Consider the following 122,023-nt stretch of genomic DNA (forward strand, 5'->3'; position numbering starts at 1 on the left):
TGATTTGGACACTGACAATCAATGACTGGTTCCAGTAAATATAGGTTCCCGTAGGCCCGGGTAATGGGACACGTATGCACTCGTTTGCTGTTGGTTTACATGATTTCTGATGCTGTCCTCTAAAGGGATGATAGGTGTTTTACGCCAGTAGTCTAGACGGGCACAACATGTCAATAACTCACAGACCCACTGGTTGTGATTGACGGGGACACTTAAGAGCTATACAATAACTTACAAGGATTGGACCCCTCAATATCACATCTTCAATAACATCTGAGTCCGTCTCCATGCAATGCAGGATGTGAGATCTCGACTGACCTCTCAGTTGACAGACAAACGAGATGAATTGCCTGTCTGTTGGTGACTGCATCAGTCAGTGATGGTAGAGGTCCTGGGGATAGGGAAATGGTGTGTTTGGGGAAGGGAGGTTAGAGATCCTGGTGATAGGGAAATTGTGTGTTTGGGGAAGGGAGGTTATAGACAACCAAATAGAAAGGTTGATGGACGTAAAGGAAATAGAACTTACTGTTTCGTGTTAAAGAGTACAAGTACGAGTCAGAAAGCGACATGGCTTCCTGTATGTTAGAGTACGTTTTAGGAAGGTGGAGTTGTACGTTTCTGTCTGAACTAGGAATTGTGTAGGCCTGCTTGAGATTAGAGTCGCCTTGAGATATTTATATTTGCATCATTGTCACAATGAAAAAACAGGATTCAAAACAAATTGGATTAAACAAATTAAAGAATATTACCTCATGAATAACTTAGAAGGTAACTTTGTGGCAGCCTGTTCCAAAAGACTCAGGCATGTTCTACCATACTCGTAGATTCCAACGTGAGTGAGTGTGTGAGTGGGGTTTTGCGCCGCTTTTAGTAATATTCCAGTAAAACAAAGGCGGGGGACATCAGAAATGGGCTTCACACATTGTACCCATGTCGGGAATCGAACCCAGGTCTTCGGCGTGACGAGCGAACGCGTTAACCACAAGGCTACCCGACCGCCCCGATCCTAAATATGAAGATGAGGACATTTGGAAAGTGTGATGAATCAAGAGGTTTGTGGAAGGTGTATAATAATTATATTGTCATTGGAAGGTAGTGCATATAGTGTGAGCAAATAATCACGTTTTAGTTTAGTTCGCGAATCATATCCTTAAAGCTCACACTATAAAACATGCAGGAACTATTGAACCCTTTCGTACACCAGTTTCTGAGTACCTCTCAGAAGCACTTTCACAAACAAACAGTTAGTGTGAAGTTTATGAATAACCAGAAAACCAGACAGTTTTAATCCGTTCATGTAGTACAGTAAAGCATTGTTTTCACTCGGAGACCTTTGTACAGTCATAATATACCATGCTGTTATAGTAATTCTGCAAAACGTGTGAGTGGCATTGCAACCGGTAGAGTAGGACATGCGACCACCTGGTGTCATTACTGATTACTCTTTTGCTTCTTATGCATAATGTTTCTGCACATAATCGAGACTGAATATTCTCTGGCGTTGACGTTTTATATATTTGACTGAGAACTCTGAATAAAATTGATTAAATCTACTGTATATGTACATACTTCCTTTTAATGCCGACTATTACGAGACGACCAAACATGATATTTAACGGATATAATACATAACCAACAGAAACTCATTTTAGTATCAATACAATTATGAATTCGTATAACACAACAAAAGAGTTCCGAAACTCACTCAACCAGCTCAATTTGACAAATTATGATCATTTTTTCTATATTAGAGAATTGGCTTATTGAGACTTTCAGGCAAGGGAAATCAGTTTTCAAAATGGTGTGTGTTTTTAACATTATTTATCCGTTAGACTCTCCCATTCTTGTGTAAAATTGATAATCTATCGTTTGAGACCTACATGTATTGCGTTGCATGCTTGTTCATGTGTTTCTACTAACTAGCTGGCAGACTGGTCAGTTCGAGACAAGGTTTAAGTATAAGTGATACGTCAAAGCACTTTGGTGGGCGGCTCCTGATTGATACTTCAGCAATCTTATAGTGGGTGCAAGTGGTGAATGCTTACAAACCTTTAGTCATGGCAAGACACGTGTAACTGTGTGGATCATGAACCTCTTACTGGCGCACAAACAGGAAACTCATCCTAACTTGACACTTGACCCCAATAAGCATGTTCAGAAGTGGAACACAAAGGCGAGTATTCAGTGTTTACTTTTGAATGAAGCTAGTCTTCCAGGCACCGAGTAACCCTCATGACCACGACCTGGAGACGTGGCTGCGGTCCCTTAATTTAAAGGGAGAGTGGTAGGTAATAAGGGAATTCAATGAAGTTCATCTTTGAAAGTATCCTCCTACTGTTATGACCTATCCAATTACCAAATAAATGCTGAAGACTGTATATTTGTCTTAGCTTGCTTATCGGACATATTGGACAATATGGTGTGACCAGATCCGCAGATAGTGTGCCAGCTGCCTTGAACTACTCTGGAATATACCCTTGTATTTTTGTGCCAAATCAAGCAGTTGCAGCTAAATGTCTCAGAAACGCCTTTCTCTATGAGGCATTCTATGAACAAGGTGTTCAGAGTTTCTACTTGAATTCTCAGAGACGTTTCTGAAAACTTTTATTCAACTTTTCTAAATACACAAATAAGTTCAGGTAACCTGATTTCCACAGGAAGTTGCCTTCAGGTCTGTCTCTAAACATGAAACTTGAGACTTTGCCACAAGATAAGGCCCATTGACTTTCTGACTGGTTTCCAGATTGACTATCAGACTAGTTTTATGTTAAGACCGACAGTAACCAACTTGAAGAGAGCCTTCTATAACAGAGGACAGCGGTTGATTGGACAGGATTTCACGAAAAACATTCATTATATTAAGTATGGAATAGCCTCTTATATAGATTAAGAAATATCCTCGGACTTCTCATTCTGAGAATTTCAACAGGACTGAAGAGTAATGCTGTAAATAACGAACGGGTCTTCTAGAAGATGAGGAGATGCAATAGTTGAGGTGGTAAGGTGGAGAAAGGAAAGATTAGGCAATGGACGATCTATATCTTACCTCTCAGACAGGAGTCGTGTTAGTCAATATCTCACGGCGATCAGGGGTTAGGAGTCCTATCTGCTGCCCACAAGGGTGCACTGTGTTGTCGTCTGCTCCAGATAGCATCTACTGCTGCAGCACACACAAGGTAGCAGACGACAAACATACTACACGTGGAGCATTGGCTTCCCCAACGTCTAATCAAATATGCACCCACCAAATATGCATGGTCTTACTGCAGCGATTGTAACGATCCAATGAATGGCATTACTGGAGAAGAGAAGATTACTTATTTCCTCTTCATGAATCGAAAAATACTCAATGGTTGTGTAGATGGGAGCCGTGAAGCTCTTTCAAATGTCTATTTTATGGAAGTTTCAACTTTAATATCTCAAAGGGGGATGAGGTGGGGTGGGATCATACACCAGAGAACTCAACATACCTTCAAGTAGAGATAAACTATATTATCTCATTGAAAACTACATGATCGATTGCTTGCTTGCTTTAAAGACAACCCAAACACATCTTACATTTTAAAATCCAAAAGTTCGGTAATGTATCAATTCAAATGGATAATTGTTTCGCTTCCAAATACATGTCTACAAACAATTTATAAGTCAATATATCACATTGTGAGAAGCAGTTTTGTTGCGACATAAGTGAACTTTGTTTGAAAGACTTGCTTACATGTGGGAATTTTTAGATATCTCGAGGATGTTAAAACGTTAAACCATCAATTAGGGGAAACAAGCAATATTTACACATATATCCTCTGGTGATATACATAAGCAGTGTAATCAAGTAGCAGTCTTGAGTGAGATCACATTTATCACATATTGTGGGATATTAGACATTTAATAATCTCATCTCACGAGATCAAATATTCACTTAACGAATGCACACTAACCGACTCCATGGCTCATAATGTTTACTGACCGTTGTGTTGGAGAGGGACACTTTCTACATATTATGACATATTCATCTTACATTATGACCAACCAATTCTCGTATCAAATCGCATGTAAGTGAATAGAATACGTGTGGACATACACAGCAATACAATTTACCGTGTGCCCATTTTCACTTTTTGGGGATCATTTTATAGAGGGTTCAAATGACAAATGACATGAAACAGCGAACTCAAACAAACTCACAAATTCAGTGTGAAAAGTTTTCACTTTTTGTAGAAGGCATAGGCACTTAAACCACCGGAATCCAAAAGCAGTATTCAGACTTTGGCTTTTGTCAGTTGTTTACAAGAAAACACCCAACCATTCAAAGTTCACCTTGATTAGAGAATCCACGCAGGTCCGACAATTACCGTTGAGTGCAATTGGAATAGCAATGGGAAGTGGCAAGCCCGTTCAGCGTGTACAGAAACACAGTATGGCAACAAACAAACCACACTTGGGATCGGGGCTGGGCCGCTGGATTCGAACTCTGCATTTTAGAAATCGCTTCTAATCAGTAAATTGTAATCTCCGACCTTAAGGCGTTGTTGCTTGCCGACAAGAACGACGTCCCTTGTTGCCAAACAAGATGCGTATATAGTGGTGCAGGCAGTGAGTGCGTTGGGTTCCAAAGCAGTGAAGACATTTGATGAGTCCTGTTTTCGCCTTTACTGGTGTGATGGACGTTATCGGCTATACCGACGTCGAGGTGAGTGTTGCGTTGATGACTATGTCATTGAAGAGGATCTCTGTGATTGTGGTAGCGTTGTGGTGCGGGGTGGGATAACAGTAACACAGAGGACAGTGAGTGTGATCGGAGGAAACCCGAACAGTGTTATCGTGATGAGATCATTCAGCCTGTTGTCACGTTGTTCCTAAATCAACGTCCCCGTGGTTTAAAGTTTCAACCCTACAACGACAGATCACATGTGGCACGTATGGTAGCAGAATGTCTTGTGCATGATAATGTGAATGTGTTGCCCTGGCCTCTTTGATCTCCCGATCTTTCCCTAATAGAGCATGAATGAGATCAAATGGATTGACGTCTTTGGCGTGTACAACAAGCGCCAGAAAAGCTTCGGGGATTCTCGGACTCACTAGTTCGTATCTGAAATGATATTCTGCAGGCATCCTTCCAACGTTTGGTTGGTTCTATGCGACATAGATGCTAAGCTCATGAGACAAACACACGGTATTTACTTTTGAATAGATCATATTTTGGCATTTTCACTTTCAAATGTCGCCATGTCCTGCGTCTATACCACGCGGCATTGTTTTCATTTCTTCTGACTTTGGTTTGGTTTGTTGTTTTACGCCGCATTCAGCAATATTCCGGTCTGTAAATAATCGAGTCTGGACCAGACAATCCAGTGATTTACATCATGAACATCGATCCACGCAATTGGTATCAATGACAAGCATCAACCAAGTCAGCGAGCCTGACCACCCGATCCCGTTAGTCGCCTTTTACGACAAGCATAGTCGCCTTTTACGGCAAGCATGGGTTGCTGAAGACCTATTCTATCCCAGATATTCACGGGCACACTTCCTCTGTCAATCTTAATATACATAGTACACTTTAGGTAAGCCAGACTCTGGCTCTGCGTAAAAAGCCCGTCACAGCAGCTTTTGTTGTTGTGTATATGTGTTTTGTGGACACCTGTAACTAATAAATGCCTCAAACTCTTTACTTCTATTTCTGTCAAAAGCACGTTAGGTTTACTTCTCCCATCTAAACTATTGCTTCTTTCAGATGAACATTGTAGATTCATCATAAGAACCCCCGGTAAAGATCCGGACCAGAAGGCGATCTGCAGTAACACAATCATGCTTGTCGTAAGATGTGACTAACGTGGTCGTGTGGTCAGGCTCGCTGACTTGGTTTATGCATGTCATCGTATCCAAATTGCTTAGGTCGATGCTCATGATGCCAGTCACTGGATTGTCTGGTCCAGACTCGATTATTTCGCCGTCATGTAGCTTGAATATTGCCGAGTGCGGCGTTAAGCAACAAAAAAATAAATTGCCAATGCTTTGATTATCCTCCGAAATAGAATCAATTTGACGTGAAGTGAAAAATAATAAAACCACACCAGGTGTTCGCGAAAAGGGTAAGCATGACCTGCCTCACCAGTAGCACGCGCCATTTACACAATTTGCATACCAAGGTAAGGCAATAGCTTTTAGTTTTAATTGATCAAGAGTACACTGTATTATTTGGTTATATATTATCAGTTAATTTAGATGATTGTTCGCGGCAGCTGGTTAAAGCGCACGTAAACGAGGCGCTATTAAAATAGCATGTGTTCTTGTTCCTTATGGGGTAATACTCCCACGGCAGCACGTAAAATGGAGTGACCTCCCTTAGCGTTAACAGTCAACGCTCAGTCCCAGCGCTTGACACTATCGTTGTCCTTCCGGTATAGAGAGCTCCTCAGTGAGGAGTTTGTTGATTCACTTCCGGGACTAACTCCTTGGTACAAGAGGCTTCGCTAGGTTTTGAGACGTTTCTAGAAGGCATTCTCTACCCATGTGAGAGCGAAACGAGAGCGATCTGAGGCCTTCCATGATCTGACTTGCAGCATATATACTAGCCCAGCGCGGACGAGATACTTATCTGAAATCAACGACTTTTCTGCCTGCTTCCAACACCCAGTCGGTTTCCTGAAATCAAGAACGGAGAGCGTGCCTCATTCAAAACATTCAACTTTGACTAATTCTGGACTTTCGTGAGTGTACTGAGCAATACAACAGGGCGTGTTATATATTGCTGCGGCCACACTGTTGACCCATTGTATTGCCCTTTATGATTTAAATATAAGTTGTTTATTATTAATTGATCTTGTATGGTTATTTAATTATTTGACAATGTATATGTATGAGTTTCGTTTTTTGCGTTAACCTTTGCGTTTCAACTTTGGAATAAAATCGTCACAATGGAAAATGTATTAGACAATGTTCGCACTTTCTCTGAATTGAGAAAATATTCTTTAACTTTTTTCTAAACAACAATCAAAGTAAAATAATTCCAAAATAGTCACCAAAACGCCGTGACCTACACGTACGTTCGATAGTTTCTATGGATAGTTGAATGTTTTAGTACAGGTTAAATTCGATATGGCAGGCAAGCCACAAGGAACAATAGTTTTCGGAGTTTTTTGTAAGTAAAGTGCTGCAAAGAATCGACATATTCATATTTTATTATTTAAATGCCAAGAAGATTTGGCTTTACAATGTTTTTCGAATATGAGATACGACAAAACGTGAACGGTCGCAAAAACTGATGTTTTATACACGTACCTAAAAGCGACAAACCTTTCCATAATCATAAGAATGGATATTAAAATGTAAGATTTCAACTACATATGTATAGACCATTTATATCATAAGCATACACGTATGTCCTGTGGTCACATATCCTGACTTTTGGTTCCTGGGAAAACGGCATCGTGAATGCGTCATCCCTCAATTTGTCGTTGGAGGCAAACATTCGGAGAATTTCAGTTTGAAAAAATCGGATATCTGCAGGAATTTGACTTACCTTAAACCTTTATTTTAAATCTTTATTGTACTACTTTCCATATCGTTGCCCAGTCGGTTAGATAGATAGTTGATACCTTTTACGAAGTGTGTGCTGTTAAATTGCATGGAATGATAATGATAACAATAAACAATATGCTAACAAACAACAGATACCTCTGCCTAGATTTCAACCCAATCTATATATAATACACTGTAGTTATAGGCCTTATAGCCAATAGGTTATAAACTTTATAAAATGGAAAACATATTCAGAATATGTAAGTCAATAACATAATTATGACGTTGTTTCACTTTAAAGACCAAACATATCCTTGAGAAGAACTTCAACATCAGGTCTAAACAATGACCAAAGATTTCACTCCTTATGGAAAGAAATTGCTTACAGTGTGCAAACCTTGGTTATTTAGAGATGAAATAATGTTTGATGTCAAATGATATTCCCAGAACAGGAGGATGACATTCTCAGAGCAACAACACCAAGGCCAAGGACTTTAAAATATTGATTACAGCACAAAGTCAGTGTGTTCATACCTCATAGTGAATGATGATATTCTCAGTAAAGAATACTACCATTGTGATCATGTCACCAGCATCATAGGAGTGTTCAACAATATTACAGTTTTCAGACGTAGCCATAACATAAATGCTACACCAGAGTGAGCGAGCGAGTTGGAATTAACGCCGCTTTTAACAGTATTCCAGTTATATCACGACGTGTCAGCTTCATATGGGCGGAAAGACCGAAGGAATGAGGGTCTCAGACGTTTATCACTTTTTGTGAAACCCACGAGCACGGGTATGGTGCTGACAAATCTTGAAACATAATCGGGGCGTGGGATGCGAACCCACGATCGTATGTTTCTACGCAACTCTGGCAACACCAGAACTATGTTTGACATATTGTAACCAAAGAGAGAAAAAAAGATTTGCAATTGGTATTCTTCGTGACAAACACCTACCACGAGGTGACCAGAGTAACCCTGGTAAGACATGCCACTGATCTCGGTGTCAAATGAACGTTAACCACAGTTTCACTTGTGTAGGTTTAAATCTTTGTTCATTAACATCTTTACTGTTTGTCTGTATGATAATACTGAGGCCTTTTCCTAATCCTGAGCAAACATCATCATGTAGTGTATGTGATCTTGATGAACGTGGCTACCATCCCTGTCTAGATTCTCAGTGACACCCACATCCGTGATATAGTTTCAAAATGGCGGCTTACTACTTCCGTGTGGCAACAAAACGTGTTTAATTACCGCTAGATAACTTGCTTGGTGTTTGCCACACGGTCTACATCAAACTGAGACACAAAGAGATCAGCTTGAGGCAGACGACGACAAACATGTAGTATTTCAGTTCAAATAAGATCGTGGTCAGTACCACCAATAGAGACGGCGTGTGATGGGTTGGGACTAATCTGGTTGATACAGGTCCTACAGAGGACTATGTAAAACACGTATATACAACAAGAAACGCCAGACATTCAGAGATTGAATTTGTTGAATGTGTGGAGGGGAGATATGTTAAGACTATTTTTCAAGTCAGACTCAATAAAGTGCCTTGACAATGCCGAACAAAAATCACCGGAAATGTTCAGTCGCAGACAAGTCTCAACCTAAGCATTTGTGGATAACCTTCTCTCATATACGAGATAAACCTTGCATTCCATCTTCATACATGGTATGTAGGCTCTTACATAATTATGCAACCTTTTATGAATAACTTTCGGAAAGGACATGCAATCAATTCAGCCCCTGGTGTGTCATTCGGACAATGGGATGACTTTGAGCCAGTTGCCACATTGATCAGTCGGTAGCAAATGTTCGTAAACCAATGAAATGAAGATGTCACTACGTCTTCTGTGACTGAGTGAGTATATTTTGACGCCGTTCTATCACTCGGCCAGACATTACATCGGGGACACCACGAATATATTTTCTTTACACGATGTCCTAATGGCAGGTATCGAAACGGTGCCTATTATGTGATTACTTTAAAGGAACTCATCAGAAATAGAATGAAGTTCTTAGAGAAAGGTAATAAGTAGAAAGAAGATATCAAAACATGTAAATCTTCACATGACTGATTGCACGATTGTATAACTCGGACACAAACGTATGATTATATTACAATATATTCCAGCTGTGTGAGGCAGTGCCAGTTCCACATTAAACAGTGATTGAGCCAACTGCGATTTTGTTATGTACTGAAGATTTGATGTTCCTCCAATGTGCGGGTCGGACAAATAACATAATACATACACAACAGTGGCGACGAGGATAAAACTTTCTATACGTGAATACAGTCAGTGCTTTTCCATAATGGCAGGCGTCATTGGAGATGTTGGACAGTTCGATGAAAGTTTAGAAGATTGGATGTCATATTCTGAAAGAGTGAGTTTATATTTCGATGCTAATGACATTCCAAATGAACGAAGAGTTTCCGGGTTTCTTTCCATGATTGGTGCAAAAACTTACAATGTTCTCAAATCGTTGGTTTCTCCTGATTTGCCTCGTACACGTACTTTGGAACAATTATTCACTGTTTTACGTGATCATTTTATGCCTAGACCAAGTGTTATTGCTGAAAGATACAGATTTCACAAGAGAATGCAGACCGAAAACGAAACTGTTTCACAATATGTTGTTGTTTTGAAAGGACTGGCTAGATTTTGTGACTTCGGCGCTACACTGAATGAACGTTTAAGAGATCAACTAGTTCTTGGACTGAAAAGTGTAAATGTTCAAAGGAAATTGCTTGCAGAATTAGAATTGACACTAGAACGTGCAGTTTCAATTGCAAATTCAATGGAATTAGCTGCGAAAGATTCAGAAGAATTGTGCCGCAACGGATTACCGAAGGAACAATCACAGTCAGAGGTGTTTTCTTTCAACAACAGAAGATCTAATGCAAGGTATGAACGTTATTGCTATAGATGTGGAAAGCCTTCGCATTTAGCTGATACTTGTAATTTCAAAGATACAGTTTGCTCATTCTGTCAAAAGAAAGGCCATATTCAGGAGGTATGCAAAGCGAAGAAATGGAGTCAAAGGTCAGGTCAAAGTTCAACATCCGGGTTTCGTCAAACAGGAAGTGCTAGCTCCAGCAATGTAAACAGAAACGGTAGGCGTCAAACTTTTCGTGTAAATGCTATCAATGAAGAACTTTGTTCAACCCATGAATATGAAGATGACATTCTAGATGATTTAGGTGACTGTCTAAATCATTTGCTCGCTATTCACGGTGCTGCAGATGTCATATGGGTGACAGTGAATGTAAATGGACGTGATCTTAAGATGGAGTTAGATACTGGCTCAAGAAGTTCTATCATTACTGAAGGCGTTTACAGACAGAACTTTTCAGAATGCAGCTTACAAGAATCGCCAATCCCAATGAAAACATACACAGGTGAGCTTGTCACAAATCTTGGTATCATACATGTTGACGTTCGTGACGGTGAAAGAGTCAACCAGTTACCACTACATGTCGTGCAGGGAAAAGGTCCTCCGTTACTGGGAAGGGCGTGGTTACCATACGTAAATATTGACTGGAAATCATTAGGAAATAATGTCAACACGTGTCACAAAATGTCAAATGAAGATCAACTCAGTGAAATGTTTGTGAAATACTGTGATGTATTTTCTGATGGACTGGGTACAATTAATGGAATCAAAGCCCATTTAGAAGTGAAAGATGGCATGTCTCCTAAATACATGAAAGCTAGGCCTGTTCCTTATGCACTTCATGATAGAGTGAGTGAAGAAATTTCAAGAATGGAGAAAAATGGCGTGATTATCAAAGTAGAACATTCTGAGTGGGCTACACCAATAGTTCCAGTGGTCAAACCTGACAAATCTGTCAGAATTTGTGGCGATTTCAAATCTACTGTAAACCCAGCTTTAAATGTGAACCAGTATCCACAAAACAAGATTGAAGACATGTTCGCTCAACTTGCCGGAGGTCAGAAATTCTCAAAGATTGATCTTGCTCATGCTTATCAACAAATGGAGGTGGATGAAGACTCACAGAAACTACTCACCATCAATACTCCAAAAGGACTCTACAGGTACACAAGACTTGCTTTCGGCATTGCTTCAGCTCCTGCAATTTTTCAAGCTACAATGGACCAAATTCTTCAAGGTTTGCAGAAAGTATTATGTCATCAAGATGATATTCTAGTGACCGGTTCAAATGATGAAGAACACTTACAGAACTTAGATGCAGTTTTGTCAAGATTACAACAATTTGGCTTGAGAGTAAAACAAAGTAAGTGTAAATTCTTTGTAGACTCAGTCAAGTATCTCGGTCATGTTATTGACAAAGAAGGACTTCATACTTCAGAAGATAAGGTGAAAGCTATCATCAGTGCTCCAAGACCTGAAAATGTGACACAACTACGTTCCTTTCTTGGTGGAGTCAACTACTATGGCAGATTCATCCAGAACCTTTCTACAATCGTTCACCCGTTAAACGAACTGTTGCAGAAAGACAAGAAATGGCTATGGTCAATTGAATGTGAGAAATCTTTCAAAATGTCTAAAGCAAAAATTGCAAGTTCCGATGTGTTGTGTCATTATGATCCATTGTTGCCAATAACATTGGCATGTGATGCATCCTCCTATGGCGTGGGTGCTGTGTTGTCTCATGTGATGAGTGATGGTACTGAACGACCGATTGCATTTGCTTCAAGAACACTGAACAAGGCTGAAAAGGGATATTCACAAATTGACAGAGAAGCCCTAGCGATTATATTTGGTGTGAAAAGATTTCATCAGTATGTGTATGGTAGGCATTTCACTCTCGTGACAGATCATCGACCTCTCACTGCCCTGTTTGGTGAGGGACGGTCAGTACCATCATTAGTTGCTGCTCGTCTACAGAGATGGGCATTGATTCTCAGTGCATATGATTACAAAATTCTGTACAAATCTTCCTCTGCCAATGCAAATGCTGATGTGTTGTCTCGTTTACCTCTACCTGATACTACGAAATGTGTGAGTGATGATGTAGAATTGTTCTATGCAAGTCAGTTTGAACATCTGCCTATTACAGCAGGTGATGTGAGAAATGAGACAAGGCGAGATCCTGTTCTTTCACAAGTGTACATGGCAGTGATGAATGGTTGGGATAAAGATCACAGTGAGAACAAAATAATGAAACCATTTCACTCAAGAAGATATGAGCTTTCCATTCAATTAGGATGCATTGTATGGGGAATGAGAGTAGTGATTCCTTCTAAACTCAGAAACGGTGTTCTAAATGAGTTACATGGTGGTCATTTTGGAATGGTGAAAATGAAATCAGTTGCTAGAAGTTATGTGTGGTGGCCTGGAGTAGATGCTGATATTGAAAGTACTGCAAGAATGTGTATTACATGCCAGAATGTTCAAAATGATCCAACAAAAGCTCCTGTTCATCATTGGTCATGGCCATCAAAACCATGGTGTCGCATTCATTTGGACTTTGCTGGTCCTTTCATGGGTCACATGTACCTGATTGTTGTAGATTCTCATTCCAAATGGTTAGAGGTGATTGTTATGAATTCAACTACTGCTGATGCGACAGTGAAAGTGATGAGAGGTTTGTTCGCGAAATATGGATTACCACTGCAAGTTGTTACAGATAATGGTCCACAATTTGTGTCAAATGAGTTTGAAACATTCTTGAGAAGTAATGGTGTAAAACACATTTTATCTGCTCCATATCATCCTGCTACTAACGGACTGGCTGAGAGAGCTGTTCAATCCTTCAAACAAGCTATGAAATCAACTAGAGGGGATGATGCAACATTACAGAAGAAGATTGATAGGTTTCTGCTAGCCTATCGTTCTAGTCCCCATTGCACAACTCAAGAAACTCCAGCAAAACTTTTTCTTGGAAGAGAACTAAGATGTAGACTTGACTTAATCAAGCCGAATCATGCTGATGTTGTTGCTACAAAACAGTCTTCTTCATTGTGTCAACCTGGCGACACAAGACAGCTAAATGACAATGATAAGGTGTGGGTGCGTGAGTACAACAAAGAAGACAAATGGACGGCTGGCAAGGTGATGACAAAATGTGGTGAAAGACATTATGATGTTGACATTGGCAATAGAACTGTCAAGCGTCATATTGATCAATTGAGGTGTAGAGATGCAACTAGTAACCATGGTAACGAGAACATGATTGTTCAAAGTGACTGTAGTGCAGGGACTGTAGAAAGTATCAGGGTCAACAAAGGCGACCCTATCGTAATACCTAGTGCATCACAGCAATGTGATGAACGCCAGTGTGAAGACAGTGAGGTGACAATTGCAAATGTACCGGCAAAACAAACCGTGAGACGTTCAGAAAGAGTGAGAAAACCTCCCGATAGACTAACCCTGTGAGAACACAATGTAGAATAAAGTATTCAGCAATGTGTAGCAGATATTATATATATATATATATATATATGAGTTTATCATTTATGGTTGAAAGTTGTAACATTGTTAAATTATAACTTTAGAAAATAGCTCATAGTACTGTGTTCTGAATATTGTAAATGTATTGGTTAGAGAAGTAGAAAGTAATTTCTTTTAAGGGGGAGAAATGTTGTGCATGTTAGGTATGTTTACATTGTAAGTGCGCCAATGCGCACGTGCAGTGACGTCACTTTAGGTGTGACGTCATTATGTTGTTGTAACCTGGGCAGCTGTGTGAGGCAGTGCCAGTTCCACATTAAACAGTGATTGAGCCAACTGCGATTTTGTTATGTACTGAAGATTTGATGTTCCTCCAATGTGCGGGTCGGACAAATAACATAATACATACACAACAAGACTCAATAAAGTGCCTTGACAATGCCGAACAAAAATCACCGGAAATGTTCAGTCGCAGACAAGTCTCAACCTAAGCATTTGTGGATAACCTTCTCTCATATACGAGATAAACCTTGCATTCCATCTTCATACATGGTATGTAGGCTCTTACATAATTATGCAACCTTTTATGAATAACTTTCGGAAAGGACATGCAATCAATTCAGCCCCTGGTGTGTCATTCGGACAATGGGATGACTTTGAGCCAGTTGCCACATTGATCAGTCGGTAGCAAATGTTCGTAAACCAATGAAATGAAGATGTCACTACGTCTTCTGTGACTGAGTGAGTATATTTTGACGCCGTTCTATCACTCGGCCAGACATTACATCGGGGACACCACGAATATATTTTCTTTACACGATGTCCTAATGGCAGGTATCGAAACGGTGCCTATTATGTGATTACTTTAAAGGAACTCATCAGAAATAGAATGAAGTTCTTAGAGAAAGGTAATAAGTAGAAAGAAGATATCAAAACATGTAAATCTTCACATGACTGATTGCACGATTGTATAACTCGGACACAAACGTATGATTATATTACAATATATTCTGAACAACAAAAGTTCCTGTGAAATTGAATAAGATTTAATACAAAGTTATGTTTTTTTACCAAATCTGAAACAGTTTCGGTTTGCAACAGGTAAAAGACTCCTGTAAGTGTTCAAATGGTTTAATTTGCCATACTGACTTCAGAAAATGCGTGATTTCATAAAAAAACACCAAAACATGAACATGCCAAAATGTCAATTTACAAATCAATAGCGTGTGTGTCCACCTCTTGTTGCGATGCAAGCAACACATCTTCGTCTCATGGAATGCACCAGGCGTCGCACAAAGTCCTGTGGGATATCTGTCCATATCTGCTGGAGCATGTTTCGAAGTTCTTGGAGTGTCTGTGGAACGCGTGGTTGACTTCGAAGGCGCCGATCCATCTCATCCCACATTTGCTCGATTGGTGAGAAATCAGGGGAGCGAGCCGACCAGGGGATGACATTCACGTTGTTTTGTTAAAGAAAAATCCTGAACAAGTCGATCAATATGAGGCCCGGCGTTGTCATGTTGAAAGGTAATGCCTGGGCCATGACGACGCAAAAACGGTAGAACAACAGGGACGATGATCTCGTCGCGGTAACGCTGTCCATTGAGATTTCCCTCTACCACTATCAAACGGGTCCTCTGTCTTGCTGTAATCCCACTCCGTACCATAACGCTACCGTCCCCGAACCGATCTTCTTCCATGACACAATGATTGACGTAACGTTCACGTCGACGTCGGGACACTCGAATCCGTCCATCGCTGTGGCTGAGGTGAAAACGAGACTCGTCAATGAATAGAACTTGTCCCCACTGCATGGCCATCCAGCGTAGACGCTGTCTGCACAACTCTAGACGTGCTTGACGGTGGTTTCCTGTCAAAATGGGACGTCTGGCGGGTCTTCTGGCGACAGTCCCTGCACATCTGAGGCGACGACGTACGGTTTGTGAAGATATTCGACGAAGGCCAGGGATGCATCTTGCAGTCACTGTTGCTGTCTGGAATCGATTTCGTAGGTGTGTTGTTCGAAACCAGTTGTCTTGTCGATTATTGGTTACGCGTGGCCTGTCACTCCGAGGATGGTCTCTGACTGCATTCGTCTGTTGCCTACGTTTCCATAAACACCAAATGGTGTTTCTGTGGACGTTAAATTGTCTTGCAACGTCACATTGACTCGATCCTGCTTCAAGCATACAAATGGCTCGCAGACGCTCATTTTTGGACAGGCGTGGCATTTCGTAATGTTGAATAATTGCGTTATTTTGATGTTTTTTTGAGTGGTTGTTGTCAGCATGATGCTAAACAATGGATATGGAATCCCGTTAACGCACATGTTGTTATACCCATTCTTGGGTAGTGAAATGAATGGGGCTTGCATAAAAGTCAACTATTGCATGGAATGCATGCTTTTCTGATTCCATACATGTACTACAATATTGAAAACCAAACTTTACTCGTTTGAAAAATACACTAAAATATTGGTGTCACAGGAACTTTTGTTGTTGAGTATAGCTAAAACAATCAGCTGGTGTATTCAAAACACAAGGAATTTAAACGGCATGCATCTGATAACTGGATCACTAATGCTCTAAATAACATGCTTCATACGGTAAAATGCATTTATCTGTGTATTGTGAAAGACAATATTAAATCATGTTCTCTATGAAATGTTACCCTCTAATAGAAATGTATGTCAAATGTCAAATATTACTACTCCATGTATTGAATCGATTTATTCAGAACAACAAGAAACAAAGGCAAGGCACTGCGAAAAAAACAGAAAATATTTTTTTAATAACTACATGTATATATAATGTTCGCGTATACATGTCCAGCAACGCTCCTAGAAATATTTACATATGTCAATTACCTCATTTGGACAGAAGGTGAACTGCTGATGTAAGAACAAAGTATGTTCCCCCAGGATTGGGTAATACCATATGAAGTGAGGAAGCAGCAGAATTAATTTAACGAAGAAAAAACGACAACTGTCATTGTCTTATACAAAGAAGTCATTAAATAATCGAATCGTGTTCTGTATTTCAATATGAGCATGCCACTTTGTAAACAAAAACAGATGGGTTTCGTCAGAAATTGAATGCAGGATACTATATCTTCTACTGTAAACTACGGTTATAACGAACTCGAAAGGACCACTAATTCTAGTTCGTTATAACCGTAGTTCGTTATAAGCATATATACTGAACCGCTTTGAGACATATTAAAAAGATGAAACTTGGCAAAACTGATCATCAAGGTTGCAATTAAAGTGTCAAATGTTGTTTAAGTGAAACACAACACTAGTCTCTGAGAAAATGGCATCACAAGTCAGTATCTCGTGCATCCGCCAGGTGCATTGATGACTGCCGTGCAACGTAGATAGATGGAATGGATGAGGCGGTTGATGAAGGCCATAGGCACTTGAGCCCAAACTCTGAGGAACGCCTGACGCAGTTCAGCTGCAGTTGTCGGCCTTGGTCGGACGTCATTCAGCCGTCTTTGAATCTCGTTCCACAGGTGCTCAATGGGATTTAAATCGGGACTGGGGGGCAGGCTTCTGCATGGTTCTGATGCCATTCTGCTGGAGGAAGTCTCTTATTGCTCTCGCAGCGTGGGCACGGGCGTTATCATTCTGAAACTCGTGGTTGCGGCGACGTGCCAAATGAGGCATGGCGTGTGGTCGCAAGACTTGATCAATGTACCGAGCTCCTGTGACACCATTGGCTCTCCCTGGACCGATGTTCTGGAAGACCACAGGGCCGACCCTCTGTGCAAGACCAATTCCACCTCACACCATGATGCTCGGACCACCCAAAGAGTCTCTCTCAACAATACAAGCATCCGAATAACGTTCCCCTCGGCGTCGCCAGACTCTCTCTCTCACTCTCTCTCTCTCTCTGCCATCTGCGGTTGAGATACAGTAACGGCTCTCGTCTGAGAAGAGTACTCTTCTCCACTACTGGTGGCGCCAATGCTGCTGCTGTGTTGCCCACTGAAGACGGTCCCGGCGATCAGAATGATGATGATGTGGTATCAGAATGGGTCCTCGGTGTGGCCTGTGACAGTTGGGGTGTCTGCTCGTCAATCGTCGACGCACGGTGTCCGCAGTAATGTGTCGCTGGTGTGTCCCCACGGTCTGTCGAGCAGTTTCAGTAACAAAGCGATCTTGAAGATGCTGTCGCATAATCTGACGATCCTGACGTTGGGTGGTGACCCTTGGTCTTCCACTACGTGGTCGGTCATCTGTGGTGTTGGTGGTCTAGTACCGTTGCTGGAGCCTCTATATAGTCCTTACGTGGACCAGAAATGAATTGGCTACTTGCCAGGTGGTTCGTCCAGCTTGCAATCGTCCATTTTGCGATTTGCACGGAACCCGCGTGCATCGGGTTACCATGACAGTTGCCGTGATGCGTTTGGGCGATTGGATTTATTGTCATCTGCTTTGTTTTTTTTATCATCAAATTTTATTTTTCCGGACAAGATAATGTTAACTTTGAGAAACTTTGACAAAAATTACCCAGATATTTAAATGACAACTTTTCATGCAATGTTACTTGGGGTGACGTTTCTTTTGCGGTTCAGTATATATAGCATATATACAGCAAATTGTCAGGACCCCAAAAGTCAGTTTGTTTTATCCGTCAGTTCGTTATAAGCGTGTTCGCTATAAACGTAATTTACTGTAATAGCTATTTCATATTAAAATATGTGTATGTGCATATATTTGCAAAGGGTAAACTTAGAGAAGGTAGTTTTGTCTCCCAAAAGAAGTATAACTTCCGTATAAATCATCATTGATCCTGATAACGTCTCCACAAACAATAAAGGGTATGACCAAAGGGTCAACGAAGAAACGATTCGTCTATATGCTTGCATGTGAGGGATCCGATTGTGCTATGATAAGCGTAGGACAACACCATGCCTTGTGTCCAGGGACACCGTCAAGAACAACGTCATCCTGGTCACTTATGTCCAAGCCGGATGTCATTAACCTGGTCATCGAGGGCAAGGTATCTCTGATGAGATACTCTTCGCTTTATTAAACCTGTTTGATCACATTTCAGCCCCGTGTCCAACAACAGGCCGGGTGATAACGCGCTCGTTCGATTGCAGAATCCGGTGTCTCCAGGACTGATCATTTGATTTGGTTATTCAGCCTGCTAGTTACCAGTTAACCCCTTCACCCCTATCCGTACCAATCTAATCAAATGACAACTGTATAGCTGGCTCTTGTCGACATAGGAGAGAGAAATAATGAACTTAATTTCTTGCTTGTCTATATGATATTCCAGAAGCGTATTAGCTATCTGGAACTATTTGACATGTAAGGACACCTAGGTTATTTACATCTCTGAATGTGAAAGAAGATCCAATTCAAGGTGAAACTTGAGTGTTGGTCTGTGGCAAGTGAAATATAGGGTAATTCGTATTGATAAGTCGTGTACATAGTCAGCGTCAGTGGTGGTAAGTGAGATCAGTCATAAACGAATGCAACAGTTTGTTTTACATCTTTAACAAGGGCTTCGGTTTCATTAAGTTCGATATGTAAATAGAGTAAACTAACTGTTAGGATAACGGTACTATATTTGAACAGGCAAGAGACGTATTATCAAGTTTGGACGATATAATATTGATTAGAATTTTCGCGTCATGTTGTATTTAGTTCAGTCTATCAATTAGTGGTTATATTAATTACACGCTCCAAGGGCCGCATTTCTAATAGGGAACCAATGATACCAATGTTAATCACAACACTGTGAATAGAAAACCATCCCCTTAAATTGTAGCCGGCGGCCGGAATGGAGGGTAGATTGGTACATAGAAAAATATATGTCATATTTAAATGATGATGTCTGTCTACAAGGAAAGACACGTTGTATCCCGAGACATTACATTGAGGCAAGTCAAAATGGGATTCTTCTTCTAATATTATGATAATTACGTCAGGAAACAATATATATCTTTGCATATTTCAAGTCGGTTTAATCATTGTTATAAACAATTGCATTTATCAAGAATAAGGTTATGTATGTACACCTACTTTCGAACTAGCTGTTTGGAGACGAAGGAGTTTTCGTCGAAATACGATAGCGTTATAGACGAGGGGAGACAACTCCAATTTAAGCGCAGTTGGTGTCTCATTTGATTTATAATCTTCATGACAATGTTGTAAAGCAAATATACTAGCTAAACTGGTCTGACAAAAACCACCCTCACGTCCCTCCTCCTACTGTCGCTATGGTTTCCGGAGGACCACTTGAACCAAGTTTATGATAGATTTTAACTTTTATTGGACAAGAGCATTTTAACAAGACTTATACTTAACATTCATATTTTATTATCATACTAATGACATCTGAGACTTCACGCCGCAGTATTCTGACAGGGAAAAAGAGAGACTACGCTGTGATGCAATACATAATTTTACCTGTTCAGCTTGTTTCAACACTTGAACTTTTGAAAGCAATAAGGCTATGTTAAAAAATACTTCCGTTTCATTGGTCCGTAGCAGCTTTTAAAATCTTTCCCTTGTTGGAATTTGATAATAAATGTTTTGATATAGTTCTTTCTGAGTAAACTGTAGCGTTGACAACTCAGGAATATGTGATATTCATCCTCAATTGTAGTATTTTAGCATGGAAAGTCATTATGTCGACCAGCTTTAGTTAGCAATTAAACTACATCAGTTTGAGTTCTGCGAAAAGCAGTGATGTTTCCCAAGTCGTGATGCATCCATAGCATTCCAAAAGCAAGCTTCAACAAAACATGTTGTTTATCTGTAGCCCGTGTCTGTATGAAGTAGATTTTAACATCCTGTAAGCTTGATGTGTTAGTCAAGTTGTAACCTTATCCATGATTCCACACCAATCGCTGTTGGTTTATATACAAGATTTGTCATTATTTTATGCTCCTAAAACCCAATCATTCGGGTGTTCTTTTGGTGTTTGAGAAATCGCTTACAGAAGAACGTGTGAGCAGTTTCTATTATTATGGTGTTCCCCATACCCAGAACGCAGCACACTTTTGGAACATCCGAAACTTGAAAAATACGAACCTGTGTTGGTACTGGTCTATACATAATATTGCCTTCCTTGCTTGTGATGCTTGGCAGTTCTGTTCTTTACTCCATGATCGCGTATGAGTGAACATTATTTAAGGATTGACTGTGTATTTTTGCGGTTCATTGAGGTATCAATCGAAAAACCGATGTGTCAACTGTATGAACCAGCGTAGCATTTATAACATTAGTAGAAAGTATTTAAATGTCTTGGGCAAAGTGTTGAAATCCCACGCTCCGTAATTCGCTTCCAGTTTGACGTACTGACTTAATCATGAACCCCTCTTGGGAATTGGGAATACACTGTAAATCAACGTGCTCATTTACAATCGTGAAATATTGTTTCTTGTCTCCAAGTCCTTTATGCCCCTAATATTACTTAAAAGATATTGACTCATTCATTGAAATATATTTTGACAGTTTTCACTCAGTACAGTAAAGTATAGTTCATCAATTAGTTCAAATACCCCCTTAATCCCATATTGTCTTACCGCCGTCATGTAGCTGGAATATTGCTGAGTGCGGCGTTAAACAACAAACCAACCAACCAACCATATTGTCTTACTTATCACCACGCTCGGGTGGAGTTGTATCTATAACAATAGATGCTGGACGACCCCCAATAACAAGGTAGACACAATTTTATGGAAAACAACTTCTTTAATACTGTAAAAAGCGACGTTTCGGTATAGATCCTTAAGAAGAACTAATTTCGCGTTCGAACTTACGAACGGTGATAAACGAGTATGGTCAAAACAAGAAATTACGTTTCCAGGGTAACTGATTAGTTATAGCAAAAGAATAGGATACTGTGCGGCTAGGGTTGTGGAACTCTTGTGGGTGGTCTAAATATGTAAATGATAATAGTCGTTTTAGAGAGTCAGTTTTAAATGAGATGGACTGCGATATTTTTGCGTTATGTGAAACATTTTTGAAACACCGTGATTGTCTTTGTGTTGATGGTTACAAATGGTAAGGCAATAATCGCCGAACTGTAAACACAAGGGCCAAACGGGGTTCAGGAGGAGTGGGTGCGTTTTTTAAAACAAGTTTTTTTTAGAAAAATTCAGTGTTACTACATTAGATGCAGAAATAGAGGATATGATATGGTTCAAGATTTCATCTAACTCGGCGAGAGACGTCAATCTTGTGTTGTGCGTTTGTTATCTGCCTCCAGCCTGCTCTACGCGAGCCACCAATGCAGAAGCTTTCTTCAATACCCAACTTGAGAAATATTACTTATATCAAAACTATGTAAGACCATGCATATGTGGCGACTTCAACGCTCGCGTTGGATCCGAGAAAGACTACATAGAAGGAGTAGACAATATTGAAGAACGTGAAGTAATTGACACTACACTGAACGCTCAAGGCGCCTCTTTCATAGACTTTCTCGTGGACGCGAATTTATGTTTGATTAATGGCCGTCTGGGTCAGCAGGATTTTACCTACATTAAAATGGATGCTCAGTTGTGGACTACATGGTGACAGCACACGAGGACTTGGCCAGATTTAAAGACTTTAAAGTAATTAAGATGTCATCACTTATTACCGGGCCGAATGTGCCTGACGTTGTACCCGATCATTCTGTTCTGTTGTCCGAAATAGCTTTACCTTTGCCAGCCAGGGATGATATGATTGGTGAGCCATTGTCTGTTTACAGTGAGCAAGAATATAAGCGTTATGATCAATGCAAAATTCATGGTGATTTTTTGTTAAATGAAGATTGCGTTTCACGCCTAAATGATACCATTGGTATGATTGAATCGCACCTTGGTGATCAGCGTGATGTTGACGCTGCATATGACGAGTTTTTGAATTGTATGTATACAGAGCTCGATAAGATTGGGGAAGTGTCCCGATATAAGCATTTTTGTAAAAAGGGTAACTCGGTTTACAAACCTTACTGGTGTGACGCCTTACAAGCTCAGTAGGATACAGTCTCTACTGCCGAACGTGATTGGTTAAAATGTAAATCGCCATTTCGTAGAAAATCACTCAAAAGTGACTATTTATCTAAACGTAAAACTTTTGGCAAAATGCTCCGGGCTCGGAAGCGGTCTTACCAGAGACAACAACAACAAACACTTCTTAATAAATATAAGGATAAGGATTCCAGGGAATTTTGGAAGGCTATCGGGAAAATCGGCATAGTTAATGATAGGAGTACTTCTATCCCCTGGGAAGTTGTGGAAAATGGGACGGTTGTCTCTGATAAGGGCAAAGTCTTGGATAAGTGGAAATCTGATTATTGTAAATTATACAATGGCGACATATATGATCAGTTCGATGATAACCACTTCCATCACGTAGTGGAGTGTGTATCTTCTGATTCCGTTACTTGTACCAGCACTCCGGACACAGGCTCTTTAGATGCATCTATAACACGCGAGGAGGTCCTCCATGCAATTAATCGTGCTAAATGTGGCAAGGCTGCTGTGTTAGATTTTATACCTGCCGAGCCATTAAAAAATAACTACTGTATTGATGTATTATTGCGCATATTCTCATATTGTTTTAACAGCAATGTTTGTCCTAATATTTGGCGTCATAGCTTAATTTATCCTATCAAAAAAGCTGATACAGACCCACGTGACCCATTAGGGTACCGCGGAATTTCCGTAATATCAATACCATGTAAGTTATACGCGAATATTTTAAATACTCGTTTTTCTAGATGCTTGGAATTAAATGATATTTTCGCAGAAGAGCAAAACGGCTTCCGCAACACATTTATACTTTATTCTCCATTATCAAAAACCGTCAATCTGTTAAACTCCCAACTTACGTATGTTATATCGACGCCATGAAAGCCTTTGATCGTGTGAACCGCGACTGTCTTTGGTATAAATCACATAGATTCGGAATAAACGGAAAGTTCTTCCGATCTGTTAAATCGCTATATGAAAATAATAGCTCTCGGGTTTTTATAAATGGTAAAATGACTGACAGCTTCGCTGTATTTAGTGGTGTAAAACAAGGTTGTGTTCTGTCGCCTATGCTCTTTTCTGTTTTTATTAATGATTTAGTTAAAGAAATTAATGATCTTAAATGTTGATAATTCTATAATCTGTATTTTATTGTATGCTGACGATATCGCTCTTTTAGCACCCGATGAAAAGTCATTACAATCAATGTTAACCTGTGTCGGCAATTGGTGCAAGAAATGGCGCCTTCAAATAAATAGCCAAAAAACAAAAATTGTTCATTATCGTAACATATCCTCTGTTAAGTCATCCTATCACTTTACCTGTGGTTCGAAAAATATAGAAATTGTTCATTCATATAAGTATCTTGGGCTTTGGTTACATGGAAACTTAGATATGAATTATACAGAAAAGAAATATCTAAATCAGCCAGTAGGGCACTTGGGGTAATTATCAGTAAGTTTAAAGCGGTGGGCGGCATGGATTATGATGTATTCACTACTTTATACAATAACTTAGTTCAACCAATTTTATCATATGGTTCAGCTATTTTGGGCACCAAAGAATTTAGTTGTATTAACGCTATCCAAAATAGAGCTTGCCGCTTTTTCTTGGGAGTAGGCAACAAAACACCTAATTTGGCATTAAGGGGGGAAATGGGCTGGTCATCTAACTATACAAAGCAAAAAATTGAGATAGTACGTTTCTGGAAAAGGCTGAGTTTGGCAGATGAAAACAGGCTAATGCATATAGTGCAAAGATGGTCATCTAAATTTCGTAAGTCATGGGATAATTCAGTTAAGAAATTATTCGATGTGAAATCAATTACTTCCGTTATAACTAATCTATTATCTTGTGACTTCGACAATGCTAGTGATATACTCATCAATAAGGATACGGAATTATGGTTGGAACAGCTCGGGGATGACAGAGGATTAACAAATGGTATTAAGTTAAGAACATATCGACTGTTTAAAACGTCTTTAAGTACCTCAAAATATGTCATTGATTTAGCCAACAGAGAACATCGTAGTATATTTGCTAAGTAATGGCTATCAACAATTTGAACCCCAATAAACCGCCATGTAGACTGGGCGCCGGTCCGATCGTTGAAATTGCGCAGCGCTTCAAACACCGGCCTCTGTTGTGGTGGAGTTGTGGAGTGTGGTAGTCTGCTTGTGTGTTGACTGTTCTCTGTGAGTGTTGTGTCCGTGTGTGTGTGTTGCTTGTATTATCTTAATATTGCCTCATTCTGCCTGTATGTTGACTGTACTATATGTGTTGACTGCCCGTGTGTTTTTTGTATGCTGTAAGTGTGTATTGAGTGTGTTTGCATACGTGTGTACAACTGTTTATGTGTCTGCTGTCTGTCGTTTGTCTGTTGCCTGTGTGTGTTGTCTGTTTTATATCTGTATGTTTTGACTGTAAGCTGTGTGTTTACTTCAGACAATGTGTGTTTCATATGTGTTGACCATTGTTTTCTGTTTGTCTGTACATGTTGGCTATTGTTTGTTGATTGCGATTTGTGCATGTTTGTTGACTTCTTTGGGAAGTGTTGTTTGTGTTTTTATGTTGACGGATGCCTCCACTCTTCTTTCTCTCTCTCTCTCTCTCTCTCTCTCTCTGCTGTCTGTGTTGAGGCTGGTGTCGGTGTGTGTGACTGTTGTCTGTGTGTAATGCATGTGTGTTAATGATGTATGTCAGCGTGATGGTTATGTGGGTTCACTGTTACCTTTCTGTGTGTTATATTTAGGTTCATGATATTTTCATAAATACAACATAAAACATATCCAAGAGATTTAAAATGTGTTTATTTTACAAAATATTGTCAAGATTGTAAAAGACGCCTCAGCTCTGTTATACTCAGCAGCATATACAAAGCATAGGCGAGGCAACACGACAGGTAATAAGACGAGAACACAAGGGCAACAGAAGAATACCACACAGAGGATAACGCAAGTGTGTTTCATCATTCTCATAGTGTGATCATTTCCCCGTCAGTGTTGGTCCAAACCAACTACATACATTCGCAGGTCAGTGATCTGAATGTGAGGACATTGTTTAAGTCCGGTAAAAAAACCCGTCCTATTTACAGGATTTTCTGGAATATGCAATTTAACACTAGGGTTTCAGATGCAAACACCACAGAGACTGCAGCAAAGATATATTGATCCTGACTCTTTGATCTTTAAAAATGGCCGTTTGAACTTCTTTCCTAATCAATGGATATAGAAATCGTTTGGTTCCATAAAGTCAACAATGTCGTTTTTATGATCATAAATGGGAATTTGTTTTTAAGCAAGTTCGCTTTATCTATTTTATGCAATCTACAGTATCGATTCGAAATCACGCAAATCTAAATATTTAAGTATCTTGATGTAGTCAATAGAACCGTTCAATATCTGCATTAATAAATCTGCAAAACGTATACACGTGTGCAGAAACAGTGCAATTGATTTAAAACGGTTTAACTTCAACATGCTACTGATGATTGTATCTGAAGTATAATCATAATTATTGATTGCCCAATCAATGTAGCGACGTGTGTTCAGGGAGAAAGATCATACAATTATCAATAAAAGATGTGGTAACGAAATATAACAAAGACGAAATAAGCATACAAGTGACATGCAAGTGTTCAGAACAATATATATTACATGCCGAAAACTGAAACAGATATATAGTATAAAACAAACTATTTTATCCGAAGTAAACATATTCGTTGAAACGAATAAACAATTGACAAGAACAGACATGATCTGTCATGTTCGAAACACACCGGTCACAGCATGAAGAGTAATACTACTCGCTGTCATCCTAAGGTGTACAATACAATGGACACTTTAATCTTTTGTAATATGGTTATTATCTATATTCATACAAAACAATTGAAATAACGTTTCCTGTTGCAAAGTCCGTATGTGCACTATCCAACAGTGAGTGTGTGCGAATATAGGGTATTTAAAACACATGGTGTAAACAACAATCAATCACCTGTTCTAATAAAAAAGGTCCTGTACAAGACACACGTAGAATCGTATCTCTGTGTAGCTCTAAATACCATGTCCTATTCACACCGTATCTCAAGCAGGGCACATGCGCATTAATTCTTTAAAAGAAAATACATATCAATTATAACATCATCTTTAGATTATCAATGTACTAAATATTAGCCATTCCAGGGACCATATGTTCAGACAACGCCATTCCAGCTGACAGTATGGTTTTAGCCTTAAGAAAGGGCCAATTTGTTTATATTATTCATCATAATTAGACTTGATTGCACTCTCCCAGTTCAACGTGCTTCATCAGTTGTTAATAGTTGCATGACATATACTGTTTTAGTATGTACAGGTGGGAAATAAATATACATGTTTTAGAGTGTGATGACAGTTAACAATTGCATGGAAAGCGTGTTGCCATTATGTACATTGCAGTGTGTGTGTGTGTGTGTGTGTGTGTGTGTGTGTGTGTGTGTGCATATTGCTTGGCGAAGTGTTCACCGTCTATAGCAGCGTGAAGGATATAGTACCGTTATTGATCATGCTATACTGTGTGCCGAATGATGTATAGATCTTCCAGACTTCCACAGATGTCGACACAACTATATAAAGATGGCGCGCGCAGATATTTCATTCCTTGGTCGATTTCTTTCACAGATGTCTACGAAAATATATACATTCATGTACAAACTAATTACGTCAATATATGATTGTAGGGTTACTTAACTTAAATACCTCTTCACTTTAAGAAAATTATTTATCAAGTTATGTTACATATATTTATTGATGGTACTTGTATGACCTGCTACAGTACCTTCATAAAATGCTATCAAATGTTACTTACATCATATGCCGATACTCATAAGGTACTAATCGATTGTTATCAAATGCTCAAATGCCACACGCTCTTACAATATCTCAAATGTTGTTACAAACATCACCTTTTCTGTTATTGATATGAACAGTTCAGTCACACACTCCAAATACTGTTCGAATGTATCAAAAGTTTCATTCCTCGTACTGATGCTCTTCCATCGGAAGACGATCATAAAGACGGTGGAACTTTTGTTCATGATAATCAGGAGCAAATAGTACAGTTTGTAATTTTTGTATAGTTTGGGTTAATGCAACATGAATACTATTTGTTATAGAAGGATTATTATTGTTATTATTAATCTGCTTCTGCTTCCAACAATTCAAATCATCATTCATGTATGATGTTCATTAATCAGCATATACACATACATCACAAATTTTCAGTACATAAGTACATTAAGTGCACCATGTATGCATATTAACAAGCTTGTCTATATTAGCTCACAGCGCCATGTAAAATGTGTCTTTAAGTGCTCCACGGGCATCAAATGTGGTAATCATAATAAAAGTCTTTGGTGTCATAAATTGTGAATTCTTCAAGTTCATCGTTGTTGATCGAGCGTTTTTGCAGTGGTCACGCGCCCTTGTGTATATAATGACATCCGGTTTCCTGAAAAGGATTTTTTCTTTCCTTTTTACCAAGTGGAAAGGGGAATAATGCCAAGGCCCCATTTTAAAAAGGGTCGACCTTTACACATACCCTTTCTCAAAGTGTACATCCCTGCAAACAAACATATCATGCAGCCCTGCTGTCCTTGAAGCAACCGAAGCGCTCATAGAATGTCTTAACGCAACAGTACCTGTGTAATCACTCGTATGCACGCATCACATCCAACCACATGTAAATAGCACTGTCAAAAATTGTTTCGCGGGAGAGACATTGGTATCTCACACAGGGTCTATGGACTAATTATCTCATCCCCATCACTTCAGTCCTATCTGTAATGCCTCATATGGTACAGTACATGACAGATGAGTTCGGATTATTATTAATTTGACGAAGAGGATAATACACTTCGTTGAGGAAGCTACAGGTTTTCATATTGGCTGGTTCATGTTGTCCTTAAGCTCCACCTTAAGCCAGAAGATGCGGGGCGGATCCCAGGATTCCGGCAGTGGACCCTACAGTTAGACTGACACAGATAATGAAGCAGAGTCTGTCAATAACCATAGCAGCGAACTTCCACTCGTTCTTGATGTCTGTCTCTTCTTCATCCTTCTTTATCTTAAGGGTGATCTTCTTCAACTCCTTCAGAATGGAAATAATGTCGTGCCTGACGCCGGTTAACTGAACAGCGTCGTCCACCTTGATGGGCAGGCCGTTGCTGTGCACCAATCTGATGTCATCATCCATTTCGAGAACATTGGCCATGAGAGACTTGGATTTCTCCTCCAGTTTGACGTCGTACAGACGGGAACGTTGCGCCACAACGCGGCGGGATGACAACGGATCTTGGCCAGGTCTGCTCATGCGCAATACCCAGGCAAGCCAGCCGCAGATCAAACTACGGATCTACAAGAAGATGAAATATATTATATTTTAGTCATGGCAACACAACATAGTCGTACAGAAGGCTATGTCACTGAACATGGTAAAACAGAGAAGTGGAGGGTGTTGGATCAGCCTCTTTTTTAAACGCATACAAACCATATTGACGTTTAAAAAACATTATATCATAATCACTGGGTAATATATTTTAAACAAAAGTAACAATTATTGACTACTATTTGGCCAAGTAAACGCAAATATATCCGTAATTATTAATCCGTAATAAAACAGCTCGAGTTTTGTTGAAGTGCGAGAACGCATATTTGTGTTTTTCTCCAGTAATCAAAGTACTAATTGTTTGATAGGCATTTCTTTGTAGTTGACAGATGACAAAGTAAACACAATTCATGGATAACAACTTCTTTATTTACTGTAAAGACAAGGTTTCGGTATAGATCCTCAATCACAACATCAACTAGGAAAACGTCCAGATCCAATCCTAACCTCCATGATTTCACTAAAACAACTAACAGAAGCAGTCCACATACACCGCCACAGGCTACCAATCAACAGAAATCAAGGCTTTTTCATCCCATCCGCCCACAATGAACTCATTTAGCAATAATCACCCCACCTATATATACTTAATCCTGTTTAATTGGCTTCCTCATGGCGTTGTTACAGTATTATCCTTCTATTGTCATTACTTAACCACCTACTCATGTTAATCTCTCTCTTCTGTGCAATTGTTGTTACTGTTAATCCTCCACCAACAGTATATATTCTTTGCCATGTTCATTATTCAACCTTGCTCGACAACGGTATAAGAAGCCATACCTTTACAGTAAATAAAGAAGTTGTCATCCATAAATTGTGTCTACTTTATCAAAGTACTGTATCAAAAAGAGTCATGTAAATGTTGATCAATGATACTAAGAGAATTGATCAGAATACTCGATTGTCATTCACACATATAGTGCATGATATACATATTTAATGTATCACTTCAGTTACGTATCATTATTGCTTGGAGTTGAAAAGTTTTCTGTGGAATAAAGTGTTGCGTATGATAACATTTCTATAACTAAAACTTCTCATTTTAAGAGTCAGTTTAATCAATAACATATTTGCCATGTTATAATTCTACTAATCAGAACACAATCTGTAGATGTCAATCATATGACATGTTTACATATGTGTGGGAGACATTTGATAAATAAGTGCAATATATTTATTCCCCTAACGTCAAAGTCATAGTAGCCACTACCAGAACTATAGTTATATTAACCATTGTCTGGGCATTCAATATGATCTCTAATTGTAACAGTCATAAATGTCTCATTAATTGTGAAATTATATATATTTCATAACAGTTCTTTAGCATGGACATGTTGAAGCGCAGTTATGTCCCTTTACACACGCCCCGCCTTATTGGGGTTTCAGTGATTGAAAGAGTTTGAGTGGTATTGTATCCACATCACGGAGGACACTAAAACTGTTTGGCTTCACACATTGTACCCTTGTGGGGAATCGATCTGTCTTTGTGTGATGAATCAACGATCTAACTTCTAGGCAACATCTAACGTGAAGTTGATGTATCAATGATCATGATGTATAAATGCAATAAACATGTGTTTTTTTCTGTCAAAGGTCTTCCTATAAGTTCCTGTTCTTACATTTCCTGTAAATCGGTAACAGGGATCATTTAAAATCACTGAATGTCTTTCCATTTTTCCGAAGAATTCCACCTACCCATCCAGGCATGCTGTGGTTGTCCGAGGACCTGTGGTGGAGGTTGAGCACTATCACAGTGAACAGCACGGACAAGGAACACATGAACATGATGCAAGCGAAATAGATACCTGCAAGGAAACAGAGCATTAATGAACATTGTTAAAGTAATAGGAGCGTGCACCGCCATCTGCTTTGAAAAACGTATTTATAATGGTTTAGCTGTTAAGTCTTCAGGAGTTTTCAATGTGTATGATTATCTTCATTCACCCCCCCGCTCCCCCCCCCCTCCCCCCACACAGCACACACCACAAAAAAGAGAAGAAAAACACACTGCAAAACAACAACAACAACAACAACAACAACAACAACAACAACAACAACAAATATTTGAATACACGTAGAAAGACAGTTCTTGGTTAAATTCGAATGACACTATTTGCCACGAAGTTGCTTGCAGAAAAGGTTTAGACTTTAGTTATTAGGCTTCCTCACCGATCAACGGCAGGGCATCTGAGGTCGGCGGCATTGTCTCAGCCACCAGCAGCAGGAACACCATCAGCGACAGCAATATTGTCACACCTTAAACATCACGAAGGTCATTTTTTTAAAAAGTACAGAAAAATATCATTTGCTTATTAGCATCTGAATGTCATAGCGAACGGATAATGAAAAATGCATTCGATGACGAAGTATTGACCCCATGAAAAAACACATTTCTCATTTTCTGGCGCTCAGCTAAAAACACAACTCAATCTTGTATGATTACTTTCCAAACAACTCGTCATAAATTACATGTACATTGGCTTAATACGCTACATACAAGCAGTTAAAGATGTTATACACGAGACTACCGGTTTTTTTTCAATGCATAACCTATCCCATTTACCATGAATCTGCTTCCGGGCGAACACCTCGTGTCATCACTGATTTTCTGTGATCAATCCATATAATTCAGATTTTGCCTTTTACACCCAACAGAATTTGTTTTGGTGGATAATCGAGACTTGTTATTCTCTGAGTTTCTGGTTGCCATCAGGAAGACATTACATAAATGCCCAGCGAAATGTTAAAAAGAGACATTGTATGAACGTATCTTATGAGACCGTCTTCCCGCCCGCATGGAGGCTTAAGAAAAAGCTGAGATATGTGTCTTGCGAGATACACCGGCGACGAATCGAGGCAATAATGACTTACCTGCACATAGACAGTGCACAAGGCGAAGCTAATTTAAAAAGTTCCAACAGATATTTTGATTGTGTCCATATGTCTGGATGGGGAGATATTACATGTACCTATCGAGAAGTTCGTCCTTTTGTCAGGAAAAGCTTAAATTAACGTAGCTTTCTAGGTCCATTACCTTTTGTCAGGACAAGGTGAAATTCACGTACCTTTCGAGATCCTCTTACCTTTGTCAAGACAGGAAATATTCACGTACCTAGCGAGCTCTTTAATCATTTGTCAGGACAAAGTAAAATTCACGTACCTTTAGAGATCCTCTTACCTTTTTTTTCAGGAAAGGATTAATTTCACATACCAAGCGAGATCTCTAATCTTTTGTCATGACAATGTGAAATTCACGTACCTAGCGAGATCTTCTCCCCGGCATCTGGAGGAAGGATAAAGAGAAGCAGAGACATGGAAGAGATGAGGACGCAGGGTATGATGATGTTGAAGCCGTAGTAGAGGGTGCGCCGTCGCATGTGGATGGTGAAGGTGAGGTCGATGTAAAATTCAGGGCAGCATTCATACTCCAGGATGTTCCTCCGCACAGGCACACCTAGGGATGACATTGGTAGACCTACACAGGCACACGTGGTGGTACTATTGAAGGTCAATAATATGTTACTCATGCATCAATGTAGTCCTACACAGGCACACCTGGTGATACTATTGAAGGTCAATAATATGTTACTCGTGCTTCAGTGCAGTCCTACACAGGCACACCTGGTGATACTATTGAAGGTCAATAATATGTTACTCGTGCTTCAATGTAGTCTAACACAGGCACACCTGGTGATACTATTGAAGGTCAATAATATGTTACTCGTGCTTCAATGTAGTCCAACACAGGCACACCTGGTGATACTATTGAAGGTCAATAATATGTTACTCGTGCTTCAGTGCAGTCCTACACAGGCACACCTGGTGATACTATTGAAGGTCAATAATATGTTACTCGTGCTTCAATGTAGTCTAACACAGGCACACCTGGTGATACTATTGAAGGTCAACGATATGTTACTTGTGCTTCAGTGTAGTCCTACACAGGCACACCTGGTGATACTATTGAAGGTCAATAATATGTTACTCGTGTTTCAGTGTAGTCTTTCACAGGCACACCTGGTGATACTATTGAAGGTCAATAATATGTTACTCGTGCTTCAATGTAGTCCAACACAGGCACACCTGGTGATACTATTGAAGATCAATAATATGTTACTCGTGCTTCAATGTAGTCTTTTCACAGGCACACCTGGTGATACTATTGAAGGTCAATAATATGTTACTCGTGCTTCAATGTAGTCCAACACAGGCACACCTGGTGATACTATTGAAGGTCAATAATATGTTACTCGTGCTACACCTATGGATGACAGTGAAGGTTAATAATGCGCTACTCGTGCTTCAGTGTATACCCCCTGCATAGGAACATACACGGATGACTTTAAGGATAAATACTTGTTTACTCATGCTTCTATGTGGTCCTACACAAGAACACTTAGGGATGCCACTGAAGGTAAATAATGTTTTACTCGTGCTTCAGCGTACTCCTTCTGCACATTCACATGTGGGTAAATAATGTGTCACGTGAGTTTCATTTATCTACCTATACACGGACACATCTAGGGATGACATTGAGAGTAAATAATGTGCAACGGTAGGTGTATCGTTTTGAAATGTTGTGTGGCAGAACCAAATAAATATGTTGGATCCTGTTGTAATTATGAATAAAAAGAATGTGCCGCCGTTAAAGAACTCTTAGTCGTAGGTAGGACAGACAATGTGTCATTTTACAACAGACATGTTGTAATGTCTGAACAGACACATTAAAGCGTGCATTATAAAAAAAAATGTACGGAATTGACAAATTTAGAATTTTGAGCATGGGGCGTCCTATTACAGAGACACGCCTATTAAAACATGTGATAGATTTTGAAAAGATCAGCAGTAGAAAGAAAAATCTCCAATATTAGAACCATAATCGGCTTATATAATTATACCATGTTGGCGTTATATACAACAACAAAAATTGTTCTTAGTTAATTATGTATTAGATGATACTGACGATTTCATTGCAATCGTTTGGGTATAGTGTCGTTTATACCAGATGAAGAAGTGGTATGTTCAAGGTACATTAACCAGATATTTTTTCATTCGCAAAGGAAGCTATAATCGCGTTTCAATGACGATGATGCGATAAAATGCACCAGAATCTATAACGGGTGAATGCAAATGCAAAAGGTCACAGGCCAGTAATACGTATTACTGTAGCACATCGTGTGTCCTAGTCATTCACGTGAAGAAGGTCGGATTGGCCTCCAACACATGATCCTTTGTCAGCCCCGTACCCGTTCTTGAGGGTTTCGTCAAACTTGTTACGTCTACTAGTATTTAATCAAATTCAGGTTATAATGGGACGCTTAAGCCAGCTCAATCCCTCACTCACACACTCACTGACAGCACAATGCTATGTTACCTATGAGTTCCCACTCTCCGTTCCTGATGAAGCTGGTGATGTCACCGCCGGTGGCGTTGTCGGGGACGAGATTCAGGAGACGGCCGTCGTGAGTCCACGATCCAAACTTTAAGTCACACTTCTGGTCATCGAAAGGGAACCATGTGATATCAATCTGACACGTACTCTTGAACATCCCCGGTGGAACCCATAAACACTTCCCGTCGTATGATATGATGATATTGGTGTGAAATGTGCCATCAAACTTCTCATCAGCGCTGGAACGCAACAGTGGGATCATATTATAGTTAGTTTAAATTTTGAAAGTACCCATGTGTATTCCTCCTTAGTTTGAAATAACGTATAATTATAATCGGAATACTACAATGAATCATATTCTGCACGACAATATTCCCTAATATTCTTATAGGGTCACACATGTATGCAAAGTAAAAACAGTCGATTCGAAATAATGGTGCACATGCGCTGCCCCATTCTCATTGTTATATACTAATACAGGGAAATCCTCTGTTCCTCATATATATAATACATATATTACTCTATAAACTCTCTCTCTCTCTCTCTCTCTCTCTCTCTCTCTCTCTCTCTCTCGTTCTCTATATATATCAATCTCACGTTTCACAAATGTACACGTTTCAAACAGAACGACGGGGTAACCGGTCTGATACGGCCTGTTTTAACGGGGTTTTAATTGAGGGGTTCTAAACACTCTCCCTCATCACCTGTTGTACATGAGAATGTCAGGCCGCCATATCTTCTTCGTCGGGACTCTAACGGCAGTGACATTGCCAAAGTCTTCCGGGTTCCAGACAAGGTTGACGTCGTACCATATCTGGAAATTAGTGTGAGAACTAGTTGAGCTGCCTATTATCACTCATGACATTCTAATGCGTATCAAACTTATTGAACTTTCAACTTTATGTTATTGAAAAGATGACATCTTACTGTTTAGAATGTGAAGTGTAAAGTATTGCACTTACACTAAACATCATCTTAACTGACAGAAATAACTAAGTTTCTTTTCTGAAATTTCAAAAGAAAATGCCATTCTATGCACTGCAACATGTTTCCCATGCATTTATATGTTCTCGTTTCTTTAAGAACAGAAGGAATAAATTTAATCACAAGGATTTTTAACACAACGAACAAGACATCTTGATATATATTCTGCTCAATTAAAGAGCTGTCTGGTAAGAGATTTGATTAAATTGTATTTAGAATGTGTATGTGTGAAATGGCCGAGCAATTGACGACACTTCGAGGGCTCGTACAAACAGTTAATAAAGATGCATGCACGTGGAGAGGAAACATGTTGCAATTTACCTGGCATAAACACATAGGAAGACATCTCGTTCTGGCACTAATTACATTGTAAGGTTCACACAGATGGACACGTGGCTAGCTAGTCGACAAATCAGGGACTGGATTGCTAGAAGTATTGTGTGATGGAGGTGATTCTGAGTTATATTACTGATGAAAAGAATATTGCTTCCAAAAAAAGTTGTTTCCCAAAGATTAAATGAAAATGCATGATTATTATTTTAGGTCATTTAACTGATGCATGTACATCGTATAAATACGTTTCAGAAAAATTGCAACATGGTTTATAAAGTGATAATGCAGGAAACACATTATTTTGCAATCCAACAAAGTAGACTATAATTATATGTTTAGAGAGTGGTGCGAAAGACTGATATAGAGATACACTGGGAAACGAAGGAAGAAATTTTGTTAGTCACAATGGTCCGATCCATATTCAGTAAAGTGCTCAATGTCCAAACTGGGTACCATCACAATACTAAATCGGGTACTCTGGGTATGACACTGGGGGAAAGGATGGATGGGGATGAGGGTGAATATTAAAGCATATGAAGAAAACTTGAAAGTGAAAAGAATTTCATTTACAACGTGCATAGATATCAGATATATAGCTAACTACATTCCAGTCTATCCATAGCTTCGAGCACGTCTAAGTGTTTATTCTATAGCAGCCGGAAGATGGCCAAGTCATGACTGTGCACGTCCTACTGTGCAAGCCTAAAGAAGAGGAAGAAAGGATTGGGAAAGTATTCTCTGTGCATCTAGAATTTCATGCAAGCTAATATAAATCATTCCGCATAACCGACATATTTACTGTAACGCCGTCAAGGCATGTTTCCAACATAATTTGAGTAAGATAAATAACTTTATAATGCAGACAGTGCGCTATATATGCGTGGCGCGTTGGTAATATGAAGATGATAGTAATTCAAAGCTTAAGAGGAGCAATTATTAGTTTCTATTCCACTGTATCAATTTACCAGCATCAGATCACGAAGGTCGATATTGGTTAATTTCCCCTCATTTCTCATGTTAATTTTTCAGTTTCTAATTGCATGTGAACGAAGGGACTAAAGATGAAAACTTACCAGTTGCAACCACAAATTTGTATGTATAATTTGATTCTTCTCGTCCTGTGAAATAAGAGGAATTTAATCAATTCCAGACAAGATGTTCATTCTGTTTGCTCTGTATACCTATGAAACACGAGGAAACGACAAAGTACACTTGGTGAGTCGCAGCAGCAGGCTACGTAAGGACAGGCAGTTCAAGAGTTGGTTCCAGTGCAACTGCGAATGAGGACTTCCATATATAACAAACAGCTCTTTAACTGACACTTTTCTTGCAGTTTTGAAGACAGATTATAATGAAAACAGGCTTTACCAATGAATTTCAACTTCATTACTTCAATGCGACATGTGCTAGTACCTTTACCAAGTAACTGGACAATTGCTCGATATGGGTGTATGCCTTCTTGACGAAGGAAACGCATCAACAAGACACCTCTTTCTTAGTTCTTTATGTCAGTTAAAATGCGGTGTTCTGTAGGAGAAACACATACAAATGGCAAATTTTGCCTTGAAAAGAACTTACTAGTTTGTTTTCAAAGTATACCCTATTATAAGTTTGACACTGAAGAGTGGAGGAAAAGTTAAACTCATTGTATTTTTATATAAAGTTTCCTTTCCTCGTCACTGGAAAAAATGAACCTTTGAACTACCATTGTCCTGCTGTGGGCGCTTCGCTATAGCTTAGATATTGACAACATGCAGAATGCAAACATGTAATACACCAATATAATCCCATTCCTAACACCTACTACCTTCCATCGACTTATAACATCCATATGCTTCCCCTAGCGACGGTTAGTACAGTGTAACACCTCTACCCATGTGCATAGTTAGTACTACAGCACACATCCAAATCAACTTTACCAGTGGACCATGTGCTAGAAAGAATGCATGCTGTGAATGCCCGGATGTACATAGTACCAAGTTCCGCTTCCGGTTAAACATGTATCATCCAGAATACGAGGGAGTGAAGTACTTTTTTTCGTTAAGATGCACATGCACTATATGACTTATTATTTCATGTGAAATGAAATCTGTACATACATAAAACAAGAGGACCAAGAGATATCATAATATACGTTTCATTATGATTATTTTCCGTTTAAGGAATACTATCATATATGTGACATCACACTTATTTTCTCCGGGTTTACGGATTAAAACCCCCCAAAAGAATATCGATAGCATTAAAATATGAGAATAATTTATAATGGCGTTCAGTGAATTAACAGAATGATTTATCTTAACGAGAACAAATGCTGAAGAGACAAGTTACTTACAAGAATGACTGCTAAAGAGAAAGTGTCTTATGATCCGTAAAGCAAAGAATACAAGTGTGTCAATAGAGAGAATTTGGTACATGTCCCATCGCAGGGCACACTGCAGACAGAGCATAGAGCTATAGACGTGTGAGTTACAGCACATCACTTACCACCTTCAACCATATGTTTGAATGCAATATTTGCCTGCGTTCTTCCTGCCCATAAGATACATTGGTTTGGAAACAAAAACAATAATGTGAACAAATGATCAGAAGCAAAACACTAAATAGATATGACATAATCAAACAGACAAATGTGCAAATCACAGACTGAAGGAATTATTCCAGAAAGTATTCAATAAATGTGATCACTACGATCATTTATGGTCAAGTAATATTTATGACACCTATGGGTAAACAATATGAACAAAGAGGAAATTCAAAGGCCTATTAAAACATAATGCATTGCTTTTTAATTAAATAAATACGGTATATCTAATGATAAAAACAAACGAATTAATCTTAAATTAAACTGGATTTCACAAATTAATTCTATATAATGGTAAACATATGTTCTATTTCATTTTCAATTTCAAAGATGATCTTTGGTGTTGAATACAGCGAAAACCACACTGCTAAACACAACTAAATTTAGCAAGGCGCTATATACATGTACCAAAATACCCTTGTTGATGATTATCTCAATACCTGCTTAGTTTTCCTCCAACATCAAGCTATCACGCTGAGATATAACTGAAATACTGTTCAAAGCGGCGTTAAAGCAAACTCAGATTGTTGACGTCTATTTATTAACACTTCCTTCGGTAATATTTTACCGAATAGGTTCACGAAGATACGTGAACGATGTATTCATGTTCACACATCTAAACACATTCGGGATTAAGGTAGGATATTATACGTTTGATTAAAAGGTATCCCCTGAAAACATGACACATCAACAAAAATATACATCAACATCACAACAGGATCGGGGACAGATGGTGTACAATACAATTCTATGTCCTCAACAATGTAGATTTAACCACATAACAAACAGATGAGCATGAACTAGTCTGAACTAGACAAACTACACATTCTAATCCGGGATCTGATTCCTGAAAGTAGTTCCTATCATTATGAAAAAACACTCATATCGTATCCTTTCAAACTGTTAATCTTTACTAAACAAACCTGCGTCTTTAAAAGTAGTAAACTTAATATCATGCGGAGAAATATTCAGTTAATTTCAGTTAAGATTTTATCAACTCCAACCATTAATGTAACTAGTTTTATTTCATAAACCTACATCACATTTAGCGCGTAAAGCCAAACTGGTGTCCGATCCGTGATACAGGCCATATTGCCTTGTTTATCTGATGGGCTTGTTTAAGTTTCCTATTTTGGACAAAGGTTGCGATCTTTGTATAAACAGTCCGAGACAAGTACCGTGATCTCCAGAAAGGATACATGCTGGGTACCTTAAGAGAGATATCCTGTTTAAGATTGATGAGAAAAGACTATAAACTCTCTCTTTGAGAAACAACATTGGAAAATGGATGCCAAAGTTAGTGCGTGTGTAAACCTATCTGAAAATAAACACTTCAACATGAGAAATTTACAACAAGCTTACTTTGATATTTTAAAATGATTGATCAAAGTTGTTTCCGCCCTACCGCAGTAACTTGTTTATACTCGATACGAAATTAAACACATTGCGACAAAAGTTAATTAGGTATTCATGAATATTTGGTCATAGTTTTCACAAATTATGACATTAATTACAATAAGTGGACAGAATTTACTTTAGAAGAACATTATTGACGTATCATTTCTACTTCGTTATATTAAAACGAAGATATAACATTTGTGTATACATTCCCAAAAAATCAATTACTCGAAACGGTTTTACCGCTGAAGAGTAAAATGCTCATTATTACATCCATCAACGCCCTGTTAAAATGAATAGGGATTCCCCTCCGATAATATGGTGGATGATCGATGGTATTTGCTTATGCTTGTGACATAACGACTCTGCGACTCCTTTGGGTGAAATCATATATATTCAGTGTATCGTATTCATCTCTAACTTAAAATATATGCAATCAATACATGTTAATTATATCAACGTGCAAAGGTCACTATGTTAAAAGCATCATGGACAGTGTATCTGATTACCTGACGCGGAGGGAGAACGTCATGGTTATATTTGACACAATGAATAATTACGATACCAGATCAAAATGAAATACAATATACTGGCTTTTTATTACCTTATAATCTAAGGGTGACATTGTTTCAATGGTTGAGGCAATACTATTTATGCGTTTTTTAGGCTGGCTATCAAAGTGGAGATAACTCATTTAGTACTACACAGATGACCGCTAAATATGATTAATACCTACCACGTCTATGATTTGCTGTAATATGATACCGAGGCTGACGTTGACTGGATGCGTCTCATTCGCTACAGGGCGTTCAAGGTTGTTGTAGTTGGTGCCTTCAAAAAGATGACGTAGAAGGCGTCGTTCGTTCTCCCCCTGAGAGCTGTCTGTGAACACAAATGAGAATTATGTATAGAAATTTAAGATTATAAAAATAATTGTCTCATTGCATATGGGTATCACAGAACAGTAAAACCTCATTAGTCCGGACCCCGTTTCTTTCTGGCTACCCCGCGTTCCGGCCGAATTTGGCTATTCATTCTGTAAATAATCGTGTCTAGACCAGACAATACAGTGATTGACATCATGGGATACGATTCCATGCATCAGTCAGCGAGTCTGACCACGTGATCCCGTTACCTGTACGACAAGCAAGGGCTGTGGAAGATCAATTCAAACTCGGATTTTCACGAGGGAACTGCTAGGAGCGCTAAACTATTACACAAAAGCCCAGTACTTCAAACTCATGATAGGTGAAAACGGATGTTTCTTCATCCGGATGATTTGAGAGGAAACGCTAGCGTCCGAGATAACCGTGTTTCATTATACATTATAAACCTCGATGCCTTGTGGCATTAATGTCCGCATGTTGCCCATAAGGGTAGAATGATCTTATGTAACAACTTTCCGATACAGTGCTCCATTCTTGAGAAAAATATGACGTCATCCATTGTTCATGACGTCATAAATTGATTGCCTGATGTCATCTGAACAATAGACTGGCTTCAAAGAAGTCTGTCTGTTGGGTTGACATTTTATACGTTTTTCTTCCTTTTCTCTGAGACTCTTCAAATGTTAATGAGTATATTATTGAATAATATAACCTGCTCGAAACTCAGAATTGCGGATGATCTGTCCATCCTTAGTCTCTAAATCGCTGTCGTCAGATGACGTGTCCATGCAATATAGAAGTGACAATATCCAGAACGTATACTTGAGAATTGTTTCTCAGTAAAAGAACGTAACAGGCACATATGTCGTCATATTCTTTTATATGGCTATAGTTAATGGCATCGCATGAAAATTAAATAGAATCGTGTGTTTTTTAACCTTTCTCGAGAAGTATAAATGAAATACTGTTCAACACAGCGTTAAACCAAACTAACTCACTCGTTCATTGTAAAAGATGAATATATACTCATCAACGACAGTGTTGACGTAGAAGAAAGAATCAAATACTTTATACTATTTGTCAAATATACATATGGTTAACATACATTTCAATAACAATATTGCTGCATCATAGTCATTGGCTCAGTTTGCATTTTTCGAATCAAATTGCGATATCTATTGATTTTGTGAAGCGCATGAATGATGATGGTGTATCTTGCATCGGAATGAGGAGTCATGGGATATATTTATTGTGTTTATTAATAGTAGCTACATGACATACCCTGAATCAATTAGCCTATTGTTATAAAGATTGCCTCACTTGGCTCTTTTCGAATCAATCTATTTCAAATTGCGATATTTATTGATTTTCTGCATCGCATGGCTGGTGATGGCGTATCTTGCACCAGAATAAGGAGTCATGGAATATGCTGTTGTGGGTATTAATAGTTGTTCCGTGACAGTCATTGAATCAACTGGCTTACTGTCATAAAGATTGAATGAAATCACTATATTAACAGATATGTGCTCCTGTGTGGAACACCATGTGCTCCTGTTAAAATGCTAGTGAACCAATGGTGATGACGTACCTTGCACCAATATGAGCAACGTCCCCAGTATCAGCAGCAGTGTCGTGGTCCCATCCAGCATCCTCACGGCTACCACTCGTCAACATTCAAGCCGCGAACTGAAATACAAGCACAGGCTTAAGTCGAAAATAACAAACAGATGAATATAAATAGTTCTCCGTTTTGTTGACCAATTTGAGAAACGCCATGTTGCGTCATGTTTCGCTTTCTCATCACATAAAATGCACACGCCGTGATTTAAACTACATAGTTAAGCCATAACTCTCTTACTCTCTCTTATATGTTCCTAATCAGAATGTTGTTTATCGTAGTTTGGGGAGACTATACGACACAATTACTGGCATAATTAACAGATTTGCATCACACGGTGATACTGCTGGACTGTGCACTGAATACATTCACACCTCCTAGTCAGCCGTTTTACAATCAACACGACCATGGGGCCCTACAAAATTAATGCCAACTGACCGTTTATGTCCCAAATGATACCTCTCGGTCACAATAATCCAAATACTGTATACATATATTTACATGCACGTGGGTGATATATGATATTTTACATATATCTGCATACATAATCTACCAAAACAACATTATTGGCACTTAACAAAATACGTGCATCACATTGACTTATACGGCATAGCAAATCAAGCAAATCTTCATACTGGTATAAATGTTTTGGCAGTATATAGATTTTACGTATATCTACATACATAATCTAAGTCTATTTACTGGAACAGCATGAGGTTATGCAACATTAATGAACTTGGTGAAAACATGCTGGTTTGATAAATCACTCAGAATATGGTCAAGTTGCAGACCATGCACTACACATATGTTGCCACGAAGCTTATGTAATGTACTTAATAAGAATACTTCCACTTGTGAATACTCTTAGATGCATGAATCCTTTTGTTTCATCTAATGGAAATTAATAACACCGGTAGCACGCAATCAACACATGACTGTTGCAAGCAGTGACAGCTGTAACCGTTTGCTTAAACCATCCGCTAAAGTACTACTGTATGTAGAGTTGAATGTAACGTTGACCTGTAAATGGAGGTGAGAGAATACACGATTCCTTGAGCGTTATTTTTATAATTTGTTAATGACATAAATAGGAAATATCACTCTGCCAAAAATACAAGGGTAATAGACTTGGTCTTTATTGGCATTTTCAGCATGTGCAAAGATATAGTTATTTCACATGTTTTTATAATTATTTTTGTTTGTATAAAGCCGCCCTCAGCAGTTTTCCTGCTATGTGACGGTGGCCTGTAAAGATACAGATATGGGCAACGATCCACGCCGTCGGGTTTCGACGTCGTGCAGTCAACCATGTCACTGATCCTGCCCACCTGATCCATTTGGTCACCTCTTACGACCAGAATAGGCTGCAGGGACCTTTCTAACCCGGAATCCCGCGGGTCAATGAAAAAATGGAAACCAATATACTGGTTGTTCGGGTTAAGGGTTTGGACGGTGCAAAATCGGAATTTTGGACTAATGGAAGATTATTTGAACAGAATTGAAACGTCTTAACAGTGTGCCACGATATTAAACTCGGCGATTCATATCATTTCATATTAATGCAACTGTTATTAACAGACAAACTAGAAAATCTGCAAAAGTGCTGTTCTACATCGGCAGAGATGGTCTCTGACATAGGTTAAGGTCCAAGTGTTCATTCAGACCATGGATGAAGGGATGGTTAGCCTAATGGTTGAAGCGTTCGCTCATCACACCGAAATCCTAGGTTTGATTCCCAACTCGTGTAAAGTCCATAAGTGCTGGATTACTGCTAAACATGAGTAAAACAATACTCACTTCCTGAGACCATGCACATGTGTAACCAGGCGTATGCTATCATGACGTGATTGTGTTAAAAATCCGCTTTATCTTTATTTGTTTTTGCAAAATCGAAACAAAAATCGCAGTGAAGTAGATAATCCTTGTAAGTATCGTATCGCGAACCAAGTATACATATCGTAATGTTAGCTTGGCTTATGAGTCCAGATCACCAGTTCACATCAGGGGGGAAACCATTGATCAAGTACAGAAAACTACGGTTCTAACGAACACGTTTATAACTAACTGACGGATATAACGAACTACTTTTTTGGTCCCGACTATTTGCTGTAGTAATGCTGTATATATGCTTATAACGAACTACGGTTAAAACGAACTAAAATAAGTAGTCCCTTTGAGTTCGTTATAACCGTACTTTGCTCTACGTTCACATTTATTATGCTGACATGTATTCGCATGTACTTCAACATCTGTGATTATACGAGCATCATGCCACCATGTTCAGTAAGGATGGACCGAACTAAATGCACTATTATCAAACCATAAACCGGAGAACTATTGCGACATTTATTGCTGTTGTGTTGAGATATAGCGATACTGAATCAATCAAAACTGGGACAAAAAAGACTATGCAAACAAATACCGATCGGAATGACCCTGCACGCGTGTTGCCAACCACTGGTATCGATGTGTTCAATATGGCTGCGCCATCACGCAATGTACCATTTCTGATGTATTTAGCGGGACAAAAGTCCTGCATGACACTATGCTGTCAAGCGTTCACTCAGTGGGTGGTGAGATGAAGAACAAGATCGCTCTCGCTTCAGCACCATCATGCAGATCTGAACATTTTTTTTAGCCAAGTCCTTATCCTTTCCAGTCCTATGTGGCGTGTTTTAGGGTCTTCTTTCGAGTACATTTTTCACGAAAGTGTTTAGAGAATAGATTAATCAAAGAGTATTATGGCGATCTCACAGATTTGCATTTAGGATTCGTTTTGTGCGTTAAAAAGATTTGCGATTTCACTTAAATGTCACAGGTTGAAGTGGGTGTAGTCTTTTAGCGATAAGAAGCATCGCAACACTGAAAGTGTAGTAAGGTCCCCCCCCCCCCCCCCTCCCTGTCCCACCCCCACCCCCTCTCTGTCTCAAATCAAAAGTTCTTCAATATTCTGGAATTAACTAGACAAGCTCACCAGAACGTCTCCATATATTACATATTGTAAGTAAACCGATTCAATTGAAAGGGCAATACTATCATCCTGAGGAGTGAATGTACGGTTAAATTACACAGTGATGAAACTGAGCACAGTTACTGAGTTCAAGTCAGTTGAACCAACGGGTCGATTTACTATGTTTCCTTCGTTAGTTTTAGTTTACCCGGATCCTTAATGAATGGCACAGTAAAACAATAGTATTTCGCGTTCAGCGCTTTTGACGCGACGCCATTCATTTAATACCAAAGACATTGCACATTTAATCAGGAAGGTCATTATCGTGGTAAGGAGGCTAAGTCAATCACAAATCTCGTTTTTTTCAGCAAAATCTGACAATTTCTTTTACAATGAAGATGTATAAAAGTTTATATACAGATTTAGTAGGATGCACTATAGCAACAGACCTTTGGTAGGCCTTTAGAAATTGGAAGAACATGAAGACACGAAGAACCTTTGTTTGGATAATAGCTTCTTTCATTTGGTGAATTAGCCCTGAAACGTCATTACAAATAATAAAGACGTTGTTATCTATTAAAATAAATCATGTTTTCGGGACAGTACAAGTCCGCTTACATACATGAAAAACACATAACGTGCTGCTTGTCGTTTTCAACTTATTGAGTAGGACCTGCTCATGAAAAAACAAGTAACTACCGAAGGCTTACACTTGATTTTCGTTCAGCGATAAAGTAGCTAACCAAAAAGATTAAAGTTTATTTGATTCAAATGCCAATTTATACAAAATCGTTAAAGACTTACTTGTGTAGACGTAATATCCTGTTTCCCAAAGTAAGTTAATACGCGCTTTCCTTTATTCCATCCGTATCACGTCAGTTGTATTGATTTCCGTGAACTTGCACTGGCTATGTAACTGAACTTCGACCCCTTGAAGCTCTCAACCACAAGGGCCTTCTTATTCATACTCAGTTTACAGGCATGAACACATGGCTACGACCACTTCACACAGTATTCATCCGCCTAAACACGCGGCAACATAGTCCACGTGCAATTACCGTTCAACAGCAGGTGGCATCGTGCTGGGGGTTTCAACTATACACTGTTTGCAAGTTGGTTTACAGTTCTCACGGGAGGTGCTTGTGACAAGTGCTTGTTAAGGGGGTGGTGGTTATACTGGAAACATTGCCACCAAACACGTGGTCTTCTGGAAATGACGGCTGTCAAACTACATACGGTATATGGACCTTTCACCTTATATCTTGTATCGTGAAATGTTATCGATTATTATGAAAGAGTCTGTGCCTTGCTGTAATTAAAGACGTTAATTGCATACATGCGTAGAATATTCCCCATACTATTTACAGGACATATGTATATACACAGCTTGAGGTCGTCCTTTTCACTGGCGACAGTTCCAAACGATGTACATTAGGGTGCGGAAATATGAAACTCTCAAATAATTGATCAGATTCTGAACGAATTTCAATTTCAATTACAATAAATAAATTTCAAGTGATAATAGAAAGGCGGGTTTGTATTGTAATATATTGCATGTCAACAATGTCACTGATTTCGTATATAGTCGACGTTTTTTTGAGTAAATGATTAAATAAACAGCCTGTGATGTTATCATTGTTTACATAATATTTTATAAGAATTGACTTCAGGATGTTTTTGTGTTTATGGCGTTAAACGTCAAAATTAACGTAAAAATCGGTGCGGGCATTTTCAGTAAATGCACCCAGTATGCACACGGGCATTTTTAGTTTTAACTCCCAAAACACAAAATATATTGATATCAAGTAAATTATATTTTCGAACTTTTTCAAAGACAAATCCCAGTGTGAGTGGTGATAAATTATCGTCATGCTGCGACTCATGGGATGAGTGTAACTTGGTTAAAAACCATTAAGTCATGTATGACCAGATGAGAACACTACACACTACAAACAGTACAAACAAATATGATCCCAGTCTAAACATATGGGACAATAATGCTATTTGATTAGTGCATCATCAAAGTCATTGAATCTGTCTTCAGAAGGGAAACAGACATCAAATACTTTTAATGTCCATGTATTGATTTGTCATCGCATGAACTGAGAAAATAGATACAGACCCTTGGGTTACGTTTCAGCTTCTTGAACACCATGTCACATGTTTCTACAGCGACACAATTTACTTTGAGGATTTATCTGTAAATATAAAACGTCAACGGCAGAGAATAATCCCGATTATCTGCCGAAACAGATTCCATTAAACGTAACTGGAAAAAATAACGGTAACAAATACAATATGAAGCGATCACTGAGAATCAGTGGCATCACCAGGTGTTCGCGATAATTGAGTGAGTGAGTTGGGTTTAACGCCGCTTTTAACAGTATTCCAGTTATATCGCGGCGTGTCAACTTAATGTGGGAGGAAAGCCCGAAGTGATGCAGGTCTGAGACGTTTACCAGTTCGGTGAAACCCACGAGCACGGGTATGGTGCTGACAAACCTTGAAACATAATCGGGGCGAACCGGGATTCGAACCCACAATCATAGGTTTCTGGCGTGCCCAAGGGACGCAACTCTGCACAGCGAATCGCGACGCCTAAGACGACTGGGCCACCCGTGCCCCCTGTTTGCGATACGGGTAGTCATGTCCCTACCACGAGCACGCGCAACTCACACAGTTTGCATGTTGCCTGACACTGCGCTGCAATACTGCCATGCGATAGCGGTCTGTAAACAAACAGACAATCATTTGATCAACCAGAAAATCAAGTATTGCATATTGTGACACAGAAGCACATTTACTGAATTTGTTGAAGTTAAAAACCATATGTTAATTCTGAATTACGTCCGTTGTGTATAAGTGCAGATATCCTACTGCTTATTAGGAAAGGAAACCGTCAAAGAAATATGTTCGCTTTGCAACACAGTTGGTGGCAGTTTTTTTAAGGCTCTGTCCAAACATTTCTTTTGTAGTTGAACCAGCATATTGGTTAAGTGATACTGAGTTTATGGCTTTACTTCAGGCTACCAGAAGAAACATCGGTCTGGTTCAAGTAAAATATCTTAATATTTAACGTCCGAAATACAGATTCCATTGGGCATAAAAGGCAAAATAGGTGTTGAAATTATATTAATGATCTCTGAAAATCAGTGACGACACAAGGTATTCGTTAATTACATATAATTATTAAGTTAACAAGTGCTTGTTTTTAAAAGCGTGAAATCGTTTCTTGTTTTTTTTTGCGAGTTTTTGTATGATGCAACACATGAATATTATCAATGAAATAAGAAGTACAGATATTTTTCAGGAATTCTTGCGTCAACTTAAGTTATTCGTGGATATAATATTTTCGTCTTTTAGCAAAATGCCATCAATATATATCACCACGAGGGACGTCAGAAATGAGCGTCAAACAGTTTACATATAAGGGCAATCGAACTCATGCATTTGGTGTGACGGGCAAACGCTTAAACAACGCGGCTACCCCACAACACGACTACTACAAAGATACTATATACATAGAACATACAACATACATCAACAAACTATTCAGTTCTGTTAGATACAGGTGAAACATGATATTTTCTCAATTATCAAACATTCTATATATGTAAGGGAGCTGGAATTCAAAAGGACATATATACAGATATTATATAGATGTTTCAGAGACATACATGAAACTAATGGCATATATGTATGTAACTGTATACATTTAAATTCAACACGGAAAGCAAATGCATTATTATTTCGAGCAAGATATATAATTATGCTTAGTGTGGGTGCATGAACCTTTCGGCAAAGAGCGTATTGCGTGGAGACTCGCTGTTAAATGATATAATGGTACTTTTTAAACTCAATTGAACAATTGATATACCGATTTTCGTTGTAAGTAAATATTTACTATGCAACGTACATGTACATGGATATTAACTACAAACACGGCCTATGTGACGATACAGTCGTTAACATGCCATTTAAGTTAGAAAACTGTTTCCTTAAAAGAATTAATATTATTTTTAAAAAAGGGAAACGTTCAAGCAGGGGCGGTCGGGTAGCATAGTGGTTAAGGCGTTCGCTCATCACACCGCAGACCCGACATGGGTACAATGTGTGAAGCCAATTTCTGGTGTTCCCCGCCGTGATATTGTTGGAATATTGCTAAAAGCGGCGTAAAACCTCACTCACCCACTCACTCAAGCCAGCACAAACTGATCTTCATCAACAGTGAAAAATATTTTTGTCAAATATTCACATAATTCCACAACCTTTGCACATTTAGAAGATCCGCAATGATATCGGTAACCACCTTGGGATAAGAGTTGTACAAGCACAGAAGTTCATTCACTACACAAAAACATTCCATTCCAGTCTCCTACAAATTAACCAATTCCCCTCTTTCCTATAATCCCAGGGGGCGAGCCATTACATTCATTAATGTTAAATAACTAAATAATTACCTCAAGTGCATCTCCATGTCCCAGCAGAGGGCCAGATGAAACAGTACCACGAGGAGATTACACTCGTTCATCACACCACTACCTTCCACTGTGTGCCTTCAATCATGCTACACATACTGGTCAAACAGTGTATATCTCTTCAACACAATCAATCATACTATCATGTTATACCATAACAAGTGTCCGGATATATTTGCTCCAATGTTCTGCTGTGATCATGTTTAAAGTGTCAGCAAGCCTTAAAGGGTATCTGGGGATGTTCGGAAGCATTTGTTATCGAACAACGTTGGCGTTCCGTAATTAGGACAACTCCTTGATTACATGTGGAATACTTGTAATTGTATTTTTCCTACAATAGTTGTCTATAATTCGACGTACAGTGGCTAAGCACGCAATGCTGTATCGCCATAATTCGAAAATGAGATGGTATTGCATTGTGAGATCCCCCGAAGTACTGTTATTATCAAACGACGGATTATAATAGTTGTTCTTATGCGTTGTTGAATATGACGGTTAGTCATACAATCAACTATTAATCAATCAGGGAAACATGATAATGTTTCTCTTTTTTAATGGAAGACATTGAAACAAATATAACCAATAATTATCTATATTGCAACACATGAGTTGGTATGTCGAATCGGAGGTTTTAACATTGTCAGCATTTCAATGAAGATGTTTATGTTGAGGAAACCGACCATCTTCCCTTAACCTTAACATGTGGACTGTGAGTCGTACAGACCAAGGCTTGGGTACTGCATACAAGTTTTTGGTAAACGTTAGCAGACTGCCCTAACTCCTCTCTGTAATTGTCTCAAGAAACCAAAGAAACAAGCCAGCCATTAACAGGCTCCAATGCATGAACCTAGCAAGCTATTTTCACTTTGCTGTGTACAATCATTACCCCCAAATGAACACCTTAATTGTTACATCGTTACAACAATAGTGTTACACTAATCAGCCCTTTGTTATCATACACAGCCTCATCATTGTATCAACTCATATACGCTTACTTTGAATTCCTCCGATGAAACGTCATGATACAGCCTTACCATTATACAGACGTTGTTATCCATAACACGTTTCAGGTCTTCGTGTTCTTTCCACTTCGAAATGCCAGTCAAAGAATTGTGTTATGTTACGGTTAGGGTTAAGTTGGATTGACGTTAACGTATTTTTGCTGCAAGGAAGTTTTGATTAATAAAAGAAACAAGTATTTAAGAATTATCCGTTTACGGAGGTAAAACGGGGTGCACACTTTGCAGGTTTACATAAATAAGTATACGTTTATATACTGAAGTCCAGTCGTATTAATATCTTCATAGACTGTTTATTTACTCATTAACACACAAAACAGAAATAATACAACACAAGTATCACCTAGCCTTTTATCAGCCCATCAGAAAACAGTACCCCGCTCGTGGACGCAGCCGAATTGGTTTGGGTTAATGGAAGCATTCGCTAATATTTCTAAGTATCTTTTTCAAAATTTTATACCTAGCTGTACCTTAATCACAATTATCTAAAAACGCTATGTAAAGTTGAAGTGACAGTTTGGAGCAGCTGTTAAAACACATATGTGACATGACACTAATGTTCAAACGACCCATTATATTTTCACGAATGGACAGTAGGGTGACTTGACGGAATGAATACGTGTGCCATCAGCTGGGCTAGAAGTCGCATCGTATGATTTGACGACGGACAATAGTCGACAATGTCTACAGCGATACATGCTAGAATGGAGTGAAATTAATGGTGTCCAATGCATGAGCAATTCCAATTTTGACTGGTGCCATATGCTCCTGTGTTTGTTCAGGTAAACAATTGACTTCCCTTTACATGTATTTGTGACGGGAACCACCGGTGGGGCAGGATACGCTCACCTTTTCGCGAAAACCTGGTACCATTACTATTTGATAGTTATTCATATACACATGCTCGTGATATGGATGTATTGAGAATCGTACAATCGACTTCTTTTAATTAAAGAAAGGATTTTGTTGCTTTCATTTCATATATTTTCCGCAAATATTTGTGAAATCCGGAAAGGCTTAGAAAATAATATCATGTATACTGTTGTGTTACATAATGTTACCTATAATTAATAATTAAAAAAATACTCGCTTAAGACACTACACAATTGTAAACAGCACTGTACCATGCATTGTAAAGATAAAATCATGACGGAACTTTGTGCATCAGCACAAGAGTACACATTCCACGATCATCACAAAACAGCTCTCACTGAATAAATATGTATACAGATGTATTTAAGTCTGAGAAAGTAACGATGCGTTTTAAGTTAGAGAATATATCCGTCACTGCCAGGGCTCAGTAGTTCTCGTTCCAGAAACCCACAGTAACTCGTATGGTCCCCTAAACGTAACACACGATGAACGAATGAAGGGATATTGCAACCGCAGCTCGGTATCGGAAGTATCACCGCGTTGTAAATATATTTCCCAGTTACTGCACATATACACATATCGACAGCTCCAAGTAAAGATGTATTCCTACAATCACGTCCGCCATATTACTGGGATGTATTCTCCGACATTTCATGGGCATCTGGGAAAAATGGATATGTAAAGAAACATGTTACAGTTCATTTTTTTCAAACACTTATAAGGCTTGTCAAACAACGACCAAACTCAAGCAGCCCTGGAAACAATATATCAAAAACAGGGCTGTCGAAAAGATAATATGCATGTTCTGGGCATATCCCTCTGTAAGGGAGCATCCATATGATTTCTAAGGGGTGGTTGAGATGATATTTTAAATGAATAGTTTTTTTCCCGGAAATATGCCCAAATACATAGTATGTTGGAGGTTGTGAAAAATATAAGTAGTTTACTTTTTGGAAAATACAAAAACGTCAAACGATTTTGCGTTAATAGTGAAAATGAATAGATTGTTTGAAGATTTTCACTAAATATCATTCCCCAGATTAATGATTCCTAAGTGTAGATCAGTAGAACATTTAATACGAAAAAAAACAAAAACCAACTCATCAACGACATTTTTTACACTGGTAGCCAGGTGAACCTGTAAATTAACCAAAGATCGATATCTAGACTAACATCTTGTCTCTGAAATTAACATATCGTACAGAAAAAAAATAGTTGTTAAATTATTCTAATACAAATTTAATAAAAAGGAGCCCAGAGACTCTGATACTGCAGTAATCTAAACTTGCCAAACATTTTAGACTTGCATGGGCTGTATTTGTATCAGGGTCTGTAAGACAGACTACCAAAGATCATGTAACCATAACAAACGACTGAAAGAACACACCGTAGAAGACATTTGATAACTTATTTTTGTCACGATCTCAAAATGTGAGCATCTACTTTTTGTGCTACGTAATAGCTACTCAACTTCATTTCAGTTGTTCATTTCCCTCGTGCCTATTGCTTTGTCGTTTATACCTCGTGCCGTAGTACGCAAATCACGAAGGGCACATGTTTCGTGACGTCATGTGTGAAATGCCACACAGGACATGAAGTCATGACTCAGATCAGAATTTGGAACTATATTTCTATATCTGATAGTATTATGTGGCAGTAGATACAGTAGATGCATAATTATATAAATAGATCATCATGTATACCTTCATTATTGATGATTGTTAGTGGCAGCAGATTGAAGCATTCGTAAAATGACAGTGTGCAACAACCAAATTCCTTGAAAATTATCCGCCCTTGTGTATCGACACTGGAATAAACTTGATTGTTGGAGGAAGTTCGCGAGATAACAGTTTCTTGATTATGATGATGATATTTGTTGTTTAACGCCGCACTCAGCATTATTCCAGCTAACAGTTTCTAGAAGACTAGTTGTACCTATATAAGAGCAAGGCTAGAGCGATTGGACGATTGGAAAACATAGTATTACTGCCTGCGTCCAACACTATTTCCTGGATTCAAGAACCGAGCACGTGCCTCATTCAAGACATTCAACAATGACAAATTCTGGACATTCGTGAGTGCACATGCGTATGCACAAAGAGCTGTCATATATATGCTGCGGTCACATGTTTGATCTATTGTATTGCTTTGTTTTGTATTGTATTGATTGTAAACCTAATCATGTACCAGTGTTTCAATATAATTATTCATTGATCGTGTTTGGTTATTTGCTGATTTCTGTATGAACCGGGATCTCTGAAAGTTCCATGTATTTACTATTACAATTTGTCTTACGTCTCATAAGATTTGTCCATATACAGGCCAAAACAAATTTGACTCACGTCGTTAAAACACAATTTTGGATGACTGCTGTACTGTTATATGCTGTACATCAGCCTAATAGTTAATGGTTACCCTAGCTGCCTAATGTCTCAGTTTCACACATTCGTAACGAAGCCTGTAACGAAGATGGTGGATGATACTTGCCTCCCTTCAATCGCAGGTTACGGTGAAACAAGATCACAGCCTGGGTATCTCTTGCGTGTGGACCGCCTCCGATGTCTAGTGGATACAGAGTCTGCCCGGAGACCTGAAGGACGGTGGTTCGATACCCAGTCACGTCTTACCAAAAGACGTTAAGAATGGCACTTATAACCGACCTGGCGCTCGCCTTGGAGTATACTGTGTCTCAGTGGGGTATTTTGTTTAAAACTGTGGCATAGTATCACAGTGGGCTAGCACTATAAAACCGGCATAAGTCCGGACTGGTATAAGCAGCCACATACACACGTGCATGCACATCGCTATATACACATGTGCACAAGTTTTAACGCGACGTTAGACCAAATTTCCCCTCAACCACCACTTTTGTGTGTATGCTAGAGCCCGTCGTCAAACCCCCGGTGACAGTTGCATTTGTCTGGCGTAGTCGAGTAGATAAAGCGATCACAGAGACCCGGGATCGATTCGTTACGTTCGGGTGTTTCCTGTCGTGATATTCTGCCTGAACACTAACGCCAACCTCACCCGAATTAGACGTTTTGAACTTATTCTTCAATTGTTAATTTCAGTTTAAAAAAATAAATTATTAGAATGTTGTTCCAGTCATTTTTAGATCCACACCATATTCTAAACTAACTTCATAAATTTGAATGCTGTATGCTGATTGGTCTGCTATCGGTATCGAGTCAACGCTAGACCAATATTTTGCTCAAACAATGAAGGTATTTCTCGCTAAGCCACAACGTGTGTACATCTGTGTGTACAAATATCTGCCAAAAGTAGAGACCTTTGTATGATTTCGACAATATCATCACTAGCATGGTTTCATAAAAAGGCTATCGTAACTTAATTCTGAGGTGAGACAAATAATATGATTTGTTCTCTTTAACTCCCTCACCAACATCTCTAACGATAAGAATCCATTGAATCAAAGTATCTGATTGATTGTTATCATTCTCTTGTTTCACTGATTCTCACAATACCTGCGGTCAAGACGTTTTCTCGAATACCCTGGTGTAGGGCGATGGGAATATATTTGGTTTGGTTATTTGGTTTAGAACATGCTCTGCTGATCGAACACTTTCTTGTTTTATATAATTATGCTATATAATTAATCGGTACTAAAATCGCTCGTGTATATTATATTTTTGTCGGATTAACGACATTCTTCTGCCTGTTTCCAATTGAGAAGTTTCTGTTGAGTTATTTTCTGAAATGTAAAATCCCGCGATAAAGAACTCAGTTTTGAATGATATTTTTATGTGTCGAATCTACCTTTGAAACCTCTAAATTGAAAACACAGCAGGTTCCTAAAAGAACACGAATCAACCACACCATGGTATTTTCAATAAAAATAACCATTTTCTAATAAATGTCAGTGGCATATTGACTGGTCCCCCATCAGTGTCTCAAGCAAGATCTCGGCACACACAAATTCATTCTGGGAGGAGTTTATATTTACATATTGAAGCGCTACCAATAAGGTTCAGCTCTGAGTGCAACACGGGACTAATCACGTCTGTTGGCCGACAAAACTACCGCGTGAAAGGCTCTCAACAGCCTCATTTAACACCTTTAGTAGCGAGTCCTAACAGGCTGCGATTGCAGCTGCGCAACCAGGGACAGGTAAACAACACAGCTCCTCACACGTCAGATAGTCGGGAGCTGTAAAGTCAACCCTTAATATCGGGATGACAAATTCCGTTATACTGGTCCAACAAATATGGCGGTATGACTGGCCTCTTGAGGAATATAAAGATGTCTGAATGAGTACGGGACGTCTTAAAGCTGTCAAACGATATGAAAACACTGCAGCCTTCCTATTAGGTTTCTATGTGGAGGTTGATTTAGATGCATTTCCTGAAAGGATTCGCAAATGGATTTTAGAAATTTTGCCAAACAGGATTCAGCGGTATTCAATTTCCACAATGTCCCTTGCCACTTATTCTCCCATAACCTTGTTTGGAGTTTCTGAGAGGATGTAACTTGGGGCTTGTTATATAACCGTTGAAGTACCGGACAATTTTCTATCTCAGTTGATATGAACGCGTTAACGAGGGGAGATAATCTAGTCGTAAATTTATCAAAGAACAGGTAGCCAGAGAGTGCAATAACCGCCACCTCAGCGTAAAGATACATTACCCCAACAATAACCTCCCTAGATAGTAATCCCGAATGAAATTATCAGTGATAATCTATCATTCTGTAACACTAGGAACAATATTTTGACTGTATCTGTACAAACAGAAGTATATTTAACTTGTACAATACACTGAACAAAACAAACAGTCGAAACAAAACTCGGCCAAAAACTTCATCCAAACAAGAGTGAGTGAGTGAGTATGCTTTTAGCAATATTCCAGCAATATCACGGCGGGGTACACCAGAAATGGGCTTCACACATTGTACCCATGTCGGGAATCGAGCCCGGGCCTTCGGCGTGACGAGCGAACGCTTTAACCACGAGGCTACCCGATCGCCCTCCAAACAAGAATTCTGTAATTCGAATGCAATTTTCTCTGACCGGAATGTCTTCCTCTCAGTCGACGATGTCACAGCGAGGCCCTCTCGATCACGTGCTTCAAGACTTCCCATACTGTAGTGCTAATGGAATTAAAGGTCCATCGTTCTGGCGCCCGTGTGTGTATCTGATGTAATAGCAAGATAGTGATTTAAACCTGGTTATAGCGATGCTTGTCTCTTGAAGGAATCCGTACGTCTTGATCAAGTGAGACTAAATTGAAACCTGAGTCTAAATTCTCTCCAGGGTCCAATCTAGCACTGTTTGCCCACTGCCTACTTCGGACTGTTCATGGGCTTTGTGTGGGACAATATATGTGCGACAAGGGGGATGCTATAGGCGAGTGATAACTAACGTAGATTAAGAAATATGCAGGCTTCACTCGCTTACCAACTTGCATTTTGAATACGTTTGCTTATCAACGTTCATGACATCACACATTAAAGGTGGCAACGCTGCCTGCGGATGAGAGATTTTGTAAATTTACCATCAGTATTCTTGACACAAAGTGGCTAAGTAACCATCAGTGAATTTAAATTCTAGTTGAATAATACCACATATAGCAAATGTGCGAAGATGATAATTTTTTATCACTGATTTCCATTTCTAGTTAAATAATATCACCCGTAGCCTTAGAAACGAAGGTGCTAATTTACCATCAGTGATTGTTTTTTTTTATATTCTAGTTGATTATCACCACCTATATCCATATAACACTTGTGCGTAAGGAATGGTTAGCGTATTCATTCTGCAGCAGCTTGTTCTTTGTCCTTATATGTTAATACCATTTCGAAGTGACGCTAAACGAATTATTTAAGTATGAGCCAGGACATTGGCTTCATATTATTATTACATCGGTCGTTATCATTTCAGGATCTAGCTCCTCATGTTACCACATCGCCATTCCATCTTCTAGTAGCAGCCTGCGCTCCACCAGCAGTGGTTACGCCTATTATAGCCCTACCATTGACGTCCTGTTCTCATTTACATAGCAGCCTTGACCCTATACAACAGAAGTGCGGTATCCATCTTAACATTGGTAGTTATATTTCTAAGGAGATGCTCATTTGGTCTGCTGGTATTTCACCAATATGTTAATGTATTATGGAGCCTGTCCAGCTGGTATATATACCTGTGCGTGTTTTGGTGCGGAAAGTTAACCACCCTGAGACATCACATTTGAAAGACTTAGTATATTCGACCACTGGTGATCATCTGTCTAATAGGGTGATTTATAGAAACAACACATACTGGCCGTGCCATATATGCACTGAATACAACGGTTTGGTAAGCACACAAGGGGCCGAAAATTTGACGTTCTTAGGAATGGCGTGTGGGGTAAGGATGGTAGTGAATTTTTAAAAATATAATCTTTTTCCGATAATGCTGTTTACAAAACAATATGTATTCAGGTATACATTCCAAACTAAATCCCACGTGGCATGCTGGATGTACAGCAAAGTAATGTGTTGTGGGTCAAAAAGAGTGTTTGGCTTCTTATTTAAGAGACAAAGATTTTGAAGCCCTTGTCCTCCCCTACCTCACAGAATATTAAATTATTAAACGCTATGTCCCTAGACTGTTTTGAACAAACTGACATCACATTCCCAAAATTAATGTATCGAACAAGTTTAACGCGACCTTACATAAATATTGTTATCATTATCATTGCTCTATGATGAAAACATGATATCCAGCATATTCGATGCACCTGACCCAGTTGGCATTCACCAGCTCATGCATGTCAGGTTCTGTAACTCTGGTTCTGTCTCTGTCGGCGTAACACCATCCTTGGTTGATCCTTGGAAGGTTCCTCAATGTCATGTTTATAGTTACTGGTGCACTGTTTCCAGAGTCGGCATTTATAAATGGGATATATATCTGACCATCACTTATTCCGGATTCAGAACCCCAATGGGTTAATGAACCCAAATGAGGTAGGATATGTCCCCAGTACCACTGTCTTGTCGCAAGAGACCAAGGATGGGGATGTTGAAATGAATTACCTGCGTGCCATCCTGCACCGACGATGTGGATGGTTGATCCTGCTGTCAGCCTTTGTATTGCCAGATCAGAATCGGTTCTTTCAGGCCACTGTGACGTACGTAGCTGGAACGTTGCTGACACATTCAGCTGATACAGAACACCGAAAGAAGGATCTGGGAAAGACAATCTGTCGTGATTGGAGGCCATTATGTGTCTGACATTTACGTGGAGGTAATGTGAACGTTCTCTAACTGAACATTTATTGGCGTATTGTGTTAGAAGCCGGGCGTGGCGTTATCCCACAGACGACTTCGTTATCTTGTCGGCTTTTGACGGGGTTAGCATCGTTGGTCATGTGGAAAGGCGTCAAACTTCGGATCGAAGGTCCGTGGTTCGAATCCCATCACGTGAATCGTGAATTGTTTTTCTGCTAACTTTGGCGACCGTACATGTCAATTTTGATGAAAACTGAGTCTCTATAGTCTACTATGCGGCAGTAGATACCTCACTCTTCTTTAGCAAGGAAGTATGTAGCAGGGCATGACGCCATTCTACAGCCGACCGTCTCAGCATCCGACCCAGGATCAGAGGTCCACGGTACAGATAGACGTACTAGCAAGAAAGTGATAGTTTTTAAAGACAAAACGTTCATGTTAGAATAGAGGAATTATAGACATTGACAGATCTTCAAAAAGGGACATGGTGACTGATCTCTGGGATGGACACAAGCAGTGATGTGCCGGGACGCTTTGATTTCAGCCCCAGGTTAAGTTGCTACAGCAAGATAATATTGAGTCTAGCAATCACCAGACCATGCTAAAGTTCTTTCAGCTAAATAGTAGTATCAATCAACCGCTTTTGCGCACGGCAAGTGATGCTACTGCTGTTGAAGTTGTGTTTGATGGGAATACAGGCTTTACATTGATGTATTGTTGTCATCACGGAAACCTTCCCTTTGTTCTGGTTATCAAGCCTGAGGACCAGTCATTTTACAATGTTGCTAATGGATGTAAAAGGTTCTGTAACTCAATGACCAATTTCCAGAATACAGTTCCATTAAACTGATATGGTTTTTTTCATGATGCTCTCAAAATGTTTTTCCATGTGTGGTCCCTCCGATAAACTATTCACATCACTATCCTTTATCGATTAGATGTATTTTTTGTTTTGAAATAATTTCCTCTTTGAATAAGATGGAACTTCAAGGTAAACCACATTTAACAGTGTCATGGAAATGTGGACATAATTAGAAGTGAAGACGTCGCTAATATGTTCATCACTCCATCAATGTAACTTTCATTATAATGTCGTTAACGACAAACAGGTTTACTCATTTATAGATGATCTTATTTCGTGCCTATTGACAGGTCTATCAAGTAAGACTAAAATCATTCAATAGTCACTTTGTCTTCTAAGTCTAAATTAATTATGTATATCAATTTACCAAATACCGATTACCGTAATTATTGAAATATAATTGTGTCTCAGTGTTACATAGGGCATTGGCCACAGTGCCTACGAGTCTATTGTACGATCCCGAATATATCATGAGCATGTGTTTATGAATCATTATCAAACAGGGATGACAACATTGTGTTCGTAAAATGGTGAGCGTATCCTGCCCCACCGGTGGCCCCCATCACAAACACATACAAAGGCAAGTCAACTGTTCACCTGAAAAAAACACGGGAAGATATTGTACAAGTCAAAATAGAAAATTGCATCGGACATATTTTTGTCAATGATGCGTCAAATTTGGAAATGTCCTCCACATGTCTACCATAAAACGTTTTAAAAGCTTTACTGGGGCCTTGAATGTTGTAGCCTTCAAGAAACAACTTCTGAGCAAATGTTGTATGACGCTTTTTGAAATCTTGGTAGATTGTGCCTCAAAGTTGTGAAATATGGACACCAAGGGCTGGAGCTGCAGGAATATTGCTCGACATAAAGGGACAGTAGAAGTCATCCCTCATGCGATGTATAACCAAAGTAGGGATGTATAACCGCGGTATGGCGTGTATGTCATGTATAACCACGGTATAGCGTGTAAAACGGAGGTGGGAGAGCGTCCGCCAAGAGAGCGGAAGGTTCGATGTTCGATCCCCAGCCACGTCATACCAAAAGACGTTAAAAGATGGTACTTGCCATCATGCCTGGCGCTCGACATTAAAGGGCTAAATCAAGGACAGATCGGCTCGGGGTCAGCATACTGTGTCTGAGTGGGGTATTCATGTTAGACTGCGGCGTGGTATCTCAGTAGTGAGCTAACACTTTAAAATCGGCATGATTCCGGACTAGTACATGTAGCCAAACACATACGCACGCACGCAGGCGCGTCCTTGCACGTCGCTATATTAGTGCAATAATCTTGAACGTGACGTAAAACCCCATTTCCCTCACCTCGACATAACAACGGTATTGCGTGTATGGTGGTATGGCGCGTACGTTAGAAATATGTAACTAATACATAGATAAATACATAGAAACCCTCATGGGTCCACGTAATGCACGTATCTGTATATGAACAGAGTCAGTCAATGCCGACTAGGTCTATCAGAGCATTAGCAATCCAGTTTGTGTGTAATTGAACACAATCTGGTTTGGGTCTTCAGCTGACAGAGTTATAAATCTGCTGACTAGTCAAGCCTATGGAATCTGGTATAGTTAATTGCACAATAACCGTCGAGTTGTTCTTTCATTCCGCCAGTTTAGCAACGCTCTTTCGCTTTTTAGAACAAACCGATGTTTGCTGATCGTTCTAATAGTCGTATTTCGAACAATGAGCTGTGGTGACTACGCTGGGAGATTAACTCCATGAAGAGCGTTTCCAAAAATGTTCTTTTATGAGGCGCTTATTGCTGCCGATCGTGTGTGTAGCACGCTTGGACCTATTAGCTACAATCCATAAGGGGGCGAGAGCTTGGTTTGACGTACACTGGAAGCAGTCCCTTTTTCCAATATGATTTGTTTTGATAATATGAAAAATCCGAGATATATTCTTTCTCCTTTTCCCTGGTGTGTTCCGAATGCATAAAAACATTTTAATCATTTTTGGGGAACACAGTTTCAATTAGTTTTTTTTGCGTTTTGCATTTTTGTTTGTTTTAAGTAATTTGAGACAGTATTAAAGTGTTACATGGGGCAAGCTGCCGGTAGGTTACCCCTTTCGCGAACACCTGGTGTCATCGCTGATTTTCTAGTGATCCATTCATACAATTTTGACCAGTACTCGAAACATGGTTGTTCTCCGGCGTTGACATTGTATATTATAATTAAATGGAGACTGTTCCAGTATAGGTTGAAGAACCCTTCAGCAATATGTCAGGAACATCACGGAATATCAGTATTACCAAATTAGGAATGGCTTAAGTCGAAGACTTTTGGCACTGAATCCCATGAGCAGTGGTATGGCGCTGACGACGAAGAACAATAATTGGGGCAAAAGTGGGATTCAGAGCCAGGACGTGTAAATCCTTGTCTTTATGAAGATCAGAAAATTACCAATTAGATGGATGTGAAGAATTGACAAATCAGCAACAGATCTAGAAGCGCAAGATAAATATGCAAAATGCCCAGAAATGCGAGAAAATGTCACTTGCAGTATTCCATACTTTCAAGATTCTCTGCCATAATATTGAGATCATGTACACGGTCAGTAGTGTATCAGAGAAGTTTTAACACATTTTTTAACGGTACAAAAGTCATCTAATCTCATTTACCTCTCCTCCACGCAAGAGGTCACTAGTGTGGCAGCTCTCTGAGTTATGTCCCTTGGTCTTGCCAGAGTCAACAGACGGATGTTCGAATTCAATATTAGCCCTAGTTTTAGTTTCACCAAAGTGTTTAAGGGTATACAACAGCACAATGTTGATCTTTCCTCTGCATATGATATAACTGAAGTTTTGTTCGAGGGAGCGTTACCCACATAACTTTAACCTTCAAATTACATTCACATACCAACGAAACACTTGAAATGCTGTATTGATTTACAGTCAGGAGGATTTTCCCAAATCGTTGACTTTTTGTAGTGACATTTGAACTGTTGTGAAAATGTATGAATTTGTATCAATTCGTTATGATTGTTTGAATTACTGTCAAGATTTTAGATATTTTATCAAATGCTCATTACTAAGTATTCCGTTAAACAGGACAATGGTAGTTGTGTAGTTAAAGCGTTTTGTGTTTAATTCTTGAGTTTTATTCCCACAGATAAAGCCGACTTCTGGTGTCAACCGATCCCTGATACGACTAGAATACTGCTAAAAGCGGCGTAAAACAACAATCATTTACTCACGTGTGGGTTAATAGAAGTTTGCGGCGAGATTAAGTTCAACCGAGACCCAAGTAACTGAGGTTTCAGCTCTTATTAATTAACACACTTCAATTTCAAAGAACATTCGTACTATATTGATCTGTCTGTATTTACTCTTTGTCAAGATGGTGGTATTATCAAGTCACGTGACCTTTTAAATCAATCAATGCCCACATCTCATGCCACGCTTCATTTGTCAATTTCAGTTGACAAACTCCATTGATTTTAACTTGTTATCACATCAAACAAATTCCAGTATTAAATAATTCAATATTTTACAAACTTTGAAGCCTTGTGTGAAAAAGACACTCAATGCATCTCATCTCTTGAGAACCCAGGGAAATCCCCTTTTCAAAGCTTGTGCCCATCTCAAGTGACAGGTAGGGCCGAGGAGAGCCAATCAAAATCGATTATAGCGCACATGCCAAGCCGTATTACACCCAGAGGTATTCGGTGTCCTCGTTGTCCAGCATTTACTCCTATCCACGTCTTGATGAATGGCATAAATATAATTGTATTGTTTTGAAAAAAATGGCATAGCATGATTTTTATAAACCTATAAAACTTCTGCATATAAACGAGATAAAGTCATGTGCTTAAGTAGCTAAAAATATTAAATTCTTAAAATGCCAAAAACTAAACTCTAAAATTGTCATGGACCTTCGGACCATGATTGTTTATTCCAGACAAAACTTTTGAAACTCATGAAAGAAGGTAATGCTCTCAAACATTTATTTGTATTTGTATTTATTTGTAAAAGCTTTATGCATGATAGAAAAATATGAATAATTGTTCATCTTATTGTATGTTAACGGGGTACTTATTTCTTTCTTTATTTCGCTCTTTCAAAATGTTATTCCACCCTTGATTCTGCTTGTATTACGCAGGGCATAAAATATTCTGGTCGTGGGGAAGATTGGTTGTTCGGAGGAATGTCTCTTGACGTGGAAGGGTGAGGTCTTAAACCTGTACCATGGGCATGGTGTATCTTGAAGAACAGATACCATACAGAGTATTGTAAGTATAATTATGCTGACAAGATAAATCCTGTCTTTGTTTCAGCAGTCGAGAAATTGAGCACAGCCTCTCCCAAGCGTTTTTCTTTAATCCTTTTGTAGTTGGACGAGTAGATTGCACGGGGAAGCAGCAAAACCACGTCTCAGAATCATGAATAAACAATCTTTTTCTTAATTCAATAATACTACATATGTCATTGCCATGATATTAAACTACTGAGACAATTTGGCATCACAACATATAACAAAAGTGCCAGCTGTGTTTGATAATCAGTCACCTTCTGGAACAATGAAGGGTATACAACTGTTAACCCGGCCGGTATCCTACCCTGGGAAATCGTACGGATTAGTCATACCCTGTCAAAATGGATGGGCATGTTCGCGAACACCTGGTATCCTCCCCTTTTGGTAATAATTCATCAACACATACTGATGATATAGTCGTAAAAGTACGATGGACCCTGCGTATAGATTACATTCTTAACCCAAAACAACACTTATCTTCCACGAAAGTACAGGTGATGTATTTTTCAAGACGTTTAAGTGAGTTCACGCAGCTTAAGCACAAAGGAGCCCACACTTGTGTGTCTATGTTACAGAGATTAAACAATCAAACCCCAACCACATACCAAACACAATTGACAACCAGTCCCAAACAACTGTTTCTTTATTCAATCAGGTAAACTTTGAAAGACACTGATACGATTCCACAGACTATCGCCACACTGACTAATTGAAATTCTGCCCTCAAACATACTTCATCATCAAATCTGGGCACTCAACTTTAAAATTGTGATGCAATCAAACGAAGTGTTATCGGATTATTTATGCCTGAAGGTGTTGTTCCTCCTCCTCCGTCGATCTCCCACGGCCTGGTAACAATTTCTCGGTGTGGTAGAACACTTGTGTACCCCCAGTGACGAGTTCAGAGGAACGCCGACGGAGGATTGGCAATTACAATCTTGCTCGGAATGAGCACGACGGGCTTACCTCGTCTACACAACTAATCATTATAAATCGTTCGTCATTCAAATCCACCATTTGAGAGTAGGTCGCTCTGAAGGTACTAGTCAGTCTGGACGGGTCATTAGTGCTGTGATGTTAATAAAAAGATGCCTGACGACTTGGCGGACATTTTCTGATTTGATTATAAGCATCAAATGTCACGGCCAAGCTTCGCCGTTCTAGGGCATGATATTACCAGTTGAAGGAAACCCCTGTTGCTTGGGATTGAGATGCCAACACACTACAACGTTGATATAAAGGTCAACTGCATTATAAAAGTAAAACACGTCGAAAGAGGAATTTAATTGGATCTTTATTTGATCTCTTTGTTTTTGTTCTCTAGCGTAAGATCATTGAGCAGCTGTAGAATATGCATTCAGTTGAATGTTCTCACATACCGATTGCTGTGTCAATTTGAATAATGGGTGACGAGGATTATGGCGGAGCAGGTACACAGTGGTTGAGCAGTGGTTATATCACGGCGTATCAGCGTAATGTGGGAGGAAAGGCCTGTGACCAGATCGGAGACGTTTACTGGTTTGGTGAAAGCCACGAACAAGGGTTCAAGAATGAAAGGTGAATACGGGATTTAAACCAAGGGACCAGCGCGCACAAGTATAGATCAGTGGTTGCCACTCAGCCTGTGACTGCAGGGCTACCCCTTGTTCCTCGGTGCATTGGTACTCATGTTTTGAAAATTTGATTTTGGACAGAATGTTTTATTCGAATGTATATAACCATTTTGAGTGAGTGAGTGAGTGAGTGAGTGTGTCAGTGAGTGAGTGAGTAAGTGAGTGAGTGACAGTATGAACACTACGACTATCCTTCATTTTAAAATACAGGATTTAATCAAAATCACCCAGACAACACCCAGATGTATAACAAATTCAAATTGGTTTACATTTACACGTACGTTTTCAAATACGCGTAAGAAGTACCTTGAACATTTCCTTTCATGGGTTTGAAGTTTGAGTATTATGTCGATATTCCGACACTTGTGAAATATTGGCCGAGACATCCTCTTGGAGAGAGACAGACCCAGTGAAGAAAGCAGTACACGAAATTCCATCCTCGTGTCACAAATTAATCAATTCTTATACGAATAAAATCGTAATAAACCATCAATACCTCTTTTGAAGAATACTGGCAGAGTAGTAGAGCTCCATCACAATATCAATGTAAAATGGAACTTGAACCTCTATAGCGCCATGTGTCTACGCTTTCGGTCAATTTCCATTTTAATTCACTGTATTTGCGATAATAAGGAGTTATCGAAGTCTGAAAACGGAAAGGTTACGAGCATTTTGAGATGGCGTGACACGAGAGTCTGTATTTAACCATCAAAATTGTTAAGTCGTGTAGAAAAAACACTTTCGAAAGCAGACATTATATAAATCATATTTTGTATGTAAGGTTATTCCTTCAAATGGCGTGTTGTTTAGCAATATATATTTCCTTACTTCAACTCCGACTAACAAGAAGCTTGACTGATTGGTACGATAACGTAGTTAGGCTGACTTTCGTGTAGATGGTGCGCCGAATAAACGATGAATAAAGACGGACAGACAAGTGGTATAGTTAACTCAACAAACACTCATAGGGGCATTGATAAAACGAATAATGCATAGTAAAATAATATGACAAAGGCATCATGTATGTGTAACAGACAGTGGTTTGATGGGCAGGTGTACATATTGTAAATCTTTAAATTAACGCGAGCGAGTATATGGAGAGATTGATGAAATGAATACAGAATACAATAAGGTAAACAGACTATGCATCGTACAGCTAACCGGTATAAACAGGCATTAGTTGGTGTGATAGGCATACATCTCTAGGAATGGTTGTTTAAACAATGAATTCTAAGCTGAAAGACTGACAAAGAAGCTAAGTTAATTAGACAAACATAATTTGGTAGGTTTTGATGACAGATACATGTAGATGGAAGAAAAGTTCTGTTGGAGCTGTAACAACACAGATACGCGTACCAAACTAGACGAAATAGTACTCTTCACGAGAAAACCATATTTGTTGGTTTTGATTGATAGATGGAGCAATTAATGGAGGGAGGGATGACTGGATGGATGGAAAGACCATCCGCATTAAAGTCAACCGTATCAACATCGATGTTACATGGGTTGGTTTCACACGGCTTTGGACAGTATTGAAGTTATGTTACGGAGAGTAAGTTTGAATTGGAAAAAAGTGAAGTGATGAGGTCTTGGACGTGAGTGAGTGAGTGAGTATGGTTTTACGCCGCTTTTAGCAATATTCCAGCAATATCACGACGGGGGACACCAGAAATGTCTTGGACGTGTACCACTTTGGTGAAATAAAGCAACAAAACTCTTTCCATATCCAATAGAAATCACAGCTTCGATTATAGCAGAGTCGATTATACCATTACGATTATGTAATGAGCATGTGTTTATGAATCACTATCAAATAGTAATGATACCAGGTATTCGCAAAAAAGTGAGCGTATCCTGCCCCACCGGTGGCACCCGTCACAAACTCATGCAAAGGCAAGTCATGAGCACGGGTAGGTGCTGACAAACCTAGAAACACAATCGAATCTTGAATTCGAAGCCACGAGCATTGTTTCCTTCCTATGTAGCGCACACAAAATACATTCCACATCGTATATCAAAATCTGACATGTTCAATTACTCAATCTCATTTTCCAATTTCACTTTCCCAGAAGTCTAACATTCTTGAATCTCTTATTCCGTGACCTAATTGGTGAAATCAATATCAATTAGGGATATGTGAAGTTGACCATGATGAACGGCCCGTTAACTGACCCACTGACCATTCGGGACGGGAAAGGGAAAGATTATATCTTTCTATTTGGAGACCAAGGGCAGCGTGTCTTTGGTTGGAAGCAGAGGTTGATAGGTGTATAACAAATTCACAGATCAGGTTATATGGAGCTGTCCAATTATCACGACATAAAACAAGTTTCTGAATGAACATCAACGGCGTGGGAATTGTAACATCACATGAACACTCATATGCATGTGTAGTCTTCACGGCAGTGGACCCAGAAATTGACTTCATTGCACCCAAGTGGGGAATCAAACCTAGGACTTCGGCGAGCGAGTGCTTTAAACACAAAGCAAACATACCACCCCGTGTAATGTATGACATGGAAAGGTAATTGTAACATCAAATCTAAAAAGGTTTGCAGATATTAAAAGAGACAGGTGTGTGATTACTGTTATGATCAGTCATATGGTCTTCTTTACCATCAGGGGGCACGGGTGGCCCAGTCGTCTAAGGCTCCGCGGTTCGCTGTGCAGAGTTGCGTCCCTTGGGCACACCAGAAACCTATGATTGTAGGTTCGAATCCCGGTTCGCCCCGATTATGTTTCTAGGTTTGTCAGCACCATACCCGTGCTCGTGGGTTTCACCGAAGTGGTAAACTTCCGATACCTGCATCACATCGGGCTTTCCTCCCACATTAAGCTGACACGCCGTGATATAACTGGAATGCTGTTAAAAGCGGCGTTAAACCCAACTCACTCACTCACTCACTCACTCACTCACTCAATCTTTAGCATCATGACTTCTTCCATGTCAGCTTGAGGTTAAGCATCTCGGAGTATTAATGATATTGGATCTGGTCTCACGTTACTTTGATGGCACTTATCAGTTAAAAAGATGCATTCTTATTCGGAAAGCTGTAGACGTCAAAAATGACAAAATCGAAACTTTAAGAATCCCAACACGGATCGCCGCTTAAGTTAATTATGAAACCATGTGTTAAAATATACGTGATGATATTTTTGTCACCTAAAACACCTTCACGTACAAAGCTTAAGCGATAAGGCAACGCTCCACTTGAAGAACTGACACCACATCTACAGTACCTACTGTACCTTAAGAACATTTGTTTGTTTCTGTTTACTGAGTAACATCAGCTGCCGGGCAATACAATCAGTGCTTTACGGATCCCCCTATTAATGGTATTAACTTGAAGTCCTATTTCAGACAGTCCGGGGTGACAGTTTAGTACAAGTGCAGTATCTCTTGGGATTACCGACATCTAAGGCGATCGTAAAAGCGTCCGGAATGCAATATATTGTTGGCATAATGAGGAAATGTCTTTGGGGTCTTTTCTCGTCTGTAAATCATGGTTTACGGTAAGAGAGTGTGATTCAAAACCTAAACCTTTGAAAAATGAGAGACTTGTGTGTTTGACATTTAAAATAGGAAATAAGGGCTCAGCATATCCCTGACTGTTTTTTCTTTATATTTAAACAAGTTTTATTTTCTAAATGGATCGGACATTTGACCTGAACATTGTCTTAGTACATACTGTTGTGTCTTGACGCATCAGTGACAATAATGATACTTGACTTTTGTCATGTTCCTGTGATTTTTCAGGGTAATTGACTTGTCTTTGCATGTGTGAATGATGACTGCCACCAGTGGGGCAGCATGCACTCACCTTTTCGTGAACACCTTGTATCGTCACTATTTGATAGAAGGGGCAGTGGGGTAGCCTAGTGGTTGAAGCGTTCGCTCGTCACGCCGAACACCTGGGTTCGATTCCCCACAAGGATCAATGTGTGAAGCCAATTTCTGGTGATATTGCTGGAATATTGCTAAAGGCGCACTCACTACTTGATAGGGATTCATGAATACATGATATAGTCAGAATCGTACACTGGACAGCAGAGATTTCTTATGATCATAGAAAAAAACGATGTTTTTTCGGGTCTGTCATAAATGTTTGAACCATGTTGGGAAAAAGTTGGGAACCGGGCATTCGGCGAGACGGGCGAACGCTTTGACCACTAGGCTCCTCCACTGCATCTAACCAACTTTTGAAAAAAGGTAAAGCAACCAGTGATATAACTTGTTTGAACGACGTCGGACCCAAGGCACGTGTCCGAGCGTCTGGTTATAAAGTATTTGTTGCAAGGTTCTATCAAAGGCAACATTTAATCGATGTTCAATCATTATCAAAACGAACAGTTTGGCAGCGTCTCTACATTGTGACCTTTAGTCAGTCGAGAAACAATTATAACAAATGTTGACAAAAAGTCTGACCGACTTACTCCATGTCGACTTGAAGTGCATTTTGATGACTAGAACAGCATTAGGCATCGCGAGTATTGACAGATAAACGATATGTGAGGTCACTTCCTTGCTTAATCCGACATGGGTAAATATGGTATTGATCAAAACTCAGTTAACCTCTGTTTCCAGGAAGAATTACTGACCAAAAGTTCAAAAGGGATTTCTCTTTTAGATGCCCTCATTGAAACGTGACCAGTTTTGTTTTCAACACATTAGTGCTATAATATTATACATGCTGAATGCACAATAGCATACACTGACACAATCAATATTATTGTGTTATTGTTCATACGTAACTTCTCTACAGAAAGGTTTGTTGTTTAACGCTGCACTCAGCAATATTTCAGCCTTATGATGGCGGCATGTAAATAATCGTGTCTGGACCAGACAACCCAGTGATTAATATCATGAGCATCGATCCACGCAATTGGGAACGATGACATGCATCAACCAAGTCAGCGAGCCTGACCACCCGATCCCGTTAGTCGCCTTTAACGACAAGCATAGTCGCCTTTTACGGCAAGCATGGGTTGCTGAAGACCTATTCTACCCCGGAATGTTCACGGGTCGAATAAGGTTATATATATCTCACTCTGATATAAATTGGGTTCAGCTATATGTTTATAACGATTGTTTTTTGGAATCAAGGGAAATATGTCAAATCCATGAAGAATGTGTGCATGAATATATTTTTCACAACAGAAACAGGGTATGGTTTAGATTAGCTGCACACAGGGCGAATTAGGTTTGAGCGGATTTATAGGATGGGCTTTGCGAGGTGCCCCATCCCCATCCCAAATCCCCAACATCAGGCTCATCCTTCTTTGGTAGAGCAAACGTAGCATCCATAATGAAGTATAAGTCATTTGAACCTTTATTTCTCAGATTCTTCCTTGATAAGAACCGACGTTAAAGTATGCTAGCTACGATCATCTGAACCAGACAATCTAGTGATTGATATTATGATTTGGTTGGTTGGTTGCTCTGTTGTTTAACGCCGCACTCAGCAATATTCCAGCTATATGATGGCGGTCTGCAAATAATCGAGTCTGGACCAGACAATCCAGTGATTAATATCATGAACATCGATCCAAGCAATTGGAATCGATGACATGCATCAACCAAATCAGAGAGCCTGACCACCCGATTCCGTTAGTCCCCTCTTACGACAAACATAGTCGCCTTTTACGGAAAGCTGAGGTGCTGAAGACCTATTCTACCCCGGATCTGCACGTGTCTGATGTTATGAACAGCGGTCCACGCCATTGGGGGACGATGACGCACCATGAACTAAGCCATCGAGCCCAACCCCTGCCCCATTACGTCGCCTCTTACGACCAGTTTAAATTGCTGGGGAGCAATTTTAAGCACTATTCTAACACGGATGCCTTACGGGATATATAGAAAAGATATATATAAAGGTCGGATACGCGATAAATCGCAATGAACAATGAAGAACGAAGCGTGGTTTATTTCACGATGAAACATGGTTCTCTCATGACGTCATTTATGGAAATTCGAACATGCGTCTGCAACTCGTAAATTGAACGACGTTATTTTTGAGAGGGAAGTGTCTTGTGAGATGCTCTCGACAGATGTAGCTCGGCACCGCAGCTAAACGCAATAGCTGAACGATCGCACTCAAAAAAAAAGGAGAGGTATGACAATCGGCTTGGAGAGAAAAGACCATCTGCTTTGGGAGAAAATGTATATAGAATATACATGAAAATTGTGAGAATATCAGGGAAATACCAAACGTAAACCCCACACCACACTTCAACCCCGTTCTGAAAATGGACTCGACACTGCCGAGGTCGGATTTTATTCAGGGATTAAATACGGATTATCTTTTTTAATAAGATTGTACAAAATGTTAAAATCTCATACTAGTATAAGGAATAAACTATTCGTGGTCATTGTTTATCGAACAATAAAACACCACAGGGATAATAAACCATTTATTCTCACTGCAGTGTTTTATTGTGTGAACAATTATGATCAATTGCATCCATGTTATATTTAGAAAACGTCATGCTTGGCGAGCAAGGCAATGTCCGAATTCATAAAACATGCTGAATATTCTGTCTCTGTGCGCCATTGTACAAAGAATAAACCAATTGATAAAACGGCCATGGGAGGCGCAGGATACGATTTTGGGATTGTCCAGGAATTACAAGAGATCACAAATGACTACATTATATGAAGGTCTTTTCTGTCTGTAGACAGGCAGATCCCACCATGGCAACATATCTTGAGAGGACAATTTATCTATATTTCCATAAACCACTTAAATAGTTATTCCTCATCTACTTAGAGAACGTTTTACAGATAGAAGTCGTGACAAATGACAATATAAGTAGTTCATCATAATCCCCCGGAGTAGTGTAAGCAACAAGGAAATGATTATGGCATTGTAAGAATGATGCATATCTGTCACACACTATATAATGCTATTTCACCATGTAAATCACCTCTCTCGGTTAAAGTCCAATTACATATAGGCACATGTGGTGTTGATAGGTGGTGCTTAGCTGTAATACTATACTAAACGTTCAAATACAGGTACACTGACAAAAACGTAATATACATTCTTACTCTTAATTTGTCAGAATAAAAGCATTTGACACTAAATTTGAGATGACAAAAGTGGGATATTAGATTTCCTCAGAGATATGGTGAGGTTAACATTATTTTAGTGTATTGTACATCTTTGGTGAATATTCAAATAAATCTTGACGCCGCAATTCACTGTGCCGAGTTGAAACCCTTAGACGTGCCATAAACCTATTGTCCTGGGTTCGATTCTCGGTTTGCCCTGATTATGTTTCTCGGTTTATTAGCTCCTACCCGTGTTCATTGGTTTCACCATCACTTTTCTTCACACATCAAACTGACATGCCGTGATATAACTGCAGTAACTTAAACACACCCAGTTCACTCGCTCACTCTTGATATTCCAGTGTTCTTTCCATAAACAGATTTCAGTTGATATCCTTGGCTGGTCCCATGCTGCATTTTGTAGCATTAAAAATAGAGCCGATGTCGATGCGTAGGCTGACATTGAAAAAGAGAAGGAATAAATGGTTTTAATATTTGAAGTATGATTAAGAAATTTGTAGTTTTTAAATATCATCCTCTTAAATTTTACACAAAAAACAGTTTTTTTTCCATTGAGTAACAACTGTGCTATGTGAAAAATAATTTATTCCCTTGAGTGATACACTGCCGTCTACAAACTTGTAAATAGTATCAGTTAAACAGATTAAAAGTCCGATAACGACATATAATTGGACATTTCGAATAAAATTTCTTGTCTCTGAAAATGATACCCATTTAAACCGAAACCCTATTGAAATAAATACATGAGCACTACCGCGACGCTGTAGTTTCCAATCGCGCCGGTTGGCACAACTGAGGCACATCATGTACTCCAGCGAATATTTGTTCCACAAAAACATCGGCAACATCCAAATCGAACATGTCAAATTTGACGAGACATTTCCTGACAGTGTCCAATCGAACGGGGATGATGGGACAACGATGGTATAGGCCCCCCTGGCTCGTCTCAAGATTTTTATTGATTGCATTCAATTATAAAAAAAATGAAATATCCCCAAGGACTCGGACTCTGAGTGAAAAGAGTGGAGTGGGGCCGAGGGGTGTATACATGGCTATAGACCTTGGCGGTGTAGCTCTCCAAACTACATCATCAGCCTAGAAGATGAAGCGTATGCAGACGCATTTCCTCAATGTCTGACAGCTTTAGGAGTGAAAAGCACAAACTATGTAGATGAGTGTGTATTGTGATTTCTTAAGTAAGTCGACTTTTGTACCACGTTGTCATTTCTATATGTAAATGTCTGACATCGGGGCTGACTAATTTCATCAATATAATGGATCGGCAACATCTGCTTGAGGGGGCACGCAGGGATATGTCCAGTATGTATTCGATAGAAACGAAGTTAGGCAACGAAAATATTTACCTGTTGCATAATTGAAGAAAATCATGCCCATTTCTTGTACTGGAGGCTTGGGATTGATAATACATAAAAGCAAACCATGAGTATAGACTGTAAGTGACAACTAAAAACTCATTACTCAAAACTCAGTGTGTTTCAGATGAACTCCTTGATCGAAGAATAAATACAGTGATATCGATTTTCACGCTTTGTGAAAAGAAATATTTTACGTAATTATGTGATTACATGTGGGCTTTCATCTCATCTCAGGAACAATGCGTGTCTTCAACCCTAAGCTACATTTTCAGAATGTGTCTGAGTATGCATGTGTATTGATCTGCATGCTCTACAAAGCTATCATATATGTAGGGCAAGATGTCCATGGTTAAATGAGCATAACTTGAACTGTGTTACTGACACAACAAGTTACATGTCGACAAAATGAAAAAATATGTAACCCAGAAATCTGTACGTAAAAGAACTTAGTGTAAAACCAACAAACAACCAACAAACGATATACAATCAACAAATGTTTTACAAAAAATAACTAGGTTACAACTTAATACAAATTACTGCACAATAATTAGAATGGCCGTGCACAATAGAGTGGTAGTACAATGTTCAATGGCAATAAATATGATGGCAGTGGTAAGAGGCAAATACAAAAATACAGTGGTGATAGCAAACGTCAGTGACAATAACATGTTTTCCCCCAGCGGCGACAATGGTCAAGCATCCGAGATGGGCTTGCAGAGAATCAGGGATGATGAGCGATCCTCATATGAAAGCTGGTCTTGACGTCATGAAAATGCGTGAGGGAAACGTGCACATGCTTTTGTTCCTTAGATAGCCCAACCAGCTACTGAAATGTGCTACATGGTGCACTCACAACATAAACCATTACATAAATTTCGATAACATACTATCACCGTCCGTGGTTTTCCGGACCGTAAGTTTACACACCACACTGGAATCTACATATAGTAACTTCCGGACATCTGATCATTGTTCAAACACAATGCAAAGAGCGTCTACCGAATCTCAAATGAAACAATGTAACCCAGTTACAATCATTGTTAAACAATAAAATACACTGCAATATAACAAACTAGAAATGGAGATGCATTATTCAAGTACTGAAAAATACTTGTTATCATTCAAAGACATCCATTGATATATACTTTTGTCTATTTTGTATTATGTAAATTGAATGTGCTTGCAAAAAAACATAGCTTTTATCTTACCAATGCATTCACACATCATCAGTTTTGAAACTGGAAAGTATTTGGTAAGGTGTGTGGCCTGGGGTTCGATCTTAGGCACTATGGAACTGAAGTTTAGGTAATGATCACTTACATGAACAAAATCCTTGTGTCACCATAGGACATACATTTACACACTTTTATATATAAACATATTTACTTTGTAATTAATGAATATACCATTATCTATAATTATCAAAATTTTGACTTGGACAAAATGGTTTCAAATTATTATTTCGTTTGCTGTTTGAGTATACGTTATTGTGTTAGGGAAACATCAAAAGGCATGTCATTTCATTAACATAACAGAAAAGATACAATTTGGGTCCAAGGATGAATATAGATTTTACAAAAACCTGCTCTTAAATAACACCTACAACACGGCGACGTTTTCTCAAGTGCTGTTGCACAAATTCATCCCATGATTTAAAACCTAACAACCAATTGACCATCTCCATGAGTTCACCATAATGGTGCTCTTCTGGGATTCAAAGCTAGGTAATGCTGGAATGTGCCCACGCATTGCCCAAATAAAAGCTGAGATTAATACTTGTATGTCAATGTCCCATTTGGCTGTGTTGGTTCCTGTGGATATAAACACGACGAAAATGTCATCCTGGCTACTGAGGACACACTCATCACGGTCAATTCCCAAAGCGTATGTTTAATGGTGACGTCTCAGGAGTCCAAGAACACCGTGCCAATCCGTTAAAACCTGTAGACAGTCACATGTGTTAGTCGTGCTATACGACAGGGTAAAATATAAAGGTCAAGGCATGACGGGTTCTCATTTTTGTGTCTCTGTCTCAACAGAAAGAAGACGATGTTTTAGTTTTTAAAGAAAAGACTGCCTATAACATTCGTACAACTACAGTTCCAGTAACCAGATTCCTATACATACCATGAACAGCGCTCTTTAACTTTCTTGGTAATGTTTTCACACTTAATTAAACAAAATGCACTACCAAATCTTTGTCATTTCTTAGGTTTCCGTAAGTGTTCCGGACTGGAAACAAAATGGAAAATTTAGGTATCCAGAAAGTTTCCGGAAAACTTAAATCTTTTCATGATGTGGCGTTGCCGGTTGTTAATTTAATCGTTTGTTCCAGTAGCCCGGGGAGCAGTTGTCTGTCACCTAATTACGACGTAACCTTTGGGGACCACCTGCCTGTTTGTTCCCAGGAAACCCAAAAGAGTTATGCATGGTCATACTGTTCATTGCCGAAGGTCCCTGCGTTTCCTTTGCCCATTCAGGAAACATCGACCACATGGTCAATGTATTCTTGCTTGCTCAAGAACAAGGTTCATTGCTTCAGGCGCTTTTGGTTTGTGGTTGTGACTTGCTAATACCCGTCAGCCTTTGGTCTTCGATGAACAGTACAGGTCAATGATGTGATAAGGCTGAGGAGACCTCGTTGTATTGGGGCCCTCGTTTGGCCTTGGTATTTAGGACGCATAGTGGTTCATGTACTCTAAGGTTATAGATTGACACTGGAATGCCACAACGCCTAACAGAGCTAATTTGACCGATGGAAATTCATGCTTTGCATTTGATCATCGAAAGAAACAGTATTGTAAAGCTGCGAGTTTCTTTCTAGCTAATCCCAATTCATCGAATGCATGTTCATGGTCTTAACGAAGCCAGTTAGGTCAGGGTTATTGTAATTCTCATAAGCTGTACAAATGCAGACCTATGATCAAATTCATTAAATTTAGCACTCAATGAATGTCAATGGTTTGGGTTATTATTTAAATACTCAAGTCCCTAAGTATAAGGGCTGATTACAAATTCAGACTTAACGGAAATATAAAAGCGCCCAAACCCTTTCCAATATCATAGTTCAAACTTAGTTCAAATATGCCTCTGCAGTTCACCCAGCAGGCAATGGGTACTCCCGAGGAAATTGAGAATGATAACCGGAATGCAAACGGATCCACTGGTTGGGGAACAAATAAAACCGCATTTGAGCAGATACTAGTACCTGGATACCTGCGGTATACAAATGTATAATATAATAATGTAATCATAAGTAGTATCTGCTAAAAGCAGAGTTCTTTGTAAGATTCCGACTCAAGAAAAAGCTATCTGTTTAAGAATTGAAATCAAAGAGTGATTTAACGAAAAAGTGACCATGTCCTTCCCAACCCGTGACACTCATACATGCAAAGACAAAGCAAGTGTTCACCTGCACAAACATGGGTACTTGTTTCTTGTGTGTCACTGACGATACCATACAACATAACATTCGTCATTTTTTAAAATAATACAGGTAATTTGATTGCAGTAATAACCATTTGAACCATCACATCCTCAGTGTTTTGCCTCCATAGTAAATGGTGTTCTTTTAGTTCAACGCTTGTCAAGTATTTGACCTTGAATAAGGGAATGTGGTAGTAACGTGGACAAAGATCAACGTCATTGAAGGACGCTGTCATGCAATCGACCAGGTCACCAAGCCTGACCTCCGATCCATACAGTCGCCTCTTGCGACAATCAATAGCGTGCTCACGAACACCAATTGTCCCCTAGTTGTTGTTTGACCAAGAAGTGTTATAGATGTTTAAGTGTCATTCTGCTTGAATTAACTAGTATATGTTAACTTTCATTTGACAATGAACAAGAATTAACACACTTTAATTAAGTCAAACAGATTCACACAAACACGACTATAATATAAATGGCAATTTGTACTGCAGTGTTAAATAAAAACGAATGATGCAACTTGGTTTACGATGTTCGTAACAATATATCCCTGAACCATCCATTATCAATGCCATGGTACATAGTTTAAGGATGTTAATTAGAATCCATGACAGTGGACAGACAGGACAGGTATTGACCAGTATATTGATGACAAGTTGGCCTTTATATATACAAACATAACCCCAGCTCTATCTACTTTAAGTGTTCATGTCACTTTATTTTACTTCTGCATCGTGGAGAGTTCCCGATTATGATCTTATGCTTATGCTTGAGATGACGAAATGGATCAGGTTGTCAGGCTCGGTGACGTAGTTGGTTTCGTGTCATCGTAGCCCTACGATGTGGATCCAGACACAATTACTTACAGGTCGCCCCCCTGTAGTTGGAATGTGTATCCTCGTTAACAACGTTCTGATCCAGGTAGACTGCACTCTCACAGTTGTCATGTATCCTCCTCGATTCGGATATTCCAATATGTTTTCGAGGGTCCCAACAACCCCCCAACCTCCAGGAACAGATGCACTGTATATCTTTTAAGTCATAAAAAAACATTCGTGAAGACAATCCTCGTAACAACCAAACAATCTTACAAACTAATTGATGATGATTATGTTTAAGCGTAATTGCAGTTTTTCTTATCTACAATTAGTTAAAATCCTTAATTTACTGATGTCGTTATTGGACCAATTTTAATAAAATAGTTAATAAAATAGTTGCGTCAAACCAACTCAAGATTCACGAATCAAGATTACACTTGTCGAGAACTTTAACGAGGCATCAAATGCGTTTTTCTTAACACGACCAGTAGCAAAAAACATAAATGACATTCCCTTAAACCCAATTTCATTTCCTTCAACTCCTAAAAGTCGCGATTTAACGTTCAAGTAAAATAAAATTGAAGATGTAACAAAGCGTTAAATTCGATCAGTGACAACATAATAGTTGCAGGAGAGAGACTGACTAAAAACATTCTTAACCAGGAAAGCACTTCCCACATTCCAGAAATCTACCTGCCGTATGTTGCAATCAATTTCAGTTTTTATGTATTTAATTAGATTTAAGACCGAACAAGACCCACACGTGCTCAAAACCGATTACAGTTTAAATCGATAACTCCAAACCAGTGGAACGTTTCTTTGAATGTTACATTCGAATTCCCACACTAATTCTACGACATAAAATCGCGTCTCAAGACTCAATCATGTGTCGATAGGTGAAAGTAAAAACACGAATATCACGAGATGCTTCGTGTTTCAGAGTGATTCATCTTTTCCTTGTTACAGACAGATTTCGGGACGATACACGTAGTCATCACGCGGGGTCGTTAAAAGTCAGGGAATCGTCGTAGAAATCCCGTTTACATGGTCAGATTATCTTAAACACATTGATCATGACTTTACAGGTCTCGATTAATAAACCATGGCAGGATATAACTTGTTAAGTTGGACAACATAAGGTAAAAAATGTGGTTATTAATTTCTGTCCAGTGCAAACTATTTCAATATCATGACATATGTGCTGTTTTCATTCTGAAATTGGAATCGTATAAATATGAGCCACTTTCACGCTTTATTGTATTGTTTATGTAGGCAATAAGTTTCTTTATGGCACAGTGTTATATTGAATGGACCAATGAAAGAAATACATGATAGTTTTTTTAACTTGACTGGTCACACGATATTGTGGGGACCTAAGGCAAAACGGTATTCCCTAATGCCATAAACAAATGCCTATTGGAATTGTGAGTATTTTAAACACGTTTCATCATCAGGATTTGGTAAAAAATAAATCGAATTGAATTATTCCACGACAGGGATACCAGAGAATTATTTTTTGAAGTGTGTAATATGTAGAGTGTACAAATAAGAAGTTATTAATTATGATATTATCTCATGTTATGTCTACAGTGTTATTAGGTTATTATTTTTTATCAATTGTTGACACTGTCCAAGAAAATGGAACCGTTATGACATTTCGTAATGCTTTGTTGTCCTCTAAAAAGAAAAATGTCATAATGCAACTGTCGCAATTAATCTGACTCTAAATCAAAAGTAAGCGTTTTGAATTAATTGATAAAATTCCTATCCTATATCTTGTCTGCACGAATACCTCGCTTTGGCCAATTTATTTAAAAACGAATATGTTCGCTTCTGCCTTTAAAAATAAACATTTTCGAAACCTGTACACATGCTATTCCTTGGTTTGCTTGAAAACATGTACACACAAATACAAGCTCCTAAATTGTTTTGAACACCTCTTCCAGATACACCGACTGTTTCTCTGAAAAGGAACTGTTCAGATTGCATATCGAAACAGATGTAAAAGGAGGGGAGAGCAATTGGGGAGGCCTGTTTCTTGTCTAAATGTCTCATCCCCAAATTTCACATAGATGTCATCAATGAGGTAGTCCAGCATTTCACATATTGTTTAATTAACTCAGTAAGCTTCAGAGAGCATTTGTTTTTAATTTTTGACACATTGTCCCGAACATTTTGAAGAAAGAGATAAACTCTATCCATCATCCCCACGTTTGGTAACAAATGCCCCATGGATCAAGGAATGAGTTGTCTCCTAATGTTCTCCGTGTGGAATAGTGGTGTACACATGTTTTTACATTATGGAACTTGATTCTTTTCTGAGATTGCAAAAGAAACACACAAAGAGACAAAGAAACACGCTAAGAAATCACAATGATGTGAGTGACTGCTCAGATCTGTTGATGGAAGACTTTGTCCTTTTCAACACCACCAGTTTCTCTTAACTTGTAACAACATCAAAATGTATTCAAAAGGCTGATTTAAGAGGTTTTCATGATGTGACTGTTCAGAATTTGAACGTGAGCAGGTCTTTGACCAGGCTGGTTTTACTTAGATGTTTTGTTCACAGATTTTCTCTTGAAGTTAGAAAAAAAACACTTTTCGCCCTATGTAAGCCATACATCTGCACTTCTCATAGTTAGAATTCCCCTTGAAGTTGGCAAAAGGTTCCTCAATGCCTCGTGTAAGCCATACTTCTGCATTTGATCATGTCATAAGTCTACAATTTACATGAGGTTTTAGTAAGAAATTTGAAGAAGAAAATCGTATCAGCAATGAGTAGAAACCTCTCATGAATGCTGTCAACAATTGAAACCGACAGGTTAAGGTTACGCCAGCCTGGACTAACTTGATTCATGTGCTAGCTTCTGTTGAAATGTAATGTTTTTTCCTTGCAAGGCTAATTATTGGAACGTGATGCTTGATATTGCTCATGCTCGTTGACAATCCTCTACCAGGGCCAGTGTCTTCTTGGATTTGCAAGCCCTGAACGGTGTTTATGAAAGCATTTATGCATCGTGTTTAGTGTCATATGAGCCTATTTCTCATCCCTGACTCGTGATAGTAATTATGAGATGTTGTTAAACCTGGAAAAAAAATTAATGACACTATTATAACACTATTATTCGCAATTTTCTTTGAGACAAACATTTCTTAACCTAATTAATCCGCTATCTGTCAAAGTCGGAATATGAATGATTACTCCTTTTATTACCCAGTTATACACGTGACATATATATGAGCTATAATTCATGATATTAGCAATTACATAAAGGCACAGACTGTAGTTCATTACTGCCCTAATTACACAAACTATAAAGTATCAAATGTAGACTTCCATTATTGTCAAATTATCCAGTTGTATGTCATGTTCCTTTAGCAGATTAAAAGAATTTGCACAAATAGCAAATTGAAGCACTAAAGGTGTTTATAAGTACTAACAACGACTGGTGCCAAATGTGGGGCAGGAAACGCTCACCTTTTGGCGAACATCTGATATTATCACTATTTGATTGTGATTCATAAACGCACGCTTTGGATATAGTCGGAATCGTACAATGGCCTCTGCTTTTAGTAGAGATTTCTTAATTACATGCTTACCCTTTTCGCGAACACCAGGTGTCATCCCTGATTTCCAGTGATCTATTCATATAACTTACACTGCTCTTGGCATTTTGCACCCGATGGAAACTGTAAGCTTTAGTTGTTTGTTTGTTTAACGTTGCTCCCAGCAATTTTCCAGCTTTATGACGGCGGTTAATCTGTAAGCACTAACAGCGTGTGTGAGAATATTTTGAACATAAACACCATAGGAAACTATTGTGAGAAGTTAGGATCCTTAGATATAAATCTGCATCGTGCATGATTCAGCGACGATAGTATAAATGATTTGTATACATTGGGTAGAACGTCTAAGAAAACAAATACTGTCTCTGGGCAACGCCAGAGAACAAAAGCTCCATTACAGAAATCCAAGTGAAAATACTTCGAAATCGTGTAGTTGAAGGCATGACAAAAGATCGACCTAGACATAAATACTCCAACATTCGTCAACCGGAACGATCTAATCTGAATTCCCTCAACCAGTCATTATTAATGCCATGAGAATGGTATATTGTGTTACGAGTTAAAGTCAATAACAGTAAATAGACATGTCTGGTATTGGCTGACATAACGTTACCAAGACGGCATTCATATGCGCGTTCTTTACATTAATTCATTTTCTTAAGCAATTCTACATTAAACTATTCAATTAGAGTGATTCAATTAAGGAAGACGTTCCATGATTTCGATGTATATTTAACTTCAAGATCAAATGATGTACAAGAAGGACATTCACGAATACAATTTATTGCTTTGTTTGTGACATTTATCTGTGATCCTACGTTATAAAATATGTGCTTACAAATTAGTACAACTATAAACTAAACTGTTATTAATAAACTCAAGAGAGATTAAAGAGCAGTAGATATAACTAGACTTATTTCGCATGACAATCACGACAGTAACATGAAAGGGTCGGTTTTCTTTAACTCCGTTAGAGTAGTATATATTATGTCCAGAAGCTAATATTAAAAAGACTTGTATGACCTTGCTTCTTCTCATATGTTCGTTGTTTGTAAAGTTAAACGTACACACGTACCTGAATATTTTTTTTAACATTATACTGTTATACACCCGTATTGGCCTGTATTCTGAAGGCAAATGTACACGAATTGCACTGGTGTATATACTGGAATATATGAGTCCGAGTTTCATGATGACATTTACAAAGTAAAAGTTTTTAGAGGGGCAATTTCGTATCTAAACATAGTAATTTCAGCATCACAATAATCTCTTGTGTTAGGTTTTGGAAGAAGCGAGCTCCTTCTAACAAGGTTTGAGAGTAAATATGCGTCTGTTCCATATGTCATATTGATTTTGAAATTTGAAAGGAAGAACATTCTTCTTTTAGATCAACAGCAGCATGTCATCTGCGTCAATACAAGGCAAGATGAGAGATACATAACTCAAAGTAATAACCGTGTAGAAATCAAGTAAACAGAACCTCATGGGCCCGTCTTCAATTAGACCTGATTTTTGTGAGATCTTAGTAAAAAAATGTAAAAACTTACTTTGAAGTACGTGTATGTGTTCATATGTCAGTCACTTCAAATAAGCTACGATGAAAGTCATTTCCAATAGATTAACTTGATAGTATCACAGACACTGTGAAAGTTACAAATTACTTCCATCTGTATAATAAAGATATATAATAATTTAACACCGTACCTATAACATCGTCATGAGATACGCTTTCCGGGCGGACCCTCTATCACTAGACCACGGAGGCAGTCCAGAAGAAGATGAAGAAGATGAAGAAGGAAGGAGAGAAGAAATGTCATCAAACGCACGAGTTATCATTATCATTTGCTGATTAGAATGACTGTGAAGATTTGTTAACCACAGCACATGTATCTCAGTACAACCCTATGCCCTAATAACATGGTGTAATTATGATTGCTACAGTCGGAATCGTACAAAAGACTCTGAATTTAGCAAATATTTAGTTTGATTATGAAAAAGGTGTGTCGCCCTCAACACGTCAACTCCCACAACCTATCTACATAGTGGTAGCGAAACCATTGTTGTTCTATTTTAATATATAAAAGTGACAGAACCGTTTCCATATTCATAAGAAATATCTACTACAATCAGATCTCTTCGCTAACCTTGGAGTCCTCTTTCTCTGGGGCGATGGGAGTAGCCTAGTGGTTTAAGCGTTCGCTCGTCGTGCCAGTGTTGGAGGAGTGGGTCACTCCCTTGGACCAAATCAGTCAAGGGTGATTCCATCCTGCAATCAAATCACCCCCCTAAGGATCATAACGCTCCCCCTTTGCAGGATGAACCACCTCCCTTTCTGCATACTGTATTGTCAATAGGTGGCGACCTACACTAACAAATCACATATACATACATTAAAATTGGCTGTATATACAGTTTATATACCTTATATACCCAATAACTGGAAAGTTCCACTAAATATTATGCGCGATAAAATAAGCATTTTAAGATATTAATTTAATAAACGCGATAATTCCTTCAAGGAATTGACATTTTATAGTGTTAAATACAACATTGTACCAGTTACGCGCTCCTACTTATTGTATTATTCAATTGTAAGATAAGTAAAAGTAGACACAACTCTGTCTTGTCAATATACTTCTAGGCTCAATAAAGGTTATTAAAAACATGTATTTAATCCATATGCAAGTATAGAATCCATTAGTCATAAACTCCATCTGTCATTTGTCTTTTAAGGAATTAGTGACGATAGACCCGTGAAGATCCGGGTTAGAATTGATCTTCAGCAACCTTATAACCTTATTGCGTTAGAGGACTAACGGGATCGGGTGATCAGGCTCAGTGACTCATGATCAGTTGATGAATGTCATTGTATCCCAGTTGCGTAGATCGATGCTCATGATGTCAATCACTGCATTGTCTGGTCCGGACTTGATTATTTACAGAACACTGTCATACAGATGGAATATTGCTGGGTATGACGTTAAAGAACAAACAAAAGTAATGTTTGACTTAACCCTTCTTAATCCTTAGTTTTTGTTACTTGTAGACCAAGCCATTCAATAATAAAAGTACGTTTCATATATGAATCATGCATCATTGGCGAGCTTTGTGTTCTCCTTGACACTGTGGGTTTAAGACAATACGTGATTGCTTGTAGTTTTATTCTGACAGTTAATCTTCTCACAAACGGATATCCGATTGCTTCAGAGAAGAGACGATGCATTGCGAATTATTTGATTATTGATTTGAAATATTGATTTCATACTTATATAAAACAATATTTCGTTCATTTTATGTTTATGGTCCTCGGCCCATCCCCATCCCAAGACGCATTAATCACAGCACAAAGAACACCCACTCTAAAATGTTTCAACAGTTAAATTCGCTGACGACATTTCATGTTGGACATCATCAAAATCAATAGTACAAGCACAAAAACAAACACAAACTTGAGCAAATGTCTACCCTCTACCCCGCGCCCCTCGTGGTTTATTCTTCCTGAAGCGTTTTATTGTACGATAAACAACTGCCACTCGTTTATTTCTTAAATAAAACATATCTATATATATTTATGTATACGTGTAAATATTTTAGATCAGTTATTTTTCAAACATTTTATTTAATTGAAATAAACTTAAGTAACATTTACTTTAACAGTTGCCGAATCATACATCATTAATTAAGTCTTCAGTGAAAAAACAACCATCTGACTCACGCTTTTCTTTTAGTCTGGTTAGTTGCAACAATTATGCGCGGTTAGTTTGAAAAGTAGAATGAAATAACTTCTTGTATTTCATATCAGTTAAACATTATTAAAACATGTGAAGGTCATAACCACACCACATACACACACGATACAATGGTAACAACCCTGTTGATAATTATTGTGAGATTTTGTATCCCTTTTGAGTTATATTATTTCCAAATGAATAAATGTGTAATTTGCATTCCTTAAAGGGAAGATAGACACAATTTTTATGGATAACAACTTCTTTAATACTGTAAAAAGCGACGTTTCGGTATAGATCTTGCTTGACAACGGTATAAGGATCTATACCGAAACGTCACTTTTTACAGTATTAAAGAAGTTGTTATCCATAAAAATTGTGTCTATCTTGTCATCCGTCAACTTCTAAGTAATGCCTATCAAACAAGTCCTTAAAGGGAAGTTGGTTGGTTGGTTGGTTGGTTGTTTAACGCCGCACTCAGCAATATTCCAGCTATATGACGGCCTTAAAGGGAAGTGATCCTGAGGGGGATTGATTCGAACCTGAAGATAGTGTTTTGATCCTGAGAGGGGAGTGATTGCATCCTTGGATAATTTCACTCTAGAGTGTGTCACTTCTTGAATCAAGTCGCTCAAGAATGATTCTATCTTAGGACGATATCACTCTAGAGTGACATTTAGCCGGATGAACTAATCGTGCCGCACCGGTTTCGATTCTTCGCATGGGTATAATGTCCCCGCCGTCATATTGCTTGAATAATACTAAAAGCGGTTTAAAACCATATTCATTCAATAATTTATTCTTCTTTTTCCAGAGATTCTAGTAAGTGGTTCTTGACATTTCCATTGCCTTTGATCCTTTAAAAAACGTTTTTCTGACATCTTTTTTGACTCGGGTCGATAAGAATATTGGATAAGGAGCAATTTCAGTTATATGGATCTTGACTAACTGTACCTGACACTGTATAGACAATTCTAGGTAATGCTTTACACCATTCAATCTGTATTATACATTAAAGTAATTTAACTTCATAGTTTCCGTTGCCGATCAGAACAACTGGAACTTCGGTTGAGAAAATACTTTCATGAGACGAGACTGTATCTGATGAATATAAATACACTGGTGGTATTTTTTAAATAAAGAGTTTTAAAGTAACCGAAAAACTCTAAGGCAATCGTTTCATGTTGATCCGTATGAAGATTTTCAATTTTGAATGCCACAGAGAAGCATTTGCTCTGAATACAATCTCAATTGAGAAATCTCTATTAACAGGGTCCATTATACGATTCCTACTAAAGCATAAACATGTGTGTATGAATCCCTATGAAATAGTGATGATGCCAGGTGTTGGAGAAAAGGTGTTACTCGTCAACAAGGACAATGCAGTTCCCAGGTAAATCATCCGGATGAACTTTTTTTCAGATGAACGAGTTAGTTGTATTTGAGTTATGGGAAACTTGGGACACGTATATATAAAAACGTCTCCGTCTTGAAGGCGGCTTTTTCAGACAAATAGGGTCTTGACAAACGGAGTTTCACAACAAAACACGTGTTCCCTAGGTACTCCAGTGCACGAAAAGTCAAAGACACACAGTGGTGTTCTCTTCTAATTTGTTTGGGCTACATTTAATTAATAGATTCAACGGATAAATATTTTTACAACTTCAAGAAAACAATCCGACCATTGATTTACTTTACAGCAGGTGTATCTGATCCGCCGAGTTGACCTTGACTCGACGGTATTGATCTATACGGATGTTTTGCTAGGAATCGAGTAGACTTTTCAAACTTACAAACGTGCAATACGTGCATTTGTGCATGCTGTATTAACCTTTGACTACAACATGATTTTGACTTTTGACTTTTACATTATTTATAGATAAAACACACACTCACGCTGACAGAATAATCACCCAAATCATGGAATATCAGTTTAGATGTTAATTAGTCAATTCTATTTTGGATGAAGTGTAAGTGTCTGAAAATTTAAAACAAACAAATCTTTTCTATCTAATGTTGTGCTATGTTGCCCTGGCCATCCATTCAAGCCATCTAAAAGAATGATTATTATGAAATACTTCGACAGTTCTCCCCAGTGGTAAAGGGCGTACATAAGAAGCACGCAAAGCTCCTATGGGTCTCCTCCATCATACAAGTCCGTTGAACTATTAATCATAGTGATTCATTAGGTTCTTGGGAGGATTTTCATAAATTCTACAGCCACTTCTCCCAAACATGAAGCGTATATTCCTATAAACCAGGCTATTATCGCCGTCTAATAGAACATCAACAGATTGAGATGGGCGATTATGTGTGTTTTATCTACAACGCTATAAACAAAGCTACAAACATCCATCTAGATGGGCGTCTCTTGTTGAGAATCGGTTGGAAAAGATTCACATAATCCACAATCAATGTGCTTCATATGAGTTTTTAGTCTCTTAACATTTTATCGGATTAGCTATTTAATTTAGGCTTTAGTTGGAACATTGACACAGTTCACGAGAGAATAGTGTTAGGCCTGAAATTTGCATGAAGCATTTACAATTAACATCTAATATTGATGATATTGCCTATTCATGAAACATACAATGCTTCTTAAAGGGCTGTTCACGTCCGATTGTTCACGATCACCTGGTGTCATTACTGTTAGTATGACGATGTTTGCTCATGGTATTTGCTGTAAATGGGACAAACACAGGACACAGAGTTTTGCTGCAATTGATATTTAGATTTGGTGTTTAGTATTAGAACACAATCATCAACACGTTTAGAACTAAACATGTCTGACATGTGTACCCAAACAAATTGTACAATTTTAATTTAATAAACAATATGATTAACATTATATTTTCAGACCTTCCAGCTTAACTACAGCTGTGTCAAATGTTAGTATTCGAGCCGGTGTCATCATATCAGTGTTTAATGTCAGCACACACACACACACACACACACACACACACACACACACACACACACACACACACACACACACACACACACACACACACACACACACACACACACACCTCACCTAGTTTAAGGCCTTGGAAATTTTATATGGTCCTTGTAGGTATTGTCTTTATCTGATAACACTTTTCTTTGGCGACTATGCGTCAGATACTATTCTCTGAATCAGTGGTTGATACAACATGTATCCACCAAGTCCTAGCAGGCTATTTTTGGTACTGGGTACCTACCTATATGCTTCTGATTTACCAAGGGGATCTATATTAGATCGCGCGAATAAGTTGTTTAAACTGTCTCTACCATTTGGTTATCTGTCCCTCTCTTCTAACAACGACGAAAATGGATACCCGAAAGGATGTGATTAAACATTTGATGAATCGTTTTTATTTATCAACCTTGTTGACTTAACAGTATATCTATATATGAAAATAAGTCAGAATACATTCGATCACGTCTTTTTAAGTGTGTGTCTGTCTCGTTACCAATGGAGGAAGAGTAGGATCAAGGTCACATCAGAGATAACAGAGTTGTAAGGTTACAAATCATTGCTCAAAGATCGAATAAATAATTCGACCTTTCGAACCTACGCCAGTTCTTTTGCTCGTATCTTCCCTCAGAAGCGCTGATAACGCATAGTATATACCCTTTGACATGACCACAGTGCCAGCGTCACAGTTGATTTAAAAAACACATCAATCATGTTACGCTTTCATAACAACAATAATAAATAGTAATGTAGACTTATGAAAATCTGGAATTCAGAGCTGAACGCTCGCAATAAAGTCAAAGCCACAAAAACGTATGCTCTACCCGTCCTTTCGGATTCTTTTGGTGCTGTTGATTGGACGAAACAAGAAATTCAGCGTATTGACATCCTCACACGAAGAATCATTTCAGACAATAGATCCCACCACCCTCGCTCTTCCCTCAATCGCTTTCATTTACCATTTATAATGGGATGGCGTGGTTTGATTAACGCGGAGGTTCTTCGTGGTTGAATTGTATTGTGTATTGTATTGTGTCTGATGATCCTCTTGTGAAGCATGTCAATGTTGATTTTGTTGATTATTCTGTACTGCTTGGCGGTACAGAAATGTGTGTCAACCAAGCTCAGATGATTCATATCAAATTAACCAAGAATTAGTTTTCAAGGAGAGGCTGTCTGAACGACTACTGCATCGAGCCTATTTGCAGTGGGTTGAGAGGGTCAGCAACCCTGCAGAGTCCTTGGTTTGGATGAAGTCGGCTCGCCTAAAATGTGAAACAGAAGGCTTTCTGTTAGCTGCTCAGGACCAATAACTTCCCACTCGAAATAGTCAATGTGTGATTTTGCATCAAAATGTAAATATGAAGAATATGCAATGATTTTAATGAGGCTTTCCAACACATTGTCAGTGGTTGCCCTGCTTAGGCACAAAAACAGTATCTTTAACGACATGATGGAGCGGCTCGATCATTTTATTATCGCCTTCGCCATGCTTGTAGTTTTGACACAGACGTCCATCCATGGTACGACCCAGAATATGTAGAGGGGGTCATGGAAAATGAAAAATATACTCAACAACAAAAGTTCCTGTGACACCAATATTTTGGTGTATTTTTCAAACGAGTAAAGTTTGGTTTTCAATATTGCAGTACATGTATGGAATCAAGTCACAAAAACGCAACTGCTACAGAAAAACATGCATTCCGTGTAAAAAAATTATGCAAGCCCCATGCATTTCACTACCCAAGAATGGGTATAAAAACTACTACTACTACTACTACTACTACTACTACTACTACTAACAATAATAATAAACACCCGGTGTCGTCCCTGAATGGACGATACTGTAATTTAGTCATGCCGCCAATCACATAATTTAATACCTGACAAACCAAGAATCAACGGGCATGGCATGACTAAAGGACTCTGCACAGTGAACTGCGAAATATGGAAGAAGAATTGAATAAGAACGGGTGTGCTGGTTAAATAAGAGTATATAAAAAACTTCAACGCTCGAGACAAACAAACCTCGATTGTCCGCGGAAACAGATTTCATTGAATAAAAGCGAAAGACACTTCGATTCCGACTACATGTATATCGTAAGCGCGGGTCTATGAATCGCTATCAAATAGTGGTGATGCCAAGTGGTGCCATAGTCACGAACTCGTGCAAAGGCAAGCCAATTGTTTACCTTACAAAAGTAACATAATGGACGCCATATGTCACATATGCGTTAACTTTGGAAATGCCGTCCACATGTCTACTATAAAACATTTTGAAAGTTATACTAAGGCGTTGAATGTTGTAACCTTGATCAAACATTCATTTGAGGAGGAGGAGGCGTATAACGCTCTTTGAAATATTTCTAGAAAGAAAATGATCGTTTGTATCTAAATAGTTTTGAAATGTGGACACGGAAGGCTAGAGCTGCTGGAATATTGCTCGACATAAATGGAAAGTCATCAACCATTTGAATGCTGAAGGCATCACTCTTGTAATTCAGCCATGTTGATGGTGTTTTGTCAATCTAAACATTTATGCATGGATCTAGATATGAAACAGACGAGACAGTTGCACTGGTCTTTTTTATTTCTAGTTCAGGTGGACAACTCAGTGTTAGGGATTTGGCTATTTGACAATTATTGAACCATATCAGACAATCGATAGATACAAGCACAAGTTAAACGTCTGGGCCAAATGCTGGTGTTTTTAACCAGTCCGACCAAAACTTCCGATTAATTTTACATAAAGAAATAGACCGGCAAGGAAGGGAGCACAGCTGGTTTCTTACTTCATGCCTAAATGTTATATCCCCAATTTCACACAAATGTTATCTACGAGTAATCCCAGCATTTCACCGATTTGTTTTCTCTTTAGATGTCTTATTTGAAACATTTAGGCACATGTGGGTATCCACAGAGGACTCATTCCACTTGTTTCAAATATTTCCTGGAATATAAAGAAAATTCTTACTTGATTGCTTTCAGGATTATGGTCAACTATTGAGACAGGGATTTGGTGGCACATTTGCTGGACCCCTCAATATCTCTCTCTTTGTGGAGCTTTGAAATCCCGGACAAAAGACAAAATCAAATATTTAGATACTTTCTAACTATTAGAAATTAAACAGTGATCACGAAATATTGCAATTTGTCATGTATTATTTGTGCTATTATTTAGAATCAATTAAGTTACAAAAGAATCACTATAAGCAGGCGTGGAAAAATAACACACAAATGTTTACAATGAAGTGAATAGCGTATATATTCGCGCACCCCTTACACAGCAGTGAATAGTGCATATATTCGCACTCCCCTCACATAGAAGTGAATAGCGTATATATTCGCGCACCCCTTACACAGAAGTGAATAGTGCATATATTCGCACATCCCCCACATAGAAGTGAATAACAAATATATTCGCACATCCCTTACACAGAAGTGAATAGTGCATATATTCGCACACCCCTTACATAGAAATGAATAGCGCATATATTCGCACATCCCTTACACAGAAGTGAACAGCAAATGTATTCGCAAATCACTTGTACAGAGGTGAATAGTGCATATATTCGCAAAACCCTTGCATAGAAGCGAATAGCGCTTATATTCGCACATCCCTTACATAGAAGTGAATAGGCATACATTCGCACATCCCTTGCATGTAAGTGAATAGGCATATACTAAGTATTCGCACATTTCTTACATGTAAGTGAATAGACATATATTCGCACATTTCTTACGTGTAAGTGAATAGCGCATACATTCGCCCACCCCTTACATAGAAGTGAATAGGCATATATTCGCCCATTCCTTGCATTGAAGTGACTAGGCATATATTCGCACATTTCTTAGATGTAAGTGAATAGGCATACATTCGTTCATACCTCACATGTATATTATAGAAGTGAATAGTGTGTATAATTGAACGCCTTTTACATGATAGAAGTGAATGGCGACGGAGTGTAAACACCTCTTACTCAGAAGTGAATAGCGGGCATAATTGAACATCCCTTAAGTAGCAGGACCCGTGAAGAACCGGGTAGAATCAACAACCAATGCTTACGGTAAAAGGCGACTAACGGGATCGGGTGGTCAGGTTTGCTGACACAGCAATTTATACTGGTGGTAAGAGGCGACGTAATGGGTCAGGTTTTGGGCTCGGTGGCCTAGTTAATGGTGCGTCATCGTCCCCCAATAGCGTCGACCGCTGTTCATAATATCAGACACGTGCAGATCCGGGGTAGAATAGGTCTTCAGCAACCAAGCTTGACGTAAAAGGCGACTATGCTTGTCGTAAGAAGCGATTAACGGGATCGGGTGGTCAGGCTCTCTGACTTGGTTGATGCATGTCATCGTATCCCATTTGCGTGGATCGATGCTCATGATTTCACTCACTGGATTTCTGGTCAAGACTCGATTATTTAAAGACCGCCGTCATTCAGCTGGAATATTGCTGAGTGTGGCGTTAAACAAAAAACAAACAAACAAACAAACAAACAAACAAACCTTTAGTAGAAGTGAATAGCGCGTTTAACCGCATATTCCTTACATAGTCGTGAATAGCGCATAATAACTTTGGTTCGTTGCATACAGTCATGTACTCTGACCGATATAACGCAAGTCGGCACACACAGCTATCATTGCTAGGCGCTGATGAACCTCCTCTATGGTTGGCATATTTGGGGAGTGCACTCTTTTGAAATTCCGAGAGCCTCTGATGTCTTCTCATGTGAAGCTAATGTACATATCAGCCTTGGATCAGATCGTATGTTAGAAGCGACGCGAAGAGGTTTCCTATAATAATAGTTTTTTGGAAGTGGCATCTCTCAAACGGTGACAGTACTTGGCCGTGGAAATCTAATACACGTCTAATATTACATTTCCATTTTTCATGCAAATATGAGTCGACTATAGGAATCTTTCGTCCAGAGGTGGTGCGTCAATATTGCACGAAGCTCTTCTACACCGCAGTTCGACATTGCCAGTGCCACAAATTAATAATTTCTAAAGCAAGTGGACCTTGATAAACCTTTGACATACGTCTAATGTGGTTCAACTATTGATACCATCAATATGAATTGAGGATCCGACAGTGGTTCACTTTCAGGAATAATAGAAATATTCTATCGCCGCCTTGATTACATTGGCAACAGCTAAGAGGGCATGTTCCTTTCCCCCATTTAGATGTATAACTTGCAAGACCCTCACGCGTACCCCTTTGAGTTGTACTCCTCAATATATTGATTTCTAGGTTCGATGCTAGATCGATGCAAATCGTCTTGGATAATAAGGAGTCGTCAATTCCACTGTGGGTATTAGAGAAGCAGTATTAAGCTCATTAAATCAGTCCATTAGGCTAAGTGTTCCTGGAGTGAACCTTGCATTCAAGATGGCCTCCATTGTGTCAGAGCGCGCCACCTGGTGGTACGTGTCTAGTCCAGGAGAACGTCTGACTCCGGCATGGCTTTGGATGGCTGTGATGTGACTGTGTGTAAGTGGAAAAGCGTATGGGGTTGTTGATCTTAAATGGAAAGGACTCCGTACTTGTGACATCTTGCTGAAGTGCATGGAACAACGAGGGACGATTTATCCGAATTACGAGACCGTAGCAATAATGTGAAAGAAAAATGCAATTACCTTTCAATAAAAAAAAAAAGAACGGTCTGGTGCCCATTCCGGGTCACTTTAGGACGCTGTTATTGATATAACCTCTGTGTGAAAAGGGTAATCATTAACTCAGTTTAGGTTGATGTACATCACAAAATGAAGGTAGCGGACAAATAAATTGCGTTTTGAATGACTTAAATCAAACTTTCAAGGATTGCCAATTGACTTGAATCTCGTTCCCTTTTTACTGAGTTGAAACAATATTTCAAGATATCCAAATAAAGATATCGAACATCTACTCGTTTAATTTCAACGAAAACACCAAACTATTAATAAGAGATGATACTCTGATTACAAATCTCACATTTTCCCATCCTGCCACTTCACACGATGAATGCTAACATGTCTGAATCCATTCTTACCGACATCAATATGAGGCTGCGGTGAATTTCACTTCGGTAACATGGTTTACCAACTGTAAGTGTGTACACATGGTAGTGAGAAGAACGCGTGACTTTACACAAAGCTGTTCCAGACACCGTGGTTGACACCTTCTTACATACAAAACACTACATAACAGGTCCTCTGCTCAATCAATTACTTTTGTAAACGTCCCTGACTATTATGAAACTATTTACACGCCCAACGGTCTACGACAATACACCCTACCAGTTTTCTTTCATACAAGCTGGTAATTTTCTCGTCATCTAACGTTTTGGCCCAGTAATTTAATCATGGGAGATAATTCCAAAAGAATTAACAAGTCTTATTTCATCGTAATTGGGTTATCTCCCTTCACTGTACGACTGAAGCCGTCTCCAAAATGACTGAATGCCTCTATTAATCGAGTTGTCGGCGCAAAACCTATAGATCCGACGGCGCTTTCTTTCGATATGTTTGTTTTCTCATCAATACACTGGATCGGAAATGAAAAGACTGGTTAGTCGGAGTTATCCCCCTTAGGGAACCGCCATGGGGTACTCTCTCAAAAGGGCAAGTGGCAAAATTGGACCGCTGTTGTGGCTGCAATGGTGCTGATAGCTCGTTCAAAGGCGAGATCAGTCACCAGGATTGCTCTTGAAGGTTGTGTTCGTCCCTCAATGGTGGAATATCTTGCTGGGAACCAGCGATAATTGAGGGATTCGGAGGTCAGAGAAAACGACGATGGGACGCCTGAGCAGAGTGTTTATTGAAAACTAATGACCTGCCCCTCTGATCTTAACTCCAGGCCCCTGCGTAACACAATGTTATAGAAAGAATTTAGGAAATGAGCTTTCAAAATGTTTCATAACCCATGACTTCGTCGAAAAATACTTTTTTTTGCACTGAATAAGATTTACAAAGAAACTTGAAGTATAAGATTTTTTATTGGATATTTTTATAGCTAATTATTTACAAACAATCCATTCCTGAAGGGACGTGTGTGTGTTCGTGCGTGCGTGCGTGCGTGCGTGCGTGCGTGCGTGGGTGCATGCGTGCGTGTGTGATATCAAACATTAGAAATGTTGGGAGAGTTGGAACCATTGGCAGGCAGGATCGGAAGTATACCAGGCTGTCACCATAGTGTTAATCTAAACGGGAAACTGATCAGATTGAACAATGTTTTATTTAACACTACGAAACGTCCATTCATTGAATGAATGTTCATTACTACTCATTACTCGTTCAAAGCTTGTTTTATCGCGCATAATATTTAATAGAAATTTCAAGTAATTTGGTATTTAAGGATATTTTAAATCTTGACGTATAAATGAAGTATGTAAATTGTATAGTTTGCCAATTCAATGTTTGGATTTGTAATTTGTTACTGTGGGGTACAGCCTATTGCCAAATACAGTATGCAGGAAGTTTAAGGTCAGTGTGTTTTTCCTGGAGTGTGTTTGTTTTCGATGTGTGTGTCTTTTTGGGTGGACAAACTGTTTTCTTCAAAAAGTACTAATAATAAATGCCAGAATTAGATTATTCCTTCGTATTCATGTACATGTAAAAGTCTGAAACATAATTGTCCAGAAGAAGGGACTTCCGAACTAATGGGGTAGCCGGGTGCGTACTAAAGAGTTTTCACTGCATATTCATGGATGCCAAAGATTTTGAAACTTGGGAACATGGCACATCTCAACTCAATAGCGGGAGTCCATTAATATTAAACAATAAACAGTCGTAATAGCCAAATTTGTAGACCATATTAATGTGGTTGAGTTTCATAGTTCCTCTCAATCAAGGTGAATAGATAGATAGGCTCGAGCTCATATCGCAGCTGTATCTTGGCAGCAGGTACAAACTTGATTCTGGACCAGTGGTTGATAGCTTGAGCAACAATATACGCCACAAATCAAAAAAGATTGTGACCACTCAATCCTCCTATTGCTCGCCTTGAATTTTTTCAATCTCAGAAAAGAACCAAGTTCAATTATGTTTAGATTTTTCAACCACTATCCCCCACGAGAAATTCATTTTCAGATTTTGTCAGTAAAGTTAGTCACCATAGATATGGTTATATAATCAGAGGTTGAGGAAAATGTATTGATAACAAAGGCACATGTCATCTGAAGTGTATTGAGACAACAATACGTGAAATGACGGACTTCCTTGGACATAACATACGTGTGAAATATGAGCATATACCATTAAGGCTAGACGTTGGCACCCACATGGGCACCAGTCGCCTCTTCCCCTTGCTGATATCTTCTTTTTTGAATATGAGTCGGAAATTTTGTTCTGATTGGCGAAATCGAAAAGCTGGAATTTGGCCAAGACGTTTAACTTGCGCTTTAGGTATATAGATATGATATCGCTCAATAATGGTCAAATAGCCAATTCACTTCCATCCATCTCAACTAGAAGTAAAATGTACCAGTGAAGTCGTCTATTAAGATCTATGTAAGAAGGTTTTAGGGTGATAAACCACGATTCACAAATCTGCATCACAAGTCAGTGATGGGTCCATCTTTCCAATACTTAACTTTCCCTTCATGTCGAGCAATATTCCAGCAATTCCAGTCTTTGATGTCTACATTAACCAATTTTCGAGGTACAAACGAGCATGTTCTTTCTGCAAACTTTTCAAAGGGCGTCATACGACTCTTCATGGAGTTGTTTGATCAAGGTTACAACATTCAAGGTAAAGATTTCAAAGTGTTATGATATACAGTGACAAAAGGTATGTCTGATGCGAATTCCTATTTTGACTTGTTCCACATTTTCGCGTTGTTGTTTTTTCACGTACACAGGATACGTTTACCATTTCGCGCCTGCAACATCACTAATATGATTCATAAACGAATGTTTATGACATAATCAGAGTCGTACATTTGAGTCTGCTTTGAGCGGAGATTTCTTTTGCGTACAGAAATGATTTGTCGCTTTTATGTAATCACAAATCTCATTTACCATTTACTCCGATAGAACCCTCTCTGTGTGAAAATCTCGGAAACATTTTTAATGAGCCAATCATAGTGAAGGTACGAACCAGAGTAGCATTCAGACCAACATATCTGATTTCTGTTTCTCGAAAAAGAACTTAATCGGCCTGTTCCGAACGTAATTGATAAAGGCCGCGCTATTTTGTTATTAAGGTTGTTTTGTCCATCAAGTCGGTTCTGAGCGCAATCGAAGAAATATTTGTGTTCTGTGTTGTTTGTTTTTGTTTTAAATAAAGAATTACCGAATCTAGGTCGTAAAGGAAATAAGCAGAATCGTTTTAGAAAGCTTACATTTGATTTGATTAAGCATCCTTCATTTCAATCGGGGCTCAGGTTTCTGTGGAGGTATCCTCAGAACTTCAAGCAGAGAGCATGGGATCGGAATAAAATATGTAACATCAGATATTAAACAAAGCGTCATTGTATGTACCAACGCTGTATCAATATCAAAATGTTTCTGCTGGTGAGTAAGGTTTGACGCCATTTTAACCAATATTCCAGTAAAAAGGGACACAAATGGTGCACCTCACACACTGTATTCATATTATTAAACTTTTATTCAAGGCATGACGAGCGACCCCTTTAACCTCGAATGAGCATAGTTATCTTCAGATTCGTTAGTCGATTCCAATGAAGTTTAAAGAGGTTTAAGTAATTAGAACAATAACAATAATCAAATATTTCAAATTCAATCTTTTGTTCTCATGAGTGAAAACATTATCTATTTGATCTAGCCTTTGTGGTGGCCAGTAATAAAGAGATTGCGCCGAAGAGATGTAATCATTAGAACAAGATGAAACACATTGTGACGTTCAATCTGGTTGGCCTCCGTTGATTATTAAGATCTTAGCACGACTGACAGAACAACAGTCGCCTGCCAGTGGCAACTTTGTAAAGAGAAAACAGCCTATTTCACAGTCTTGTCATTGAGCACCGAGGCATTGCTAATAACACGAGGAGAGCAGAATCGTCTCATTAGTAAATAAAAGATCATAAATTGCAAAGGTCGAGTTTCTCGAGATGAAATACCAAAGTTCTGGCAGCGATTAACTTTAAAGTTGACAGCGCAACAGAGACATAAGGTAATGAATGTCACAATGTGTTTGATTCTAAATCTGGTGCTGTGTGTGACGTCACGAAACCTTCTCGCACCTGCCAATTATTGTCCTGCTGGAGCAGACATTTGCAGGAATGAGATAGGGTCGTATTATTATGGACGAAACCAGGACTCATATTCTTGCTAGCTGCGCTCACTTGAACGCTCATCGGTGTTGGCAATTGCAGCCTACATGACATTGTGTTTGTAGAGTTAAAATCCCTTGGGCATTTTGATTAAATTATGACTGTCGGTTTGAAAACCCACACAAAGGAACACGAACGATATAAATAACTCAGCTCCAATACATCGAAAAGGTTTAAATTACCTACTGCGAAGTTTCTTAAGTACATGTTTATTTAGATGTAACCTCCGTTCAGTGAAATGGATTTCGGAAACAACACTGGCATGAACTTATCATGTTATACTAATTACTATAAAAACCAGTGAGATTCATCTGTCTCTTTCATGGAAGAATGCCCTTTCAGTACTTGTGTCTATAACTGTCATAATAATAAAAGCGATAAAACCCTTTCCATATTTATAAGAAGTCTTTGCCAAAAAGAGTCGATTGTACGATTTCGACTCTATCATGAGAATATATGTATTAATCACTAAGGGTGAAACGATGCACCGATATTCCGATGCATCGCGATACTTGACCCACGATACGATATACGACAAACGTGGGCCCATTTATCGATACGCCACAATACGGAACGCAAATGTCAAGTACAGCGTTTCCTCGGTATTGTGCCTTTCAATAAACCGCTAACTTGGTTATAGCGCGCGCTAACGCATGGCTCCCCAAAACGTACTTACATTTTTAATAAGCTCAGGTTTTACACCGACAGATGTTTTTCCCCATCTCATAAAACATTATCAGCTGATCACCGCAAGCACATAACACCGAAAATACCTGTCAGCAAATCCGAACTGAAGTACGCAATTCAATACCATTATTATAGTATTACTATCTTGTTATTAAGACGTGTTCATTGTATATCTGGACTTGTGTTTGTAATCTATTTTATTAATTTTATTCAAAATTTCATTTAATATTGTTTTCATTAAGTTATGTGAAATCGTGTGTGAAGAGATACAGCAACCACGGTCAGATTACCGCTTTTGACGCATTGAAACGAACTTAAGTTGCTAGAGAATGGATACATATATTAAAAATACCATACTTTGACTCGTTAAAAGTCATATTTGTGGCAATTTGGCTAATATATGTCAACATAACGTTATCGCAATCGACATACATGTAGCACGGGAAGTCCCTAGGGTGACTGGTCAAATTGTTCCATACGTAAAAATATCCTGCAACAGCAATCACCAGTACCAAAATGCTACACTTGTGGTTCTTATAATCATAAATATATAATTATATAGTAAAAGCTGCAACTAAGGTAACACGATATTGGAATAAATTATTCCTGATAAAACAATAATTTCAGATACAATTTCTTCGACCATAGCATCAAAATTCTTTGAAGTTGTATCACTGGTGGAGTAAATTGATTATTTTCTGGTGTCTGAACTTTGAACTGTTTTGAAGGAAAGTTGAACAACTTCAGTAGTCTTGTTATTATAAAATAATTTTGATTGTTCCAAAATCATGAAAGGGTCAATCGTGACATGCTTTAAGTCTTGTTTTTTTATCATTGCTTATCGAGATACGTATCGTATCGTGACCAGAATATCGAGATGCGTATCGTATCGTGACCTTCCTGTATCGTTGCTGCCCTATTAATCAGTATACAATACAGATGATAGTAGGTGTTCGCGAAAATGTGAACGTATCCTGCCCTCTGGTGGCACCCGTCACAAACACGCGGCTTGCCGTACCTTGGTAACCATTACATGACATTCTGTTCTAATAGACCTTAAAGATTGAATTACGACATTGAAATAGGACTATGGTGAACTGCTTCAAATTATTTTAGTTCGCTATTGCAGTAGTTCGGTAAAATAGTAGTTCGTTATAAGCATATATACAATGGCCGGGACAAAAACACCCAGTTCGTTATATCCGTCAGTTCGTTAAAAGCGTTTTCGTTATACACGTAGTTTACTGTATACTGGTATATGGTTCATCGAGTAAATATGTAAAATCCGTAATAGTGGCTACATAATGATCATCTAACATCTGGGGGCGGTCGGGTAGCCTAGTGGTTAAAGCGTTCGCTCGTCACGTCGAAGACCCGGGTTCGATTCCCGACATGGGTACAATGTGTGAAGCCCATTTCTGGTGTCCCCCGCCGTGATATTGTTGGAATATTGCTAAAAGCGGCGTAAAACCATACTCACTCACTCACTCTAACATCTGAACATCAAGTCCACGATTATCTCTGCAAAACAGGCAAATGATGCTTTGCATGTCTAAGTGTTAGTTAACAGCTGCATACTTGAATACCAGGCGCTCTATAAATTCATTATCATTGTTGGACGGTGTGGATGGCTGGTGGTTAAAGCTGTCGCTTGTCACGTCCAAGGCCAGTGTTCAGTTCCCCACCAGGGTACACTATGTGAAGCCGATCTCTGGTGTTCCACGTCGTGGATGACGACGACGACGATGATGATCGTGTATTCTCTTTTCAGTGATCAACACCAACCTACTGACGTAAAGCGTTTGTGTTCACATACCACAGTCCTGCGTCTCTGCATATTCTTTCTTTCAAAGTAAAAATTAATCGTCACCGACTTGTGGTCGATACAGAATTAAATGACGTACGTAATTATTCCATCATGGTTTCATCATCAATTACAAGAACGTCCGGTGCTAATGGGCCATTTTTATTGTACGTTATAATTAATTGGTGTCACTGTTTATACGAGCAGCTTGCAATACGATTTTGTCCAAGCTGCTAAAAAAGAACCCAGTTCATTCCATGGCTTGTGCGGACAGACAAATTACAGATGGAAGGAATATTAAGATGACTGGCATGTTACAACTTAAATTTACAGAGGTATGAATAAGGAACTGCATTTCTGCTCAATGTGTTGCATAATATGAAAAATGCAAAATACAGCTATTGATGCGAGTATCAAAACGCACTCTAGTGTAGTTTTAGTGGTATTTTATCCATAGAGGCAAGGGTATTCTCGTTAATTGTGATCGGTTTTCACTATGAACACCAATTTAATTTGTGTACATTTCTTAACACTCGGCACATAGAACAGTAATTCCCCTGCACCGGTTATTCGTCATTTCTCGACCCTCATTTCTTAGTCTCTAGATATGTAATGCTATTTGATGCAAATATACATCAACCATTAGCATAATCAAGTTGTTAGCAATTATAGTGTCAGTGATCAGCATTTTTTGTAAACTTACAGGCTTGATTCCTTTCGTCAAAGTCGACAAACTTGCGGATCAAGGGGCTTAGTATCTCCTGAATAAAACCTGATTTTATCAGAAGATAATTTTATGGAAATTATTTTTTAGTTTCTGCGAAATAATTTGTGCCAATTTTAGATATATCATCTGATCGCAAGCGAGCTCTCAGTAAGCAATCTTGGAACAAAAAGAGTGAATTCTGGCATGACAATCAAGAGACGTCAAATCAAAGTCGTTTACTTCATAATGTCCACATGGGCCTGCCAGCCGACATTCATAGGCTTTTACAAGACGGCGACTGGACAATCAGATAGATAGATATTTTGCAGTAATGATAATTATGTGTTCATGACCTGATTACCCTTTTCTGTAAAGATTGATGGAATAGTGTCTATATATCACTGGGACAAAGAGGAATCCTTGTACTATGGGACTGTTGTAAAACTCTACATCACTTCAGTAACAGGATCGCATTTTCCGTGTGACCAACAAAATACATAAGGCTCATTTATATTTCTTGGCACTATCCACTGGAAAAGAAATTATTATCAGTACCCAAACCAGAAAGAATATTGATGTCGAAATAATCAAGTTTTCGATATTGATATTTCCAATTTGCTTTTTTGGTAACGTTGCCACGCCATTCATATTTTATGGTTCAAACAATATTTTGTTAGCACAAAATATGAAATATGGTTTGGTCAAGAGGATACTTATCTATATCATAACCTTTCAATAACAACAATGTCGATCAATACCAATGACAAAGACGTTTTTCTTATTCTACGAGGGCTGATTGATGATTTCTGCGCCTAACAAAGAAGGCTTTGCATGATGGTGAAATCTTTTCTTACAGACATTAGACCGCTATGTTCACACCTCTTCATCGGGCAAATTGAACATACGTAGTATGTTCATACTCCTTCATCAATGACTAAATATTTCGGACTAAATTCATACTCTTTTGTAGGGTGAATAAAACGTCACGGATTGTGTTCCAACTCCTTCATCAGGTGAATTGAGCTTCACAGGGTATGTTCTAAGTCCTTTATCAGTGAATTCAACGTTAATAAGTATATTAATCGTCCTTCGTCAGTGAGTTTGACGTTACAGACTGTGTTCCTACTCCTTCATCAGGTGAATTGAGCTTCACAGGGTATGTTCTAAGTCCTTTATCAGTGAATTCAACGTTAATAAGTATATTAATCGTCCTTCGTCAGTGAGTTTGACGTTACGGACTGTGTTCCAACTCCTTCATCGGGTGAATTGAGCTTTACAGGGTATGTTCTAAGTCCTTTATCAGTGAATTCAACGTTAATAAGTATATTAATCGTCCTTCGTCAGTGAGTTTGACGTTACGGACTGTGTTCCAACTCCTTCATCGGGTGAATTGAGCTTTACAGGGTATGTTCTAAGTCCTTTATCAGTGAATTCAACGTTAATAAGTATATTAATCGTCCTTCGTCAGTGAGTTTGACGTTACGGACTGTGTTCCAACTCCTTCATCGGGTGAATTGAGCTTTACAGGGTATGTTCTAAGTCCTTTATCAGTGAATTCAACGTTAATAAGTATATTAATCGTCCTTTGTCAGTGAGTTTGACGTTAAGGACTATGGTCCAACCCCTTTATCAGTGCAATAAACGTTACAGACTGTGTTCCTACTCCTTCATCAGTGAATTAAACGTTAATGAGTATATTCATCGTCCTATTCATCGTATATTCATCAGTGAATTAAATGTTAGGGAGTACGTTTGTTTTAACGTTAGGGACTATATTTATCGTCCTTCATCAGTGAGTTTGACGTAACGGACCATGGTCCAACTCTTTCATCAGTGCAATAAATGTTACAGACTTCCTACTCCAACATCGGGAGAATTATACATTACAGAGTATGTTCATACTCCTTCTTCCGAGTATTAAACGTTACAGACTACATTAATAATCTTTCATCAGGTAAATATAGTTACGGACCAAATTCATACTCTATTATCGGGTGAATTAAACGTTATCTTCGTGTTGCTATCAACAATAAAGACGCCAATATAGATAAAACAAATTCACGTAATGCGTGCGAGGCAAGGAGATGGCAGAGTAAGGACATACTCCGAAACGTTGCAAATATCCAAATAGGGAGTTGATATTTAAACCAAGTTTCATCAGTACATGATCCTTTCAACCAGGTAGCCAGATACAATAAGATCTTTGACATGTTTATAACAAGTCATAAACGACAGGATAATAAGTTTCTTTGTGTTGCAAATAGTAAATATCAACGATTGGCCAGGCCAAGAGGACGTTCCATGGGACGGACCCAGATGCATAAAGTACAACCTGAAATATCGCGTTTGATGATCATGTTTGTCTTTGAGTAAATCATTATCCAATTTATTTAAGGTCTTATAGGAACCGACTATCAATTCCCTGATGCCCGGGACGTAGATCCAACCACATTCCCTTAATCACGACACCAGACAGACTTGCTCTCTAATTAGGGGTTTTGTTTCACAACAAAGACTTTCTCCGAGATAATGTCCTCGGGACCTATTGGTTGCAGTCTTCTATTGTTTTGTCCATTTCGCGTCGACATCGATCGCGAACGCTTACTAACCAGTTACTGTTCCATGCCCATACATGCATATGTTACAGTCCGTTACAATGCCATGTTGTACTTTTCATGTACTGCTAATCGTACTCCGTTACAACGCCTCCTTGTACTTCTCTCGTACTGTTAATCACAGTCCGGTATAACGGCACATTGTACTGATAATCTATATAAAAGCAACAAAGCCATTCTCATAATGGTCTGACCATACACAAAATGAAGCCATATTTTTAAAAATAAAAAAAACCCTTTTCGGTACGTCTTTTTTAGATGCTGATGTCTATCACAGACAACAAATTTGTAGGAGGCATGTTGGAGACAAATTGAAACGGAGTTTTGATAAGAAGGTGGACAACCAGGTCGGTGCCTCTTGCCTTTTCAACATTAAAACCGATATTCTTTTGAAACAATCAGATAATCCAAACACGTTTCAAGTCGAAGAGCAATATAATATTTTAATAAAAAATATTTTAGTGTGTATCCTAATTGTTTGTCAATGACTACCAAAGTGGAATACTATTAACATATTAACATAATCCGTAGAATTGCAAAATTGAAAAACATGTACAAAAACATATTATTGTATGTTAAACTGAAAAGTTTTTAGAAATATTATAATTACTTCGACTGAAACGGTCGTGTGTAAGCAAAGTATTTTCATGTGATGTGCCATGACAACATAATGGATTGATACTAGATGACTACGATGAAAACTTTAAAATGAACACAACGAGAGCAACGTTTTATGAAAAAGAGTAACGGATTCTTACCTTTGTATTCAGCCTCCCCAGGAGTTCTCCACGTTTAACTCTGTGAACACATTAAAAATTCTGCAGAAACAGTTCTAAGAAGTTTATAGAACATTCGAAGTATGATATTCCAAACTGACATGTCTGTTAAACCAAGCGTCCGATCAACGTGTTTTCATTGAGAACATCCCAACCGCGGCATCAACTCTCATCAGTGTCATACAACGACGAGAGAGGTTAGCGAGAACTATCCTGTCAGCAGCGGACGAACACACGTGTTATCTGTAAAACATCAATACTGAACTATGGCAGCGTTGTGTGTCTTGAAAGTAGTCCCGGACTTCTTCTTTGGCAGAGTTTGAACGGCAGCGGAAACGAGGAATTGAGATCACATTTTGGAATGATTTGAAAAGACCACTTGAGCTGATTGGAAATCCACGAAAACAACCTGTCTCCGACTGATGGGTGATTTAAGCGTTGGGGCGTTTAAGACAAGGCTTGGACTTTATCTTCTCGAACTTTCTTTAAGTAAAGTTTCCAAAACCTGTTCCTTATGTTTTGTTATGTGCGAATCATGGAATAAGGTTATAGTTGGTTGGTTGGTTTGTTGTTTAACGCCGCACTCAGCAATATTGCAGCTATATGACGGCGGTCTGTAAATAATCGAGTCTGGACCAGACAATCCAGTGATTAATATCATGAGCATCGATCCACGCAACTGGGAACGATGACAAGCATCAACCAAGTCAGCGAGCCTGATCACCCGATCCCGTTAGTCGCCTTTTACGACACATATATTTGCCTTTTACGGCAAGCATGGGTTGCTGAAGACCTATTCTACCCCGGAATCTTCACGGGTCGAATAAGGTTATATATATCTCACTCTGATATAGATTGGGTTCAGCTATATGTTTATAACGTTTGTGTTTTGGAATCAAGGGAAATATATTAAATCCGTGAAGAATGTAAGCTTGAATATATTTTTCACAACAGAAACAGGGTATGGTTTAGATTAGCTGCACACAGGGCGAATTAGGTTTGAGCGGATTTATAGGATGGGCTTTGCGAGGTGCCCCATCCCCATCCCAAATCCCCAACATCAGGCTCATCCTTCTTTGGTAGAGAAAACGTAGCATCGATCCATAATGAAGTATAAGTTATTTGAACCTTTATTTCAAAATTCTCAGATTCTTCCTTGATAAGAACCGACGTTAAGTATGCTAGCTACGATCATTTTAGCGCCAAAATCGTTTAATGGAACGAGCCCCTGGCTTACATAAACATGTTGAAAAACAACACTATATCGGGAGGTAAAATACGTCAGATCTTTATTGATATATGATCTCAAAGCGTCCGTGACAGACCGCTCCCTGCCGAGATCATGTTATTATAGATGTGTTATTTCCGACCATCTATGTAGCACATCCATATTCTTTGTTGTAATACTTAGCTGGGGATGTGTTACCAAGTGAGAGTTGATTGAGTAAGTCAGTCAGGAAGCTGTTAGTGACGGAGTGTATACAGTGAAACCCCACTAACCCGGGCGCTAACGTTCCCTGTGAAATTGTCCGGATTAACAAATTGTCCGGATGAACGATTGGCCGGATTAACAACTAGATTTATGTTCCGGAAGGGCTCCGGATTAACGAGGTTTTACTGTATATGGATATGTTCGTGTGGATGAAGGGGTGATTGTGTACATGTAATCAATGGGGGATTGGTAGTCTGTCTGTCATGCGTAGTCTGTCAAGTATATCCAATACAGATCCATGCAAGTCTATAATGTTTGGCAAGTTTAGATTAATGCAACTGTTAATGCAACTGTTTTTTTTCTGTAAAATATGTTAATTTCAGATACTAGATACGAGTCTCGGGGAATGGGTGAATGTTTTGTTTGGTTGGTTTATTTGTTGTTTAACACTGCACTCCAGTATTATTTTTCAATATTAAAGCTATATGACGGCGGTCTGTAAATAAATCCTGTGATTGACATCATGAACATCGATCTACTCAATTGGTATACGGTGACATGCATCAACCAAGTCAGTGAACCTGACCACCCGATAGGATAAATGAATATTTCAGTAACACGACAGGTGGGACAGTTTAAGGCAAATAACGACAAAACACCATACAACATTGTGATTGTTAGAAAACAAATCCCACGGATCTAGTATCTTGTCTGCGAACAAAATGTATAATGAAATTTGTTGGAAATACGCCTGCCTTGTATGTATAAACCTAGTTAAAGGGAACGAAAGCAAGAGTGACTTCAGATCAGACCATCTTGAATGTGACAGGTGAGCTAACCACAACCTGTTTGTTTCATTAAGTATAATTATAGATATTAAGTACTTGATTTGATTGAAGTTGTCTTGTAGTAGACAGTGTCCCGGCCTCCAACGCCTGTTGTCCATCTAGGTCTAGACGGTCTAATAATAGTCCGCGTGAAATTTGGAGACTGTTTCCTATTAATGGAGGTAACCAATACTAGCCTGGTTGACCTACATGATCAACTAGTTTTGTTGGGAAGAGCTTTTCAAAATGGATTATTGTCTCAGATAAAAGAGACGACAAACCTTTGGAAAACAAGCCTCTACCATTTTTAACAAAACGGGCTGGTGTTTTCCAAGAATCAAATCACTACGTGACAGTAACCTAGTTGTTAAATGGATACAATGTCCAGCTGGCAACGTTCTTTGACCTACATTGTATGACCGACTCTGTGGCATATATCAATTCATTCCGACAGACAGGTGAAGATTGAGGACTGATCACTCATCTACTGCCGGCCAATTTGTCCGTCCAATACCTTCAGGGGCACTGGTGGCGCCAGAAACCTATGATTGTGGGTTCGAATCCCTGTTCGCTGATTATGTTTCTAGGTTTGTCAGCACCATACCCATGCTCGTGGGTTTCACCTAAGTGGTAAACGTCTGAGACCTGCATCACTTCGGCGTTAAAAGCGGCGTTAAACCCAACTCACTCACTCACTTACTTCAATACCTTGAGGGGCGGTCGGGTAGCCTAGTGGTTAAAGCGTTCGCTCGTCACGCCGAAGACCCGGGTTCGATTCCCGACATGGGTACAATGTGTGGAGCCCATTTGTGGTGTCTCCCGCCGTGATATTGCTGGAATATTGCTAAAAGCGGCGTAAAACCATACTCACTCACTCACTCACTCAATGCCTTGAGGTGTCCAATACCACACGCATTGGGTACTGGGTTCACCATCGTCTTCATTGGGGACATCTCATCAAGGGACAGGAAACGCCGCCTAGCGTTGGTGAGTTAGATCTGACAAAGAGACATGTACATCCCCTATTAAAAAGACCAAATATGTTACAACTCCAGCAATTATTCAACTGCCATAGGATATCTATCCAAAAGAAACTATGTAGATTTGTTAACATTATTATGAAACTCCCGGTTAACCTCTGTCCACCGCAATGTTAAATACTGTTTGTACCTCACATGCCGATGCACTCGGCCTGAGAGAAATAAAGTGCTGATGAAAAGTTGAGTGAGCGGGAGAGTTAAGGTTCGTTGTGTGACGTTTCATTCAGCTATATTTTAGCTTTTCCTCGACAACCTGTAAGCACTCGTAGCCGGGTCATGACAAACAAGTGGTTAAATGTAACGAGCAACGAGGATGACACATTATATTCAAGGTAATGTGAACATGATAACCATCCGATCCTCCGATCTTATTACAACCTTGGTGTACTGGGAATATATTCTGCCTCTGAATCCCCACTAGGTTCTGTAACAGATGACGAATGACAGTGAGTGAGTGGATGTTCTTCAGCGTCCAAGTCGTCAGCAATGTATCAACCATATCGCGATGGTCTATAACATAATCGCCTCTGGACACGGTGACTGAAAGCATTAGCAACGATCCATCGGGATCGAAGTATATACGACGTTTTGATGCTGGAATATATTTCGGTCATCTTCTATGACGCCACAACAGCTGGAGAGAAAGTTAGAGCAAAGCCAGAGCATTATAGATCTGCACGGTATGAGTGATGGCAAGTTCTGTGTGTTTCTCAAAATTCTACTTTAAATTTCACGCTGTGCCCTGACGGAGCGATGTAGTCAATGTGGGATGTCGATAGGCTAAATCTTTCACTAGATCAATAGGACACTAAAAATGTAGTATATATATTTCTTATTTGTAATTCAGTCGTGGTTTAACATACATACATACATACATACATACATACATACATACATACATACATACATACATACATACATACATACATACATACATATATATATATATATATATATATTATTTAATATAAAGTATTCATACATATATACTCCTTCATAAATAAGACAATAAAAATGCAAGACCTAAGGCTTGGTTGGTTTTGGTTGGTTTGTTGTTTAACGCCGCACTCAGCAATATTGCAGCTATATGACGGCGGTCTGTAAATAATCGAGTCTGGACCAGACAATCCAGTGATTAATAGCATGAACATCGATCAACGCAGTTGGGATCGATGACAAGTATCAACCAAGTCAGCGACCATGACCACCCGATCCCGTTAGTTGCCTTTTACGACAAGCATAGTCGCCCTTTCACGGCAAGTATGGGTTGCTGAAGACCTATTCTACCCCGGAACCTTCACGGGTCCCTAAGGCTTGGTGATATGGGAGGTTATCATTCAAAGAGGGATTTCTTTAATCCATTGTCAGAAGTTCCACTGTACATAACGATTACTGTGCGGAAGCAATGCATCCTTTACTTGATACTAAGTCGTGATGGAAAGTGGAGTAGAAGGGCGTTTCGAGCACTAATACAATTCCCCCTCCTTTTGATTTTTAAATATTTGTTTTCGCGATAAATGGCTCTAATTCGTGACGGAAACGTGAATAAAAGGGCGTATCGAGCACTTCTACAATTCTTCCTCCTTAAGTTTTTTTTTTATATTTGTTTTGGCGATAAATCAATCAGACAGATTGGCGGACCCAGGGAAGGGGGGTAGGAGGGGGTTACGTGGTTTATTGGTTACTACATATCGCTGTGACTCTCATCCAAGACCCCGTCCATGACCCCGTCCATGACTCTTACCAATGTCCCATCCTTGACTCTAATCCATGACCCCCATCCATGACTCTCATCCATGACCCATAAAGGACTCTCACCAATGACCCCATCCATGACTCCCACCCATGCCTCTCACCCAGGACCCCATCCATGAATCTCATCCATGAACGAGCCCATCCATGACCCCCATCCGCGTCTCTCATCCATGACTCATCCATGACTCTCATCCATGACTCTCATCAATGACATCATAGCAAATGCATCGAGGATTTCATGTCGATGTTTCCAAGGCTCTAAAGATGATGAGCAGAGACAAATTTGTATGTATTTCTTGATGCGTTTCTGTTAAGTCAGCGACACTGGTCGATGTATCGCGAGGTAGGCTAAAGCGGAATGTCGCTGGATGTTTCGGATGTCACCTAAACAATGTAATCGGAAACATATAATAATACATTATAAAACAGTTAAGTGATATTTTGTTTGGGTAAATTAATATCGTGTATCAATATATATATGATAAATATATGATTTGGCTTCGAACACCCAATCTGGAATGTTCCAGGCAGCGTTGACCAACACTATAAATGGATGTTCCAGAAGGCGCTGATGAATAAATTAAGAGTTCTTTCCCTGCCACCCCAACATACCTGAAATAGGAATGTAAAGTGTGCTCTGGTGAATACTGCTCTGGTGACCGGCGAATGCCTAAGAGTTGGTGAAAGGGGTGTTCCAATCAGTCCTGGTGAAGACTTTAAAGGCATGTTCCAGACTGCCGAAAACCTTGGGGGATGTTTCAAGCATAGTACACCTTAAGAGGGAATACTGATGCCCCAGGCATATCTGCTGTTTTTAAGAGACATTCAAACATGGCGAATACCTGGAATACCCGGAATGAAGGGGGAGGGAGGATGAAAGTTGGGTAGAGGTGCAACGGCGAATACCCGAGGGAAGTTTCAGGCCGAGTTGATGTTCACATTGACAGGATGTCCCCAAGCTTCCGGTAGCCTTACGTTTGTCTGTGATCCCGTTTCGTTACAAGTGCATCTATGTTTGCTACCTGAGGTCTTGTAACCATAGTAACCCCCCTCTTCCTTCACCTTCGTCTCGTGGTTGGTGCCCATAACGGTCTTTTGACTGAACAATGTTCCAACATCAGACATATCGGGTGAATCATAACAACAGAAGGGCTTCCAGGCTCAAAGATGGTCGTGGGACGAAGGATACACAATAGGGTTCTAAATGAATTCTTCAAAGCAGACACTTTAAAATCAAACATTATTTTATGCACAGCAAACACGAAGCGTTGCCTACTTTACAGCGGTTTTATTTTTCGTGATATTCATAGAGTCAAAGGTGGTTGTCCAAACACGGCCACGTCTATCCCATATCCCGAGACAGAAACGACTGGGAATATCAGATATTGAGATCAGGATAACTGAAACGTCTATCCCATCATGTTTTTGTTGATTTAATATATTCATTCATGATCAGTGTACTTTTTAAAGATGCCAGAGCAAGCCACAGACATTAAATTCAAAGTTCCTCCTGATCCTGTCCTTATATTTTCCCATCAGTTTGTTCCAACCACTTATAAATAATAACAAACTACTTGAAATGGCTGCGGGTAAGCTATGGTTCTTTCAATGTCTTGTACAAGGGTCAAAGAATTCAAGCGTCTTCACAGCGAGGAAGATAATGGCCACATATTTTCATGTTGGTTCAATCCTAGGAATCTGTAATACAGTTCGGGTATGAAGAGAAGAGAGATAGTTTTGTGGCTCTGTATTGATTCAACAGCGGCATGTTTGTAATTTGTTCAAGACAGCATATCTGTGATTGAGACTGTTCCCTATTCTGCAGTAGGCAGAAATAAAATACCATACAATTACAGGTACGATTTAGATTTCAAAGTTCAAACATTGTAATATTATGGACGAAAATACGAATGTTCGCCTTCTTGACATTTATACATTAGAAGGACAGTTTGCTGCAAGCGGTGACTTGTAGAAACATTAAGATCATGAGATAGTACAGATTATCTAGAAAAAAAATGATCGTAATTTAATGAAGAAAGTATTTTTTGTTTTGGGAAGTCTTCACACACGTCTCTTAAACTCACATATTGTCATTTTTATCTGTTCATGTGAAAATCGTCCATAACTCTTCAGAGGTAATACGTTGAACGCATAACGTCATCGGAAACTTCAGAAAAAGATCTTATTTTTAATGGACGTTAAAATCTGTTAATACTTACGAGGTCGGATACACTTAGAACAAAATGTCGATATGTTCCTGGCATGATGTAATCCTCTCACTCACGTCACTAGTTGGCGTATCAAATAAAATGCCATGTTCTGTTATGGGGCCTGGCAAGTTCCAATCAACAGCATAAAATCAAATTGATTTATATGCCTGTGTATATCACAAATCTGGAGAATGATCATTTTGAAAACTGTCCGATTATGATTATGGTACTTCTTTTTAAATTATGTGGAGGGTGGTTTTGATATGCATTGATCCCTGTGCGTGTGCATGTGCGTGTGCGTGTGCGTGTGCGTGTGCGTGTGCGTGTGCGTGTGCGTGAGTCAGTGTTTGTAGGCACGCTTGCCTCAATGTGCTTGACTTTGTTGAAGCATCTGTATGTCTAAGTATTATTTTCAATTTGTTTTAATAATTGGATGCCCCCAAGATTCCGGGGTTCGATCTCCAAAGTTCCCCAGTTCTCTGGTATCCCATGTCATTCTTGTCGATGACAGGTCGGTTACTTTGTGTGACGTCATCGTGACGCGGTTTGTTCCCATGCTATCAGCCCATGGGTCAGATTCGATTAATGACAGTCAGGCTGTCGACATCCAGCAGGAAAAGCCACTGATATGGCTGTAAATCTGCTGATATAGGAGGGACATTGCACATATCGCAGGAAAATTGCTGATAAAGCTGTAAACGTGCTTTATGTCTTTCCATTAAGTGAAGGAATATTTAAGCGTTAATTCCCACACCTGCAATAACAAAACCCCTTGAACTTGTTATAGAAGGTGACCTGAAAGGACACGCTGTTTTCTAAAAGGAAGCGCCCTGTTTGTCTCCAGATCTGAAGAGCTCTGAACACGCCTTGAAATTCTCGTAATGCTGCGTCGAGCTCAATATATATATTAAACGTGTCTTTTCTGTCGTCTGGTGTAATGGTGGAAAATAATCTTCTAAGCAGACTATCATCTTCTTGGACGAACGGGAATGTAAAAAATACAGCCTCATTACAATAGTCCTTACAGGTCTGATATCCTTTCCTTTTGTTTTAGCTCCTGTGGGTGGTGCTGCAATGGACGATGCGGGCACCGTTGGGCAAATAGATGGCCAGTTCTCAGGTCCATCGGTAATATAAACTAGAGTTATCGTCCAAATCTTAAATACGATTACCGATGTGCACAACAGAAGCGTGTTATGCCAGTGTCAGGTCATGGACAGAGCAATGGCTAGCCATAACTACAGCATCTACAGACAAGATGTCGACGATAGGTCCGGCCAAGTCCGACGGGACCTGACATATTTAAATGTATGTATGGTGATGTTAGGATATTCCATACAATGAATGAAATGAAACCGTCTTCTATAAATTGAACTGGATATGTTTGGCTTTAGACGTCTCGGGAATATGATGCTTTTGTATTACATAAATCAATTCCCCTGGTGTATATTTTAGGGTTTTTTCCAATTGAGTTCTTAACATTGCCCTATAAAATCAGGTTTCTTTATAGCCTAGGAAATGGAAGCCCGGTATCATATCGTATTGAATACCGTTTGTAGAGTCTGCTCTCGTGCTATCTGACCCAGTTGATGACCTTTAACAGGTAAAAAAAATCTTTAAAGCTACAACGTTATTTTTGATTATCTGTAACATATGTCTTTCGTTCGTGGCATATTGTGATAAAGACAGTTCGTCTGCACGAATTTTAGACTTATACTGCGCAACGTGAGTTCGATTTAAGGTGGCGATTAAAAGTGGTATTCTGGTATCTGCAATTTGATTCTTGTCTTGTCATTGAAAACCCATTTTGCATATCTCCTGAATCACATTTTATTATTTGAGTATTTATTTGTATATAGCAGTTGACGAATATCCAGTTTAAAAAGATATAATGTCCAAGGTGCAAACATTGCTTTCACTGCAACGTCTAGACCGAGTCTGGACACCGCACTAGACGGTGAAGCCCAGTTCTTTGGCAGCTTTTTGTGTTTACAGATTCCCCGTATTTATATAAGTTAATGAAGTGGAGACGGATCCTTGGGATCTTTTCTGAGACTAATAACTTTTTATTGTGAATTCCCTCTTTTTTGACACAAACATCTTCACAGGGGGAAGTATAATACATGCCAAGACTAGTATCCTTATCTCAAACAAAATACACCGATGGTACGTTTTCAGTAAACAAGTCATCGAATGTTTCACCGGACACAATTTGCTTACTCTGTGTTTATATAGTTGAAATCACGCTCGTCAATCTGCTGTTGCCAGGGATAAATACATGTACATGTAACCGGCGAGGATGTTCACCACGGCGATCTATATTTTCAGAGGATAAGACCCTATTGTATGTACTATTCAGTGATCATGAACGTGAAGTTTTTAGTTTGGAATTCGGTGCAAAATAATAAATAATATTAGTGCGTATAGTTTGTGGGTATATAAAAATATTAAAATACATGTGTGTAACGCAATAGTAAGAATGCATTTATTTTATCGTGCATGATTTGTTTGTTTGTTATTTAACGCCACACTCAGCAGTATTCCAACTATATGACGGCGGTCTGTAAATAATCGGGTCTGGACCAGACAATGCAGTGATTGATATCATGAGCATCGACCATTGAGGTACGATGACATGCATCAACCAAGTCAGCGAGCCTGACCACCCGATCTTGTTAGTCGCCATTTACGACAAGCATAGTCGCCTTTTACGGCAAGCATGGGTTGCTGAAGACCTATTCTAACCCGGATCTTCGCGGGTCTTATCCTGCATGAATCGGTCAGTAAAATTATTAATCAGTAATCTTATTCTGCCAAAGTGAAGGATGTATTATTAGTATTTTTATAGCAAACATATATATCAGTATCATATTTTCCTGCGAGAGACTGGCTAGAGACGATGCATTTAAAAATATGACACTCCCTTCTTGTTTGATTTTTTTAAAGTTTTATTTTTAAGTTTAAGATATAGTCAGTGTGGTAAGACAAATATGATGAAAAATATGATCTACTGATATGTTTTTTCAGATTGTGTGTAATTGTTGTCATTTCCTGATTGTGCGTTTTGACTCTGGTACATCGAGTCAGTTCACCATAAAGCAAAAATGAGATTTCATTGTGCGTCCTTTGCTCCTACTGAATATAACAGAACATCGGAATAATCTGAAATTAAAAGATACGTTTCTGTTTCTGTGAAAGGTTTCATTGCTCTTACAACGTACGAAGCAAGTTGTTCTCGTCTCCGGAAGCTCTTATCAATGATCATATCAGGGTTCACAAACTACACGATTGGTCAACATTATTACATTTATCGTAATAAATCAATCAAGTTGTGAATGACTATGATCAATTTGCTATTATAGCCAGTTAGCCCGGGCCAACTGCACTTGAATCTCGGACTTCGTGGCTTGGTTTGACCCTTTGAACAGCATTTCAGTTACATCAGAGTGTGTCAGATACGTGTTAGGGGAAAGCTCAAAGTGATGCAGGTCCGAGGCATTTTCCTCTAAGTTGAAGCCAACAAGCACAGGTGTGTTGCTGACAAACCAATGCCCATAACGAGGGCGAATCAAAGATTCGATTCATTCACATACTAATATACTTTAGATAATCCAGACACAACACGAAAGCTCGTTCGTCCAGGGTTTTTGTGTTAAAGACGTGCTTCGTCTTAGCTGTTCGTGTGCACTTTAAGCCGTAGATTCACAGACTGTTAAGGTAGGTTTTAAATTTATTTTAAAGAACGGATTTCGATTAACCAAACTCTGCACTATTCAGTGATTGAATTGAAATGGAATAAGTTCAAGTTTAGATCACTGTGTCAAATGACTTGCAATGACATATCTCTTTGCCCATATTTTTAGTTGAGATGTCCAGTAGACATTGTTCAGGATATCAGATTTTTCACAAATAATTATAAGTTTAGATGGAATCTGAAGTTTACATTGAAACATTCAACTTAATATTGATTCGTTGTGTTGAAAGATTAAAATAAAATCGAAACAGCTTCTCTCTGAGTAATTAAAATTGATTCCGCAGAGTCATCGTTATGTTCACCAGCAAGAAACGACAAGTTGGTCTCTCCAGTCCCATTTGCATGACTAGATGCAGGGGCGGTGGCAGAGGCGGTGATGTGCGTTGATGGTGTTTGAGAGGGTGAAGAAGAAGAGGGCGTTAGAGGAGTTGGTGACGGATAATGGGAGAGAGGGCGACGTGAGGCCATGAGCATGGAAGAATAAAAACGAATGAATGAGCATGCTCCTTCTACGAAGATTTCAAAGAGCGTCATACGACTCTTGCTCAAAAGATGTTTGATCAAGATTACACCATTCAGGGCCTTAATAAAGCACATATGGGGGACATTTCCTAATTTGATGCATCAGTGACCAAACTGATGCCCGATACAATTCTCTATTTTCACATGTTCCCGTGATTATTTTAGGTGATGACTTGACTTGTCTTTGCATGTGTTTGTGACGGGTGCCTCCAGGGGGAAAGAATATACTCACGTTTTCGTGTTCAAATGTCGTCACAGTAATTCACGTACAACAATCCAAACAGTTCTTGGTTAGGATAACAGTTTACAGATAGAGCATGTGGGTCCTATGGAACCATTTTAAACTAGAGACCTTCACGCCATACAGAACCAAGCCACACTAAAGTGATTTTGAGAGCGTTGCAGTTTTACATTTTCAAACTAGGCACGGTAAGGCGTCATTATGAACCAAACCACACAGCACCCATGTGTTAACTCTTTATATACATAAACTTGCAGACACAAGAGAGTATATAATTGAAAAGTGGATGTAACGAAAAATAACAAACGTTATCAAAACGTTACGAAGCTGCAAACAGACACCGAAACATGGGTTCAACACACAGTGGCAAAATCTGATAAAGTAAGGGATATTCGAAAAAGCTTTAAAATTCCAGAATTGTAAGAAATATCAGGTTCCAGTAATAAATGTATGATAATCAATGAACGAATTTGCAACACATTACAATCTGTGGTGAAATATGACAGTAGATTTTTTGACCGCCAACGACCTTAAAGGACAATAGGGATTAGATGGAAAATCTCAAAGTTGACGTTTTCGTATCGTAGTGCGTAATACCGCTATGATTTGTGAAATAATCATTTACTCAGCGAGGCATATTGCGTGTGAGCCTTCCACTTGTGATATCAGGGAGTCTGTCCCACTCCTCTTGTAGCGCCGGGCCAAGTTCAGCCAACGTGGTCGGCGGCCTATGACGTTGACGCACATGTCTGCCTATCATTTTCAAGACGTGTGCAGTAGGGGAAAGGTCTAGGCTCATTGCTGGCCATAGCATTCTATGGATGTTGTGCTGCTGGAGGTGAGCATTGACTATTCGTGCACGATGAGCACGGGCGTTGTCGTCCTGAAAGACAACACGTCGACCCTCGCGTGACATGTGACCAGCTACGATTACCCCAGTTTCGACGTTGTGTACACCATTGAGGATTTATAGGGGCGGCCGAACACGTATCACGGAGCATGGAGCATGGAGATGTATGTAGACGGTTCTCCAGTAAAACAGTTAAGAGAAGCCTGATGAAAGTTTGAAGCAATTTGATTCGCCGTTTGAGCTCGATTTCGTAGAGCCTTGTTTCGGATCAATCGATCCTGTACTCTTGTCGTTGACCTGGGACGCCCTAAACGAGTTCGACGTTCGACGGATTCGAACGGTACGTGTACATGTACAGTGCTACTGTAAACTATAAGATGTGTTTTGGTGTGAGGTTTTACAAACATTAACGTTCGTGCATAGGTTGCTTGTCGTCAACACTTATCTAATACTCAGAATTTAACATTTATATTTCATGATCCCCTACTTTCCTTATCCGTATCAAATTGATCAAGATCGAATAATATGGTTTGTTTGAATATTAGCCACCATCAAACATGGATGTATATTTTCTTTTGCCCGGCAGTTTACTTTGCAGTAGGATGAAGAGTGTCTATTTTTGGTATTATTTTATTAAAGTTAGCAACCATTTATTAATACCCTCAGGGGTGGGGATCGAGAATTGTGTTTGAAACAAATTATTTTTCAGTCAGTGCTTCAAGACATACAATTTGTTCTCTGAAAGGAGGGGCCAAACATTTTGGGGGACCCACAACACATTATTTCTCAGACTATCCAGGAGGTCAAGAGGAATGTTATGAAGAATGGGAGCGAGTGAGACAAAAGGCCATGAACATGAAAAACTTGAGTTGAATGAATGGCGTTTGAAGCTGTAGACAGCAATATTCCAGTAAGTGCTTCACCACAAACCATTTCTTTTCTGAAAGGAGCAGCCTAACAAATAATTTTTTAGCAATTTCGATACAGAATGTCATTGCCACTAGATGTCACATTTTTATACGAGTACGAGAAACGCAAATGAACAACATGGAACATTTGAATTTTAAAGGATTAAGGATTGTGATTTTGATTTGTAGAAGACAAGGCACCTTTCGGATACTACTCGTAAGAATTATTAAGATGAAAGGTGTTCATCCTCTTCTAACAGCGCAGCAAGGTAATCTGAAAAGACGTTGGCTTCTAATTTTGAATCTTTGAATAGCACGAAAGCCTTCAAAAGAACACGACATGACACTTGTCTTTCACTTCCCACATTCACTCCCAACTGCCTCATATCAAAGGCCTGACATATTAAGTAACATTTCCAAAGAAGCAGAATTTGTTATGTTTTTCTACCTGAAAGCAGAGTTAATTTACTCCACGAAAGCAAGATGGCTTACGTGCCCCACATACCAATGACCGATGGCACGCTATTGCAATTAATTTTTTTCTGTATAACTACAGTATGTTTGAGATTTTCTTATTCTATAGTGCCCGGGGGTCTATATATGTCTTTATATATTTGCATTCTAAACCACGTCGTCGTGTTCCTCGGTATTTATCATCTAATAGACGTCAATATCCAGTGTCAGAGCTAAATTTAGAATATTTCAGTTGTTGCAAGTGTTATGACTACCACGAATAATGTGTACATGTAATGATGTGTGGAGTAGACATGTCTTTAACATTTAAAAACACTAAAAAACCCATTACAAATGGGTACTATTTGGTGTCAGTTGTCATGAGACATTATGAGTGTTAAACGGTTTGTTAACAACTTGCAAGAAATGTGTATTTGGCTTTTTCTTCCGGTCTCAGCCGAAATGGTTTACAGTGGGTGACTGAGTTTTGTTTACGCCGCGTTTAGCAATATTCCAGCAATTTCACGGCGGGGGACGCCACAAATAGGTTTCACGCATTGTGCCCAATGCTTTATATATGACTGTTTTCATGATATGCTGTAAAGATAATACATGTCCTCATAATAATATTGCAAAGGGACAGTATCGATATCACAAGGGTTCGTTTTTATATAAGACAGCAATGCTTCATTCTTAATAGGGGATAACTGATGACTTCAAATTGAGAACGTTCCATCTGCATGGTGTTAAATCTTTTTAATGACAGGATCGCAGTGACGTGTAGGCCTCATGGAACCATGTAGATATCAGATGGGGGGAAATAAAATTTATACGTTTTTTCCGTCATGCATCTTTTATATCTCTGTTGCCTGTCGTTTGAGTTAGCTAACTATGCTCTGAGTAGGCACTTCTATCTATAATAATGGAATTTGAAAAATTACACACTTCCTATTATTTTTCACATCACCCTTTTAACGTTCAAATTCATTTTTTTCAATTCGGTTTTTAGACATAAAACAAGCTTAAGGTACCAACTGTGCACCTCTCCAGGCAGATCTATTTTTCTTGCACACGAATATGACATTTTGCCGATTTAGGTTCTTGCAAATGAATGGTTGTCTACAAGGTAAACTTCAGTCTCTGATATGATGGCTCCCATTTCTTTCGACAACGCCAATATGAATGAATACCTTCACCTCATCAACCCCTCCATGTCGTGCAATACACTTTCACCTCCAGCTTATGGCGTCTACATTTCTCAGTTTCTTAGGTACGTTCAAACATTTCATTTTGTTCTATTACTACGAAGAGACACAGTTTGCTTTCAACAAATGTTTTTCAATCCAATCCTTCCAGGCATATAATGGTAGACATTCTAACTCACTGGCACTTATTTAATGAAAATTATTTGAGTCTGCTACCGGTAAATCTGCACGATAATCAATGCCTTTTTAGTCATCCATTTGTATAATGTTCATCTCTGTTATGCCTTTTACGGCCTATGGAAGCTGTTTCGACAAATATTCCTGACTGACAATTCTCTGAAACGTCAAAGGTTATGGCCCAATCAACGTTCATAACTTTATTTCTTTAGAAATAATATGTTTATGTTAATACATAATTCATAGTATTGAAATATACTTTCCGAGGTATTCGTCTGTTTATCAGTGAGCATGTAATTCAGCTATATCCCATGCTTGTCCATCATAGAAATTGTGACATTGACAGCCTACCTACGTGGTCTAGTGCATAGAGTGTCTGCCTGGAGAGCGAAAAAATCAGATGTTCGATCTCCATGACGCCCACCTATGACTGGTCCACGACGTCCCTCTATGTCTCTCATCATGACGTCCACCTATGTCTCTCACTCAATGACGTCCATCTATGTCTCTCATCCATGACGTCCATCTATGTCTCTCTTATATGACGTCCATCTATGTCTCTCTTTCATGACGCACATCTATGTCTGTCATCCATGACGCACATATATGTCTCTCCTCCATGACGCCCACCTGTGCCTCCCACTTAGTCCTCGAACTCCAAAGCATCTCCCTTGATCTGCATACATCAATAACTATATACGCAATCCCTACACGTTAGCGCAATCGATATGTAAATCTGCCTAAAGACCACACGACTGAACCATTTGAATAATGCTAAATCTTCACATCATTCATTAGTATGTAGTTGAGACTCAAGCCTTCAATATTTCATAAGGAAACCAAGTGCCGAGAATTTCCATCATTTTTTGCAGAAATTTAAATATATTGAAGAGTTATGAACAATGCATCAAGGACAAATATAGCCTTACAATAGTGTCTCACACCCGTGGCGTCCATCTGTGACTCTCACTTAGTCCTCTAACTCCATAGCATATCCCTTGGGCTGCATACATCAATACATATATACACAATC

The 122,023-nt window shown here is 39.0% G+C and overlaps 1 protein-coding gene across 4 annotated transcripts; it reads right to left on the reverse strand.

The window, feature by feature from the left end:
* Nucleotides 1-28,151: 28,151 nt before the first annotated feature.
* On the reverse strand, nt 28,152-105,812 carry LOC139467144 (acetylcholine receptor subunit alpha-type acr-16-like). Of its 4 annotated transcripts, none has more exons than XM_071248867.1 (10): nt 105,599-105,812; nt 42,482-42,579; nt 40,743-40,888; nt 37,098-37,142; nt 35,412-35,521; nt 34,690-34,946; nt 32,575-32,769; nt 31,485-31,571; nt 31,011-31,120; nt 28,152-29,282 (listed from the first exon to the last, which is right to left on the reverse strand). In XM_071248867.1, exons 2-10 carry the CDS (start codon nt 42,540-42,542, stop codon nt 28,845-28,847), a joined length of 1,449 nt encoding a protein of 482 aa, XP_071104968.1. In that variant the 5' UTR covers nt 42,543-42,579; nt 105,599-105,812; the 3' UTR covers nt 28,152-28,844. The 4 variants fall into 4 exon arrangements, with proteins under 4 accessions (XP_071104968.1, XP_071104980.1, XP_071104976.1 ...); XM_071248879.1 differs by lacking the exon at nt 105,599-105,812 and adding an exon at nt 89,714-89,738; XM_071248875.1 differs by lacking the exon at nt 105,599-105,812 and adding an exon at nt 46,266-46,355.
* Between the last annotated feature and the right edge of the window lie 16,211 nt (nt 105,813-122,023).

Source organism: Haliotis cracherodii, unplaced genomic scaffold, assembly GCF_022045235.1.
Source record: "Haliotis cracherodii isolate W230 unplaced genomic scaffold, xgHalCrac1.p SCAF_1, whole genome shotgun sequence".
NCBI classification, from domain to species: domain Eukaryota; kingdom Metazoa; phylum Mollusca; class Gastropoda; order Lepetellida; family Haliotidae; genus Haliotis; species Haliotis cracherodii.

Bases quoted from the DNA above. Each gene is read 5' to 3' on its own strand.
- LOC139467144 (XM_071248867.1), bottom strand. From the start codon at position 42,542: ATGCTGGATGGGACCACGACACTGCTGCTGATACTGGGGACGTTGCTC. The intron at 34,947-35,411 runs GTGATGAGGGAG...GTTGCGTTCCAG, and splicing joins GACATTCTCATGTACAACAG to CGCTGATGAGAAGTTTGATG. The intron at 31,572-32,574 runs GTACGTGAATTT...GTGATGTTTAAG, and splicing joins CGGGGAGAAGATCTCGCTAG to GTGTGACAATATTGCTGTCG.